At 42.1% G+C, this 142,847-nt stretch overlaps 3 protein-coding genes across 3 annotated transcripts; 2 read left to right on the forward strand and 1 right to left on the reverse strand.

Annotated features, from left to right (window-relative positions):
* The first annotated feature begins 1,034 nt into the window (after nucleotides 1-1,034).
* Nucleotides 1,035-93,708, forward strand: abca2 (ATP-binding cassette, sub-family A (ABC1), member 2). Its single transcript, XM_070833050.1, has 49 exons — nucleotides 1,035-1,185; nucleotides 33,130-33,223; nucleotides 42,163-42,274; nucleotides 46,442-46,605; nucleotides 47,345-47,466; nucleotides 48,851-48,964; nucleotides 51,329-51,505; nucleotides 52,127-52,348; nucleotides 52,983-53,359; nucleotides 55,954-56,113; nucleotides 56,806-56,934; nucleotides 57,121-57,288; nucleotides 59,013-59,109; nucleotides 61,296-61,469; nucleotides 63,004-63,106; nucleotides 63,384-63,498; nucleotides 65,048-65,238; nucleotides 66,382-66,532; nucleotides 66,666-66,870; nucleotides 66,962-67,126; nucleotides 68,165-68,345; nucleotides 71,300-71,512; nucleotides 72,368-72,564; nucleotides 72,847-73,020; nucleotides 73,589-73,785; nucleotides 74,254-74,374; nucleotides 74,591-74,881; nucleotides 76,696-76,917; nucleotides 77,865-77,967; nucleotides 79,030-79,355; nucleotides 79,656-79,869; nucleotides 81,280-81,385; nucleotides 81,468-81,579; nucleotides 81,714-81,774; nucleotides 82,135-82,309; nucleotides 82,440-82,555; nucleotides 83,362-83,509; nucleotides 83,774-83,897; nucleotides 84,269-84,401; nucleotides 84,986-85,106; nucleotides 85,617-85,795; nucleotides 87,176-87,317; nucleotides 87,666-87,800; nucleotides 90,145-90,248; nucleotides 90,355-90,447; nucleotides 90,952-91,054; nucleotides 91,286-91,423; nucleotides 91,524-91,733; nucleotides 92,274-93,708. The coding sequence occupies exons 1-49, from the start codon at nucleotides 1,120-1,122 to the stop codon at nucleotides 92,307-92,309; spliced, it is 7,581 nt and encodes a 2,526-aa protein (XP_070689151.1). The 5' UTR covers nucleotides 1,035-1,119; the 3' UTR covers nucleotides 92,310-93,708.
* A 13,879-nt stretch (nucleotides 93,709-107,587) lies between these two features.
* Nucleotides 107,588-108,537, reverse strand: tcima (transcriptional and immune response regulator a). The gene has a single exon (XM_070833892.1). It carries the CDS (start codon nucleotides 108,399-108,401, stop codon nucleotides 108,099-108,101), a length of 303 nt encoding a protein of 100 aa, XP_070689993.1. The 5' UTR covers nucleotides 108,402-108,537; the 3' UTR covers nucleotides 107,588-108,098.
* Nucleotides 108,538-120,628: 12,091 nt separating this feature from the next.
* Nucleotides 120,629-136,582, forward strand: adam28 (ADAM metallopeptidase domain 28). Its single transcript, XM_070833814.1, has 22 exons — nucleotides 120,629-120,710; nucleotides 122,177-122,265; nucleotides 122,371-122,447; nucleotides 122,924-123,002; nucleotides 123,248-123,324; nucleotides 124,043-124,229; nucleotides 124,860-124,922; nucleotides 125,076-125,147; nucleotides 125,291-125,460; nucleotides 126,947-127,028; nucleotides 127,938-128,071; nucleotides 128,851-129,028; nucleotides 129,889-129,978; nucleotides 131,097-131,292; nucleotides 131,429-131,534; nucleotides 131,677-131,833; nucleotides 132,036-132,116; nucleotides 132,678-132,771; nucleotides 132,895-132,997; nucleotides 133,080-133,173; nucleotides 133,646-133,741; nucleotides 134,679-136,582. Exons 1-22 carry the CDS (start codon nucleotides 120,653-120,655, stop codon nucleotides 134,706-134,708), a joined length of 2,313 nt encoding a protein of 770 aa, XP_070689915.1. The 5' UTR covers nucleotides 120,629-120,652; the 3' UTR covers nucleotides 134,709-136,582.
* The last annotated feature ends 6,265 nt before the right edge of the window (nucleotides 136,583-142,847 follow it).

Genomic DNA, 142,847 nt, shown 5'->3' on the forward strand with positions numbered 1-142,847 from the left:
ATGCTGTCACGTCATCGCTCATTCAAAAGACAACCTACTAGATCCTACATGCACAGCTGCATGGAAGAAGAGGCCAGACAGACAAGAGGATTGTGCAGGTTTGGTTTACAGTTAAATTCTATTCTGTACTTTAAGTATTTCTGAAAGGCAAGGCAGTGTTCTCTGGCATTTTAAAAGAAACATCAGCATATTTTTGCCACATTGTGGTGCACCATGCAACAAAAACATGGAAAGCTTATGTGGCTCCTGGTTGGGGGTCCACTGAGCCCCTGGGCCCCTTGGCCTGGGCCTGGAGGGCCCTTTTGGTAATCCACTGAGGACTCTGAGGTCATGTCTGCAAAGCTTTTACTGGGAATTTGTGTGTTTTAGCAAACTAGAGGGGAGTTTACATATATTCTATCATTAATATGCACAGAGTGGGTATTTTAATCAATCCATCAATCAATCCATCAATCAATCATCATTATCTATATAGTGCCAATTCATAACAGTGTTCAAGACACTTTCCATAAGGAGCTAGTCTAGACCAAACTCTTTAATCAAGAGAGAGACTCAAGGATTCAGGAATCCCACATGAGCAGCATCAGGTGTGTTTCCACTCTGTCAGACTCAGGATGGAAATCCAATAAACAGAGAAAGAATTCAGTATTTTCTCTAGTAACGTTGAATTCTGGCAGTATGGAGGAGTCAGCATGAAGACTTTCTCCTCGGGAAATAGAATGCACAGGAAGGCTTTTGTTTCTAAAGGCCAGGGCGGAAGTTGAGCTTCCTCCGCTCACCTTAACAGCAGCAGCCTCTGTCCGCTGCTTCCTGCTCACTCTCTCAGCCGTTCGCTCCGGAGCCGGACGGTGTGCGGGGCCGGGAGCAACCAGCCGGCACACACCGACACACGGGGGATGACATCCCGAGGACAAACAGCCCCGACAACAGACTGAGTAAATAAGCTTCATATCGTTCATCAGTGGCCGAGGCCGACAGCGCTCAGCACCGCCACAGGCTCGGACGGGATGCCCGGGAACGCGGTAGAAATTCCCCGGTTATTTCAATCCAGTCACAGGCCAACACCGGTATGCTAATTTGGTAGATTTAGGACACACTGAAGCAGAAGTGGGAGGCAAAATGGGATTCCTGCACCAGCTCCATCTCCTGCTGTGGAAGAACATCTCTCTGAAGAGGAGGGGACCGGTAAGACAATATTACAGAAGGAGTGGGACAGTCGTGTTTGTTCGTTTGTGTCTTTGAAAAGCAGACGGGCGTCGGTTCAGGCTGCTCTGTCCGCTCCACTGAGCCCGAACAGCGGCTGTGGGCGACGGAGCAGCACCTGCCCCTCATCTGCAAAGGCTGTTACCACCAGACGTTAGAATAACACCGCAGTGAGCTGATTAAGGAGCACGGTGGTGGTGATGATGATGGTGATGGTGATGGTGATGATGTTGATGGTGATGGTGATGATGGTGATGATGTTGGTGATGGTGATGATGTTGATGGTGATGATGTTGATGGTGATGATGGTGATGATGTTGATGATGGTGATGATGGTGATGATGGTGATGATGTTGATGTTGATGGTGATGATGGTGATGATGTTGATGATGGTGATGATGGTGATGATGGTGATGATGTTGATGATGGTGATGGTGTTGATTGTGATGGTGATGGTGGTGATGATGGTGATGATGTTGATGTTGATGGTGATGATGGTGATGGTGATGATGGTGATGTTGGTGATGATGATGATGATGATGATGATAGTGATGTTGGTGATGATGATGATGATGATGATAGTGATGTTGGTGATGATGATGATGATGATGATGATGATGATGATAGTGATGATGATGATGGTGGTGATGGTGATAGTGATGTTGGTGATGATGATGTTGATGATGGTGATAGTGATGATGGTGATAATGGTGATGATGGTGATGTTGGTGATGATGATGATGATGATGATGTGCCGGGGAAGCAGAGGTCTGTTCTCTGCATGCATCCATATTGCCAAACAGGTTGTTGTTCGTGGGTAAACAACAGTTGTGTAACCACCGTCTTTGTTTACCTTTACCTTTTGAAAAGGCATATGCAGTGTGCTCAGGGTGTGTTGTCATCATCAGGCAATAACGTTTGTTCTTGATCATATTCACAAACTGCAAAAATAGGACAGGCCTGACTGATGTTGTAAACACGGAGTTACAAGGTAAGATAATCTCTGAAATGATTCATACTAGCCTCAGAACGTACGAGTCTAACAAGGTGTCACTGTCAAACTACACCTTAAGCACCTCCTCTGATGAGAGCACGTGATTATCCTGAGGTATGACTGTCATATTTAGGGGAATGGGAATGTCATACAGGCTTTTTGCTTGGAGTCTTAGCTTATTATCAGACAGGATAACTACATATTGTTTTTAGAATGAGTGATGATGTGACAACATATTACAGATTCACTTTTTCAAAACTCTTCTCACAATCAACATGAAGCTCAACAGTTCATCTCACTCCCAAAATGCACTAATGCAACCTGAACGCTTTTTTGCACATGTCAGATCACCTGAACACTGACAATATTTATTTGTCAGCAGAGACGCACCACCAGCAACAGGTAGCACTGGAATTAGCATCACTGGTGTCTTTGTAAAAATATCTTTAATTTATTTATGCATTTGGGGGTTGAGGAGAGGAGAGGAAGGCCCCTCCCTGCAAACCTCACACACTGGAGTGAAAATACAGAGAGTTTTGGTGGTGGTTGAGTTTGAATGAGGAAACAGTTCATGAAATTTGAAAGATGTGGTCGCTGGATGCATTTTGTGTAGCAAAGAAAAGTGACCCCCAGTTTAGTGCACAGTGATGTCTGCTGCACTGACTGTGTAGAGAGATTTTAAAAAGTTACAATTACAAAAGACTGTAAAATGCTTACGGTAACACTAACTCAGTAGTGCACTTCCATAAAGCCAGGGACTTGTAGGAGGCAGATATTTTTTTTAAATACCAAAGCAGTGGAGGCTGACATATCCTAGCTTTTACTCCCTAATTTTTAGTCAAGTTCCAAAAACACCCATAACTTTTAAACTCCCCACATTCAGTGTGACAAAACATTTTCCCAGTTTCCCTCCAACTGCTTGCACCGCTTCCTCGGTGGCTTCTTTCTGCACAGTTGTCATGGAGCTAGCACAGTTGTGAGAGTACAGTGGTTCAGCGTGGAATCAAAGTTTTCAACACATGACAAGAGGTGGTGATGAGAAGGACTGTAAGATACCGTTGAATACAATACAATGAATGAACCTTCATGCTAAACCGTGCCTCTTGGTTCGGAATGGACACTTTTGGTTTTTGAAAATGTGCTTTCGATACTCCAGACCAACAGAAGACATTATATTGTGTTGATATGATGAGTAGTGCCCCCTGTGATGAGGAAACTGACTTTGACATACCAAATTGGGGGAGTCCCCCCATTTAGTAACTGAGCCACAACTCCCTTTGGACATTTAGTAGTAGACAAGAAGTCAAACCCCTTGTGTTCATGCAAGTAACAACTGTCCTTTGTTGTCTCTCTCTCCCTCTCTCTCTCTCTCTGTCCAACCTCCACCCAACATGAACCCCGACAGAAAGCCGCCCACATTGAGCGTGGGTCTGTTCCAGGTTTCTTCCTGTTAAAGGGGAGTTCTTCCTGCCACTGTCTCCTAATATAACATCTGATGCTGCTCATGTGGGGACTCTTGAATCCTTAATTCTTGAATTCCTGAATCGTTGGGTCTCTCTCTAATTAAAGAGTTTGGTCTAGACCTGCTCTTTATGGAAAGCATCCTGAGATAATGCTGTTATGAATTGGTGCTCTATAAATAAAGATTGATTGATTGATTGATTGATTTAGAGGACGAAACAGAAGCTGTTTCAACAAACCCTGAAATCAGGGTGGATGGTTGGGTACAACTAAAGTTGTTTTGGTTGCCTAAACCAAACTATTAAAGCTACATTCATTAATTATTTGGTCATTTGCTGGCAGCAGAGCAGGCAAACAGTTGTGTATTTACCCATCCAGCAGACACAGAGCAATGTTATTTTTCATTTGGATTTGTGTTTCTCTCCTGATGAATGCAAGTCCAACACTCACTCACTTTTAGCTCTGGTTTGGTCACCAACTCCTGAGGGAAATATCTGCATCTTTGGCTGCTAAATGCTCCACCGTGTTCACCAGCTAGTCTCCAGCTGTGTCTGTCTGCTGATTGCTGAGTACACGCAGTGAACAGTGGGTTGATCAGAGCTTTTTCACTGAAAACATCAATGAGACGGAGGGTTTTGCATGGAGGACTTGTCGGAATGTGTTGTCATCAATGGAAATAAGGACTGTGCCACCAGTGCTTGTGCTGTTTCTGACCTGCTGTGTAAAGATCCGCTCTCACTTGCACAGTGGAGTGTAGACTGGGTGAACAGTCCTGATGTCACCTCCAGACCAGCCTCCGCAACTCAGTACAGCCTTGTCGTTGAGGGATTCTGTCATCCACAATGAATCTGTTTACTGCGCATATTCAAAGATACACGAGTATTTGTTTCAGCACTTGCTATTAGAGCTTTAAGCCTTTGTTAAGTGTAACAAAGTTGAGCGACCGTTCATGTATTGGCATTCAAAAAATAGGAAATAGGAAATGGTCTTCAATGGAAGCAGCTAAAGCATGTGAAGCACTTTGTAGCTTTGTTCTGTGACCCGAAATAAGCTCAACTCACTCACTTGCTTACTAACATATACTGTTTATTGTAGCAGAAGATATGCTTTGTTCAATAGATATGAATTGGGCACATTGAAATTGAAACAGCTGATTCAATTTTGAAGTCACTCCAGATGCTACTCCAGATACTGAAGGCCCTGACTCAAAACTAATTTATTAAAGTGATCATCTTCGGGAGAGAGAGAGACTGGTCAAACTGTGACTGACTGATCTCCCCAGCAACTTAAAATTGGCTTTTTTTTTTACTGTGTTTCATAGTTTATTCAAGTGAAAGATGATGATTGAGATTATATATTTATTCTCATTTAATCTTTCTCTGTAAATGTTTTACTTAGTGCTGCAGCAATCTGACACGCCTGTGTTATAGGTCATACAGAAACGCTGCAAGTCTGACCACTGTTGGCTTCCTGACTTTTATGTAAAAGTGATCTGGGTGCTTATTCTGTCAAGCAACATGTTAAATTGCTTTCAGATTAAAGTAAAGGAGCCTGGAAGGAGATTAAGGGAGAGAGGAGAAAGACACTAAGTAACAGAATTTTGCGCAGTTTGCCTTAGTGTTGGATCACAGATCCACTTGCGCATTCATGAGGTTAGTGTTGCCAACCACTGTTTGCTGCTTTCCTGGAGAATACAGGCCTCCAATTCAGAGGTCTTAGGGTAGGAGTCATGCTAAGGAAGCTCAGTGGGTCATTAAGACACTATTTCAGCCCCGCCCAAAAAATCCTGAAGACAGAAATGGTGAAAAACGGTTTAACTCCTCACCTCAGGTCTTATCACATGTTGTCAGGAAGCATTTTCTGACACGTACAATGTACTGTATCTAGAAACAAATCTCTGAATTTGCTTTATACTGACATTACCCATGTCATGTGATTTGCTGCTTCAGCACATTTTAAGAACAAATATTACAGGGGCCACTGCAGAAAACACCACCATGTTCAGATTTAATGTCATTCAGTCATTCAGAAAAAAGCAGGAGGGCAAATATGCTCAGAGATGTAAAAATCCCATTCTCCAAACATGTGATGTGATCTAACGTGATGACCTCCCCAACCGTGCCATCCAACTATGCATATTGTGAAGCTTTTAATCCTGACAGGGTCTATTATTAGACGTTAGGAATCCTAATGCCTGTCAGCTGGCTTCTTTTAGTGATGTTTGTGCTGTTTTTAAAAGCTGAGGCTGGATCTGTCCTCAGGCAGGTTTTGTATCAGGCCTGATGCCTTTGCTGGTGTCCTGATGGAGTGTGTGTGTGTGTGTGTGTCGGGTTTGTGTTTGTGTATTGAGTAGGGGTGGGGGGGGGGAGCAGCTATTTTTAGCCCATCTACCTTCAGACATTAAACTGGAGGAGACGGGAGAGATGCATTGGGGAGCCTCTGCAATAATAATAGTAACAGCTGAGTCGTTTCTTCTATAGATTTATAATGACGCTGCCCTGGTTTGGCCTCACTAAAGCTGTCCGTGGGATTGATGGTCAGAGCAGAGTGGTCTAGTCAGCACTTAGTTGAGATAGCGTCAGTCCCATATGTTGGCTTCTATTGAGAGAGGCAAGCTCATGTATAAATTGGAGGATCCCCCAGTTGTGTGAAGTATGTATGCATTGTCTCATCATAGAAATAGCGTGCAGGATTTGTCTAAATAAAGGTAAATATGTACTGTACATAAGGCAGTGGCGGACCGTGCATTTCACACCTAGGCCTTCAGTAGTGCTCCGTCTGAATCATTCCACCCCTCAATAATTATTTTATGGTTATGAAAACCATCTTATTATGCAGAAATACAGTATAAAGAGCCGTTGCATCGCAGATAGATAACTCCTGTAGCCACAATAAAAGCCTTCATTGAATAAACAAACCAGGGGTGAACAAGTCTCCTTCTACTGCAGCTACAGCCGCGACACACATAAAAAACATCAATAATAACCTCATAAACATACAATATTATTTAGGAAAATAGCAACATTTTACTCACCAAAAATTCGGATTATTTGTAAACAAAATCCATCCTCCTCTCTTTCCTCAAAAACAGTTCGATTACTCTGTCGTACAGATTATCCGCGTGCTTCAGTTCCATCAAGAAGTCCTTTTCTATCCAATCAACGGGTCTGAATACGGTGACGTTGCCGTACTCCTGCTAGAGGGTCCTGGTGACACCAACTCAAAATCTGATTGGTTGAAGCAACAGTTTCATCGACTTTTATTTTGTGTTAGAGGGCCTGCAGAACGGATTGTGAAGGCCTTCGGGCAGACTTCTTTGACTTTGACCCTGCCTGGCAACAAATGATGGCTGAAATGTGATTGGTTAAATGCTTTAATATGAAAATACATGTCTGGAAGCAGCACAATCATCGGAAAAGCTATGAAAGGAAGCGGACAGACCATTTGGAATTATTTAATAAGTATTCATGGACAAAATGTAATTAACATCAGTTTGTGATTCAGATATTTTTTTTAGGCCAGCAGAGAAGGCCTTGCAGGCCCTGACGGCCCACCACTGACATAAGGACATAAACAAGTTTCCTTCTTAACTATATCTGACAGATATTATGCAGTTACAGAGTAGAGCCGCTGCTCCTTCACATCGAAAAGGAGCCAGTTGAGGTGGTTCGGGCATCTGGTCAGGATGCCTCCTTGGGCGCCTCCCCTTAAAGGCTTTCCAGGCATGTCCCTCCAGGAGGAGACCCTGGGGCAGACCCAGACCCAGAACCCGCTGGAGGGATTACATCTCTCGGCTGGCCTGGGAACGCCTCGGGATCCCCCGGGGGGAGCTGGAAAGCGTTGCTCGGGAGAGGGGCTAATATGGGATTTCATTGCCTTCTCAGTGTGCTGGAGCTCAGGTATGAGATTCCAAGCCTTCACCACATCGCAGGAGCTGTCTGAACGATGGGGCGTGACGTCGTCGCACTCTGTCGCAGGACATTTTGGCCTTCAGCTTTAACACTGTTCTGTACTATAGGTAACATATACTCTGGAGTGTCTGCCACTAAGGCCACCCTGGAGAGCCACATTGATTGACATTGACATCGGCATTGACACTTATGCCTCCCCCTTTTTTGGACTGCATCAACAGTGCTACACCACCTCACCGAGTAGCAACGCCTACCTATAAGCTTAGCAACTTTTATGCCAGGACAAGCAGGAGGTGGCCATCAAAGCGGTGCTCCCTGCAGACCACCCACCCACACCGCCTCCCTCACTGACATGTGTGCTGCAATGAGCACAGGACTACTGCACTTAAGGCTTATAAGACTTAAGGCCGTAAAATCAAAATGATAAGCTAAAAGAGGCTGAGGGTACTTTCACACCTAACCTATTTGGTGTGGTTCATATGAACTTTGGTATGTTTGCCTGGATGGTTCTATTTGCTCAGGCTGTTGTAAAAGCGGTCAGTTCCACTCTTGCAGGGACTGCTTGAAAGGGATGATCTTGATCCGTTTCCAATTGAACTCTGGTGCAGTTTATGACGTAATGCAAAGCAGACGAACAACAGGATATATATTTGTAACATGAATCCAGGAGCTAAATTGATATTAAATGCATACTAAATTGATGATGGTAACTGTAAGGAAGCAACCTACTGAGTGATCTGCAAAAGTGATGGTGATTTCCCCTGATACATCAGAAAGTGAAAAGGATTCAAAACAGAGTTGAGTTGTGAATTGTGCATTTCACTGTACAGTAGCTGTCACTGGTTTAACTGTTGCTACTGTGTTCTGTTGCCATCCGCTCATCTTTGTTCATGCCATACAATCATTTCTTGGTGACTACAGGAACTATGTAAACACAGAATGCTCAGTAAAGTGCAGTCTGACTTGCTGTCAGTGACATAGTGTGATTTTCCCCATGGGTACATGTGGGGCTGATGATGCGGATTGACTGTCGAAACTGTCCAGTGAGGGAGTCACCTGTCACTCCTTATGAATGCGTGTTTACAGCTCTTAGTTGCTTTTGTGCAGACCAGAGCTATGGATCATTTTTTGCCTTGATCCAGACCAAAGTAGCCAAACTACAGGTGTGAAAGTTAATTCAAACACTTTGTAAAGATTATTGAAAACTGCATAGTTAGCAAAAACTCTCTGTAGGTTAATCACTGTGATCCAAATACAGTTTCATGCATGGATATAATAACATGTCTGCTGAGTAGATTCAATATAAGGAAAGTGAATCAGAACTCAAACACACTGCCTTGCTTTACTGAGTAGTTGGTCTCCAGTAGCAGCAGCTAGTAGTGTGTTTGACCTAGATCTAGTCTGTTTTTGAATGATAGTCTTACAGTGGGCTGGGCAAAAACCCACTGGCTGAGTATCTATGGAGACTGCAGAGAGCCAGGGACTCAGAGACAGAGATTTAAAATGAAGAGAGAGGAGAGAAAAAAAAAAAAAGCACAACAGCAAAGCGAGAAACCATTTGCAAAGAAGAGAGAGGAGGGAGAGGGGGTGGAAAGAAAGAAAGAAAAAAAAAAAAGAGAGAGAAAGCTTTTAGAGATGGAGGGGATGAAGGATGAAGCCGCTGACTGATAAGAGAGCTTGCAAATCTGTAGCAGAAGGTTAACTGACAGCTAAATGAATTATAAATGCTATCTGTGAAGTCTAATAGACTAGCAGCTAGTTCACTGAGGCCCGGCACTGGAGATGTTACGTATAAATCCTGTGAGGTAACTGTGCTGCAACTCTTCTTCTAGAGGTCACTGAGATGCAGTTTTCAACCTTTTACCATGGCTCCTAATGGATTCTGTGTGGAATGAGTGAATGTAGAAAGGATGGTTTCCTTTACCGAAACAAACCAAAGACATCTTCCGTTTTAAGCGCTTGTGATTTATGATTTTCAGTTTAGATACAACAGCGTATGCCCCCCTTCAGTCCGTTCTTAGACAAATCCCCAAGGGTCTACAGATTGGTGTATGAATATAAAAGTATGATACGTATCGTACATATGATTCTGTATATTGTAGAGGATATGCGCATCAAAGTATGTAATTGGATATATGCCTAAAAATAAATTGATTATAGCTGAAAATCCAAATAATAAATTAAAATAATTAAAGCAACATGAGTTGATGTTTTGGCCACTTTACCTGCACAATGAGGTGAAAACACAACACTGCCATGTTGTAAGCTCCTTATGAATTTTATTCAACGACCACCACCCGAACTCCTCAAACATCGAGACCGAGCGAGTAGCTCATGTCGCATTTACTCAGAAATTGTATTTTGAAACTAATTGTAATCTTGACTGTGAATCACGCACCTGTTGCTGAGCAAAGCACTAAACCGTGATCACTCTTACATTATGACAAAAGTGTTGGCAAACAGTGGCCTGTTTGCACATTCAAGATACACAAAGCAACATTATCATTCATTTAGAGTTGTGTGTGTAGTGTGTGTGTGTGTGTGTGTGTGTGTGTGTCCAAGTCCAGCATTCACTCTCCCTTTAGCTCTGGTTTAATGTCCACCAGCTCATGAGAATATCTGACTGTGAAGCTGCTAAATGCTCCTAGCTAGTCTCCAACTGTGTCTGTGTGTAGTTTGGTGCTGAGTGGGTCGTGTACAGTGGGTTTATCAATGTGCTGCTGCTGCTGCTGGAAACCAGGTCAGTGGGGGCAGAGTATATTATTATATTTATTATTAAATATTATTATATTTATATAATATTTGGGGTGGATTTTGACAGGTGCTCACTTTGTTGTGCTTCATAGGATAGCATGAGCCTAAAGAAGTAAGCTGTGGTCTTTCTGTAATGCTCCATTAATTGAATAATCCTCACTTTCAGTCATATGCTGTATTTGAAATGCTAAAAGATCCTTTTTGTTTGACGCACTCGTTGGATTTGGTTGCGGTTTCAACGGGCTTGAGTGGAAGACAGACTGGTCTGTCCTTTAGAGGAAAACACCAAGCAGTAATCAAATTTGAGGCTATGGAAATGCTCTGACCTAGATAATGACCACTCCTTTTTAGCACTGTGCTGCCTCATATTCAAATGCAGCTCTCCAATACAAACAGAGAGGTCTACTGTCAGTCACTTAACGACTGTTGGGAGTGAAATACCTTACTGCCTTCTTCTTAGTGTCTTTTTCACTGAATTGGTTGTTGAAGAAACAGAGACCATTCAAGTTGGGGACTAAAATGTTCAGCCTTTGTGGTCACATGCTTTTTTCTGCTAGAAGGAACCAAATACTTTTCTTTTTCTGTATGAGAGAGAGATTTCACTAGACCTCAGTTACAATTTAGCTACATTTTTTTGGCTCCAATTTTATGACACTACTATTTATATGGCACCTACGGTCAAAGCATTCTGTTAAGTGTGGTTCTACCATGACCCTTTATTTATTGTCTCCATAAAGTCACCTTTAGAATTTGTACAATAGTTTGGTCGCAATGGCCAAAACAAAACCATTGACCTTTATATCGGTCTGTTGGCATGCTCAATAGAGCCTCAAAGAAGTGCTCCAATGGCCTTACGTAGTCTTAGTGCTTGTTTCATCCTATGTAACAAGCACATTTTAAACAATGAAAAAATAACTGACCAAAATGAATTGTCAAAATGGTGAAGTCCATTATGAACCTTTTACCACCCAATGTTCGACCTGCTGGAAATTATGAAACGTGCATGAAGTTACATGAAAATTGACAAATATATGAACATGTAATTTATGCAATGGTAAATAAACTATTGTCCTAGACTTTTAGATCATTGTGGCCATTTTCTAAGTCTCTTGTTCAAGCTCAGAGTGGCCATCTGGAAACTGGCCAGCTGGAGAATTCCTAGAGGCCTGGCCCGCTGATTGAAAAGTCAGGCCAGTGTTAAAACAGGAAAATAAATGAATATGATGAATTTACCATCTCCCTGTGTGCTATTTTATTTTTATTTTGCACGAGAGTAGCAAAGTGTGTTGTGTTCTTTGGTGGTCTATGTAGATGAGTTGTTGGATTGCTCATTTTGCTCTAACTGTCAGTTTCATCTTGTGTTCTTGCATATAAACAAAAAAAAGTTGATGGCAAAAAACAAGAAAAGAAGAAAGAAAAGATTTGGAAGAGTAGTAAAAAAGACAGAAACAGAGAAGACATCATAATGCCAGGCACTCTGCTTGACTGGAATTGCGCTAATAAACATCATGCATTCACAGTTGGGATTCTCAGGGGAGTCAAAATTACAAAGAGAAAATTTTTAAAAACACTATGGCAAAACTTTCTGTTTCGCTCTAAAAACAGACAACATATTTTCAGTGTAGCCAAGAATTTAATTGGACTGAAAATAGCTGTTCCAGCTGGATTAGATGTGACTTTGATTTAAAGCAGAGAGCTTTTTATATTATAAAATGTGTCTTGCTCAGATAAATCCTGTTCACAACCACCAAGTAGGCCATCCTCACAGCAGAAAGCACTATTCATCATAGAGCACAACTGCTGGCAGAAAGTCCTTCAGTACCCCTAGCTGCCAGTCTGTGCCAGTAGGCGATAGCTATGGCACACAGGCAGCAGCAGCAGCAGCAGCAGCAGCAGCAGCAGTGTTAGTGCTGGAAAAAGAGGCTCAGACAGCCTATGAATTATTGAGAGCTCTTGCCTCCTTCCTGAGAAATGCACAAGAGACAGCAGAGAGTCTTAGATTAAATTTACAGACGAGATGGAGAGAAAAAGAAACAAGGGATGAGAGGGAAAAGGGGAGAGGGCCTCACTCAGCAACAGCTTGTGCTGGGTTGAAAAATGGCATTGGCTCACCTGCTGAACAGAAGAAAACATAGAGTAGGCTAGAGGAAAATAAAGTAGAAGTAAATACACCTCAAATAGCATGAAGTGCTTAATATGTACTGTACATCTGCATAGCTGTTACTAAGCGATTAGACCAGGGGTGTCCAAACTATGGCCCGTGGGCCAACTGCGGCCCGTGGGCCAATTTTCATTGGTCCGCAGGAAATTCTAAAAATGTATTGTAATACGGCCCACACATGGAACCTGTGCTGGACTGTATTGTACTTCTTAGTCTCACCACTAGGTGGAGTAATGAGGCGGCTTCTCTATAAAATGAGTAATAGAAGAAGAAATGTGCTACAGGTGACCCAAAATGGCAGAATGAAGGAAACGTAGGAGAGCAAGTGAGTGTGGAAAGTTTCAGACGCGGTGTGCGATGAGAGCACAGCTAATAACTAATGACGATCACTTCTGCATTACGGAGGAGCTGCTTGATGTTAGCAGTCTAAAGAGCACCAGGACGGGTGAGGAGTTGGCATGATGGGAGTTAAGTGGGACGAGCTGTGTGGAGGTATGAGGGATGGAGCTCCAGCTGGGACAGGCAAGCAAAGGAATGGCCTCTACGGTGTCCACCGAGGGGCAATAAAGTGGAGGTAAGGCTGTTAATTTTGGGGGGGGGGGGGGTGCGCTGGCTGAGTCGTGGCTCTGTGCTGCAGTGGTTTTATTCCCTGAGATCAGAAATGGACCAGATTTGAAGAGAGAAGGAGCTCTTCATGAGCTCAGTGACCCTCTCTGGTTGGCATTTTTAGTGGATCTCACTGATCACCTGAACAAGAGCCTACAAGGCAAAGAGCAGCTTGTACCACAGCTAATAAATGAAATCCCACTAATGGAAAGGCTGTTTTTTTTTTCTTGAATCATTTTCAGTTATCAGGCAGAATTTACCTACATGTGATTAATTTTGTCAACTTTAATCCACTAGAGGTGAGGCGATATACATCACCTCTAGTGGATTAAAGTTAGCAATATAGCTCACTTCTAGTGAGTGGCCCAGCTCTTTGGATGTTTTTCTGTATGTGGCCCTCAGTGAAAAAAGTTTGGACACCCCTGGATTAGACTATATGAGACATATCAATATCAGCTCACAGCACGGTGTTGTGGTGGTTAGCACTGTTGCCTCACAGCAAGAAGGTTAATTGGTGACTCTAAATTGCCCGTGAGTGTGAGTGTGGATGGTTATCAGCCCTGTGATTGACTGGTGACCAGTCCAGGGTGATCAAGCCAAGCTTGATCCATATCTTCCCCAAAAATGCAGGCCTATATCCAAGCTACCTTTTATTTCTAAGATTTTAGAGAAAGTTGTACCTAAACAGCTCGCTGCCATTTTAACGGTCAACAGCTCTTTTGATACATTTCAATCGGGTTTCCATCAGAAGCATTCCACTGAAAGAGCTCTTTCCAGAGTCTATAATGATATAATGATGCCAGCTGATGTTCTAATGTACTGTAGATCACAGCATCAGCAGTGGGTGGGTGTCTCTGGGAACGCCCTGGACTGGTTCTCCTAGTTTTTCTGTGACACTTGGTCCCTACATGTCTAAATCAGCTGCTCTTTTCTGTGGTGTGCCAGTGGTATAGACAATGGATGGATGGATCAATATCGGCAAATATGTTTAATATTAAGTAACAAAAGAAATGTATTATCATCATACAACAGAGGGTTGCACAAAGAGATTCAGTTAGAGTCCCCAGTTCTGCTACAAGCTAATATTCACATTTAGTGGTGGAGAGCAGAGGATGAATTTCAGTAATATTACTATTATATTAGTCTGGCCATATGTCAACAAATACCTCTTTACCTCTTTTCAGATGACAGCAGGTTGAACAGGCTGTTGCTGGGGGGGATTTTGTCTTTAAGTACCCCTCGGGCTCTACGGAGGTACCTTACCACACCCACATCACTGGTGCTCACTGGATGGTTACCAATGGTGTACAGGGCTGTTTTAATTACCCGCTGCAGAGTCCTCTTGGCCTGTGCCGTGCACATTCCATGCCAATTAGTGATATTTCCAGTAAGGATGCTCTCTAATGCTCCTATGGAAAGAAGCAAAGGAGTTTTGCCCTCTTAATATTCCTTTAGAAATGCTGCAGTTTCTGTGATTCCTATACCAGGGCGGAGATGTTTGATGACCATGAAAGGTTCTCTGTGATGTCGACTCCCAAAAACTGGAAGCTGTTCCACCTTAGCTGCATTGATGTAGACATGGATATGTGTCTTTGTCTCATTTTTCTAAAATCAATTATTTGCTCCTTGGTTTTGCTGATGTTGAGCAGGATGTTGTTCTCAGAGCACCACTCTGCAAGGTTGTGGATTTTCCCCCAGCCGATGACGGTGGTGTTGTCTGCAACCTTCGCAACAGAGTTCTGTCCGTGTTTGGAATTGCAGTCATGGGTGTACAGTGCGAACAGGAAAGGGCTGGAGTAGGGGAGGGGTGGACGCCAATCCAAGCTGTCAGGGGTATGTTTGTGAGAATGCCCAATATCCAGCTGCAGAATGTAGCGCTCATACCCAGAGTGCTTAGTTTGCTCAGTTTCTTGTGGGACATTGTATTGAATGCTGAGCTGAAATCAATAAACAGCATTCTAGTGTAGATAAAGACTGAGTGGAGGGCACTGAAGACGGCATGCTCTGTGGATCTGTTGGCTCTAACTGCAAACTGGTGAGGGTCCAGGCTGGCTGCGATGTTTTTGGTGATGTGCTGGAGAACCAATTTCTCATAACATGGTCGCCATGGTCCCCACAGAAAGCTACCCACGTCTTAGTGGGGTTCTTTTGGGGTTTTGAGTTAAAGAGTATGTCTTGACTTGCTTTATATGAAAAGTGTCTTGAAATAATATTGGTTGTGAATTTTCGCCATATAAATAAAGACTATCCCAACCGCACAAGTCTGCATTTAACCAGGAATGGTCAAATTAGCTACCAACCCTATTAGCCAGACAAAACGAATGATTTGGGATATTTTTATGAAAAGTAACAGTGCTATGGTTGAGGTCAGAGAAAGAACATTGGTATGGCAAATAAGCTGTGGTTAAGGTATTGTTAGCACCAGGATAATGCCAGTCCCAGGTCTGTCATGGGATGTGAGCTCTGGTGTGACACATTAAACAGTGGCATTTGAAGTCAACCAACATAGATGCACTTGCTGAGCTTAATGCCCTGAAGGCTTTTTGCTCCACCCATTTTATTGAGAAAGCTGTCAATATTTTACAGCCTTGCATACAGATAAACACTGCAGCTGCTTAACTCTACTCTGGTTACCACTCCTCTCTATCTTCATTTTCATTTCAAACTGAAATGTTTAAATAATTGAATAGGACATTATCAAACAGTAAGTTATCTCTACACGTTTGTACGGTACTAATGTATGTACAGTTTCACCAATCCTGAGAGTGCCTGTCTAGTTGAAATGTTAAGGTTTTATCATGATCAACATGACTGATCTGTAGTGAAAATGTGGAGTTGTGGCCTGACACTGTGTTAGTGAACAGCCTTCTACCTCACTGTAACAGGAAAATGTGGAATATGTTGTTGAGCTCTTACCATCTGCTAAATATGTGTCCGGATAAATGAATAGATTTCAGAAGTAGTTTTCAGAAGAGGTTTGTATCTCTCTCTGTGAGCTGTTTGCAGATGTAAATGGAACCTTGACAGTGAGGAGCAGGAGGCTGGACTGTGAGAGAAATTTGAACAAATGTTTCTCTTGCATCAGACACCCAGAGGAGATGTTTCTTACTGTAAACAGGTGACAGATGAGCAGCTAACCACCACTGACTAATTTGCATACTAACACACTTGGGCTAAAATCAAAATTTGTCAAATTGATACTCCAAGCTGATTTTCAGGTTGGTCATGATTAAATTTTAGCCTCTGCATTGTAGGGTGAGGCATGCGCCCTAAGAACTTAATATGATAGTGGTCATGTCTGTCTGGGTCAAATTGAGTAATTATTATAATCAGGTTTCTTTGATAATGAAAATGAGTTTTATCAACTCAAGGGGGCATTATGTCACTGGGAATTCATCAATCCACTTTATGGGTGTCTGCAGCCACAGGTGCTCTCCACATACATACATTTGTTGTCTGTCTCAGTTGAGAGAATATTATTCTCTTTTTCCAATCATGATTTCAATATGCATGCAGCACCAGCCTGAGGACTTAGACTTTTTCTTTATTGTTCCCCCCTAGGGGGAAATTTGCTAGCAGGAGGCAGATGGGTTACCGCAAGGGAAATTTTCAACTAACTATAAAGGAAAGTGTGGGTGTGTGTTTTCTTCTCGAGAACCACTCATCTGATCAACTTGGCAGGTGTATTGCTGAGGACCCAAGGGAGTGAAGCCAAGTATGAGCACCATGCTGTTGGACAAAGCTGCTAACGCGGGAAAATGCCTGGTAGCCATGTTAAACTCAATGTTAAACATCATTGACTTGTGCTAAAAAGTTAAAAGTTCGCTAGCTGCAACTTTGTGCCATATAAAATCCCAGTTTATTATTAACAGTTAGTGACTTAAAAACTGCCTCTGTAATGGGGTTAAGAAGTACTGCTGCTGCATTGGTGCATTAAACAGACTGTTTTGTCTTTTTTTGAAACACTATTGCACTATTTGTGTAAAACAGCAATAGCTGGCTGAGGTGTAGTTTGTGAATGAATTCCATTGTGAGCACTGATGTTTTCACAGTTTAGAAGAATTAGTGGTTTTTATGTGATTCTTTTGTTTACCTTCTGCTCTTTTCTAATTGTATCTATGGGTAGATTTACATTCTATTATATGTAGACACGATATTTGTGGACAACCGCACACTTTTGTCTCGGCCGGTGAATGCTGCCTTCTTCAAAAATGTCCAAGTGTAAGATTTGGCCAGAAGCCACATGACTCCCTCCCCACTGCCTGTCACAGGAATAGATCATATACTTAGGGTGTAAGGGACATGTCTCCTACTTTTATGATTTTCTGCTCCCGATAAAAGAATCAGGCATTGAAAAGATCAAGGCAGAGGGAATTACAATGTACTCTCTCAGTTTAGTCCTGGAAAGAAGCCCTTGTAGCAGTGAACTCATCCTCCTCCTGCGCTCGGCTCAGTCTTACTCAATTCAAGGAGCTCCATAGAGCCCACTATAGTAAGGCTAAGCTTTCTAAAATAGATAATAAATGTAACAGATGCTCAATTTCCCTGTGCGACTTAATGCATATGTCCTGGTTGTGCCCTCAATCATCAGGGTTTCGGACATACGTTTTGGATGTGGCCTCTGAAGTACTGCAATGTAGGATCTCGCCATCTCCCCATGTGACTATCTTTGATAGATCTATAGAGAGTAATATTAGGACAGATACTCGAAGAAACAGGATTTTCACCTCTCTGCTTGTCTGTTGGAGAATTCTTCTATTATGGAAGCCCCAACTACCTCCCTCATTCAAATCCTGGTCGTCATCTCGTCTTTCTTGAAATTGGAAAAAAAAGTTTCTTGGACAAATTGTACTCCAACTGACAACCGCTAATTAGTTACTTTGATAGGTTACCCGCAGCTGACATGGTGCCATACTTCAGATTCAGATTCAGAATACTTTATTTGTCCCCGAGGGGCAATTTAAATGCTGAGTGCTATAAGTTAAGCTTGCAGTGAACCTACAGCTGCACCTACAGTGAAGACTGTCTGCTGCCAGCCCTCTATCTGACCCCTGGTAGGGCCGAGATCATAAAAGTGCTACATAAAACACCAATAGGCAAATCAACATGCCTAGCTGCCTAGTATGCTCAGTGTACCAACTCTTGATGACGGGGCTATTATCTGCTTGAGGCAACGTAATGTACAATACATAGAGAACGATTCTTTTTTACTTATTCATTTTATTTACTTTTCCATTATTAATATTTGTTTTCTTACTTCATATGTGTATGTAGATACGCAGATACACACACACATATGTGTATATGTATATATATATGTGTGTGTGTGTATATGTATATGTGTGTATGTGTATATATATATGTGTGTGTGTGTATATATATATATATATATATATACACACACACACACACATATATATATATATATACATACACATATACATACAGTATATGGTTCCATCCTTATAGAGTTCTAAGGAGCATTGTAGTGAGTCGATATTTGAATATTTGATGTTTTATATTAACATGTTGACCCCCCTTTTTTGTTCAAATACTCAGCAATACCCTACCTGGTGCAATACACCTGGAACGTGTATCGCTGAGGACTCAAGGAAGAACAGTGTGGAGTATGAAGTCGATCAGATGAACGGTTCTCTTGGTAACGTGCTCCGAACAGACACAGCCCCCAACAACGTGGCAAGCAGTAACACCAAATGGCCTGGGTAGAGACCGTCCTTCTCAGGTCTGGTAGTTTAGTCCACAGAGATCCACTGACTGCTTTCACAGCAGCCCAAACGTACCAGGCCACATGAGCAAACACACAGCTCTTAAAACGAGTGGAACGACAGAGTCAGGGTCTCACACTAACATTTCAACATTACAACTTCTATACGTTCCATCGTCATCAGGAGGTGTCGCCCAGATGCGTACAGCATTCATCCTTTACTAGGAACTAGACCCGGGCGGTCAGAAAATCCAGTGAGAAATCAAAACATTCAAGGAACAACAACTGGCGATGACATCATTTATAGTGAGTTTGTGTAGTGTGTATGTCATATCATCTGAGAAAGTGAGGATAAAGGATGTGCTCAGCCTGTGTGTACACTTTGAGCACTTTTCATTATGCTAACTAATGCTTCCTCGCGTCCTCTCTCCTCCCATGAGCCTAAAGACTGTTCCCTCTTTGCCCGCATAGGGGATCTTCTAATCCCTTAAATGCACCTGGAGAAGACGAGGAGATGAGGAGAGAGGAGCTTAGAGCGAGGAAACACAGGTGTATCCCTCGGCTCCTCCGTCCACACATCTCTCTCTCTCTCACATCCTTCCTGGGGAGGAGCCATGACGTGAGGAAGAGAGCGAGGGCAGCAAAGAGACACGTTAGCATAATGAAAATGTGTTGTGTACTGAGAGGACAGACAGCCAAATGTGTTCCTGTTTTGTAGATCTTTCGTTCGTTTGCAATGACTGAAAAGCCCAGTTTAGCCTGCTAATTGCACAACATAACTTCCTCGCCGCTCTTTGATTTCTGTATACGTAGTTCTATTGGACTTCTTGTTAATCCATCCGGCGAACTGAATGTCCTTCAGCTCCATTACTGGAGGACAGAATCATACTCATCAGCTCGAACTCGTAAGCCAAATGAAATTGTGCAGTGGTGGTTATAATTTGGGGATTCACCATAAATCAGCCCTGTTTTTTTGGGTGAAGTGACAAGTGTGATTAGAGGGAGAGGCTGCAGTGTGTGGCAGCCAGACTGAAGATGACACATCCATTTAGCCCGGGGGAGTGATTCCTCCCACTAAGGGGAGAGGAGGAGAGGAAGAGAAAGCCTTTTAGTCAGGGTTCAGACTTGACTGCAGCATGGATTACATCAGGTTGTATGGATGTTGCAGAACAAAGGTGTGTGATGACTGAACTGATGTTTGAACGGTTGATGACTGTTAGGTAGTGTTTTCAGCTATTGTTAGATTAAGTGACAATACTGAGATCACCAGTTCATTTTAGTCATATTAGTCGTAACCTTATCTTTCTTTATTTTTAGTCTAATTTTAGAGCCTGGACACTTAAGTCATCCAAAGATTAGTTGCCGAAAATGTTAATAACACTTTAATCTAGATTTAGAAAACACCAGGAATGAGCATTTTTTTAATCAAACTTAAGATAATAGCTTTCAAATAAGACTTCAACCAAATGATTTTAGACTTTAAGACCTGGTGCAGAAAATTAGCCACAAAATGACTGGTAGTGTGATTAAGAATGGAACACAGTCTTTTAAATAGATACCCATTCTGTACATTAGAGAACTATTGTAAAGACAAACACTGTATACAACAATTCAATTCAATTCAATTCAATTCAATTCAATTCAATTTATTTTGTATAGCCCAACATCACAACAGAGTTGTGTCACAGTGCTTTACACAGTTCACTGAAATAAACAAGAAGTGTAAGCGAACAAACAATCTAATAAAGAGTCCAGCAGTCGATGAGGCCAATGGATCAGTCCAATGGATCAGTCCGATGGATCAGTCCGAGGCATCACCTGCCCTTTATGACCCTCCTTCTTCGGGAAGGAAAAACTCAAAAAACCCAGTGGGAAAAGAGAAACCTCCGGGAGCACCACAGTGAAGGAGAGATCCAGCTCCCAAGGACGGACAGGCTGTAGCCTTGGACAAACGCACATCCATTGGCTGATGGAGAACCACATCAGCGGGACCAGGACCAGGATCCACAGGAACCCGAGGACCACATCAGCAGAACCAGGACCAGGATCCACAGGAACCAGAGAACCACATCAGCGGGACCGGGACCAGGACCCACAGGAACCAGAGAACCATATCAGCAGGGCCAGGACCAGGATCCACAGGATCCACAGGAACCTGAGAGATGAGAAAACACAGAAAGGCTCCGGGGAAGATAACAAGTTAGAGGCAGACATTTGACTGACAACAACACAATCCTGTCAACTAGTGTTGGACTAGACTGTAAGGATTTCATGACATCATCATTGCTGTTGTGGGACTGACGTATTACATGCCTACACACACGTACAACAGAAATTTTACAGTGCAAGTTTTACCCGGAAAGTTTGGCAGTACACCAGTTGTTGTTTATCAGCTGTTGCATGTTAGTTGGCTTAGCCTGGTTAGTTACTGTATGTTTTGTCATTGTTCAGCATCAAGTCAGATATGTCTCAACATTTTATTCATGTTGGCATCACGTGAATGCGTTTCTTAAGGTGAATGAATTAAAAGACTGGAAGAAGTCTTTCTGGAAGGTGAAGTAGTTGGTGAAGAGTTGTGTAGTTGTGCAAACTGTGTCCAGGTAGCCTTTTCAGCGGCTTCCAAGATGTTCTTGGTGGCTCGTCGTCTCTGCTGCCCACAGATCCCTAAGAGTCCCAGGGCCCTGCGAAGCCCCTGCAGCCTACTTCGACCGGCTCACTGCGGGCCTTCCACCCCTGCCTTCGGCAGTCTGCTACCAGGGATGCGTATTTGGCTCTCTTCCTTTCTTGCACCTCTTCTATTCTGTCTTCCCAGGGGACTGTTAACTCCAGCAGCACCACTTGCTTGGTTGCCTGGGACATCAGGACCATGTCTGGCCTGAGCGTGGTAGATGTAATCATGTCCGGGAACTTCAGCTGCCTTCCTAGGTTGACCAAGAACTGCCAGTCTCCTGCTGTTAGGAGAAGACCTCCCTGGGCCTTCGGTCGGGGTTGAGGCTTCTCTCCGGCACGAACAAAACAGACGGGGCGCTTTGTGGGCTGCTGCAGCTTGCTGGAACTAATGCCGGTACAGATGGTATCTTCTACTGCCTGCAGAGCCTGGTCATGGCGCCACCGGTACTGCCCCTCTCCCAAGGCCTTAGGACAGTAGCTCAGGATGTGCTCCAATGACCCCTGCTTCTGGCAGAGTTGACAGGCAGGTGAGTCCACCAGGGAGAACATCATATACTTACTGGCGCTTTTATAATGAAGCAAATATCATGATGAGGGTTAGATCTACTGTTTTAGTGGATCAGTTGGAACCAGAGAATACGGTGGAGGAAATGGTGCTGAGGTGAGCAGAGCGAGGCAACCAGAACACCTGCCTCTGAAGTTGAAACATATGCCAAATTATGCAACCCACAACTGAATCATTTTGCTGAGACATTTTGGACCCACTGGCAGAGGAGTTGGAGCAACGCTGCAATGCAGTGGATGGGCTGTGAGTAAAAAATGTTTTGGCTGGAATTTTGAAGGTGAGTGTATTGCTCAAGCATTTCAAGCAGCAAAATATTACAAAAAGCTAAAACATGACTTAATGCTTTGGAAAATGACTGGCACCAACAGAAGATCTAAATAGATAGTGGCTATTTGGTTTAAATGTTGCTGCTGTCTTGACTACTACAGCACCAAACGTGGATGAATCCACTGCAGAAAATCCTAAACAAATGCCCCATTTGCTCAGTGTTACCTCTCTTAAGAAATTGAGTTACTAGGCAAGAAACCAGGCAGTTGCAGCTAATGCTGGTCCTCTTCCTCATGTTGACCCTTAACCGTGTTAGAATGCCTTGTTGTATAATAATGAAAAGCCAAGCGTGTGTTAGAAGCCTGTTGAGACCTCCGTCATTCATGTCATATATTCGTGCTTCTTCTTCACAACTCAGACACATTACCACTGCATCCATTAGTGGAGGACAACTTACACCTCAATGAGTATTTAGAGTCTGGCCGTGTTGGTAACCTCACATAACCGCACAAGGTAGTTAGTAAATACAAATGTAAATTGTACTACTTTACCAACAACATGCATACAAATAAAAAAAAAAAAAAAATAAAAAAAAGTCTCCTTCCAAATGTGATAACGTGATGTTTAACTTTTAAGGTTGAAGCTCCCACACTTTGGGATATTTCTGGTCAAATAATGCTTTCCGTTCATGAAATTCTGCTGTGCTGACTCTACAGCACCACTAGCCACAAGCTGTCTGTCCATGACATGCAGCCCACAGCGCAGCTTTGTTTACTTTGTCTCTTGGTCCCTTGCTGAGGCCTCTGTCAAACACTCTCCTCCGGCTGGCTACGATGAAAAGGAGAATTTCTGATATTTCTCAAAGACCCTTTTTTTTTTTCTTTCTTTTAAGTGAATGTAAGCAGTGTGAGAAGGCATTAGGGTTGGGTATTAGGTTACCAGTACCAATAAAAGAGCCCTGAAAACAATACCAATCAAATACAGTACTTCATGTGTTTACTTTTATCAAATGCCACAGGCATGTACATTAGCCATACATTTCAGCATTTTGATGGCATCTTTTCGCGCTGAACTGCCAACTCATAGTTGATTTCACGGCACACCACAGACCGTAGCTGCTGCGGTAATGGGACAAATCACAAGTCGCTTTAAATTAAGGAATGCTTGCAGTGATTGGCTGTGAGCAAAAACATGCAAATAGTCATTTTTTCCATATCTAACTCCAAAAAGAATAAATTCGGGCATCATTTGACTAGGAAAGCTGTAATACTTCTTGGTATTGGGTTGTTTCGGGTGACACTTTAAAGGTGTTTAATACAAGTAACCATCACAGGAGGCACACAACTAAAATCATCACCCGGTACATTAGAAAGTCATGTTGAATAATGACCATGGACATCTATGCCACCACGTTATCACGGAGAGGCGCATGGATTTTGTTCTCTGTTCTCATCACTTAACTGAAAAGTTGACCGATAGAACTATTCATCACAGACTTGCTATGTTTCTTTAACTGGCAGGACAGCTTCGTCTGTGTCCTGCACCAGTAGCGGTAACAAGGACAAGAGGACACCGGCTCCTGTACTGACACAGCCACTCTCCCTGTGGCTTTACCTGTCTGCTGAGTGCTCCCTCTCTGGCACTGTGTGTGCATGTGTGTGTGTGTGTGTGTGTGTGTGTGTGTGTGTGTGTGTGTGTGTGTGTGTGCGCGCTCATGTCACCCTGGGGAAATGACTTTGTCCTCACACAGCGGAAGTTTGACACAGCGTGGTGACACAGCAGGAATGCAGGTCCCAATGTTGAAGTGAGATAACTCCACACACCTTCACATTCATTTCTATGTGCATCACATATTTAAGGACTCAAACTTTTAAACCAGCATTCAGTCACTTCAGCCTTTACAGCCTCAGTGCATGTTACGCATGCGTGCTTGCCTGAATGTCTAGGTGTTTTGGAAGGTGACATTTTTGGTTTGTGTTTTTCCACAACACAGTCACACTCACACTCACACTCTCACACTCACACCCACACTCACACCCACACTCACTCACACATATATATGCAAAAGACATCCATTCTGCACATATTGCAGCAAACTTTAACATGGGTGCTGGAGAGCTTGGTTACTGACTGAATTCCCAGCAGCTCTTTCTAGTCTAACTTAAAATGGACATGTACTTAAGTATAAGTAAAAGTATGCACTTCTGGATTTTAATTTGATGGAATGCTGTGGATTCCCATCTCTAGGATAATTATTCATGTGGAAAGAGAAGCCGGTTTTTATTTAGAACAGACTTATCGTATTATACAATATTGGACCTTATTAGACTGTTGTTTAAATGTAGCATAATGTGCATTTCTGGCTTCATCGATACATACTGTCATACAGTTTCTCTTCCCTAACACAGTTCCTGCCACTTATTTCCAATTTGCTTTTCTTTTTTGTTTTTCACCCAAGCACCAATATGGCAGAATACTCTGATTCATTAAAGATATGGTGTGAAGGATTTAGGAGGATCTATTGGCAAAAATGGAATATATGATTGGCCCTGTGATTGACTAGCGACTAGTCCAGAGTGTATGGACGGATGGATGGAATATATGATTCATAATTATGTTTTCATCCATCTATCCATTATCTATACCACTTATCCGTCAGGGTCGTGGACGGGGGTCGGACCTGGAACCTTCTTGCTGCGAAACAACCTGCAACATGTTTTTGTTTGCTTAAAACGAGTCTGTTATATTTACATAGGAAGATGGTCCTCTTCTTCATAGTCCACCATGTTGCACCGCCACGTTTGTACAGAATGCACCATTTGGATAACAAAAAAGAAGAAAGATGAAAAACACCTTTTCATTCTTGGGGTGTATGAGAACATACGTTTTGACAAAAGGTCCTCGTCAGCCACCGTAGCTTCTCCACATGCTTGGAAAGGAAGATGAGGGGTGTTCAGTTGGTTTAAATATTCAACCTCACCACTAGATGGCACTAAACCCTGCGTACTGCACCTTTAAGCTCTGACGCTAATCAATCTGTTATTTAACCATTTTACTCTGTGCTCTTCTTTTTGTCTGGAAAGGTTCATGGACAAAACATGACAATACTCACCAACACCACTCTGTGGGATTGGTTTCCAGAGTAATAATCAGCTGATTGTCAGTTTTAAATGTCCAATCAATCCATGAAGCTCACACAAAATGTGTCCAAGTGAGCAGGTTACAGCCGTTCTTTCACATTTAATCAAAACTTCTTGTATCCTTTAGCTAGTAATTTGAAAGGTTTTGGGTTTGAAAAAATGCCACAGAACCTCAACCCTGCTTCCATTGCTCACAGGATATTAATCTGACACGACTCAGGGCCGTGTTGAGTTTCCCTCCCTCGACGTTTATTAAACCATGCTCAGATAAACGGACTGCATGGATTAGACCACACCCAGCCACAGCAGCATTAGTGAGGTCCACCACTGATGTTGGGTCAGAAGGTCTCACTCACAGTCACCGTTCCTATTCATCCCAGAGGTGGTGGGTGGGGTTGAGGTTAGAGCTGTGTGCAGGCCGGTCAGCTCTTTCACAACAAACTGGGAAAACATTTCCCAGTCAAGAGATTTCTTCATTTCTAATCTATTAGAAATATTGTAGACAGCGCATATAGGCAAACTCATATAGTCGGTTACAAGTTGCAGGTGTAGTGATCAAAGTAAGTTGTCATTGGTTGGATCTGTATTTTTGTTTGTGTGAGTGTGTGTGTGTGTGTGTCCCTCTGAGAAATAGCCTTCTCAGAAATTACACGTCTACCTTTTCTTTCACGCCTGGATAATTCTAGCTATTTATCCAGCTATTCACAGGCTGATGTTTCCTTTTCCTTTTCAGCACAGTCTAATGGGTCTACGAGCTCATACTGTTCATGTGCGCACAGTACCTGCTGCCACTAATGTCACTTTTTGTATGAAGGATGAAGCATTTAAAGCAGAGCTGAAATGGTTAGTCAATTAATTCATTAACAATGAGTTTATTAAGCAAAAACATTTCGTGGGTCATTCTACAGTATGTAGTCGTATGTACAGTGAACATGAGTAAAAACTATCCTCCAACAGGCTTCACCTACAGATCCTCAGTGTTCTTCCGTAGACACAGCTGCATTCAGATGATTTATTATTTATTAATATGAGGTTAGTTTTGGCACTAGTCTATATTTGTCCCCCTTCAGTAGTCTCTGAACCCCCAGTCTCATTCAGCTCATTGCAGAGTCATGATCAGCCCTCTTAATAATTGAACTGCAAACGAGTGGCGAGCGTCTGCTGAATAATACATCAGCAGCAGCGCTTGAGATCCTTTCATACGGAGGGGGCTGAACGTGTGGGTGAACGGTTCACTACGGAACGCCAGGGTGTGTCCCTGCGGTGTGGATGTGTCCAAGTGTGTGTAGAGAGGTAGAACCGTTTCACGCTCATACACTATGACTTGATAATATGGCCTAACCCGATGCTGGAAAACAAAAACTGAAACTGAAATTAAAAAAAATTAAAATCCCCAGCGGCCACAGCCAGATAATCCGACTGAACTGCCGATTTGTTTCCGCTCCATCAGTTAATCTGGCATCCAATTAATGTTAGTCAGAGGTCGCTATCAGTTGCAAGTGTATATGTGCTGTTAACATCATTTTCTGTTGATATAGAAGAGATGTTATTTCTATATGTCAAATAACATAAGAGCTCGCTTATGTTTGTTGCTATTTTGGTTCGGAGTGGACAGCAGGCTAACAGATGGTCCTTGGGCAAAACACTGAACCCCAACTTGCTCCTGAAGCAAGTGTGTGGTCTTCAGTGTGTGTGAAAGAATAGTCTCCTCTTGAATGACGTGTGAACGGGTGAATGAGGATGTGATGGAAAGGTGCTGTACAAATACAGACCATTTACCCGTTTTCAGGAATATTGCATTAATATTGCGTTTGCCAGCTGTCTTGCAGTTTTTTTCTGTAAGGTACAAAGGAAACTGGGCCATACAATTTATGAGCAGTCATCTCCTCTGTCTCTACAAAGGGAAAAACACTTGTTTGATTTCAGAATTGTAATTTCTTAAAGAAGACACATTGCGCTCATTGTCGGGTTCATACTTGGAAGCGGAGGTCCTACCAGAATATATTTACACGCTGTAATGTTCGAAAAACACATTATCATGCAACATACTGCTCCTTTCACCCTCTTTCTGAACGCTCTGTTTGAGCATCTGTGTCTTTAATGCCCCCCTCCCGAAAAGTCCAGTCTGCTCTGATTGTCCAGTCTGTCTCTGCTTCAAAGGGGAGCCACATTAGCGGAGCAACATGCTAACATGAAGTTGAACAGACTAACCGGCCAAATAAACAGCCTGACAACAGAAAACACAGCAAAATGTGCAGCTTGTCTGTCTGAAGTCGGGTCGCAGACAGCTTGTTAACAATGTTACACAAATGCACACACAACAGATGTGTTTAGCAGTATCTTCATCCAAGATAATGTGCTGAGTCTTCATGTCCTGGGGTGGTGGGAGAATAATAATAATAATAATAATAATAACAACAACAGCATGATTTCAGTGTTTCGCTTACACCTTTGACATCTTATCAGTACAAGGTGGATTCAGGTTTTCAGTGGGCTGAGGGGCTGAAGGAGGTCTGATGTTCGTAGATCCTGCATGTGATGTCACATGCAATAGCCAAAATAGATACTGAAATATGGGGCGGGAGAAACAGAGAGAGAGGATGATATTTTGTATAGTTTGAGGGATTTTAGACACCCTGAGGACCCATATTTACATGCATTTTGCTTTATATGTCTCCAATAATCTGAATTGATTGTGAGCTACATTAATACATCATGTTTCGACTTACCAGTTTTACCAGTTTTTTTCATTTTTAAGATTGTGCATGCTAATGTAGACCGATCTTATATTTCAGCAGCTGCCCCTGGGTCTTATTGCAGGTCACTGTCCCTTTTCAGTGTTTGTTCCAACCCTATTTGCCCTGTTGGCCTCTTGTTTACAATCTACCAGCCCACTTGACTTGTATATAGATATTGTGGTGGTGCGGTGGTTAGCACTGTTGCCTCGCAGCGAGAAGGTTCCAGGTTTGAATCCAGGTTTGATCAACACAGGATCCACATCCTCCCTGTGCTTGCGTGGGTTCTCTCCGGGTACTCCTGCTTCCTCCCACAGTTCAAAGACATGCACGTTGGGTTAATTGGTGACTCTAAATTCTCTGTCAGCTGAGATCAGATCTAGTCTAGAAAGATAAGTGGTGATGGAGGAATGTAACTGAATCTATTTTATTTTATTGGTTACAGAAGTAACTTTAGCTCCAAGCTCTTTAGCGAAGCTTCCCTCCTACTGTTTTTATACACAGTTTAAAGTGGAAGTTAGTGATAACACTGAGCTCCTGTTGCAACGCCAACCAGAGTAGCATCTTCAAATATTCAACCATCTGGTTGCATATAAACTTCTTAATCATAACCGAATATAGTAACTTCCACCACTGCCCTTTTTAGAAAACGTGTTCTTTGTTCAGATTATCAAACCGTGATAGCAAAGTCAGAGTAAAACATCCGGTTTGTGCCAATAAGTAGGCAGGTAGTTTTAGCCACTGATCAAGTAGAAAGAATGCCATCTGCTACCAGCAGGCTGGCTACTGTCCAAAGCAAGAAACAACTGTATGAATCCCAATTTGAACTAGAAACATTGATCTCAAAGCAACAATAAAGGCAGAATAAAAAACAGTAGACAGGTTGTGTGTGTTAGGGATGGAGTAGAAAGTGGTTGGTTGCACAGTGGTTGACGCACTTCCTGTGTACTGTAAATCGTGCCTTCATTTTGAGTGTGCCCAGTGGCAGACAGAATTACACAGTGAAAACCTATAGGGTACCTATATAAACACTAATGGTGGCACTGTTCAATAACTATTAAAGTGTGCAGTCAGCATTTATTACATAATGGTAAGTTTAAAGCGAAAAAGTTTCCTGTTTCCACTTTAATAGAGGCACACTCGTTTGGAACTGCAAAAAAAAAAAGCCTGCGGCAGTGAAGGATCAGAATTAAGACCATGTTAACACCATATAGACATCGATTCTGTTGTGGCTAAAAAGCAACAGTTTGGTACGTGCTCGCTGCAAGCCAAGATCTGGATCTGGATGGACCGTCTTTATAGAAGACCAACACGGTCGTGACTCTTTTCTCATTTACTTCAGAAAAATGTGATAAAATTATACATGAACATCACCAAGATTGTCTTTCACGTCCGTACCTGAAATTATCATGTTGCAGACATTTTAACAATCACTTGTTGTCTGTCTGTCTTGATATGAAGCCATATTTCAGAGCTAGGTTTCCCATCCCTGTTGGTGATCTCAAAATGTCTTGCGATGCTGCTGTGCTGACCTTCGACAAGATGTGTTAAAAAACTTTCGACACTAAAAATATGTGTGCAAAAAAAGAACTACGCGTCCATCCGGTATTGTTGCGTCGTGTGTGTGTGTGTGTTGCCTCACAGTGCTCACTAAATGTCTCCTTTGTTATCTGTTGTGTATTGTTTGTGTTTCCACATCGCGCTGCTATAGTACACCCCATATCGCAATATGACATTTACGTACCCGTTATGTTGCAATCGCAGAGCTCTATGGTGTGCTTAAAAGACCATGGCACCAAATGAAATCCCTCTGATGATGTCCTCTTTGCTGCTGTACCACACTGCTCTGATGACTCATAAAGTGGTGTGTAGGCACTGTGCGAAACATGCATGAGCAAACCTTTGTGGCATGTTCCCTTTTAGAAAACACCACTTTCTGTGCTGTGTGTGTCTGTGTGTGGATGCATTGTTTGTGTGCGTTAGGTGTCTGACCATTCTTATTCTTGTTTAAGGATGAGGTCTTATTTTTTTTTAGTTTTCTTCATTGGTTCTACAATTAGAACAGCATTTTACTCACCAAATTGCTGAGATCTGGTAATGCGGCGATCACTGCAAAATCCGGCAACACAACTCAAACGAGCAGTTTATCTAAACCACTTTATTTGGACATAAAAGACAAAATCCAAAATGTTCCTAATAATCCTCATTCACAGTAAACCTTTGTGCGCAACTCCAGTAAGTGCAGTGAAGTCGGAGTTTAAGTAGGAAGTGGGTCTGTAAACTGTGATGGATGGTTACAACGGACGGGAATTTCACCATTCTCCTCCATTTTCACTTCCTAATAAGTTAGACTATCCTTATCTGGTTTGTTTTCAGCACGTCCGGTCATCTGACTGCTCGCGTCAGAATTCGGAGGCTCCACCTTAAATGCCAAGCACTCATTGCTTCAATGTTAAAGGTGCGCTGAATGAGTTTTGGCCGATTGGGGCAGCAAAACAAGCTGAAATCTGATTCGTTGTCAAAGTGAACACATCAGTATTTACATCAAGCAGTCACAAAGCATTAGTATTCACTTGGAATTGTGTTTGTGTCCGCTTGATGAACATCATTTAGCTCCCGTTTGGTCCCCACATTGAGTGAAATATCTAAATGCTCCAACAAGCCCACCGGTTAGTCTCTAACTGTGTCCGTCGGCTGTTATATAGATATTTTACAGATCCTTTTAAACAAGTAAAAGTAGCAATACCACATTGTCAAAATACTTCACAGCAAGAAAAATAGAATCTGAAAAGTAACGACAGCTGTAGTATTGTTTAAATGTGGTGGCGTCTGAGATGTAGTGAGTAGAATGATAAAGCTGCATGAGATGGAAATAGTCAAGTAAAGTACAGGTGATTTTAATGTGCACTGTACAGAGTTAAGGTACTGTGTTAAAGAAAACCAGAACTCAAGTGTGAGATGAGGTCCTGCTGAGCTGCGGCCTTAATTTGACAGTTTGACCTCTAACTTGTAAATTTGGAAGTGAAGGGAAACTGCAGGATCAGACTCTCTCACAGAGCACTCTGCTGTTTTATTATTCAAATCAGACATTTGCTTTTGTTCTTCCAAGGCATGAAAATCAATACATGAATTTTAACAAGAGACCAACTGTCCTCTTGGAACTCTTTTCTGTTGACTGTGCATTTGTTCAGTCGTCTGAAGCTCACGGTCTAGACTTGCTTGACGACAATAATGTTCAGTCATTTGCTCAAATGTTTCCCACATTTCTGCGTGTCTGTGTTTAGATGTAAGCAACATTTATTCTTTTGCCATCCAGTGTGTGTATGTGTGCGTAGTCATGTGAGAATGGAGGGTTTGTTTTGTGCGTGTGTGGGTATATGGGTGTGTGTGTGTGTGTGTGTCAGTGGTCTCTTGTCTCTGTCTAAAAGGCCTGTTTGTCTGTCGTGATCTTCACAGACAGAAACACACACACACCAGCTGCGTATGTGTGTGTGTGTGTCCAAGACAGACACACAAAGACATCATGGTTCCCATGGCTGGGTTAGGGACAATGTAACGAGATAGCACACGGAAACTTTGCCGTCATGATTCCTGACAGAAGATTCAGTGCCCTCATGCGGCCTCACTGTCACACAACAGTGTTCTTACAAGTCACGGAGGGCGGGGGTGAAAGTCGAGCCCTGGAGCTGGCAGGTTGAACCCAGCTGAGCCTGAGAGAGAGCTGCATTGTTTTGAGTGCTAAAAGAGGAGACTACAGGCAGGAAGTTGACCAAAGAGCCAAAAGGGATATTTGAACTGGCTCCACCACAGTGATACCAACTGTGGCTTCAATATGTACAGAATTACATGATGACCAGAATACAGCATGGGACTGATCTTTTTGCTTCTCTCTGAATGCTGATGGACTGGATGGTGTTTAAGTTATAATTATCAGATTCAATTCAAGAGAACAGAAACAATACTGTAAAAACTGCCTGACTGTCAGGCGCTACAAAATATAGTACACATTGTTCATATTCAACAAAACTAAGGTGATTACAAAAGGACACCAACTTCTCCACCTGGGCCTTGTGCCCCAATAAGACGGCACAACCTCAAACAACTCACATTTTCTTATGGAAAAAAAAATCTATCGTGTGACTAAAAATGTGCAGCGCTTTTTTTTTTTTCTTTTTTTTTTTATCTCTGGTGGTGATTTTAATTGCTCTTGTTATCTTTAAATATGAAAATATTATTTCCTCTCCTCTCCTCTCCTCTCCTCTCTTGCAGCAGCCTAAAAAATAATTAATCGCCAGTTCTGGCAGTATACTGTATGTCCAGTTTAGAATCTGGCTAATTGAATTCTTAGCTACTGACCCTATTTTTCCTGCAACAGGAATCATAAAAGACAGAAAGCATGAAGAGGATTACAGGCTAGGGACAGAGGAGGAACCCGTTCATATGGCTGAACTCCCTTGGTCCTCTGTGGTGTTGATCACAGATCAAATGTTAGCTCATGAGGAGGTGTGTTTGTTAGGACAGAAGGTACTGTAGTCAGTAACAATGCTCACATCAGTGTGAGTTTATGTCAGCGTCCTTATATGGCCACTGTGCAAACTAAGAGATACTGGCTGCTTTTGCAAACTGACACAAAGTGCACTGTTTCAAAGTGTCTGCCACTAGCAGAGGTTTTGGCAGTGGTACATGCAGGATGTTAAGCAGACTTCACACCCTCTCCCTGTTGTAATGGATCGATATGTGACAGTGGGCAAACTCAATCTACGCCACAGCGTGATCCATGAGCAGGGAGATGGGGACTGACAAAGAGAGTTTCATGGGGAAGAACTTTGACTGAGTTTAACCTTGAATCGGATCACGGATATCGGATATCCTTGGATCACTGCATTGAAACTGGAAATGCCTCACAAATTAATTGTCAGTTTCTTTTTCCCTTCCAGTGGGTGCTGGCGTTTGAGATCTTCATCCCACTGGTCCTCTTCTTCATACTCCTTGGTCTGAGGCAGAAGAAGCCAGCGATTCCTGTCAAGGAAGGTAGGTCAACACAGTAGGATATGGATGGACTCAGCAGGAGGAAGGGTCCCTACTCTAACAACAGTTTATTTCAGCCTGGGTCTGATTGTCATAGCTGTGACCTTCATCCCAAACACTCACTAAAGCACCAAATGGGGATTAATCTGCTGCTAAAAATACTCCCCAGCATTATAGTATTTCCTTCTGTTTTAGTGAAGTTTAATAAAAGCTGCAGTAGCCCAGCTGTTTTAGGAAATGACTGAGACTTTTTGAAAAATGAAGCTATATAGTTATGTCCTTTTTCTGGCTGCTCCCTTCCGGGGTCGCCACAGTGGATGATCCGCTTGTAGATTTTGCAGTTAGTTCTTTACACCGGATGCCCTTCCTGACGCAACCCTCGCCCATTTTTGGTAGCCGGGACTGGGAGGGAGTCAAACACGGGTTCCCCACGCCGATGACATGCGTAATTATCCACTGCACTACCGGCCGGATAAGCTATATAGTCATGTGGTGTTTTTAAATATTTACTTCCTCAGTAGTAACCAATGGGCTTAGAGCTGAGAGATGTAGGGCCGTTTTAAGCCAAAGAGACAGACTAGTAGGCCATGATATTCTCTGTTAAGTGAAATAATCTAGTCAATGTCAAACCTGATAACTCATTCCATCCCTTATGCCTTTAACTGGTGTTTTCTCACATAAAGCCTTCCTCCTGTTTAATAAATGCATGCTTGCAGGTCTAAATATGTCTTCTCTTCAATAATATTCCGTGTTCAGTAGCAGAAAATTCAAATAGAAATCCCCCATAGACACAGAAGGGAGGTCAGACAGCATAGAGACACATTCTGTGTTGCCTGACTGTGTTTTGGTTTATACAATAGAGGAGATGTTATTAGAAAATAACACTGATGGAAAATGACCAGAATTAGCCCCTAAAATGACTGAAGGGTTTAATTTAATCACACATTCACTGCATGTGCGTCTCCAAGGCAGCTCATCAGTTATTCTGGTTCATGTATGTGCAGTAAAATGCAAATGGTTGGGTGAAGCTAAATAGCGACCAGAGGGTGTGGTGGTGTATAGATACACCGAAGCATGACGACCATAGCTCAACAAATGGAAAGACTCTCCTCCACAAGATCACAAAGTTGTCTGGAAAGTGCAGAGCGGCATGATGTGAACACACAGAACCACAAATGTGCAGACAGACACAGAAGATGTATTTTGCTCATTAGCACAGTGGTGATAGAAATAAATAGTAACAAAATGTGGGCGAAGCCTTTTAATTTATTAATCTGTTGAATTTTCAAGTCACAGAACAGCAATGAATTACAAAGTTAAAACAAGAACCAGCTTTTGACATATAAAGAAGGTTAATGACGGTAAACAGTGAATGGCTGTGGACAAATCAGAGGCTGCAGATTTGTCAACATATGTGCTCTGCTGCCTTCAGATGGCTGCGGGGATTTAATGAACTGAAGGAGAAGCTGTTTGTATTCAGTCTAAAGCAGCTGTGGACAACAGATGCTGTCAGAATCACCTATTTTAATTTACAGACCAACGCAGACTGATTTACAAATATTCATGGTGTCAAACGCATCAAACACAATTTCATTTTTTAGATTAGGTTAGAGATGAGAAATGTATCTTTGGCACTTCGGCAGAACACGGCAGCACGCAGCCTCTCCATTGTACACACAATACATCCGTATACATACACAATCAGACCATAGTCAGCGCGCAGCATCACTCGTTTCAAGAGTACCACACGACGCATCACGCCAAGATATTGCACATTCCCCCTTGTAAGAGAAGAGCGTTACCTTAGAGAGCCCAACCGTAACCACATGCCAAATGTTTTTCCAGCCTTACGGATCCATTTTTGGAGTTGCGATTTGAATTTAATTGGATACCAAATCATGTTGTGATGCTGTAACAGACACCAGATTCAGTGACTGCCCTGTAAAAGGACAACAGGCTTTTATCCACTCCATGGACCCTGAGCCTTTCCAGAAAATGTAGACGCTGACTGATTCATGAACAAACACACTCCACGTGTTGAGCCCATTGTGACTGAAAATCAAAGTGAATACCAAAGTATATGTATGTTGTTAACTGCTCAGCTCTCTCTCTGTTTATTAGAGCTGAGCGGTGATCACATCACTCCTTGGATCAAAGACCATTTCTTTAGGTTTTTTGATGTTTAAATTCAGACAACCTCTCAGCTGTGTACACAGTAATGTCTGAAGGCTTTTTCTGTAAACCGAGTGTAGCTGCATCAGCGGAAAACTTGATAATGTACTGATTTATAACATCATTTGTATATGTTGCGTAAAGAAGGGGAGAGGAGCAGAGGAGACTTCAGGGGAGGAGCTCCAGTGGTCATTAACTGTCAGAGGGAGTTGACTTGACTTAGTCCAGCATGAGCTGCAGGATTTTCAAAGTCAAATTAAGTTTTTAGAGCATCATCGGTGCCTCTCCCAGCCCTTTAAGCCAACTGATAAGAGCTGTTGTACCTCATTTTATAGGTTCCCTATCGTGATTCATTCAAGTAATTTCATCATTGGCGTTAGTGCTGCTGGTCTGAAATCAGTATTATTCTGTGGGCAAAGTGTTTTTTCCGATATCATAGGAACTGTAGATGTATCAACTGAGAGCTGGAATACAGGGCTCCAGGCTGGGGTCAACTCATCAGCAAATGTTTGCAGGCGTGATCTAGTCCTAATGGTATAGTATACCTAAAGTGCATGTTCTGTAACTTATTTTAGAAACAGTTCATAGCTGTCACAGTGTCATATTTGCTTAAATTCTCATAAGAGAACAACAGCATTAATAATTAAAATGGTTAGAAAAATATCTGCTGTCTACCGATGTCACAGACCTGTAATAAACTCATCCAGTCATTCCAGGCTACCTATCTAATTGCCTACTTGTGTGCAGAAATCTGAGCCACAGTTACCCAGCACGAAGCACACACACAGGGCCACGACTCCCAAATCTGTTTACCACGACAGACTGTCGTTTAGTGAGCTCACCCATGAGAACAAAGCACTGCCTCTGAGCCGAGTGAGCAGCAACTAAGAGTTAAAGGTTATGTTATGTTCGTGACTGCTGTTTTGCTTGTGTTTATATGATTGTGGCATTCAGCAGAGTTGTTTATTTGTTAGACTGAAAAGCTAAGAAAGGCTGTCAGTTAGCAATCAATCTTTATGTAGCGGCAATTCACAACAAGTGTTATCTCAAGACTCTTTCCATAAAGAGCAGGTCTAGACCAAACTCTTTAATTAGAGAGAGACCCAACGATTCAGGAATTCAACACTAAGGATTCAAGAATTCCCACATGAACAGCATCAGATATTAGATTAGGACACAGTGGCAGGAAGAACTCCCCTTTAACAGGAAGAAACCAGGATCCACAGGAACCAGAGAACCACAGCAGGAGAACCAGGACCAGGATCCACAGGAACCTGAGGGATGAGGAGAGCACAGAAAGGCTCCGGGGAAGATACCAAGTTAGTAGCAGACATTAAAGAGACATGAAGCATGAGGATAGAGAGGAAAAGGAGAGAGGCGCCCAGTGCATCATGGGAGTCCCCCGGCAGTCTGAGCCTATAGCAGCACAACTAGGAGCTGGTCCAAGGCCTGAGCCAGCCCTAAACTATAGGCTTTATCACTAAGGAAGGTTTTGCACAATGCTCTTGTGGGGTAGTACGGTACTATGAGCTCTTTAAGATATGATGGAGCCTGAACCTTGTAGGTGAGGAGAAGGGTTTTAAATTCTATTCTGGATTTTACTGGAAGCCAGTGAAGAGAAGCCAGTACGGGAGAAATATGGTCTCTTCTCTTAGTGATGAATCAGAAGGAAACTGAGTTGTTTGCTAAAAAACCATGAAGTGATGCTGTGTATCTCATCGCTGTCCTGTGTGGATGTGAGGATTACGATGTGGAAACATCCGCCAAGTGCTGAACTAAACCAGTACAGTCAGGAGAAGTGCCCATCGCTCCACTTGATCCTATGGATCGTTGGAAAACGAATATCCAAAACTTGCAAAATTAGCAAGCTCATACTTGTACATGACCACAGCGTTTGTGTCAGAATTATTCTGATATTATTCACTTGAAGAGTCAAGATGATGTTGCTTTAAACATACTGAGTTGTTTAACAGGTTGATTCACAATAACCTTTCCTGTGGAAGAGAAATAATCCATATCTATATGTTTTATGGGGAGTTAGTGCAGGGGTTTTCTAGGGTTTTGGGGGTTTTACTCTTGAATTAGATTCTATTGTGGATTGTAGCTCATTCAACATTTAATAACGTGACCTTAAAATAAAAAGACAGTGTTCATGTGTTCATGCTGTGAGGAGGGTTGTGCTATTTGAATCCTGGTCAAATAGCTCCCATTAGTGATCATGAATAGTATCTTCACTGACATGGACTTGTCCTCCAGCATCAGTCAGGCATGACACACTTATTTGTTTTGGGGGATTTGCTTTGGAAGCATACCAGACCCTTCTGGCTGGGGTGGGGGGGGATTATTTTGATGAGGTAATGGCTACTCTTGCTAGTTTCTCCGGTGCTGTAGATCCTGCCTGTAATGGTATGTTTTGGTATCACAGTATCTACACATAAATGACTGTGACCTGTGATCGCCTCAGCTATTCTGTCAATGTTATTGTCTTGTTGGAAAAAAATCCCAATCTGTGACCAGGAAGCAGTCACTTTTATTTTGTAATTTGTCGTAATTTCTGCACTAAGAGTCCATAATAAAAACACAAGTGCTACTTCTCCTCATTTTCCCTGAGTTGTATCTGCTGATGACAGCAGTGGTTTGTTGCAGCCCCAGCAGAGTTGATGTTAAATGCTGCCACTCCTCCCCACTCCTCCCCACTCCTCCCCACTCCTCCCATCACAACAGCTCTTACAGAACGCCAAGCCAAGCAGGCCCGGTTCTGCTACAGTCTAAGGACAGCAGCCATTCCCTGCCATACACCCACAGCACCTGGTTGCTTCCCATAAGGAGCACGGTGGTGGCGTTGTAATGCATGAAAATGCTGGATGTAATTAGCACCAACAGCAGCAGCACTCGTGTTTGTCTTGACTTTGGCACACTTGCGTAACCTGACAAACTTTGACAGATCTGACAGACTTAAACAAACTCTCAACAAACAAACACCCGTCTCTTGTGCCCAGGTCACTGGAAGTGGCACTGTACTGCTGCGATTATTTACATTTTAAGAATGATTCCATTGTCGCTCCACATACGCTGATGGCGTTTAGTTGTTTAGATAAAATGGTCATAAAAGTGGCAGCTCAGCGGTGATGCTCCAAAAACAGAAGTGGTTCTGATACATCTGTGTCTTCAACATTGTGCTGCAGACATTCTCCGCATTCCACATTTTCCATTATCTCCAACACAGATGGGTGCAAGAAAGTTATGAAAAGAGTAAACCCATATTGCTTATGCACAGCTGTTTGGAAGGCGCTGAGGGAGTGAGGTAAGGGCGGAGGACTGCACTGGTACACCGGTGTTAGAATGACGCCTTGTGCCCTTCCTCCACAGTAACTTGCATTATGTGGTTTTAAATATAGAAAGTGAACGCTACTGCTGACTCACGTTTGCTTAGATCTGCCCGCAGTCATAAAGATGTCACGTAGTTCTGTGCGGCATCATCATGCATTTTAAACAGGCAAATGCATATTTTTGCTAATCTGCTGCTGTTATAAATATGTGATTTGCCTTCCACCGTGCGCTGTAGTTTTTGTGTTCTTAGTTCACCTTTAAGTCTTGTGATGTCTTTATTATTTCATGGTTTAATCTGTTCACAGTGCACTGCACTCTACTGTTGCCTTAAGCCTCTGTAGTAGTCGTACCCAGTTTATTTTGATGCTTTTTGTCTTTGTTCTTTTACTTCACCTTTGTCTTGTTTCTGCTATTCTTTCTTTGTGTCTGTCTTTCTGGCTGTGCTTCTTTCTTTCCTGTGCGTGATGCATGTTCTCAACATGTTGGATGGACCAGTGTGTAAGTGTCAACATCCCTTCATTTTATCCTGACACCTGATCCTAGCTAACATGATACATTAATGAAAACGTCTCCTCGTCAACTTGACCAGGATGGGCTAATCCTGTTTTGGGGCGTGTTTCTCTGTCTGTGTGCCTAACCCTGATCCGTACCTAGTATCATGTAAGGCCATCTTCCAGAACCCGCTCATTTCAGCCACTCAGTGTCTCATGATATTTTCTCTGTGGTAGGTTGAAAATACAAAACCCACCGGGTGATAGAAAATCTTCTTAGCAACTCATATCAAGTTCTGAATAAGGTCTCTTCCCTTTAAGTCGTTGATGTATTAAGAGAGGTGGATACCTTGTACAGTAATATAATTTATACTAAAAAGCTGTCCTACAGGCTGAGGAATATAGTCCAAGTTGCTAAGCAGGCTTTATTGTTTTTAACTGCATATATAGAGAAATATGAGTGACAAATCTTATCTAGTTTGCAATGAATGTTGCTTAATCTGTGCATACGCCAAAAAGGGTTCTTTGGCTTCATCCTTGGGTTTCCATATTTATGGGCTCATAGAGTCTGTGTGTTGGACACTTCCTCTGTCTGAGCTGCTGACTTCCTGTAAAGCTTCCCAAACAGATGAAAACATTCACTGATACAACTACAAAAGTTTATTCAACCTAATAAGCTCAAGTTCTTCTCAGACAGAATCATCAGAGAGAGTTGGTGATGCTCATAGAAATCTATTTTCTATCTTTTCAGTTGCTCCTGTAATGATTTGCGTATAAGAAAAGGTGTTTTTGGGCCGCATGATACTGCAATAGGTGCAGCGGCCATTTTGGTTTCACGTATTGACTTAGGGGGAAGAGACATTTCTCTGTCCAAGTAATTCATGTTGTCTTGTATAAAAAAAAAAGTCTGTTTTCATATTTTGAGCCACTGAATGCCTGAATTGTTAGTCTGTGAGTCTGTTCCTCTCAGTCCGTTCACATTGAGTCTTGTTTGCTCTGTGCTGACTGAGCTCCATCATCACCACAGAACGCCATCCTGTGTCACACTGTTAAGGACTGATGCTGAAGAGCTGCTTATTCTGTTAGGATTAACGCTGCCAGTGCTGCCCGACAGAGAGGAACGCACTTGAATATTAATGTGAAAACAAACTGTATGTGGAATAATCTATTCTGTACTTCACACTTTCCACCTTTCTAAATAAATGGGCTGCACAATATATCCAACAAATAATTACAGAATTACGTTGCTGGATGTTGTTGTGCTTTCATTTAACGTTTGACAAAAGCTTCTAACAGGCTCTCACTGTATTCTGGTTTGCTGCAGTGTCTTAATATGTGCTGAATTATACCAGACATGTCAATCCTTCTTGAGACTTTAAATGTGCAGTCCCTACCTGTGTGTGTTGGTGTGTGATTTATGCCTGTTTGGATGATTTGTAGGCACTTAGCCCACTGGACACCTGGTGCATATGACTGAGTCTGTGGAAATAACTGGCTTAATTGAATGAATTGTCGTTCATTCGATGAAATTCTTGTTCCATTCAGCAGGTTGTGTACTTAGGGCTGTCTCTACAATTCATGTTTAACCTACTGATGAATTCTGACCTGTGTTTAACACCTTAACTTGACCTTTCTTCTGAGGCAGCTGGTCAGAGAGGGCAAATGTTAATGAACTGAATGAATGGACCTGCTTTATGTACTGTACATTTTTAGACCTCATAGACCCGCTCTCATTATTCAGACGCACTATGACATTATATACCACTGGATAATGATATCGTTTTTGAAATCATGACTAGAAAGCCTGTACCCAGATTTGCTAAAAGTCAGTGGGGTCTCTAACTTGTATCTCTTCAGTCCTCCTGGGGTTTAACAGCAGGAGTGTAAGTGGTGGCAATTCAGCTTTAGTTTCTGCTGTAGGATGCAATTCATGAGCCATTCTCTGAACTTTTAAGAAAAAAAAGAAGTGATTTACAAAGAATGCAAATAAAGGTCCTAAAATATCTGATGCACATCTTTAAAAAGAAAGTACCAAAGTCCATTACGGCAAAGCTAAAGATATACTGCGTAGAATTATAACTATCCAGATGGGAGAGTTTAATTTCTCCTGAGAACTAATCAAGCTTCTAAAGCTTCACACCGACTCATCTTAAGTGCTCCTGTTCTAAGCACAGTGTTATCTCGGATTTTTGGAAGTTGTTTAAAAACATAGAGATTGAAGGTATTTTTATTGTATTCTTATTGTTGAGTCTTTTAACAACGAGGTTCTCTATTATGCCTTATTAATAAAGGAAAGGGTTGTTGCTTACTGATACAGATGCAGAGAAATAGAAGATCCTGCACCAGACAGGATCTTCTATTTCTCAGAAAGGGATAGAAGTGAGTAACGTGGCTGATATGAGAGAGAGCTGGAGGACAAGAGGAACTGTTTCTGTGGGTGACTGTACGGGATCCACACTCTCACAATCTTCAGCAGCACAGTAACCATGGAAACATTGGGCTGTTAGCTGGAGCTGAAGTTTGTTTTTTTTTTTTTCCTGATTGAAACCTTGTCCAGCCAGCATTGATTAGGAAAAATATCATAGGCCATTTTGTCATTATTGTGCAACAAAAAGATGGCCCGTGTATTCAGCATTGACATGTGGGAACATCTCTGGCCACTAGCTGCTGCGCTGCTTTTCAGGTGGCTCATCTGACACCTTTGTTCCTTTCCAACTCTAACCCAGAATCTGACCGTCTGCTTTTTCATTATTATTGTCCTGTTGGTCCTGTGGTTTTGTTTTCACGACAAACCCCCTACCTGTTGGTCCTTATCCTCCTACTTTTCTACATCCATATCCTCTGAATTCTCTTGTCACCCTCCCACCACATCCTCTTCCTTTGTTCCTTTGGTTTTGTCTTTTCTCTTTTTGTCCGTCCTACCGCCTGTTTTTCCTCCCTCGTGTCCAGCCTTTTACAGCGCAGCCCCACTCACCTCGGCTGGCATCATTCCCATCATGCAGTCGCTGTGCCCAGATGGACAAAGGGATGAATTTGGTTTCCTGCAGTACAAGAACTCAACGTGAGTATATTTTGTCACCGGTTATTTATCAGTCTCATAAGCTGTTTTGTAGCGCTATTGTTTGCTTGAGAGATTAGATCATTGTTTGTTATATTACTCCTGTGAGAGCACTGAGATCAGACAATGGGCCTATTCAGGCCAACTTGGGTCCGTGTGGAACAAAAAACACAAACCCACTCATTCATTTGAACGGTGCCAGTCGGCCTGTGTGACGGCCAATCAAATACATGCAAGTCCACTTTCCTGGTAGATTACTTAGTTAGGTGAGTAAGGTGACTGTATTTCTACTTATTCACCTGGCAATCGGTGGCATGAAAGGTAAAATAGCTGCCATGGTTGGAGAAGAAGAGTGCAGATCCAGATGATGTAATAAAAGAGTGCCAGTCAGACCTCAGCTGGACAAAGATGACGTGTTGCATGTCTTCATTTGAGAAAAGTTACAGTCTCCCGATCACTCCACGCAGATGAGATGTTTTTGTTTGCTGCTAATTTCCAGCTCTTTAGTGCAGCGGAGGCTTCAGGGGATGTTTAAGTCACATACCTTATGTACGTCAAGATTTATTACCACTGCACTTTATCATCATACACCAACTTCAGCCTCAGCCAAGTGCAAAAAACTTTAATAAACAGTAGGTGCAATATACTCCTGGTGCGCAGGGAGAAAGTCCCCAGACCTGAAAATAAATAAATCCTGAAACAAGCAGTGTTATTTGTGCTTGTGCTAGTGAGCCATAACAATTCCATAAGCACCATTTAATTGTAAAAAGTATGCCAACTCAAAATGCAAATCAAATTTGACTCATTTGACTATTTCATCAGCGCTGTCTTGTCGCCATGACTGACTGTAAAAGAAGCATTGATCACGAGGTGCTTTGCATTGACTGTTTATAGTTGAATGTGGGTGTGCAGAGGTCAGAATATGAGGCAGATCCACTTTGATACGTCTCCAGGTGGGCAGTGATTTATGAAGGGAACCGTGCTTGCAGGTGTGTGTATGCACGCTTTAATTAATCTGATTATGTTTTGGCACACACCATTTTCAGCTTTTGTTTGCACATACACTTTTAGTATGGATCTGTTATATAAAAGAGGGCCCTGGAACGCACCTGTACAACACTGCAGCAAGCTGAGAAGTTCAATCCTTGGAAGTCAACTAAAAACAATTTGTATGAGTTTAAGGAGATTTAATGTCCCTTTTCAAACTCATCCAGCTAATGTTATTTTATCAGTTTATTATTATCAACTATTTCCCTGAAAGCCCTCAAATTAATGAGTGTATCCTACCATCAAGTATAGTGTGTGTATCAAAGCGTGGCATATCTTCTTCCTCTGTGCCATGTGGTCCAGAAACTATTAAAAAGAAATCAGTGAGCCGCGCTGTTGTATTTATTCCTGTCAGCTCGACGGTGTACACATAAAACGATGTACCCAAGCATGCCAAGTACTAGCCAAACAAAAAGCAGCCCAAGGAGCAAAATGTTAGTGCAGTGCACCGGCCATGCAGAACATAAGGAAAGTACAAGGGAAGCTCAGCGTGCCATGCTGTGCTACTAATGCAGAGTACGGCTCTTTAGCTACACATCTCAAGCAGCGTGCACAATTATACTCTATAAAAATGATCCATTTTATGTACTGAGAGAAAATAAAACATGTTAGAGCATTTTGAATCAAGTTCAAATACGTGAAGCACCCGCAAAGCTCAGTAACAGAACATCATGTTTATGCAAGAACTACACCTTAAAGATGGAGCCCGCACCACGTTTACGGCAGTATTCCCTCTTCTCATGGGTGCATAATACAACAAGATGGATTATTTCATCATTGAAAATTTCTGCGTAATATACAAAATCTAAAATACCTATCTCAAACCATGCAGCCGTCTCTTTCACTGTACAGTTGGAAGATATTGCTAATTGGCAACTGACTCCTACACACCCAGCAGATCCCAGAACTTCTACTACCATAGAAACCCAGATGAAGACTTTTTATGAGACTAATGATGTTATGGGATGCTCTAACAGCCATCTGGAGAGGTTGCATTACTTTTAGTGAGGCTTTTAGAAATAGTTCTAATAGTTCTAATAGTTCTAGCGAAGGGAAATGTGTGCTGCTTAAATAAGAATATAACAAAATTCTTACCTGTGAGAAAACTAAATCCTTTTGATACAGCGCCAGTCAAAAGTTACTTTTTTCTTTATTTCTACCATTTTCTACTTAATAGATTAATATTGAAGACATTAAAACTATGAAGGAACATATTGGGAATTATGTTGCAAACAAAACGCAGTGTTCAATGAACAAGAATATGTTTTAGATTTTAGATTCTTCTAACCACTTCTAACTCGCCACCTTTTGCTTTGATGACAGCTTTGCACAGTCGAAAGATTACAATTGTAATAACTTCCTCTCCTTCTTTGTGGATGAGATTAGAGATGTCAGGGCTAACATCAACCCCTATTCTACTCCCATATCTCCCCATCCATCTCGGCCTCTTTTGGACAAATTCTCTCCAATTTCTCTGCAAGACCTCAGTGATCTGGTGGGCAGTATGAAAACTTCCTCAAGCCGTGTTGATATTGTACCAACTTCCTTGCTCAAAAGTGCCACTGGGTCCCTTGGTCCATGCCTACTCACTATTTTAAATAACTCTCTGCAATCTGGTTGTGTCCCATCTTATTTTAAAAATGCTGAAAAAAGCCAACCGTGGTCCATATCATCCCCAAAACTACAGGCCTATATCCAAGCTGCTTTTTATTTCAAAGGTTTTAGAGAAAGTTGTTGCTAAACAGCTCGCTGCCATTTTAACAGTCAACAACACTTTTGATGAATTTCAATCTGGTTTCCGTCAGAAGCATTCCACTGACACAGCTCTTCTCAGACTCTGCAATGATATAATAATTTCATCTGATGTGGATGAATGCTCTGTTCTGGTGCTGCTGGACCTCACTGCAGCGTTTGAAACTGTAGATCACAGCATCCTGATTGAAAGGCCCTGATTGAAAGTCCCGGTTGGACTCTTGGAACTCCCTTTTCACCTGCCTCAGCAAGTCGTCTCTGGACTGCCTACAATCCTCAACACTGCTGCAAGGCTGCTAACCAGGGCCAGCAGATCAACTCATATCACACCCATCCTATTCTCTCTACACTGGCTTCAGGGTTCATTAAAGGGTTGTTGTTTTACATATAGAGCCCTGCATGGTCAGGCACGTGTGTGTGTGTTGTGTGTGTGTGTGTACATCACCAGTAGGTCCCAGAGGTCCTCTGACCAGGGATTACTGTCAGTCCCTCGCACTCACCTAAAAACGAAAGGTGATCCAACCCTCTGCGCACAACTGATGGTCTCAAGCACAATAAGAAGGCAAGAAATTTCACAAATTAAGTCTTGTCAAGGCACATGTGTTAACTGAAAACCATTCCATGCGATGACCTCACGAAGCTGATTGAGGGAACGCCAAGAGTGTGCAAAGCTGTCATCAAAACAAAAGGTGACTACTTTGAAGAATCTTAAATATAAAATATATTCTGGTTGTTTACAACATAATTCCACATGTGTTCCTTCCTACTTTTAATGTCTTCAATAATAATCTACAATGCACCGTATACTCCTTGTCTGATATTTATCTTTTATGCTGCTTTTCAGGAGGAAAAGGTGGATGTAGGACAGAAGTAGGAAAAAGATCTAAATATTTAGAATGCAGTAACAATTGAATAATCGCTTTATACAAATGAATGAATGCCTTATTAATGCCTGGCACTGTCTAATGCAATTTGAAATAGTACATAGGTTGCACCTCTCCAAAGAAAACAAGTGATGGCAAACTCTTTAATACTAAAGAGACTTTAAACAACTCTGCGTTGGCTCATAGATGACTTACCAACTGTTGCCGTATGTCAGCCAAGAAATGTTTGCAGACGCTGTGAAAAGTTAAATACATTCCTAATGTTAAACTGTGGCTTGATGATCTTATCAATAATCATGAGATGGAGAAGATCAGATATATCAGAAATAAACAGTTTTTGACACCATCATGGCAACCTCAGTATTTGGAGAAGACAGCAGATTTGTATTAGCACCAGAATGCAGATTCCTTTGGGTTTGTTCTGGATAGATTTACACACTACATTTCTTTGTCTGTGCAGTCTAATGTCTAAACCTCCCTCTGTTAGTGTGACACAGCTGCTGGAGCGGATCAGTGAAGTGGTCGAACAGAATCGACTCTTCACGTCTGACCGGCCCGGTTTGGGTCAAGAGCTGGAGACCCTGCAGCAGCACCTGGAGAGTCTCAGCTCCACGCCGTCACCACCGGACTACATCTTCAACAATAGTCAAGGTCGGACATATAGCTCTGCTGTAACTAATGCGCTTGGCGTCGTGACTCTCTCTTCCAGGTGTCTGTCACCTAATGATGAAGTCATGAGCACAAGTGTTCAAGAACATATCTGTGAAATCTTTTTGTCGCCCAGGCAACAAAACCTACAATCTTTGAATTTCCTGTGGTACATAGTCAGACATCACTGGTCCAAACGCAGAGTTTTCAGTCCTGGGTTTGCACTTTTTTTTTTTCTTTTTCTGAATGACATATTTTCTCCTACTGGTGTGCAAAGTTTTGATACAGTCTTTAGTTACAATAATTGACACTGTGGAAATGTGAGTGACACAATGCATAGCACAAATTCACTTACTTTAATCATTTTAAGCCATCTATCATATTCCTATAATATCTATACTGGGACTTATCTGGTTATATTATGACTGATCAGTGCATGGTATGTGGGAGTTGGTAAATGTCTGCAACAGTTTCCCAGGAAATAAAATGTAGAGGCTGAAGAAGTTCATTTCAAGCTGGAATTATTCTTCTATGATGATACATAAACATCTTTGTATACCTGCAGTTTCGGTGAATTAAATAAATTAAGTGTATTAATTTATCATCATAGTGTATATTTTTGTTGTGTGTTTGTTGGGTTGTGTGTGTGTGTGTGTGTGTGTGTGTGTGTGTGTGTGTGTGTGTGTGTGTGTGTGTGTGTGTGTGTGTGTGTGTGTGTGTGTGTGTGTGTGTGTGTGTGCAGGCTTCACGCTGGCCAGTGTGTTGAAGAACCAGTCGGTTTTCCAGCAGTTCCTGTTCAAGAACCTTTCCCTGTCCGACTCCACAATCAGCCTGCTGCTCAACACTCCAGTCAGCCTCAGAGAGGTCATTCACTGTTACTTTACTAACACACACACACACACATATACACACACACAGAAGTCACTTCTTTGTCTGTTCTGCTCACAATAATTGACTTCACTTCAACTCAGGTTATTTCCGACCAATTGGCACCGTTTGCATCATATTTGACGAGATGCATAATTTTGTCTACTTGTTTCGCGTTTGTTACTGTAGGATAATCTGTGCAGCCACAAAATCCTAAAATGATTTTGTGGCTGCACGGATGATGCACTTGCACTTGGTTCTATAACTGTCTACAGTGAGTGGGAGACGGAGAGAGAGACACTATGTATATAATTCATTGATAAATTATCAATATGTTATATGTATAATGTTCATATTACTGTATGCTGTCCAAACTATTGGACAAATTGTATTTTGTTTTTGTTTAGTTTTTTCCATTTTTGTGATGCTTTGGCAACATTGTTCCTAAAACCTTCATCGCAGTGAAGCCACACAGGTGCACCTTTATCTTCTCAACAACTTACAATTGGCTCCTTTACAGTGTTTCATAAATTATTAAGCTGATTTTATGGATCACAGATGCTGTGATATTTGAAGGCAGAGCAAGACGCGCATTTCATTTTAAAATGATATATATTTTTATAGTTTGTATTTTCATTGGCTGAAACCAATAAAGAATTGATGTCCATCTCAGCAGATGCAGCGTTTGAAGGGGCTGCAACCACAGATGTGATAGTTAAAATCATCACTGTTATTTAATTACATGCATCAACACTGACTTCTTCCCTTTTGATGGTAATTGCAGTAGGTTTAGTAGATCAACCCCAACGATCTCCACATCTTTAAAACAATCAGTCCAGCAGTACTAGCAGCCTGGAGTCTTATAAGAATAAGAATAAGACCGACTTTATTTATCCCGGAGGAAATTGTTTTGCCAGAGTGCGATACAGAGGTCATCACAACAATACAAAATATTAAAATACAATAATTACTGCCAGCATCTGCACCAGGAAGAGACAAACATGGAAGCTGGTGACACTCTCTGCACTGCAGTTGAAGGAGAAGCTGTTGATCAGTGGCACACTGGAATCTTGGTGCCAAGAATGGTCGTGCTTGGTTTTTTGATCAGCTCCAGGCGAAAGCACGCACATGAGAACCTCTTCAGATCACACAAAAGCTTTATTCAAGTTTATCCTAGTGTTTCACTTTCAACTCTACATTCTTGAACCAGATAGAAAAACCACAGCTTTACTCTGATGATGCCACTGATGCCTGTGATGAATAGAATGAGTGATTCTTAGCAGTATCTGCCATTCACAGCTAGCCAGCATTCTTGATACATGACATATTCATACCCATATTTTGGTTCTGTGTTCTGTGTGTGTGTGTGTGTGGCCTTTAGGTATACATTCTTATCTTTGGTAAATCTCTCAGAGATGGAGGAGTATCCCAAAGTTGGATTCAGGGGGCAAAAGACACCAGACAAAAACCTGGAAACAAAGTTCTTCATCTGGAGGTAGGTGCATACAGCCAGACTCACACTTATACACACACATGCACAAACTCAGAGTCACCTATCAGAACAACAAGGTCCAGTTCATGGGAGTGGTGGCAGCTATTAGCTGGGCTTCATCAGTCAGGGTGATATCACAAACGATTTGTCAGGGAGTTGTCTGGGTTTAGTTTTATTATTCGAAGTGAAGTGAAATTAGAATGCAAGAGACTGGCAGTTCTTGGTCGACCTAGGAAGGCAGCTGAAGTTCCCAGACAAGATTACATCTACCACGCTCAGGCCAGACATGGTCCTGATGAAGGCAACCAAGCAAGTGGTGCTGCTGGAGTTAACAGTCCCCTGGGAAGACAGAATAGAAGAGGCGCAAGAAAGGAAGAGAGCCAAATACGCATCCCTGGTAGCAGACTGCCGAAGGCAGGGGTGGAAGGCCCGCTGTGAGCCGATCGAAGTAGGCTGCAGGGGCTTCGCAGGGCCCTGGGACTCTTAGGGATCTGTGGGCAGCAGAGACGACGAGCCACCAAGAACATCTTGGAAGCCGCTGAAAAGGCTACCTGGACACAGGTCGGGGCCTGATCACCCCCGGCTGGGTCGCCTGGAAGAGGGTGTCTGATGATAAGACCCGAAACACCCTATGACGCCAGGTCCATCACTGACGAGGTGTCCAGGTTGCATCGTGACATGTATCAGATGATGAAGAATAACTAGTTCACCGTGACAAAGAAAACACTGTTTAAACCTTCTGATTCATGTCAATGCACCCACGAGTAAAATGGTCTGAGCAGCACTCACTGCTGGCTTGGGTGCAGAGTCATTGTGGGAAGCCCAGCTCAGTGCTCATACAGTTGCACTCAAAATTATTCAACCCCCGTAGCAAATTAGGTGTACTGGCAAAATGTACAAACTTTCAGCTGTGATCAATGAACAGCTGTCTGTGAGGAAGCTGAAGCTTGGGCGTCATTGGACCTTCCAACAAGACAGTGATCCCAAGCATACCTCAAAGTCCTCATGGGCCATAGCCTCCAGCTCTCTAATATTCTTGGGTTTGAGTGCTGCAACCGGCTTCTTCAAATCCCTCAAGAGATTTTCTGTAGGATTCAAGTCAAGTGACTGTGACGGCCACTCTAGTGTCTTCCGAGACTTTCAGTCAGTGACGTCCAAGCTTCACCTTCCTCACAGCGCCACAGCATCACCGAGTCACCGCCATGCTTCACTGTAGGCAGGGTGTTCTTTTCAGCGTATGCCTCATTCTTCCTCCTCCTGACATACCTCTGATCCATAGACCCAAAAAGTTCCAGTTTTGTTTCATCGCTCCACAGAACAGAATCCAAAAACTTCTGTGGCTTGTGGTTATGACTGTGGCTATTAAGGAGAATTCAATATCTTGATGTCCAGGCAGTTTGAGCTTTGACTGCAGCAGTAAGGTGTAAAATCGAAGTGACTACATAACACCATCATCACCATCATTGATCCACCCACAGGAAAACAATGGTTCAAATAGGCCTAAAGTGATTTAGTTTTTGCTTTAATGTGTATTTTTGATAATAATACAGAATAGAGTCAACATCCAATTACGAACAGACTTCAAGCTAAAAACCAGATATTTGTTTTGAGGAAATGGTGGAGACTAAACCAGAGCTGAAAGGAGAGTGAATAGCAGTTAATATTTGTCAGGTGGCCTGAAACAGGAATTCAGATAAAGACTGCTCTGTGTGCTCTGTGTGTCTAAGTAGTTTTTTTTATATAGTTTTTTAATGTATATTCTATTGAGTATAGAAACCTAATAAACCATTAACCATTGTCAGTCAATTTGAGTCAGCTTGTTTTGGTAGTTCTATGACCACCACTGGCCACAAATTGTGACATGCGACATGTGTTTAACAGTTGGCACTGCTCAACCTATATTTGTCTTGAATTTTGACATTATAGCCTACATAATTTAAGGAGTTGCAACAGGGTACCTTGTTGATGTATTTTAAAATACACACATATGGTGGATTCAAAAATCAAGGTAAGCCCTTATCCAATATTTGAAAACCCCTCATCTGTTAGCTGGGTTATTGGTTAGAAAGTGGACTACCGTGACGAGCAGATGCCTTATCAAAGTTCTCTGTACAGGTGCAGCCTTAAGTCATGCGATGGAGTATACTTGTCAGTTAGAAATCAGATAATAAAGATTATGATCAGACATTAACAGACTATTATTGGTAATGTGAAGGATGCATTTTATTGCTTTGTTCTTCCTCTATTGATTATTATTACAGCTGTTATAGTTTCTATCCTGCTGTAAATGGTTTAGTGAACAAGTACGTATTTTTACCTTAACAGTGATGTCTTCCCTGCTTCTCCTGACCCCATCCCCACCCTTAGGAAGAGCTGCTGGGAGATGTATACAGTCTGGATGGAGGTCTGATACACAGAGCCTTACGTGACCCAGCAAAGGCAGCCCATAGGCAGGCTCTGCTGAAACTGATGTCCCAGGCTTTAGGACTCAGTGAAGTCACACGAAACCAGAGAAATGACCAGCAGGGCATGAAGGAGGTGGAGGTACCTGCCGATTCAGGCCACTATGAGCCATGGTGCACATTTGCATTCTAATATTCATAGCTTAACCTACAGTATGCAACCTTACAAGCAGCAGAACTAAGAGAGCAAGTGTTTTGACCTTAACAGCCCTGCACACACCCTGCACATTTTTTCAGCTACCACTATAACACTACTCGGCTCCGGGAGTATAACAGGTCACCAAAGTCCGACTCCTAATAGGTGCTAAGAAACTAACAAGAGAGTCTAGAGGCCAGAAGAACACCTGTTTGTGTGTCCCACTGGTGTGCTGCCACTTTCATGCCCCTAGAATATTTCTGTCACTAACTGAAGTGATACTAACTGAGGAATAGTATTAAAAAGGGTGTCTTTTACTCAAGCCTTGATTTTTTTGATAGAATCACAGATTTTTGTAGTTTTAGCAAATTTTCCCCTGATGATATTCATGTTGTTAGTAATTGTCAAGTAAAATATGTACAGTATGTTACAGAAAAATGTGCAACTAGCTAGAATTAGATCTACACGAGAAATGTGTTATAATATACTGTAGAATGTTTTCATTACATCATGAATCAATCAATCTGTATTCATGTAGCACATCAAGTTAACTAGTGTCTTCTGCAGGGAGTCCTTCTGACCGGAGCCATGCTAGAGGTCCTCACCTGTGGGGAGGGTGGGGCCAGTGAACTCAGTAAGATCCTGTTGGTGCCTGAGAGGCAGCAACAGGTGCTGCAGGCCTATCGCAGCGCAGTGTGCAGTGGAGGGGAGGTTCAAAGATCGGAGCGCTTCAGGCAGATGAGCCTCGAGTTGAGAGAGCAGATCAACACACAAAGTGTCACCGAGAAGGTACAGCAGGAACATTTGTATAGATCCACCGCTGTCATCAGCTACAAAGAACAATAATTGTCATTTTGTAAAATAATTACGGTCTTACTGGAGGTTTTTCTCCACACACTAGGTTTTGTTCTTTTACATTAATGTTTGAGCACACTATGTGCACAGTATGTGAGTTAGACACAAAGCTTCATAAATTAGTGGAAGGTAAAAAAAAATGTGCCACAGGGGGTGATGAAGTGAAAAGATCTATAAAGTTCAATTAATAGTGATTTTTAATAGTAATTTAATAGACCAAGGCAAGGGAAAAGAATGAGTGAAATTTGAGAGGGAGAGGGAGAGTGAGGCTTTAGAGGGAGAGAAGGCTGATCTCAAGAAGATCATGTCAGGCTCCAATCCAGCTAATGTAACCAATTGTTTTCACTTTTAAGACTCTTTTCTTGGCATTAAGCCACAAAAACAACCGAAAAAACCAAACCTGAAACTGTTGGTGGATGTGGTCTAAATCTGTGTAGTCCTTTTATCAAGAAAGCCTATTGTCTGTTACGTGATTTCATTTAGTCATCTAACTAACAACAGCAAGTTTGGAGCACATATTTGCTCACTAGCTCTCTCCCTCCATCCCCTTCCACCCTCCTCCCACCAGCTTCACCTGGAGCAGCCCAGCTCTTTGGTTCCTCTGTCTCAGTCCCACCTCAGGGCCTTATTGAAGGACCTGGCTGATGTAGAGAGGCTTCTCAAGGATGTGGACCTGCTCTCCGGCCTGGCCCGCTTGCTGCCCAAAGGAGCCTGTATTGGTCGGACACCAGCCTCCCCCACAAACATGACTTGGCCCCTTAACGCCACTGCCTGGGGCCCCAACACAACCGACATCCCTGTAGAGGAGGGGGAAGAAGGAGCAGGGGGAGGCGGGGGAGTAGGAGGAGGGAAAGGGAAGGAGGAAGCAGAGAACCCTCATTCTCAGTTTTCAGCATTTGTACAACTGTGGGCCGGACTGCAGCCGATTCTGTGTGGGAACAACAGGTGGGTGAGACAAAAGAGGTGATTACATCCAAAAATGAGAAGATGATAGCCATGTCAGTGTGAATCAAATTTCATCAAATCATTTAGCACCTTTCATACAGGTTAGTGCAATTTAAAGTGCTTTACAGATGACTGACAAGCTGATAATAAGACAGTTAAACACTTTGCATTTGTCTATAAATCTATTTCACATTTTTTTTAAATCAAATACCATAGACAAACAACAACCATAGTATAATAACAGCAACTATATTACTGAGTAGGAACATGAGCAATATGGTAACAGTGAATAACATGACAATAGTTAATATATGAATAATAATAATATGACTAAAAAGTGGCAGTGACAGATGATCCACAGCAGTGATTCATGAAGCCAGAGAACCACAGCCAGGAGAACCATGACCAGGATCCACAGGAACCTGAGAGATGAGAAAAGCTGATCTCATCTCCAGTTCTCGTCAGTACACGAGCAGCAGCGTTCTGGACCAGCTGGAGAGTCTTTACAAACTTATTGGGGCAGACTGATAATAAGGAGTTGCAATAGTCCAACCTGGAAGTGAAAATGCATGGTCTAGTTTTTCTGCATCATTCATAGACACGATGGACCTGATTTTAGCAATATTACATAGATGGAAAAAGACAGTTCTGGAAATATGTTTTATGTGGGAGTTAAAGGGCAAATCCTGATCAAAGATAACTCCCAGATTCCTCACAGTGGAGCTGGAGGCCAGAGTAATGCCATCCAGAGTAGCTTTATTGTTAGAAAATGTGTCTCTAAGGTGTTTGGGGCCAAGCGCAATAACTTCAGTTTTGTCTGAGTTTAGCAGCTCATCCAGGACTTTAATGTCCTTGAGGCAAACTTGAAGTTTAGCCAACTGATTGGATTAATCTGGCTTTATTGATAGGTATAACTGGGTATCATCTGCATAACAGTGGAAATTAATGGAGTGTTTCCTGATAATATTACCCAGAGGAAGCATATATAAGGTAAATTATATTGGTCCAAGCACCGCACCTTGTGGACCTCCGTGTCTAACTTTAGTGTGGACGGAGGACTCATTGTTAACATGAACAAATTGAAATCGATCTGAGATATAAGACTTAGACCAGCTTAATTTATGCCAGTGAACTGTTCCAGTCTCTGTAATAGGATGTGATTGTCAATGGTGTCAAAAGCAGCACTCAGATCTAACAAGACCAGTATAGAGAGAAGTCCTCTGTCTGATGCCATAAGGAGGTCGTTTGTAACCTTCACCAGTGCTGTCTCTGTGCTATGGTTCGCTCTAAAACCTGACTGAAAGTCCTCTAATAGACTGTTGGAATTTAGAAAATTACACAGCTGGTTGGCTGCTACTTTCTCCAGGATCTTGGAGAAAAGGGGAAGGTTGGATATCTATAGTTGGCTGATACAACTGAATCAAGAGCAGACTTTTTTTCAGAAGAGGTTTAATAATTACTTTAAAGGACTGTGGTACGTAGCCTGTTAGTAAAGACTGATTGATCATATCCAGTAAGGACGTGTTAATTACGAGTAGGACTTCGGGTCTAGGTGACAAGTTGGCAGGTTGGATGAGGAAATCATTGAAGCCAATTCAGGAAGCTCAATTGGAGAAAAACAGTCCAAATGCACATCAGGCCCAGCAGCTGTTTCCATGATTCCTGAGTTTGAGGTTCAATTAGAGCCTGTTGAGGGCAGGAAGTGATGAATTTTGTCTCTAATAGTTAGAATTTTATCATTATAGAAGTTCATAAAGTCATTACTTCTAAGTAGGGTTAGGAATACAAGGATCAGTGGAGTTCTAGCTCTTTGTCAGCCTGGCTAACGTGTTCAACAAGAATCTAGGGGTCTTTTTATTTTCTTCTATCATTGAGGATATATAGGTTTTCTATGTCTGTCTGTCTTGCCAGATTCTTCTGATTTGGTGGCACGCCATATCCTTTCAAGTTTTGAAAGTTTTTCCTTAAATTTGGCAACAGCACTATCAGAAAGGCATCTAGTGAGGACAATTTTTGTCAAATGGCACATAGTCCAGTAATACGGAATCGAACATTATTAGGTAATGGTCCGATGAAACTGAGTTTTGGAATTTAAGTTTCAATTTAATTGTGATAGAGCTGTCAAAGGTTTTGTTACATCCAGGCACTTTTAGCTTGTTTTGGAGTTCTACCCTGTAGTGACCAAAAAAGATTAATGCAACTTTAAACAAGCCCCCAGGTTATTCAGACGTTTATGAGAGAGACAGCATGTGGAATTTCTCTTTTGTAAATATCCATCACAGTTTACTGACCTTCAACCCTCACCCACTGTACATACTGTAGTTGTGCACACAATTTTCCTATGCAAAGCAAGAGATTTAAGGTGTTTTTGGCTTTATGTTTAACCTGGATAAGCTAATGGCTTATTTGATGAGAAACTCATGAAAATAATTTCTTGTCAGATAATGCAATAATTCTAGCTGTGCTTATGTGTAAAAAGCAATGAAGAGCAATGAGATATGAGCACACTACATAAAGCATACGAACAGCAAATTCCCACGTTTTGTGATTTGGCAGTAAAGTTAATGGCCTTTAACTTGTGGCTCTTGTTGCAGGATCATTGAGCCGGAAGCTTTAAAACAGGGGAATATGAGTTCTCTGGGATTCACAAGCAAAGAACAGAGGAATCTGGGCCTACTTGTTCACTTGATGACTACAAATCCCAAGATCCTCTACTCCCCCATTGGCTCTCAGGTGGATAAAGTGATTCAGAAGGCAAGTTCACTGTGCTCCGTAATGAAGAGTTCCCAAACGATGATTAAAGCAGCAATAGCTTTTCTTTACCCACTTGGTGGCAACATGTCACTCACTGTGGCTCTTGGTGACACCAGGCCATTTGTTTAGCTTTGTTTCAATTTGTTAGAAAATCTAGAATAACACCACCTTTGTCCTTTAATGTTTTCTTAATATTCCATGATATTAATAGTTTACTCCTGATAATGCTTCTTCAGCAGTTTCATTTACACTCACAGATGCTGCATGCATGCAGAACCAGAGACTCTCAGCATGAGTTATGTGGGACTAAGGACCAAACATTATTATTCTACCCACAAGACATTAATTATGTCATTAGACATCAATCACTGTCCAAATTGCTGGGTTGACATGAAGCCACCTGATTAATCTGGCTCTGTAGTATGTGACACAGCTGGCCTCTCTACGCCTCAACATTAGCACAGATGTCCACTGATTAAGTATGGGTTAGCTCAGACTGATGAGCAACTGTGTAGATGTCTTGTCTGAACATATGGGTTGAAGATGGTACAGAAAGCTGTGAATGTGGGAGGGTGAGGGACGGAGGGAGGTGGTGGAGGAAGACATGAATGGAAACCATATGAACAAATGGCTAAATTAATACAAAATGTAAGGAAAAAGTAAAATGTTGTTAACTAATGTTTTGCACTTAGGCAAATGAGACATTTGCATTCATCGGGAACGTGACACACTACACTCGGGTGTGGCTCAACATCTCCGCCCAGCTCAGGAATTTTCTGGAGGAGGGACGGCTACACAACCACCTGGTGTGGTTACAGCAGGTAGACTCGCATACAGTTTGAAAACATTTTTAATCATACGGAACTGTCAGGATCAGAAATCATCTCTGCTTTAATATTTTTCCATTGAGTTAGCCTTTTTGCTTTAGTTGGACTAGACAGTCAGCATGTGATGGTGCACACATTAGACTCCATTCATCCTCTTTTCATCCTCTCCTCTCTTCCCAGCTGTCCTCAGAGCTTCAGCAGCACCCTGAGTTGTTGAATGGCACAGACAGTGACCTGATGCAGGGTCTGATGGAAGGTAACTACAGTCTCCCCAACACCTCCACCCTGCTGGAGCAGCTGGACACCATTGACAACGCTGCCTGCGGATGGACACGCTTCATGTCTAAGGTCAGTGTGTTGTGTAGAACTATAGCTCCCAACAAAAATATGATTACAGATTGGTGTGAGGCCGATCTTTGGCATATTCATCACTTAATCAGCGCAATGACCAATGAACTATCAGTTACGGCAGGCCAGTTGCGAAGCACATGCCTCATGAGCATGAGAGCAAATCATCATGATGTAGTTGTTTCTGATGATGAAAATGATGCATGCAACATACAGTAACTTGTCAAGTTTACGTACAACTACACATCGGCCTTGATATGGCACACTTCATCTGAATGTTGTTCTATGGGAATTTCAAACATAGGTCTCAATTTTTTAAATATAGGTCAGGAAAGGTTCTTCAGTCAGAGACACTTCCAACAAGGAGCTGGCCATTTATAGGAAATGATTATGCAATTAGATTTGGCTGAAAAGGCTCTACTCTTAGAGGGTTGGACTAGGTAGCGCTTGCAAAACTCAATAATATTTAGTAGTCTCAGATAAAAATATGGAAAATATCGATAATACCAAGATATTAATGGTACCTTGATTACCCTTGTATCAAGATATTAATAGAATCTTAATAAAAAGGAAATAATTTAAATCCAAATTCTGAAAAAATCAGTACAACAATATGACAAACAGCAATGCAGCCACATCTAGCTTACTGCTACTGCCAAGCAAACACAAAACCTGCACGGAGCCAAAACAAATGATGCCACGTCCTAAGCCTAGACCAGCTGATAGCAAGCTGAAATCCAGTGAATATTTTCCTGAGTGGTCCAGTTCCTGCAGCAAGACTGAGCTTCTGCTCCGGATTCTGAGTTCTCAGAGAGCCGACGGCAGGCTGCATAATACGCTGTGATTATTTGCTCCTGAATCAAGTCAAGAGTGTGATCATCACCACAGCAATAAGTGGCAGGCTATAATGTCCGTGCTGCACACCTGCATGAATAGGACTGGATTTTTCCAGCCACAGTGCTGTGGGTTAGCCCGCTACTCTCAAGCTTTTTGTAAACAGCCAATATAAGCTTCAGTGCTTTATTCATTTGCTTTCTGAGTGAGATGTTCAGATGGATATCATTCTCATTGCTGCGGGTGAAGTACAGAGCTGGTGTCAGGACATGGATAGTGTAGCTTAGCATAACACCAATAGCTAGCCTGGTTCTGTAAAACATGTATAGAATCACCTTACAACATCTCACCAGTTAACATGTTGTGTCTCATTGGTTTAATCAGTACATAAACATACATGTTGGTGATGAGTTTCTGCTGGACTCAATGAGACAAGACTTTAGGAAGTGGCTGTGCCCAGCACTGTGCCAAAACATTACAAAACACTCCTAAGAAATTGGACAGACATGCACCACAATGAGCACATAACGGAAAGTATAAAATGAACCATGGAAGTGTGAAACACACAACAAAATAATGGCAGACAAATATGAATGAATGTCCATGTTTGTATTCTAATAAAAGTCCCAGAGTTATCAAGAATCAATATTTATATCTGAAGTGACCATAAAATATTTTGCCAAGGTTATTACGTTCCCATTAATATCAGTCGACAGAGGAAAAAGCAAGAAAAGACAAAGAAACACAGTTCTATTGATTCCAGTTCCAACATGCAGACGCTGCAGTAAACCAATACGATGGTTTAATCTTTGTGCTCAGCTCTCGTAGTTTCTTTCTTGGATCCTTTTCTACGGTGACACGTTACTCGTGTCTTTGCATGGTGCTTGCAGGTCAGCGTGGATGTCTTCAAGGGCTTTCCTGACGAGGATAGCATCGTTAACTACACCCTGAACCAGGCCTACCAGGACAACGTGTCTGTGTTTGCCAGTGAGTCATCACTCTGTGTCAGGTTGTTATCATGGTACCAAACACTTGTAGAATGAGCTGGCTCTCCATGCTCTAATGCAAACCATGAGAAGCATAATGCTGAAGCAGGCGTATTTCACACTTTCTTAAATGCTTTTTTTTTTTTTAAATCAAACTTTACCAGTGCACAGACAAATTACCGTATTTACCGGACTATAAGCCGCTACTTTTTTCCCACGCTTTGAACCCTGCGGCTAATCTATAGATTTTTCTTTGTTAACGTTTCAGTGACGGTTTCAGTGCACAGGAGGAGGACGAATAAAAACATTAATGACTTTTCTGTTTTGTTCGATCGGCCGTTTTACTGCCGTGTTACAGGCACCGTTTGGAAACAATTAAGGCATGTAAATAAACATTTACAAAATCTTTCTGTGTAATTATCTCATTTCACAACGTATATATCTGCGGCTTATAGTCTGGTGCGGATAATATATGTAAAAATATTTTTTTCTTTTAAAATTTAGTGGGTGTGGCTTATATTCCAATGCGCTCTATAGTCCGGTAAATATGGTATACACAAACACGTTCATTGAAAGGGAGGAAGTAAAGATGCTGTACTCAATGTAAAACAGATCTAATGCTGGAGTATACTGGTTTTGGGTGTAGTGTGTGTTTCCAAGGTAGAGACAGGCAGAGTGCATGCAGATCGCTTCTGGCACATGTAAATGTGAATCAGTGCTGAAGTTTTTATGTGTGTGTGTGTGTGTGTGTGCTTGTGTGTGAGTATGGTGCGTAGTGGTATCGTGTGGTTGTATATCATGTATGTATAGTGTAGGGGAATGTGTATGGGCCCTCAAACAGTTGACCGTGCACTGAGGAGGATAATGCAAGTGGGTTGTTGTTCGCTTGGAGCAGCTCCCAGATTTTTCCGAGAGAGTGTGCCCTTAGTCAGTGCACCTTCAGGAAATAGATCATGTTTTTTGGGAAGGTGATCCTACAAGAGCAGCTCATGAATGTAAAACTGTCACTTTGAAAGGGGACAGAAGAATATGATGCATTCAATGTAAGTGTAACAAGTAGAGCCAGATTTTGCATTCAGTCTTAACACAACAGTGATTAAGATACAGTTGCACTGAAAATTATTCAACCCCCACTGCAAATTAGGTGTAATGGAAAAAGCTCTACACAACTAATATTACAGGTGGTTTCTCCAAATTCAACACAATATGCCACTTTTGATGAGTACTGTGGTCTCAAAATTATTCAACCAGGTGAATAGAGTGCAAATCAGGTGTTGTCTCAAGCACATCTGATGCAAATAACCTCATTAGTTGCATCAGGTGTGTTTGAGATAGAACACATCAGATACCTGGACTGGCTGTGAGGTTTTGTTCACAGTGATGTTTGGTTACATGTTAGAAATATGGGTAAGTCAAGAGAATTGTCCAAAAAGTTAAGAGAGGAGATCATTGCCCTGTACAAACAAGGAAAGGGATACAAAAAGATAGAAAAGGTACTGAATGTTCCTGGAGATGCTGTTTCATATTAGTTGTGTTGTGCTATTTCAAAGTTTGAACATTTTGTGAATACACCAATGGGGGGGGGGGGGGGGGGGGGTCAAAATTGAAAAAGCAAAAACAAAGCTATAAAATATTGTTCTGTTGAAGAAATGGAAAATTGCTGATAGATGTAGATTAAGCTTGTACATATCAGTAATATCTTGAGGCCTGCGCATCACCTGATCTGAAAGCTGCTACATTTCTTCAGCAGTAGACCAACGTCTCTGTTCATCCACACCTTCTGATTTGGGAATGTTAGAATCTGTTTGAGGGTGGGGACATAGATGAGAGTGGAGTTGACATAGTCCAGGATGGAGGAGACATCAGAGTCGGTGCCCGCATGTGTGTCCACGGTGGCTGTGGTACAATTCACCCCCATTTGATCTCACTTAAGCTCTCTCCACTGAAGGTTTCAGGCGTTTGATAAGTGGTGGCTTTGGGTGCCTTAGCCATGCTGGTTTAACATGGTCCTTGGTCTTGTCCCCTGTGGCGCCAGAGGAGACGTTCATTTGGAATTTGGGAAATGTTACCAGTAATTGGCGTCGGCTGATACTGCCTCCAGCGTTCACTGTTGAGAATCCTTCAGTGTGATGATGGGATGCTGCTTGAGCCACCGGACACTTCTGACCTGATGCTCTTTTTTTTCAGGTGTGATTTTCCAGACTAACAAAGATGGCTCGCTGCCACCCCATGTTCTTTACAAAATTAGACAAAACTCCAGCTTTACAGAGAAGACCAATGAAATCAGACGTGCCTATTGGCGCCCTGGGCCCAACACGGGGGGAAAATTCTACTTTCTCTACGGTTTTGTTTGGATCCAAGGTAAGTGACTGCAATGCAACGCTTCCTAAGTGTTGATTATATTTGGGTTGTTTGCACTCCTACCGTGGTTTGAAACAGATTTTAGGGTGGACTTATTATTTTAGTGCCGTTTGCAGATCCTAAGAGCCTGTGCTCTAAATCAAGACCCAGACAGCGGAGACAGACTGTGGTGTCAAATGCTTTGTTTAGTTTGTTTTCTAAGAAAGGGATTTATTCTGGTGAAGTGCTTACCGCTGTGCATTGTGACATGGGCTCACCTGTGAAGTTGCCAAGGCAAGCTGCAGCAGAAGCACTTTCTCACTGCAGGTCATATTTTATTCAGGAAGCAGGAGCCGGGAAGCTGCTCGCTTGGCACAGTAGGTTGATCCATAATGATGCATCCAAAGTGACAGGACACGGTCTGAGGAGCTGGGCCAGAGACGGCCAAAGAGATCACTCCCATGAGAGAATGAGTGACTTTGAAAGCAGCTGAAATTACAAAAAAACCCCACATTTTCTCACCTACTCCTCGTGGTATTTGTAAATGATTATTTTGATCTCATTGGTTGGTATACTGAGATTTCTGCCTCCCCCCTATACAATGGATGCACATAGAATTTTGCATTAATGTGTTTGCATAACACAGGAATGTGAAAAAAGCTCAGTCAGTTTCTTTTGAGAGGGTAATTCCTATGAATACAGTTGATACTGAGATATCCCTTTAAATGACCTGAGGAATACCTTGTACTATTGTGTAATCTGCTTTTTTATATCGGAAGGGAAATACTTCTAGTACCTCATCATGTGATAACATCCAACCAGGAGGAAGAGTTCCACTCGGCCAATGAAAACAGCCGTACAGTGTCTCCTGTGGGTCTGAAGGCGTATTTCTAAAGTTAGAAAATAACCCTTGCTGTTGTGGTATTTTCATTTTTTTAGTTTTACTTTCAAACTGGAGTTGGGGGATTGAAAGAAGTTCAGCAGTTTTACAAGGGACTGAGGACTAAATGTCAGAATATATCGTCCACAGCGGCATTTATTTATTTATTTTAGTAGTTACAAGTACATGGATACGTACACACGCATACGCACCCATAGATAAACAAAAAAAAAAATCAAGATTCACAGCGGCATTTACTTTGACCAAATGGAAATGCAATCCTAAATAGCTCAAGTACCCTTTGACCTCCGTTTGAAACTATAAACACAACAACTATCATATTATCACATTGTAAATATCAAACATCAATATCAACATTGATTGGCAAACTGAGGAACGTTATCATTCATGGAAGATGTGTCCGTGTCCCCGTGATGAAATATCCAATCCAATATTTACTCTTCCTTAAAGCTCTGGTTTGGTCTCCACCAACTATAGCTGCTAAATGCTCCACTATGTTCACAAACTAGTCGCTAACTTTGAAGAAAAAAAGATCTGTAGAGCTAAGGGAAACACAGCGACAGCTTTTATGTTACGCACAATCACTCGTTCACATCTTCTAACTTTCTCTGAATGTATTTCTCTCTCTCTCTCTCTCTCTCTCCTCTCCTCTAGATATGATAGAGAGAGCCATCATCAACACGTTTGTAGGACATGATGTGGTGGAGCCTGGTAACTACGTTCAGATGTTCCCCTACCCGTGTTACACCAGAGATGAGTAAGAAACGGGCTTTCTCTTGTTCAGTCTCCAGAGGTTCTGTTCAGGTCATAGTGTCGAGCATGGCAGTGAGAAGTAATCAGTAAGCAGATGATATGATGTGCACATGGAAAAGAATGTGTTTGTCCTAAAATATTTCACTTGCCATTAGAAACATTGCATTTCAAAATGTTCACATGAGTCGTGTTCTTCATATTTGATGAATAGATTTTCTAGGTGTTGCACTGCCTTTGAAATGCAGCGCGTCTTACCTGATGCTCTGTGTTGGTTTTTTCAGCTTCCTGTTTGTGATTGAGCACATGATGCCTCTGTGCATGGTCATCTCCTGGGTTTACTCAGTAGCCATGATGATTCAGCACATTGTGGCTGAGAAGGAGCACCGGCTTAAAGAGGTTCCTTCATTACCGTGAACACACACACACACACACACACACACACACACACTGTAGTTTGTTTTGGCTAAATCCCACATACACTGTCCTGCTGCCTGAAATACTTGCATGAACACTAAATGTGGATTAATCTGCAGCTCTAAATAGCCCCCAACATACAAATGCACTATTTCCTCCTGTTTGAGTAACTTTTGATAAAAAATGACAGTGACCAGGTTTTTAAGGAATTTACTGACATTTCCTGAGGAATTTACTTTAAAAATTAAACTTTATTGTTGTGAATCTTCTGTAAGAACCAACTAACAGTCCTGGAACTGAAGAGCCACAGACTGGTTAGCGGGGTCAGAAAATATCTGGAGATGGACTAACACGTTGCTGGTTTTGGTCGTATCAAGTAGTTTGTTTGACAAAAAGACAAATATAGAAAAACACCAACTCTATAGTAGCAGCAGCAGTAATAATAGCGTACAATATGTATGATCTGAATTAAGATTATGATTAGTATTGCTCAGAGATTCAGTATTTCTTCCTACTTGGAATAATATTCCAGTGGTGGCACAGCCCCTGTTAAGAGAGAAAGTCTTGAAAAATCACTGAATTATTTTATTCACTAAAAAGACTGAAAAACAATTGGCATGAAAGTAGTCAGATGTGCAATATCTAATATCACAATACCATATATTATCCATCAAAATGCATCTTTCAAAACCCAGCAACTATTGAACACGACTCTGTTTGTCTCTTTTACCTTTACCTCTTGTCTGCACTCTCTTCTTTTAACATGTCCATGCTCATAGAGAGACAATTTCTGCACCTCCTCTTGTCTTTTAGCTCAAACACCTCAGTCACAGCTAGTGACAGAGCTCTCATGCCACCTGCTGTTAAGGCTGTTAAGTGAATGTCCTTCCTGCTTTGATATTCTAGACTTAAACATGTCTCATCTTAAATCTGTCAGCAGCAACAGCGCTTGTCAGATATTTGAAGTGTAAATTAAAAAAAAAACATATTTTTTCGGTGAATATATCTGTACAGTGTGTCCTTTATGATTTAAAACGCAGAGCTTCTGTTAATGTTTCACAGTATCCACAGAGTTTACTTGAGTGTTTTCATGGGTGGAATGTGATACAGCAAAACCTGACTTAGACAGTGAAATAGACAAGTGGAAAGCAGAAGAGATATCAAGACCTAATAACCTAAGACCACCCCCAGAACCTTCAGGGGAGGGGGAGCCTGTCCTCTGTGGATCAGATAATGAGAGTGACACAGGTATAATAACAATAATGAGAATAATAAGAGTAACTAGGTAAACATATTACACTGGGTTTACTGAATTACATAGCCAACGTTATGTAAGTGCAATACTAAATCTGTGGAGCGCCCCTTTAAGTCACATTATTTTAGTCTTATATAAAATAACACTGAAGAGGAACAAAGTCATTCCCACCACAGAGTGACCAAACGAACCAGCGTACAGTGGAGCACTTTTAAACAGGGTGGAGGACAAAGTACTTACACATTCTGACATGCCGCTATCGGGCTTCTTCCTCAGGTGATGAAGATGATGGGTCTGAACAACGCTGTCCACTGGGTGGCTTGGTTCATCACCGGCTTCGTTCAGCTGTCTATCTCCGTCACAGCTCTGACGGCTATCTTGAAGTATGGCCGGGTGCTGCTCCACAGCGACCCCTTCATCATCTGGCTCTTCCTCACCATCTACGCTGTGGCCACCATCATGTTCTGGTGAGATCTCAAAGTTCCACTACAGTAGCCACGAATCCCTCACTTCTCACAATGTGTCAGCTTCTGCAGCTCAGTATATGTAAAGTCCCTTCACACGTTTGTAGTGGAAGCGTAGTGGCCTTAGGAACAGCATGTTGCTCCACCAGTATCGTTAAGATAAGAGGAAGTGACCTGTTGTATGTACGGACAGACTTGTGCAGTGTCTATACAGCACGTAAGCAGAGCAGCAGCAGTGTCGGTCTGCACAGGATATCTTTAGGCACAATATTCAGTGTAGGTCACCTGCGTTTTGGCAGCACTCAGGGCCCACCACGCTGCTGATGTAGTGAGGGAAATGCACTCACAAGCTTACAAACAAGCTTAAATGCGAGCCATTATGCAGACTATGTGGACAGCTGTGTTGATTAAAGTAGAAGCATATCTGTTCCATCAGACACACGTGGCATGAACGACTTAAAAAAGCGTGGCTGAAATGTCTCTGTGGGGACAACAGCACAGATAGAACCAGGCGTGATCTGACTCCACGTGATCAGGGAGAGAAACCCAGCAGCTTTTTAAATGAGATATTTCAACCAATTTAACCGGTCTAATAGATGTGTTTGGAAAAATATCTGGATAGAAAAGCATTGCTTCAAAATCACCAATTACAAAATGCATGAAACAATGAGAAAAAGTTATTTATTATCATATATTATGACTTTCTAGTGTGATAAAGTAGTAGTGTCTAATTATGACCCCGATGTGGACTTACAGGATGTGACTCTTGTTAAACTAAAAAACAATATTGCTGATGTTTTGGTTTAATAAAAATCTGTGTGCATAAATGTTTTTTTTTTAGAATTGAATGCATTTTCATTTAATGTATACCCACTATGTCTTATTTTGAAAGCAAAACGATCTATATTTATAGATATTGCTCTCTGAATTAGAAAAAAAAGTGATAAGTCAAATATGTCTAGGTTAAAATACAGTTAAAAAAAAAAAAAGAATGACACACACAATTCATTCTGCCTTTGCATTCAGTAATCTTTAATTTTTGTTTTGGTTGTGTATAGGAATCATTAATCTGGTTCCTAGAACATATGTGATTTCATTAAACTACTAAGTAATAAAGAAGCACCTGAAACTTCCTTTGTTTTTTAGTTTTTTGGTGTCGGTAATCTACTCTAAAGCCAAGCTGGCTTCAGCCTGTGGAGGAATCATCTACTTCCTCAGCTACGTGCCCTACATGTATGTGGCCATTAGGGAGGAGGTGGCCCACGATAAGATCACTGCCTTTGAGAAGTGCATCGCTGTAAGGCCCTTTCTCTTCTCTCCCAGCTTTTCATTTGAAACTACACTTGGTGTCTGTAAAATTAGCTTACAGTTGCTGAAATGATCCAGATGGTACTAAGGTGAATAAAGTCTTGCTTCACTGTCTTCTCCAGTCTCTAATGTCCACCACAGCTTTTGGCCTGGGCTCCAAGTATTTCGCATTGTATGAGGTAGCAGGTGTTGGTATCCAGTGGCGGACCATCAGCCAGTCACCAGTAGAAGGTGATGACTTTAACCTGGGTCTGTCCATGATGATGCTTATCATTGATGCCGCTGTGTATGGTGTGCTCACCTGGTACATCGAGGCAGTGCATCCAGGTATGAAATGATTGCATTCTGACTCCCACCACTCAATGTGGTCAAATCTTTTCATATAGATCAGAGCAAATGTGTTTTCCTTCTCTTTTAGGAATGTATGGGCTGCCCCGCCCATGGTACTTCCCCTTGCAGAGGTCCTATTGGTCGGGCAGTGGGCGCATAGAGACCTGGGATTGGCCGTGGTGTGGAGGCGGGACCGCCAGGCTCAGTGTGATGGAGGAGGATCAGGCTTGTGCAATGGACCAGCGGAGATCTGGTATGTATGTTTTGGGATGATGAGGACAACATCCTCATGTTCTAAAGATCCACTTAACTAAGGCAAACAAATGGCTCTCTAAACTAACTTATTAACTAGCACACTTTGTCCGTTATCATTCCTCCTGTACAGTAATGAATTATCTACTTATCTAGTTGCATACAAATGCAAATGAAAAAAAGGCGTGTTGGTCATTAGATAAGGTGTGGGCAGGCACATTGCTAACTTGTGGCAGCAAACAGTGACATTTTTTCTACTTATTTTCCCGCTATTTAAAGCGTGCATCATTCAGATAGTAGGATGGGTTTACATACAGTAGTTGGGTTCACAGTGTCCATACAGTTCGCTTGTTACACACAGAGGGATGCACAAACTCTGTTTGTGTAACAAGGAACTGTTTGTTTGTGAAATCATTTAAATAGCAATGTGCCAGGTCTGCTAGCTGGTTTTCGAAGTGAATGGGAGACTCAAAACACACCTACAGTGTAATCAATCAAGGCCAGCAGCTGGTTGTAGCTTTATATTGGTTGAAATCTGAAAGTCTGAACAAATGAAACCAGAAATATCGCATGGAGAGATGCACTAGAGGTAGAAGAGAAACTATGTTGTTTGTAATTTCAGTGAATCAAAATTTTAATGTGACGATTTCATGTATAAACCTCATCAAAGAACCTCCTCATACTGTAGCCATCATTGTCTCAGGACATATATGAATAAATGGAGTGACTAAGGATCTTAAGGGAATCCTCTGTGTAGTTAAACCTTTTTGACCTTTCTGAATATTTTGAATCAATTATGACTGTGTTAGAAATATGCCAATTACCAACTGTTGACTGCACCAGATTCAAAAGTCACAGTTTTGTCTAAAAAGTAGTAAAGAGCAGAATGTATGTGACCACAAAATCAACAGGGAATAGAGCGTTTCAAGAAAAGCAGTAAAATAAGAGAGGTTGAGCAAAGTGGGCATTTCTTTTTTTATCTTTTGTTCATTTATCTTTTGTATACCTCTTATTCCTTGTTTTTGTACCGTAATGCCAGAGGAGATGCGGGGCATAGAGGAGGAGCCGAGCCACCTGCCTCTGGTGGTGTGTATAGACAAACTGACCAAGGTGTACAAGACCGGCAGCAAACTGGCCCTTAACAAACTGAGCCTCAACCTCCATGAAAACCAGGTGGTCTCCTTCCTGGGACACAACGGTGCTGGCAAGACAACAACCATGTGAGGGGGATTAGTGTGTGTGTGTGTGTGTGTGTGTGTGTGTGTGTGTGTGTGTGTGTGTGTGTGTGTGTGTGTGTGTGTGAAAGAACACTAACACTAGATTAGTCTTCGGCTATATAAAAAGACTGTTAATGTCATCAAATTGCGATATGACCTTGAGTATTTATTATACTATGAGTTATACCGATGAGTATTTATTCCTCAGCTGAATTCTGGCTAGAGGAGATGCCATCCCACACTAATTACACTAGTACACTATTCACTGTTCAGACTTAGCGTCACATTTCGGCTGAACACTGAGCCATGCTTTGCACAGCTACTTAGTCAGAATTATGACATAAAAAAAGCAAATTCTGTTTACAGTGCAGCCAAACAAACTGAGAGGATTCTCCACATGACATTGTTCTAAAAAAGAAGAGGAATTCCTTTTATTTCTTACTGTCACTCTACTACAGCTCAGCAAGGAAATTAGGTCCAGTAAAACACAACAGAGACTTATCTTACAGAGGCCACTGAAGATTTACCAACCAATTGCCCCATCAGGGACAAATAAAGTCATTGATTGATTATATTAGCTTTAGCAGAACATGAGAATGCATTTCGACACAGAGCAAAGACTGCAGATTGTGCCTCCTATCACTTATAGCTGCCAAAATTATTCAAGCCTCATTGTAAATAAAGTGTATTGGAAAAATGCACAAACTGTGTTCAATGACCAACTAAAACAAGAACAATTTAAATAGCTCAACACAACTAATATCACGGGTGGTTTCTCCAAATTCAACACAATATGTCACTTTTAATGACTGCTGCAGTCTCAAAATTATTTAACCCCCTGAATAGAATCCTTCATAAAAGCACTCATTTGCAAATCAGGTGTTGTCTCAAGCACATCTGATGCAACTAATCAAGGGCCTCATTAGTTGCATCAGGTGTGCTTGAGACAGAACACATCAGATACCTGGACTGGCTGGGGGTTTGTTTAGCATAGTTCACAAGTTCAAATCTAAAAGAACACTGGCTGCACTACCTGGAAGTGACAGAAAGAGGAAGCTATCAACAGCTGCCACCAGATTTCTGAGGAGGCAGGAGGCCAAAAACCCTCAAGTGACTGCAAAACACCTGCAGTAAGACTTGGTGGCAGCAGGCACTGAGGTTTCAGTTTCTACAGTAAGGAGCATACTAAACGCTGAAGGCCTCCATGCCTGAACTCCAAGACGAACACCACTACTGACCCAAAAGCAGAAGACAAGTAGATTACAGTGTGTTCTAAACCATGTAAATAAGCCACAAAAGTTTTGGATTCTGTTCTGTGAACCAATGAAACAAAACTGGAACTTTTTGGGTCAATGGATCAGAAGTATGTCAGGAGGAGGAAAAATGAGGCATATGCTGAAAAGAACCCCCTGCCTACAGTGAAGCATGGCGGTGGCTCGGTGATGCTCTGGAGCTGCTTTGCTTCTTCTGGCGCTGAAAACCTGCAGCGTTTGGAGGACAAGATGGATTCAATCAAGTATCAGGAAATCCAGGAGAAAACATCATGACGTCTGTGATGAAGCTGAAGCTTGGGCATCATTGGACCTTCCAACAAGACAAGAAATCCCGGAAGATACTAGAGTGGCCGTCACAGTCTCCTGACTTGAATCAAACCCAAGAATATTAGAGAGCTGGAAGCTGTTGCCCATGAGGAATGGGCTAAGATTCCTCAGGAACGCTGTCAGAACCTGGTGTCTGGCTATGCATCATGTTTGCAGCAGGTCATAACAGCAAAAGGGTGCTCTACTAAGTACTAAAGAAGAAGAGGTTGAATAATTTTGAGACTACAGCAGTCATTAAAAGAGGCATATTGTGTTGAATATGGAGAAACCACCTGTAATATTAGTTGTGTTGAGCTATTTCAATTGTTCTTGTTGCAAGGTAAAAATATTAGAATTGCTTCTTCAGAAACTAAATAATTTAATCCTAGTTTTGATGATGCAGGAATTTATGGGCTGATATACAGTCTCTCAATCCAAGACATTATGCTGCTGTTGAACACCTACAGGGATGGAAAGAGAACTAGAATCTTTTACTCAAGTGTACTGTTACTGTTACTAAATGGCTATAATTTATTTTTTGTAGCAATATATCAAACGACAATGTGAAAACAATGTGACAGTGTCTTTGGTAGTGATGAACCTCCAGAGAATTATCGGCTGATCTTCAGCTTCCTCAGATCTATGGAGTTCTATAGTGAGTTTCAGTTGTTCCACTTTTTTTTCAACTATTATTTTGGTTCACTTCCATGATCCGAACGGCATCATTTCAGCCACAGCAGGCAGCTGTTTTCAGAGACTGAGAAATGTTATATAACACTACTATTAAATCAACGTCATGGTACCATGCTTTTGTCCAAACCAGCAACATTCCTTTTCTACACACAGACTGGCAGTGTGCAGGCTGTTCATACAACTGATCATCAGTTAGAAATATACCTTCCTCAGCGTAGCCTTTCTAGACTTAACCAGAAAAGAGGAGAATCCTCAAACAACTTAAACAACAACAACAAATAAAAAGGGACCTAAATTATAAAGCTACATAAATTAAATAACCTGCCACTTAAATATCACAAAGGCAAACAACACATTGATGTTTAAATAGTGTAAACTTCAGTGTCTGCAGCCATAAACACACATCCAAAGCAAAGCTTGCAGTTTTTGTGCACCACGTAGTGCACAGACAGACGTAGTGCAACGTATCAACGCTTTGTTGCAAAGAAGTAGTTATTTTTAGGGTGACAATTATATTCTAATGAAGCTATCAAATGGGTTAACTAGACCCATTTATACCAAAAACAACAAATAACATGCACAGGATCCAATATATTGAGATGTACAGTATGCAGATCCTGCTTGAATTTCCAGACTGTTTCACCAGTGCTACTTCTACTGACTACTCACACTCAATTGTCTTAGGTCCATCCTGACAGGCTTGTTCCCGCCCACGTCTGGCTCGGCCACCATATATGGTCATGACATCCGCACGGAGATGGAGCGTATTCGTCAGAATCTGGGCATGTGTCCACAGCACAACGTCCTGTTTGATAAGCTGAGTGTTGAGGAGCATCTGTGGTTCTATTCCAGACTCAAAGGCATGGCTGAAGAGGACATACGCAAGGAGATGGACAAGTAAGTGCAACTACTACTGCGTTCAAGGCATGACTTAAGTGATTCCCAAGTGTTGCAGCAGCCCAAGTAATGAAATAAGTACATCTAAATAAAGTAATAGAAGTAAATAATCAAGAGTAGAATTAAAAATAAGAACTATAAATGATGCACACACAGTACCCACGACTAGTTGTTCCAATAGTACAATACAGTATCATCTGAAGCAAAGTGATATAGTGTGATATGTAGCTGCAAAATCAGCAAAGTATGGCACTATCCAGATATTGTGTTCCCAATTAATGCACTCAAAACTGGGTAGTCATTAAACTCAACCCATCCTCCATGTTCACCTGCTTTCTCGATAAATGTAGTGTATTGTACTGTGTAAGTACTACAGAATGATGGCAGCACTCTCACGCTTCTCTTCTCTAACACAAGTGCTGTTGCGTGCTATTAAGGTACTGTGAATGAAGCTCTGCACTTCCTGCACAAATGTTTCCCACCGAAACTCTTCTAGTAGATTAATGGGCATAATCTGTCCCTCTCCGGGCAGGCTGTTACTGTGAAACATTCAAAAGAAATGTTCCGTTTTATTGATGATGACTAAAAAGTGAAAACACAGCAACGTAGATTGCTCATAATTTGGATTAATTAGAGAATATTAACAGCTTTCTGTTAAACAGAAAAAATGAGAGTGGTGAGTATGACACGATGTTGTGGCAACACACTATACTGAATTTATTGTATAAGCTGTTACAGTGTAGATAACCAGTTATACAGTGGTCACTACAGCTACTGTATAACTGTAGTTTGAATCAGCTCTATAGCAAATAACAAATTGCTTTGCTGTTTGTGTGCATCTGTGCCTGTGCCCAGGATGATTGTTGACCTGGAGTTATCCAACAAGCGTCATAGCTTGGTGCAGACTTTGTCTGGGGGGATGAAGAGGAAGCTGTCTGTGGCTATTGCCTTTGTTGGCGGCTCCAGGGCCGTCATCCTGGACGAACCCACAGCAGGTGTGGACCCCTACGCTCGCAGAGCCATCTGGGACCTCATCCTCAAGTACAAACAGGGTGAGTGGAGATCCTTAACATGATCCTCCAGCAAGTGTCCTCAAAAGTCCAGTGAAATTTTGAAGACAAGCTGTGGCCGTCAGACCAGACTTGCACACGCAAAGAAAAACTCACAAACTATGTGCAAGGCTGCAGGAAGGGCCATAGATACTTTGTACAATGGTAATTAGTCCACATTGAGCTGAGTCTTGAGTCTTTGCTTTAGGTACAAAAGTAGTGAAACGTGAGTGAAATGTCAGCTGCTAAATGTGTTTTTAAGAGTGTGTTATACTTCTGCCCCAGGCCGTACAATCCTGCTGTCCACCCACCATATGGACGAAGCAGACCTTCTGGGAGATCGCATCGCCATCATCTCACACGGCAAACTGAAGTGCTGTGGCTCGCCGCTCTTTCTGAAGAGCACCTATGGAGACGGATACAAACTGACACTGGTCAAAAAGCAGAGTGAAGGCAGAGGTGTGTGTGCACACGCACGTTTCTCTGTATGAGTTCTAACTGGCTCTTGTTTTCAGTTGGCCTGACCAGGTTGTAATCATCAACAGATGGACAGTAAAATTGATACTGAAACTGTAATTTGTGTTCAGGTTGTCAGATTGTCTTTGTCTTATAGTCACTTTTGTTTGAGGTTCTGATAGCATTTAGCCAAAGATGCACATATAGCAGTCACCTGGATGATCTTAGTTATAATGAACATGTGTTTTCTTTGATTTCCACGCCTGTAGATGTTTACCCTCACTAGTAATCACCGTTGGTATGTCACACTGATTGGGACGGAGTGTGTATTTCATGTTGACAAAAAATGCCTCTAAAAATGTAGAAATGACCTCGCCTCACCTTAAAAACCTCCCCTCTCCTCCCCTTTTCTCTCAAGCTGACAAATTCATGTCCGCTGTTTCCTTCTGTTGTCCTTTTTGACAGCCCAATGTTTTCTCTGTCTCACTCTTCTCTACTTCCCTTCAACCATCTTGTCCTCCCCCTGCTTCATCCATCCATCACATTGTGTGTTTTTCCTTTTATCCTTCAGGCCAGGGCAGCCAGCTGCAGCCTCCTCTGTCTCTGTCTCCATCCTCCTCTCTGTCGCCTTGCTCAGAGGCTCGCGTCACCCAGTTTATTCGGCAGTTTGTGGCGTCTTGCCTGCTGGTGTCCGACTCCAACACTGAGCTCTCCTACGTCCTGCCGTCCGAGGCAGTCAAGAAGGGCTGCTTCGAGAGGCTGTTCCAGGTACACAGACACGCAACAGCTTCTGATTCATGGTCTTCTGTAACTGGTTGAACAGTGACAAAAGTATAAACCTTCGACCACAGTTATTATAAATGTCATCTTGGGAGTGGCACCTTTTCAGAATCCTATAGAATGTGTTATATTGAAGATTTACCAAAACACGGTTACATTTCTTACAGCCTCATTGATTTATTTTCTCATGTAGCAAATGAGACAACCATTCACGTTCACACTCACACCTACGGGCAATTCAGAGTCACCAATTAACCTGCGTGTCTTTGGACTGCGGGAGGAAACCCATGCAAGGGTGGGGTGAACCTACAAACTCTGCTGAGAAGAGCAGGGAGCTTCTTCTTGTTGTGAGGCAGCACTGCTAACCACTGCACCACCCTGCTGCCCAGAATAAGAAATTGACAAATTCACTGGTACACTAATTTGGCGTCCTCTTCTGTCTGTGTATGGCTCCAGGCTTTAGAGCAGAGCTTGGACAGCTTGGCCTTGACCAGCTTCGGGGTGATGGACACCACCCTGGAGGAGGTCTTCCTCAAAGTGTCTGAGGAGGACCAGTCCCTGGAGAACAGTGACGCTGGTGAGACCATGTCCCTCCCCTGTGTCATCAGATAGCTCAAGACCTCCACAAAGTTTTTAGCTTTTATAGATTAGTCACTATTTTCGTAACAAAAATAGAGTCCTGCAAAATGTGCACTGTCTAAATATAAGTTCTGCCTTAAGACCATTTTTTTATTTATTCTTTGGCTCCAGGCTGAGATGATAATCTTCCCCTTCTCTCTTTGTCCCCGGGCAGATATGAAGGGCTCCCCAGGGGGAAACTCGGTGGGGAAATCCTCAGTGGGTTCAGGAGGCCTGGGGGCGCCACAGAGTGAAACTGGACCTTCAGTGGAAAGTGAGAAGCCAGAGGTGGAGCTGAGTAATCTGGTGACGTGCTCCAGGCTGAGCCAGAGCCAGTCCTCTCTGAAATCCTCCTCATCCATTGGCTCAGTGAGGGGGGATGAAGGGGGGCTCTACACAGACTTCTATGGAGATTACTGCCCACTCTTTGACAATGGCCAAGAGCCTGACTCTGCCAGCCTAAGGGGTGAGACAAGAAAGATGGCAGATGTGCTGTGTTTTTCTAGCATTACACTTGATGTCAACCCATTCCTTCCTTATTCCTGTCACACTCCTGGCTCTGTGATGTCATTGACAGTCATAGTGACATTTTCTAATTTTCAAAGTCCTTTCAAGAGGACCTCCACCAATCCACCACATAAATAGGTTAACAGGTGTTGGGGTACTACTTCAGATGTGGAAAAACATTTTTAGAAGTTTTTTAGAAGCCTTGGTACAGAACATTACACTATCTCCACTATGAGCATATCCTGGATGTTAAACCACTTAAACCTTAAACCACTGAATGTCATTCATCGCAGTACCATTGTGTTATTACTCACAATATGAACATTCTATGAAAAGGTTGGAGTTGATCACTGACATCTAGAGGGCATTAGCACACCTTCATTTGTAAGGCCTTGTTATCCAAATTATTATATATATATAATATATCTATTATATTAGATGTTTAACATGCTTAGTCAAGTTGAAAGTGAAGAACCATGAATAGTTTGACCAAAGTAAAAGCTTTACCTTTTTTGTTTTCTGTGTCTGTGTGATATCTGTTTATCTGGGACTGCTCTTGTCCTATTGCAGTGTTGTACAGTACTGTGTAGTATGAAGAAATGCTGTAAAGTAAGAATGCTGTCATAAATATAATATTTAATTCTTTATTTTTATTGATTGACAAAATTGAAAGTGAGCGAACAGAAGAAAAATCTAAATCAAATCAATATTTGGTGTGACCTCCCTTTGCCTTCAAAACAGCATCAATTCTAGATACACTTGCACAAAGTCGGGGATTTTGTAGGGTCATAGTCTATGATTAACCAGTTATACCAAACAGGTGCGAATGATCATCAGTTTCATGTGTAGGTTGAAACCCAGTCATGAACTGAAACAGAAACAGCTGTAGGAGGATTAAAACATGGTGAGGAACAGCCAAACTCTGCGATCAGGGTGAAGACAGTTTCATGTCACAGGTCATCATGTTCAGACTGAGCACAGCAACAAGACACAAGGTGGTTATCCTTCATCAGCAGGGTCTCCTCCAGGCAAACATTTCAAAGCAAATAGGGGTTTCAAGATGTGCTCAAAGAAACAGCCATAGACACAGTGGTCGGCCAGAGAAACTTAGTGCAGCAGATGACAGACATATTATGCTCAGTGGTCTTCATGGAAGAATTGTGGCCAAAAAGCCAAACCTCCGACGTGGAAACATGGTCAAGCGACTCAACTATGCATGAGAACAACTGGGAACAGTGGTGGTGGAGGTTCTTTACAAGTTTGGGGCTGCATTTCGTCAAATGGAGTTGGGGACTTGGTCAGGATTACTGGTGTCATTACAGGCAGATACTTATCCCCCCCCCCCCACAGAGCCCTGATCTCAATGTCATCGAGTCTGTCTGGGATCACATGAAGCAACAGAAGGATCTGAGGCAGCCGACATCCACAGAAGATCTGTGGTTAGTTCTCCAACATGTTTGGAACAACCTTCCTGCTGAGTTCCTTCATAAACTGTGTAAGTGTACTTAGAAGAATTAATGCTGATTTGAAGGGATGGTCTTCTGTTGACTCACTTTGCGTTTTGTAAATTGATAAAAATAATCCATCAACTTAATCCATCAGCGTTTCTTCTCACCTCCCCAAAACCTTTGCACAGCACTGTATATAATATGCACTACAGAATGTGTATTGTCAAGTCTGCAGAATCATCCAGGCAGACATCCATTGGAACTATAATTCATCTCATCATTAATCCATCTTGTCTTTTTCATCTGATTTCTCCTTCACCTCCAGGGGATGCGGAGACCCCCTTATCCCCAGAGGCAGAGGTCCTGGAGGGGCAGGGCAGCTTCAAGTTGGAGGGTTGGTGGTTAAAACTAAGTCAGTTTCATGGCCTCATAGTCAAGAGGTTCCATTGTGCCAAGAGGAACACAAAGGGCCTCTTCTCTCAGATCCTTCTGCCTGCCTTCTTCGTCTGTGTGGCCATGACTGTGGCTTTATCTGTACCTGAGATTGGTGAGATTTGACCGGCATGGTTTAGAGTGTGTGTGTTCAGTCATAAAGCAGCTGAATGCGCACCGTAGCATTGGTGAGGTGTTTAGTGCTGGTGATTAAGCTCATCAAGACAGATTACAGTTTTCTTGAGTTGGCATTATTCTGCCCTATTTGGGTCAATTGCATTCACTCAGCTGTAAATCAATACCTTTATAGATGGCTGGAATGAAAACAAGCAGGACTCCTGCTCATGAGGTCAAGGATTGAAAATCAGAGATGTAGAGCAACCACTGTATTCTACATAGACCTATTTTAAACTCCTACATTAGCTTACTGAGCTCTGATGGCACTGTGTTGCCAGTGGTGATATCAGAGGTTTTACTGAAGTAAAAGTGGTATACCACATTAGAAACACACGTTAATGCAAGCACAGTAAAATGCATTTAAATAATGTTAAATAATGATAAATGGCAGTCACAGTTAGTGTACACTGGGTTTATCAGAGCTTCAGCACTGGTTGATGAATGTACTGAGACTGCACCCTGCCAGTAAGTCTGAAATCAGCAGTGAGCTTAAAAAGACTCAAAGCTGAGAGGAACTGCAGAGTTGGTGCTCATTATATGTGGATCTGTCACTTTTGTCACCACCTTTCAAATTACAGAAAGGTCATTGTCATTTGATCCAGCGTTGATACAAAATGATTGATTCCTGCAGCATTTCAGTAATAATTGGGAGCAATAAAAAAACAAAAACATAAAGGATGCAATCAAATAGTCAAGCCTTTCCGATGTACATTGCTCTTGCTTAATGTTGAAATAACTTAATTTCTCCTGGTTGGTGCTCTTCGCAAATAAAAACATGCCAAGTGATCTTCATTGTCAATAAATGCTGATGCTTTGCACAGCTGTTAAGATCAATAGAAGATGCCCAAACTGGTGGAAGAACATTCTGTTTGTCTTGTTTTCCAGGAGATTTGCCCCCCCTGATCTTGTCCCCATCTCAGTATCACAATTACACCCAGCCTAGAGGCAACTTCATCCCCTATGCCAATGAAGACAGACCCCAATACAGGTAAGATGACATTTGTTTTACAGTTACATTCCTGTACAGTACAGTGTCTTTAGTCTTTAGTTCTGATGTATTCACAGTGGTTTTGCTCTCCAAACTACGGGGTCTTTGTTCAGCCTACAGATATAGATACATCTAAAAACAAATATGTATAAATATGAAGACTATGTTAACATGATTTTAATTCATGCTGTGGATGATGAAATCTGCCCCAAACTTCCAATATTTAGATGCAAATATTCACTGATACTCATAGCGCCACCTAGTGGCAACAAGAAATGTCACGGATCTTGATCCTTTGCCATGAACAAACAAACTGTTGGAACTCAAGGTCCTATCTTTATCACATGTTTGACAACTCAGGTCTGAAAACATCTACTGGCCATTTCTGAACAGATTTGGTAACAAAAAAAAAAAAAAAACTCAAATCTTTGCTGAACTGACAGCTTGTAGACGAACCAGCTAGACAACAGTCTGCATGGCCGGGGTGGAGATGCTGCCCGGAAGAAGAAACACACCTACTTTTGATATCTGATATCAATGCGTTCTTTGAAATGCACAAACATCGTAATTCCAACCTTTTCAAGAGGGTGGCTGAAGGAATGAAAGAGGGAGGCTTGGTTCTCATGGTTGAACAAAACTTCTATCTCACTTTGACATGAAGAAGCAAAATTGCACAAGTGGCTACAGCCGTTCCACCTCTTTCTCCATAATTTGACGTAATGAACAAGACTTTAATCAGTTTCATCGGCTGCGTGTAAACAGGAATATTAGAGATTATTCATTTTCATTAGTCAAATAATTATCATAGAAGGAATATTGTCTTTTTCGGAATAAGTTAAGTTAATATTTCCTTGCTGAGTGAGGGACAGGAAAAAGAGGGAAATTGGTACCCAAACCACTTGACTGGAATACATTTTGACAGAGATGGAGAACTATGGATTTTGTCCCCTTGCACTTGCACAGTAATCTCTTTCGAGAGGGATCTCTTTGGGGTCAGTACAGACAGGGAGAGGTAAGCAGTTAAGTAAAATCTGATTGTGGCATCTTTGGCTCCCCTCTCAGGAGTAAGCTGTCACCAGACTCCAGTCCCCAGAAGATCATCACCACCCTCCGTCTGCCCTCGGGTGTGGGTGCTACCTGCGTCCTCAAAACCCCCTTTAACAGCACTCTGGACCAGCTGGCCCAGACCCTCAACCCCAGCGCCAACAACTCCAAGACTCTGGCTGCCCGCTACTTTGACTCCATGTGTCTGGACTCCTTCACCCAGGGGGTCCCCCTCTCCAACTTCGTACCCCCACCTCCCTCACCGGCACCTTCAGACGACCCAGACCCTCGCTTCGAGGATGGACTCTGGAACTTCACGGTCGCTCCTCCAACAACAGTCCATGGTGAGTCCATATACATCAGTAAATGCTGAGGGTGCTGCTATTTGAAAATGAAAGTCATATGAGCTTGTATTGATCTGACATAGCAGGAAGGGCACAGGTGTGTTTGATAACATTAATAGTGGCTGCATCCCACTTAGAGAATGTCCTGCTATTTGTGAGTGCTAGCCCTCTGGAATAGCACTCTGAAACACTTAATGGAGCTGAGCCATTGTTAATGTTATTAATTCCACATGTCTGCTGCCAAAATATCTGCTGTAAAATAAGTCTGTTGCATTAAAAACACCTCTTCATGTTGCTCAGAGCCTGTGACGTCTCCTCCCACCCTCCCCCTGTCCATCCACGAGCCGGTGCGTTGTACCTGCTCCATGCAGGGTACAGGCTTCTCTTGTCCCAGTGGGGTGGGAGGGCGCCCCCCCCTCATGAAGGTGGTAACAGGTGACATCCTGGTGGACATCACGGGCCGGAACGTCTCTGAGTATCTGCTCTTCACCTCGGACAGGCTGCGCTTGCACAGGTAGGACTGTGTTAGCTTCAGATACACTGAGAACTACTTGAAAGAGAAACAATGACTTACAATAGATACTAGTTTGATAACGGTCTCAATATGACAGCTGAGGCTTGACAGCTAATCATTTCTCTTTGGGAGGATTGTTGTATTTTAGAATTCAAATGTGATTATCAAATAATGCTGTCGAACAATAATGAACTCTCCTCAAAGAGTCTCCAGTGATCATTTTCCAAAAAGCGATGAGTCTGATTTTCCACTACAGAACATACTACATACACACACACACACACTAAATGGCATCTCATTTTTTTTTCACTGCATCAATTTATATTTTCCTTCTCTTATCAACCACAACGTTTTTTTTTTGTTTGTTTTTTTTTATTCACCCTGCAAGTGTAGTAATCTAAAACAGTGGTTGTCAGTCACACCCAGCACCAGTCTGCACAATGTTGGCTACCGGGCCACAAAGATGTTATCTGACAAGAACCAATCTTCCATCCACGCCCCTAACCCCCTGCCACCTCCTTCCTGCCAGCAAAAACAAGCAAGGTGCTGGTGTCCCCTCGTATTCATTTTTTAAGCATTTATTGGCAGTGAAACCCTCACTGCCCCTCCCAACCATATGCTATCCCCAAGCATTTCCCTACTGTCAGCCTCGAAAAAATTAGACTGAATGAAAAGGAAAAAATCCTCCTATCCCCATCCTCTCGCTGATATTGATCATTGATTCTATTGTCAACATGTGCACATTTCTCATCAGCATGTTTGCAGTTTACATAGGATTTAGTACATTTCACTCCTCTTCTGTCCGTACATGTGTGCTACGTTTCACTCGCCCACACAAGGACACAGGACACGTTCTCCTTCTCTTTTTCTTCTTTCTATCAGCCACAAAAATGAAAGACTGATTTTTTTTTTTTTAACACAATTACAAATTAGTTGAACTCACACTGTTAAGTTCAATTGTTTTATTGCGCTTTGTAATATTCACACTATCAGAAAACATGTTGCTCACCATGCAGTCCTAGTGGCAGGTGCAGAGGATCAAAATCTCTTGCCCATGAAGTTATAAATAATCCTAAGATCATGTGGCATTGTGGGTAATGTAGGATCCAACATGTTGATATCTTGGACTAGTCATGACATCTTCCATTTTGTCACTTGCAAACCCACTTTACTGAGTAACCAATAAGAAATAACAATTCCATCCTGACTGCAACAAAAATGGACTATGAAGATATAGTATATTTATCTTTAATTGAATTTCAGTGCCCTGCACTCTAACTACATCATGTCTTGATTACATAGTGATACAGTAGACATGCAAAACTAAAACACTCAAGCAAAACATTGAAATGATTGAATTAACTTTTCCTTTTCGTGATACATTTTGTTCACTCACTCTGTTCCCGTTAGATATGGTGGTTTAACTGTGGGGAACATCCAGAAATCCATCCCAGCTTCCTTTGGGAGAAATATACCTCCAATGGTTCGCAAGATAGCAGTTCGCAGATCAGCGCAGGTAAGACTGCCACTCCTAACCGGACAAGAAGATCACAAATACTAGATAAACAACCGCTGATAACGCGGACGCTTGTGTCCAGGTTCTGTACAACAACAAAGGTTACCACAGCATGCCAACGTATCTGAACGTCCTCAACAACGCCATCCTGCGTGCCAACCTGCCATCATCCAAGGGAAACCCTGCTGCCTATGGTAATTACAGAAGATGAAGTTGGGCAGAGATTCTTTGAATTTGAATACGATGATGTGTCTTCCTTGTGGAATTCCAAATCCTTCACCGTTGCTGTGTGTGTGTGTGTGTGTGTGTGTGTGTGTGTGTTTTGCAGGTATCACACTCACAAACCATCCAATGAATCGAACCAGTGCCAGCCTCTCTTTGGACTACTTGTAAGTTGTTCAGCAGCACTGATATTTAGTGGCTTTAAGGATCGCTTGGAGGACTTCATTACACTGTGGGGATTAGCTTAGCAGTTTTTGGCCATCATTACAATTAGATCAAGTGATGATGTCTGAGATGTGGAAAAAAAGACAAATGTTTCAGGTGTTTAGACAATTTCCAGGTTCCTTAAGCTGTACTTATCCATAATGAGCTCCAGTAGTCGTAGTTTCACAAGGTAACATGAGCAGTTCTGTCTTCATGAATTCAGGATTATAAAGCCAGTTCATGGATGTATTATTTTTGGATGTTTATTAATGGTCAATTTACATCCCTTTACATCTCCTCTCCTCTGCTCTCCTCTCATGCAGGCTTCAGGGGACAGATGTGGTGATTGCCATCTTCATTATTGTAGCCATGTCCTTTGTGCCAGCCAGCTTTGTGGTTTTTCTGGTTGCAGAGAAATCCACTAAGGCCAAACACCTGCAGTTTGTCAGTGGCTGTGACCCTGTCATCTACTGGCTGGCAAACTACATATGGGACATGGTGAGCAGGATGCCATGTGTGTGTGACAGAGGGCTGTGTGTGTGACATGCTCAGTCTTTGTTAGTCGTATTGTAAATACCGCAGCGTTTGTCCAGGTCAGAACATGTTCTCTCCTCTCATCTCTCCTCAGCTGAACTACCTGGTACCTGCCACTTGCTGTGTTATTATTCTGTTTGTGTTCGACTTGCCAGCCTACACGTCCCCAACCAATTTCCCTGCCGTCCTCTCCCTCTTTCTTCTCTACGGGTGAGACGTCTTACCACACACACACACACACACACACACACACACACACACACACACATATACACGTTGCTACGTTTGACTCACCAGACATTATAGTGTGATGCTCTGATGCAGCCTTACTGAATGTACAGAGTAAGGTTAAGGTCTCATTATAGTGGGGTTTAGTGGTTTCGCGGCTTCTTTTGAAGGGTCATTTCAGTAAACTTACAAAAAGAGTAGAATTTAGTTGGTGGTGCTTACAGCAGTAATTCAACAGCAGTTTGTATTTGTGAGGAAACAGTAAGAGTATTCCACAAACGTCACTATGAACAGTGTTCAACTGTATATTTGATTTTGTTAACACTTTATTCTGTTTTCATGGAAAAGAAAACAGAATAGAATGCAACAACAATTATTGAAAGTTGAATTGACCATTTAATAAAAACATTAACTTTTTTAGAGAGAGGTTATATTTTACTTACTTTTAAATACTGAAGTAAAAGATGAAACATCCATGGGTGCAGCGGCTTTGATTCCTACACATTTATTCTGTTCTACATGTTTCTCAAGAAGAAAATAGAAAAAAGAAGCTCAACACTTCCCACTTCTTTGCCCTCATTCTCACGTTTGATGACGTACTGACTTCCTAGATGTGCGACCTAAACAAACAGCAGCAGCACTGGCTGTGGCTTCGAACACAGGGACCTTCACTAGTGTGAAATTCAAATGATTCCTTACATATTGCATCCTCATGTTTTTGGTGTAAACCTAAAAACATTAGTAGCATCCTCAGTGATTTTGCTCAGGATGAGTGCCTTTGCTTCCAGGTGGTCCATCACTCCCATCATGTACCCAGCATCCTTTTGGTTCGAGGTGCCCAGCACAGCCTACGTGTTCCTCATCGTCATCAACCTCTTCATAGGCATCACTGCCACTGTTGCCACCTTCCTCCTCCAGCTCTTTGAACATGACAAGGTCAGTTTGACTTGTTCTTACAACATCAGATAATGTTGCTTGCTTGTTATTTTCAACATTTAACCCCTGGTGTCAGATGTCAAAAATCCGTTCACGCCTACATGTTTAAGAGATAATTATTTGAGGTAGGAAAAAATAAATTCTAGTCATAGATATAGAGTGTTGTGCAATAAACCTGTTCTGTTCTGTCAGTACAGAAGCCGCATCAGATGTGGCTTTTGGATTTTTCTGTATTTATGCCTTCACTATTTTCTTCCCATGTAGGATCTAAAAAAAGTCAACAGTTACCTGAAGTCCTGTTTCCTGATCTTCCCCAACTACAATCTGGGCCATGGCCTGATGGAGATGGCATACAACGAGTACATCAATGAATACTACGCTAAAATAGGTACACTGTCTCACACAGAATGCGTGAAGATACGGTCCCACATGTTGACAAAGTGAACAGAATCTTCTTTAAATAGAGCAGTTCTTGAACACAGATCGATCCCCACTGTTGTTTTCACAAGAGAAGATGCATGTGTTGCACACAAGCACGCAATGAGTTGAATAGTTGTGTGAATTTTATCTTTGTTATCCTAATATTAATGTCATTACCGTCCTAAAATTTGAATTAGAGACACAGTATCACCTGTACTATTTTATTAGTAGGGTGTTCTTCTACCCAGTATTTTTCTCTCAGCACTTCCCTGAAGGTGTAAAACTAAAAAAAAAATGGCACACCAGAAGATATGAGTTGTTGTGAATGTGTGTTTTCAGGCCAGTTTGATAAGATGAAGTCACCGTTTGAGTGGGACATTGTGACTCGAGGACTCGTCGCCATGACAATTGAAGGCTTTGTTGGCTTTCTCATCACCATCCTCTGCCAGTACAACTTCCTCAGGAAACCACCGTGAGTGATGTGTTTTCTGTCTGTTTGCGAGGTGGCAGGCATTACCGTCACCCCTGAGATCATCAACAGTTATGTATAATAGAGAAAGCTATAGATACAGATACCAGCTGGTCCTCCCGCAGCAGCAACAGAACAGAAAATTGACCATGATATTATGCAGCCATAGACTCGGAGTAATAACATGGATACGATACAGCCTCTAGTAAGCTTTATTTTCATCTTTTCATCACCTTCTCCCTTTGCAATACACTCCAATGCCATTCTGACTGGTTGCACAACTTTTAATCAGACTCATTTTAGACTCTTTTCTTTTTTGAAATGTAGTTTATGCTTTTTTTAAATAATTCAGTTCCAGCTTATTTTGTATATTTTGTGAGCACCCAAACGTATTAAATATGAGTATAAATGCCAGTGGGAAACAATTAAGCACAGAAGATGAGGCAGTCTTGATGACATTTTAGGAAATGTAGGATATCACTATCTGAGGTAGAGGTACAGTGGATGTGCTGAGGGTAAAAAGGAACGGCGAAACCATGAGTAAGATACATGTTTATGTGTGTGTGTGTGTGTGTGTGTGTGTCCAGGAGGGTGCCAGTCAGCTGCCAGCCTATAGACGATGATGATGTGGATGTGGCCTGTGAGAGACAAAGAGCGCTGCGAGGAGACGCCGACAACGACATGCTGAAAATCGAGAACCTGACAAAGGTTTTAACTGTCATCTCATCAGCATTTGGACGTTTTGATTTGTAGTTAAAGGTTCTCTGTGTGAGATTTTCAGAACAGATTCTCAGAACATTCATATAGCAGCAAACAACTATTTGAAATGCGAAGATACAACCTGAACAGAGAATGAAGTCACACTCACTGTGTGTTCTGTAATCAGAGCTTTTCTGTCCTTTGTCCTGGTTGTTGAGACCTCCATGCATGCATGTTAGCGCATGTGACTGAGCCGGTGAGCGAACTTGGCTCAGTGAAACCAAGTAGAAAAAACAGCCAGCATCGCTGCCCAGTGACAGATTCAGCAGAGCTACTGAGCGAACACAGCAGCGCAAAAGCTACGAGAGTTTGTCAGTCAGCTGTTGTGTACAAAATGTATGACAGAACCGGCTGAAGAGCTGGAGCAGGTGGGTGAGAGAGGGACCTTCTCAGGAGCTGACACTGCACTGGTATAGTCCCTTAATGTAGGTGTGCATGTGTACTTCACGTCTTCCTCAGGTGTATAAATCCAGGAAGATGGGTCGTATCCTGGCAGTGGACCGGCTGTGTCTGGGTGTCAGGCCTGGTGAGTGTTTTGGACTGCTGGGCGTGAACGGAGCCGGGAAGACCACCACCTTCAAGATGCTGACGGGTGACGAGTGCACCACCGGAGGAGAGGCCTTCATTAATGGAAACAGGTCAGTGGCAGAAAAACATGTTAATGTGCATGGGTGTGGGCAGAAAAACAAAAACAGACACATCAAGGCTGAGTCATCAACCAGGGAACAGTCAGGAAAAGCATATGGTCAAATATACACTACTCACAAAAAGTTAGGGATATTCGACTTTCAGGTGACATTTATGGAAAATAGTGGAGTAGAGTAATAATGGAAAAAGTTAATGCTACAGTGATATTATATCATGAAAGTAGGGCATTTAAGTAGAAGCATGCAATGGTAATTTTATTCATCTTAAACAATTTATTGAAAGAAAATCTAACAACAGTGGTAGGTATACCACAACAAAACATTTTCAGTGTCTCAATAAATTGGGATGTGGCCAAAGGACGTCCACTCCTCTCCTTTCTGGGACTCTTCCAGTCTCTGTATCACTGTTACAACCTCCTGATGACACTCTGTGACCCTCTAAGCTCAGTGAACACCTCCGTCTGAGGACTTCCTGTTTGAAGCCTCGCAATGCCGAGGTGCTGCTGATCAGTTGTTAGGTGTCGTCTTGGTCTCATGATGTCAGAATGTGAACAGCACGATGAGGAGGACTGTTTAAATACCAATTCTAACTGAAGCAGGAAATGTTTTGGTGGATTCATGGATCAAACCTGTTGTGAATGTTGCTGTTAAGCTTCTTGTTAGAGAACAGCAACTTGTGCAAAAAGTACTGAAACACTGAACAGTTGGACAGGTCACATTAAGTTCACCTGGAAAGGTTAGAATGCATTTTAGGTTCATCCTGAAATTTCACCTGAAAGCCGAATATCCCTAACTTTTTGTGAGTAGTGTATGTGGACTCCCCTCTGTTTAGGGGTTTTAAGCTCACTCGTATATAATCCAGCATACAGTCATGACTTGTCCACTGATGAAGAATAGAATGGTTAGTACTAAGGAGCTCAGTGGCTCTTAGCGTGTCATCGTCTCAGCTGGATTCACAGTCACCTGTAAGTGCTGTTACAGCTGACAGGGTTCAGAAAGTCTACAACTCACGTTCCTCAGACTGAGAGACGGACAGCAGAGTCCTGACGTGCTGAAGTGACTTCAGCCTCCGTTCAGGCTCCACCTCAGTTCAGTTTGTTTTATGTCTCTGTGTCTCTCTGGATCAGTGCATCTCCATGGATTACCGACGTGCAACAGTGGGTTATTACACGCAATTACAATTCCATTTGATTTGAAATTGTACACAGATAGTTATATAGCATTCACCATACACTGTGTATATTTTTGGGATTGTGTAGTTCCTGCTTTGTAATACAACTGCTGTACAATTTTTCCTTGAGATAAATACATAATATCAAGGAAGCAAACATACTCCTTTGCATGTTAATGTGTATGTGTGTCTGTGTGCAGTATCCTGAAGGACCTGTTACGTGTGCAGCAGAGTATCGGCTACTGTCCACAGTTTGACGCTCTGTTTGACGACCTGACAGCCAGGGAACATTTGGAGCTTTATACTCGCCTCCGTGGCATTCCATGGAAGGACCAGGAGAGGGTTGGTTCCTCTCACACACTCAAAATTTGTCTTTCCATACTTGTGAGGATCCCAGTTGGCTTATCGCATCCCATAGGCCGTAATTCTAAGGAGGACTGAGCTAAAAGTCCTTAGTATGTAGAAATGTCCTCATTGCAGTGGTTTAAAGTTATTAATGGTCCCCTCAAAGATAGCAATAAAAGGCTGAACACACACACAGTCAGTCCAGCCCCACTAGCTGAATCGCTGTAATTCAAATCTCAAATCTGGTGCCAGTTTGTCCGGTGGTGGGAAATCTTAACACAACTTGTTCACCCCCCGTGCCCTCATCTCCATCACAGACTGACATGACCTTTCTCTCCCCTGTAGGTGGTGCAGTGGGCATTAGAAAAGCTGGAGTTGTCTAAGTATGCTGATAAACCTGCCGGCACTTACAGTGGAGGAAACAAACGGAAGCTTTCCACTGCCATCGCTCTGATCGGATACCCCTCACTTATCTTCCTGGTAAGAAGTTTGAATGGATGTCTCACATGCTGCACAAGCACACTCTGAGTTGGCATTAGTAGAAAACACTCAATTCAAAGTCAAAAAAAGTAGAATTTTCAAAATTGTTCCCATCAGAGGATGAACACAAGAAGACTGGAATGACTCTGGTCTACAGTATCTCCCCAGCTGCACTGCGTAGTGTAGTTACACATGTCAGTACTCCATCCACAACTAAACTATTAGCATATGGATCACTGGGGCTACTGTGAATCACTGAAGAATCAGACTGGTTTATTACAACCTGGGTCTTTGACATTTAACCAAAAGCACAAAAATCAATGAAAGGCCCAGCTGTATAGAAGTCCACATGGCTGATTGAGCGGAAGTCCAGAAGGAGGTTGTTCCAGAGCGCAGGAGCCACATCAGCAAACAGTTCATTGTTTTGATTGATGCAAGCTGTGCTCAGAAGACCACAGAGACATGGCTGACGAGTACGGGGTGAACAACCTCTCTGGATGTGTGGAGGAGCCGCTCTGCAGCACTGTGGACCTGCGTCAGTTTGTAAACTGATGATTTACTTTAGCCTGTAAACAGTGAGTCGCATTCATCCAGTCAGTATTTTGGGATCATTCATAATATCATAGAAATGACTTGTAATGTTTTGTTATTTTAAACCTACTTACTTACTCACTATTTAACTTTACTCAGCATCTGGTCTGAGTCTTGTCATCAACATCATTTGTCAATTTGTCCATATGCATGGATACTACTCACTGTTATGGGCTTGTCCTGGTTTTAATCACGTGTGGCATTTGTTAATATTCCTGTACAATTTGCACATTATGCATGTTTCTGTGCAGGAGTGTCTTCTATCCCTCTACATCCCAGTCAGTCCGTCTTTTCTGTACTGAGCTGCAGGTATTCTCACTATGAGGCTTTCACTTCGACTGTCCTGACCTCTTTTTCATATCCAGTATTTCTTTTTCTTCAAATTTTGACCATTTATTTCTACATCACAGTGCACACTTTAGGCCTGCGTTAAGATTAGTGAAACTATGTTTTACAGCTGAATAGCTATGCATTAAAAGATAGAACATGCTTTCTTGCTTGTTTTTGTATAGTGTATACTCTGCTTGCAACGCTCACTGTCATATAATTACGTACCTTTTATTTTTATGTTACATTTGGCAGACACTATTGTCCAAAGTGATTAACAAAAGTGCCTTTGAACCATGGCGGAGCAAGAGCTAGATATTATCTAAAACTGGGAGTGTGTCCTGTTAAACAAAGAACTAAAAGCCCGCTCAGTGCTACAGCACAGAGGTATATTAAGATGTAACAAGATGTAACACTTCCAAGTTATCGGTATCACGTTGCACTAAAGTTTTGCTTTGGGTCTGTTTGAAATTGTACTAATGGCACGATTCCCAACTGTGCTATATCTCAAACCAAGTACAGACATCGGTTTCAAGTGGGTGGCAAGACAACAGTATTAAGCCTCAGCCCGGCACAACCGACTAACGGCACACAAGTAGTTACTGCCATGCCAAAGAAATAGACTAATAATAGTCAAGCTTCAGGTCAACTAAGAATGGAATTCAGACTTCATCTTGCAATTCACACACCCCCCTCTCTGCTTATTGAGCAATTGATCAGGCAATTCACAAAATACCACTGATTAAAGCACACGGGGAGTCACAACACAGCCAGTAGAAACCTGCTCCAAAAGAAGTGGTTGAGATAAAGGTGCAGTCGTAAGATTCTGAACTTCCAGAACTTCATCTAATATTAACTGAAACGCAGCTGTTTTTAGATTTTGTCTGGTTCTGCAGATCACATGATTTTTACAGCTGTCATTCCAGGAACAAACACCTGTCAGTCAAACTAACCCTGTACTGGTTCTGATCTCAAACTTAGAACATACTTAAGTTCATTTTAGGTTCAGGGTGTATTCACTTACTGACTGCTACATGACTGAATGGAGCTGATGACACACATGGACACAGTGGACTAGTCTGATCATATTATAATGTTAGTATTATATACATTATGATAATATTACATTATAATATTATTAGAATGTATGCTTAGAATATAAGTTACCTTATTAGACAGCAGTGCGAGCACATGAAGTAGAGAGGGTCTGAAATGAATTAGGCCTACAAAAAAATCTTCCTGGTAGTCTGATGTGTTAAGGAACATGATGAACAATTAGATTAATTACATTCATTTTAGGTTTTGTAGCTGTGGACGTGGGATGTGTAGCTACATGGTGAAACAGCAACAAGGGCTACGATCAGAGTAAACTGTAAATTTCTAGCAACCGATAACCTTCTGAACTGTAGTTTGTGGGGTTTTCCAGGATGAGCCCACCACTGGGATGGACCCAAAGGCCAGAAGATTCCTGTGGAATTTAATCCTTGACATAATCAAGACTGGACGCTCTGTAGTGCTGACATCCCACAGGTGAGACACCCCCATCCTCACATACAGTGGTATTCTGCTGGAATACTTTACACTGGCTTGCTTTGTACTCTTTTTCACCAGTATATGGTTTCATTGTCCTCTGCAGCATGGAGGAGTGTGAGGCGTTGTGCACCAGACTGGGAATTATGGTGAACGGCCGGTTTAAATGCCTAGGCAGCATCCAGCACCTCAAGAACAGGTCAGGAAGATAAACACCCACCTTATAGATGTGATCTCATTTGTATTGATTGAAACTCTGAAATTTTGGTGTTAACAGCTTACACAGCACTTTATTTTTTTTTTTAATGTTCTTTTTTTTTTTTCATTTTTGTCATCTTAAAAAAAACATTAATGCCCCTAAAATTGTTCACCATTCTTCAAACTGTACATCATTCATGATTAAGTTTTACCGGTTCTTAGTAAAGTAGTACATTGAAGTGAATGACAATGAATAACCTGATTGTAAGTCAGTGTTTAGTAATCATTGGATTTTAAATTCAGCCCATTCAAGCTCGGGAGGCCTTGGCGTCCTGTCTGTGCACTCTGTTCACACCGTTGTGCTTTGAAAGTTATTTAACGCATATATGTCAAACAGTTTGAACATGACATAACTGGAAATGAGAATGGATATACCATATATACCTAAGTATCCCGTGACAACTATTTGTTCTGTAATGTCAGTGCTTCTATGCTCATGTCCCAGGTTTGGGGATGGCTACATGATCACAGTGAGGACCAAGAGCAGCTCCAATGTGAAGGAGGTGGTTCGATTCTTCAACCGGAACTTCCCTGAGGCTGTGCCGAAGGTAGACTTCCAATCCTCAAAGTATTTAAATACCGCCCCAAGCGTATAAACAACCCCCAATATTTAAATTCTGCTGGTGGGAATTATTTAAATCCAGCTTCCTAATGCAGTCAGCCACATGTGTTAAAGTCCTCCCCCAGGCGTTTAAATACAGCCAATCAAATATGTTGAAATCCCTCCACCTCTTTTTGAGTTGTTTCAGACGTTAAGCTGTCTGTTGTCATACTTGCAGGAGCGTCACCACACCAAAGTCCAGTACCAGCTGAAGTCTGAGCGGATCTCACTGGCTCAGGTCTTCAGTAAGATGGAGCAGGTGGTGGAGGTGCTGGGCATCGAGGACTACTCCGTCAGTCAGACCACTCTGGACAACGTGAGTCAGCATGTGACACTAGGTCTCAGCTACGAGCAGGATCGTGCATCAACAGAGAAAACAGGAATAAATGCATCATGTGTGTCTTTTCTCTGCCCAGGTGTTTGTCAACTTTGCTAAGAAGCAGAGTGACAACCTGGAGCAGCAGGAGGTGGCCCCCCCGGGTGGTGGACAGTCCCCCCTGCAGCGCATTCTAAACCTGCTGAAGTCTCGGCCGGCCAACACGGAGCTCAGCGCTCTGATCAGCGAGGCGCCGGAGGAGCTGGAGAGTGACGATGATGAAGGACTCATCAGCTTTGAAGAGGAAAGGGTGAGTGGATCACACCTGGTTTCACATGAGCTACAGAAGAAGTACACAGATACAGCTGCACTGTGATGGTGCAGTATCCCTTTGATATATAAACCAAAATGGAAAAACAGCAAAAAATAAAAAATAGTATTGGAAAGGATTGTTTGAGAGCAACAGACACTTCATCCAGGACTTATCGAACTGTTGGTTGCCATCATGTGCGCTTGATTCTTGATTTATAACTGTTTGCTGCTGCAGTGTCACTGTTTATCCCAGAAGATGCATCTTATCACAACATAACAACGTGTGTGTGTCTGTGTGTCTGTGTGTCTGTGTGTCTGTGTGTCTGTGTGTGTCTGTGTGTCTGTGTGTGTCTGTGTGTGTGTGTCTGTGTCTGTGTCTGTGTCTGTGTCTGTGTCTGTGTGTCTGTGTCTGTGTCTGTGTCTGTGTCTGTGTCTGTGTCTGTGTCTGTGTGTCTGTGTGTCTGTGTGTCTGTGTGTCTGTGTGTCTGTGTGTCTGTGTCTGTGTGTCTGTGTCTGTGTGTGTGTGTGTGTTCGGCAGGTGCAGCTCTCCTTCAACACAGACACTCTCTGTTGAAATGAGCCAGGGCGGGGGAGAGGAGAGTGACAGGGGGGAGAAACCCCAAACCCGTCTGTTTGAGCTCTGAGGCCTGAAGGGCGAACGGAGCTGCTGATTTAATCCTGAAGAGGACCAAAACTCTCTGCACCATGGAACATAGGACCAGTAGTTCAGTATTTAAGCCTCAAATTCTTCATCCCAGAAGGGACTGAGGCGGTTTAGGTCAGATCACACAGACAGAGTTGAAGACGTGCAGAGCCCAGCCTGCAGGTGGACACACAGCAGCAGCAGCAGGAGTGCTTGCATTTGGATTGAAAACTTTGTCCTGGAATGTTTCCATATTTATTTTTTTTTTGAGAATGTGTCTGACTAGACGGCTGATGGATACTGTAGGTTAGCTGCCTTTGTTAGTGAATGAACATATCGCTGATATGTTAAAAACCAAGTGTTTGACTTTGATTCGGTTGTACGCGCTCCCTGCCAAAGGGCCTGATGTACCCAGAGTGGGCCTTTGTTACTGTACCAAACTAGACCTGCCTTGAGAGCATGCTGTCATGAAGTTGATTCCTAGTGGTAATGTAATACAGTCTATTTTTCTGTGGCAAGAAGAATGATTTATTTTGGATATTGAAGCAGCTATGGACTGACAAGTGTGATTTATTTTGCAATAACAGAGGATTTAGTGAAATGCACCTTAGGAAGTGCCCGATATAGAAATGTGTGTGAGCTGTTGGCCTTTTCTTTGAACTTGATGTCAGAGACACAGAGAAAATGTACATCCATGGCATGGTTATTGTCCTGATGGTGCCTCCCTTCAATCAACTTGTTTTGACACTGTACATTTGGTCTCTTTCTACTGAATGCTCTCTTTTGTGCTTTTAACATATCATTATGTTGTGGACTCTGCCAAGAAGATCCTCTATAAACCGGACACAGTGTATAATAATAATAATAATAATAATAACGATGATTATATATATATTTATATATATATATATTCAGCGAAGGTAATTTAGCATTCGACAGTCTGAAACTGAAGTGAACTCTGCTCATATTCCCTGACAATAACTGCACTACCATCACTGTGATACTAAAGGGAACTCTCAGATCAGAATAATCTATTGTTTAACCTGGGTATAGTACATGTTTTATGATTTGCAGATGATCTTGTAATTTTTAATGGAGTTTAAAGAACTCAAATGTGCAAAATATCCACATTTACAAAAACATGGATGTTTCTCTGTACGTTGGCATGTGGTTTGAACTGGTCTATCTCATGAGTTTTGTGATAATTGAGTTGTAAGCTGTCCTGTCAGAATACTTACTGTTTCACTACTTCTTTCACAGCTAATTGCAGTCATACTTTTGGTGATTATTATGGCTCTGGTGGGCTGTTTTCCTACTTGAAGGGGTTATCATTAAACAAGAAAAACTGACTGTTGTCATTTCTTCTTCTCTGAGAATGTAAAGATGGAGGAACGTTGGTTGAAATATTTGAATTAACTAATCATAAAAATACTGCAGAAACATAATACAACCTAATATACAAACATATTTAGGACCATTAATGCTCATCGTTGTGAAGTGAAATGAGTTCTCTGAGTTTAATTTGGATCTTTCTGTGATTATAACAAAAGCAAAGCTTGCAACATCTTGTTAAAACAACAGAAAGAAGAACCAGGGATCAGTCTAATAACAGAAACAAATATATACTGTAATATGGAGTCAAACAATGAAGTAAGAGGTACTTGTGTCATCTGCAACCACTGGAGTTAGATGCAAACAATATTATTTAGCTTTGCTCTATATTTAATATGGATCTGGATGGCCTTTTGGGAATGTAAAGTAATATCAGATTCTCATTTGACACTAGCATCGAAGTGTGATTGAACATTTGTCTCTGGATTCGATGTCGTGCTGGATGGTCGTGCCTTTATTTTGCTGTTCCACTCACAAATGTGTGCTTATTGATACTTCACTTGGATGTTTGTCTCAATTTAAATGGCAGATTCGATTTTTTCCAAGGCTGTCTGAAAACAATACGTCCGACTGTTTGCTCTAATTCCCTCTCTTCTTAAAGGGACAGTACAACCCATAGCCAAAACTACACATTTTCCTCAGTTATCCAAGATAATCCACAGACCTAGTGAGCAGTTCCATGTACGAATTCTTTTTTTACCAAATTACATTCACCAACCATCTCAGCAGTATTCATGAGCTGGATACCAGACGGCCGCCCAGACTTTCTTCCAATTTCTCCCAGCGGTCAGTCATGGTATTGCAATCAAAAGCATTTTTCTGTGGATCACCACTGTAAAAGAGAAGTTTGTAAAACTGTTGACAGGACATTTGTATTTGTATTGGTATTGTATATCCTTTAAGCTGTGGGGGTTTCATCTTTGTAAAACTTTTTCAAAGCCCAGAAAAGTCATTTCCTCTCTGAATGATGTCACCACTGCGGTACGAGCCATTCAGTGCGACCAGGCCTGAGCATGATGGGATGAACACCACTGCCCATATTCAGTGGGCCGCATTCTCCACTGGGAACATAACCTGGAAGCCAGAGCATTTTTTGGTGTAAAACAGGGATTTTACTGAACAGAACATCAGTGCTTCTCTTCTACAGCTGACTCAATCAGTGAGTTTGTTTATGTCATTGTGTTACTTCGATGCTTTTAATGGTTAGTTTGGATCCAAAGAAATATTTATATAGCACACAACAACACAAACATACTAACCGAATGAGGCAGCAGCAGAGCAGCAGCTTCCTGTGTTCTGTGTGGTAAAATCCCTGTTTTAGTGAATGTAGTCTGGTGTGTGTGCAGAGAGCGATATAATGGCTGTTTGTGGAGTAATGACAAATAACCATTTTGGTTGATTGTTAAGGGTCTGTTGTGAACTCAACAATTAATTCATGCTCTTCACACGCCAAAATGATGAAGTCTGCTGTCTCCAGCACTGTGGTCATTGAACTGTGGCTTTAAAAAGTCAATAATGAATAGACTCAACAGTCAATCCTGAGTTCCTGTTGATTTATGAGTTGAAATCAAACACGGGCTCCTGTGGAACGATAGCTCTTTGTTGAGTCTGATAAAGAAGAAGCTGTTTACACTTTGGGAACAACTGAGAACAGTGGGAAAAACTGAGGACTCTTACTATTTGCTAAATCTGCCAGATTAATGGCGGCGCTGCATTTTAAAGAAGATGAATTTGCCGAACTATTTCAGGTGTTTCATCATCTCCATTTCAGTGTCCTGGTATTTCTTATGAAGCTGAGACATGAGCTCTAGATCACGGTGAGGTGCCGTGTGATGAGACTACAAAAATCAGCATGCACAGGCTGATTTATAGATTTAAGCTCCTGTTTTTTTCTCATGGGATGTGTCTTACCATATGTAATATGAGGCAGTTAAACAATGTCCTTTAGTCACCAACAAACCTATAGTTGCACATTAGTTTTAAGGAAGGCATTTGAGTGGTTTGAGGTCCTGTGAATGGATTTGCTTGCACGCTGTTTGAGTGACTGCTTATCACACCTGCGGTCCTGCTCTACAGCTTGTCGTGGGACTGCGTGTAATAGAAATTGAGTCATTGTGCAGTTTCTCCTTTGAGTACATCAAAGTATTGTTTTTTCCTTTCAGCCGGCAAGGATCAAACAGAGTGACTCATAAGCCCTGTGTTTGTTCGGGGTTTTCCCTCCTCCGTCGTCTGTTTAGGTTCGCCCGTGACAAATTGTGGAATTAACAGAAAAAACAATGACCATTGGAATTTGAACAAAGCACAGTGTAAGGCAGCAGCATGGCAAAAAGGGGAGAAAATAGCTCTAACTGCTGGATGCAAAAACAGGAGGTACCATTCTTTCTTTGCATGCAGCTCCTTTGTTTAATATTTCACTCAGAGAGCAATCCATGCCAACATGCTCTTGTTTTGTGGGTAAATTTATATTCATTATTGCTACGGGACAAGAGAGGTATGTCTCTTTAGTCGATATATAATGTAAATGTAATTCCAGTATGTGCTTTGGATGGATTACCCGTGCAGTAAGTTGAAGAATACATTTTGACCACTAGATGGGGTAATGATCCAAAGAAACACGTGAGTTTGATGACCATGTACTGTACATTGTATCTCCATTGATAACATGAGCCAACTTTGCAGCAGTGATTCGTGCAGTTCGCAGTTAAAAGCTGTTAATATCGGCTGCTGTGTGTGCGTCCATGTGGGCTACATACTGTATGTGTGTGTGACCAAGCAATGCTAACATACACAAACTGGTGACGGAGACTGCTCCATCAAAAGTCAAGATTTACAATGCAGCATGGGGCTGTGCCTTCAGGGATTTGTCGGTCAATCAATCAATCAATCTTGATTTATATAGCGCCAATTCATAACTGCTTTATCTCAAGACACCATATAGAGCAGGTCTAGACCAAGGCTCAGCTGGGGGACTCCCATGATACACTGGGCTCCTCTCTCCTCCTCTTCCTCTCCATCCTGATGCTTCATGTCTCTTTAATGTCTTTTACAAAACTTGGTATCTTCCCCGGAGCCTTTCTGTGCTTTTCTCATCTCTCTGGTTCCTGTGGATCCTGGTCCTGGTTCTCCTTCTGTGGTTCTCTGGTTCCTGTGGATCCTGGTCCTGGTTCTCCTTCTGTGGTTCTCAGGTTCCTGTGGATCCTGTGGGTCCTGGTTCTCCTGCTGTGGTTCTCTGGATTCATGAATCACTGCTGCAGATTGTCAGCCGCTGACATTTTTTACTTATATTAGTCGTGCTATAATTTATTCATATATTAACTATTGTCATGTTGTTCAGTGTTTCCATATTGCTAACTATTAGTCACATTCCTATCCTCAGTAATATAGTTGCTGTTAGTATTTTAGTTGCTGTTTGTTTTCTCTCTCTCTCTCTCTCTCTTTGCCTGCAGAGCCCAGTTGGACTCCGCTTGGGTTCAACAGGTAAAGATATGGAGCCAGGTACATATACTTAATCTAATTTCAATCTTGATATCTACAGTTGAAAAGGAGCAAATTATTTTTAGACTGTGGAGCTATGATAGTGTTTTAACACCAGATGGCAATCTCCACTTTAGATCCCCACACTGGAGCTGCTCTAGACTTTTCCCTGACCCTGAATCCAAAATTCAATCACTGTCAGCAGGTAAAATCTCCCTCCAACCACTTACCAGACGTCATTTGCTCTGTCATTGTGATATACAGCAAGTAATAGTGGGGGAAAAGTTAGAACTGTCGCGTTCTTCTATTGCTTTTACAGTGTTTCAGTGTGCATAAACTACATTATAACCGTATGACATTTGAAGGAAATTGAAATCTACAACAAAGTGGGTCTGAGGTGATATCTAAAACAGTTCTGACTGACACAACCAACAAGGTAATGCAAGTGGCAAAACCAAGAAATCTGGTTGGAACCAGTTTTCATGGCTCCACGTGGATGCCAACAGTAATCTCATCTCATCTCAGTGTTCACTGCAGGTAGTAGACAAGCCCCGGTGAGTCAACAGCGACACAAGCGCTGTTTCTCCCTGGTCTCTTTCCTTTCTCTCTTATCTTGTATATAGTTTCAGGTCATTACTATAGCAGCTAAATACTCAATCAATGACTTTGATCAGAGGGCAGAAAGGTTCATGGCAAAGAATTCTGCTTCAAAAAAGTGCCAGAAACTATGATTTTGTGTTTGGAGGAAGTCGTTTTTAACCTCTAAAGACCTGGCGTACACATGCGTGGACATCACATCTTGGGTTATATTACCATAGTAGTTAATTCTGCTTAGCTGGGGCCGTATGGACATGTATGTGGGCAAAATTGTTGATATTTCATATTGTTTTTTGCACCGTGATTTTCAAAACATGTTCAAAATATGTTTTGTATGTGTTATAAATACATGCAAAAGCAGTCAGGAAAAAAAACTGCTATGTTCAGGGTGGAAATAAAGAGTTTTGCACAAAGGTGACATTATTGTGTTTTCTGGAAATTAAGACTGATTGTCCACATATGTGGACATAATTTTTCTCTAAAACTACACCATGTAAAAAGATGATGCTTAGGTTTTATACTTATCAGGGTCCAATATGCCCAAATAGCAAGGAGAAATAAAAAATGCATATCAAACAAGACATAATTTGGCTAAAATAAAGTCAAAATGAACTTAATGGTATTGTAGGCTTAGAAGCTGCACAGGAGCTTTGAGCTGCCTCCTGAAGAAGCTGAGCTCCAATGCTGTGACATAACTCCAGCCAGGGTACAGCAACGACTGGTGTCCAATATCAGTCTATCTGTCTATCTGTCTGTCTGTCTGTCTGTCTGTAAATCTACAGCTCTAACCGTGCCTGACAGCACAAGAGACGTTCTTCATCATCATCATCATTTCTGGCGGTCCCTCACAAGTGTTGTGAGTACTCCGTCACACACCTAGCTCTTCTGGCTGGGTCTGAGTAAAGGAACAATACTGTAAACATGTGGTTTCCACAGAGAGAACCACAGAATTGTGTCAGCCTGCTCAGTGAAGGTTACTGTTTTGTGCGCGGTGTGGTGTGGTAGTACGTCTGTTCTGGCCGGCTGACAGCTGATCTGCTTATAGGCTTTACTGTAGGTGCCAGGCTGCCTGGATAAAGCAGTGCTGTGGTGGCTCCAGCACCCTCTGACTTGACCTGCAGGGTTAATCTGAGCAGGTTAAGAACTGATTCTGGGGCCAAGCACATGCAGGTAGATACTCTGCAGGTTTTACTCACTGTTGTTGTTGCGTATGCTGATCCAGCATTAAAGCTCTCTGTGTGCAGCCAAAAGGCCACCTGTGTCCTCAGCTCTTTTAACAGGCAGCATTTCACCAGAGAGGCTTTATTTTGTTATGTTAGGATGAAAGTCAGCTGGTGTATGTTCAACATTTTTCAAATGCAGATGCTTTTGTCCTATTAAATACTGTTACTGTGTTACTCTCCAGCAAAGTACAATGATAATGATTACGCAGGTATAATGTGGACCATATCTTTTGATGTGTTAGCGTGATAATGTTTGCTAATTAGCATTACAAATTTGAGGCTACACACCGTTGCAGAGCAAGCCCTCGATTGCCACTCTGTCTGACAATTCGCGAGCATGTCCTCGGATGGGAATTCTCATAACGCAACCCTTAGCGTTTTGGTTTTTGTGTCTTGAGCTCATGTTCGCCAAATCTGCTGTGTTTATCCAACATGCCAACATTATGGATGGACTTCAATCAATCAACCAATCTTTATTCATATAGTGCCAATCCATAACAGCATTATCTCAAATGATCAAATCCCCGCTTAGTTCTCTTTAGGTAATGAGTCAAACGTTAAGAGAAGAGGGAGATGCTTATATCCAGGTATGTCTTCTGAATAAAGCATTGACAGTTCTAAACAGCACAACATCTAGACAAAAGCCATTGTTTAAATCAGCAGGTCCAAGGTCCAGCCTCTGAGAGAGCCTCTGTGTCTGGATCAGTGAAATGTGTGTTATTGAGTGTTAGATTGCAGAGCAGATATGGCCTGATTTTATTACAAGATAACTGGAGGAAGGAAACGATGCAGTGAACAAAGTGCATTGTCCCTTTGAAAATCAGTGGCATGTCTGTTATGATGCACATGTTAATGAACTGACCCCAGCAGCTGTTATAGTAATGTAGAGCCCAGACCAAAGCGCGACTGTAGCCCACTGACGACATATCCGCTCTCTTAGTGGCGTAACACCTGACGTTTGCCCACTCAGATATGGATCAGCTACAGTGCAATTGAGCCTTATCGGTTTCCTTTTGCGTTATCAAGTTCCTGTCTCAGCTGATGGATGTTGGGCAGATCTAAGTGTTTGGAAGCGTCTGTTGTTATGCACATTTCGCTCTGGATCTGTGAAAACGAACATTTGTCTGAGAACAATATCCGGAGAAACACATTGTCGCTGATGTCGGTCACTCTGTATTGTACTGTTCATATGATCCCCACGACAATTAAGGTATTCATTTATGTCGTTTCCAATATTGCCAATCTGAGAATAGTGCAACTGGGTGCAGAAGGCACACAGAATTTTTTGGCTGAGTGCAAACAAAGTCAGCAAAGGGTCCTGGCCATGTTAGACTGGATGAGAGTTGGCTGGCTGCAGTGTGTACTGCTGTTGCTTGAGGTGTGCATGAACATCAACAAACTCACTGTCTCCTATCAGTGATGTACAGCCTGGAGTCCATTCAGTCTGAAATCCAGGACATGTACTCAGTGCCCTGTTACATATCATCTGTCCGCCACATTTCACCAGCTGAGCACTTTGACCTGCATAATGCATAACGCTGGTGCTCACCTGCAGTATCTCATGAGTGCTTTCGGAACACTCATAAAGATGTTATCATTGGCAGATTGCATAAGAGAGAGGTGTTTCCCTGCCTTTCATTCAATATGTGCTAGGCCAGGCTGTAGCTATGACAAGATGAAGGTACTGAAATGTAAAATATTCTCTGTTTTCTGTCTACCCAGGTGAAAAGGTGAATACAGTAACCTAGTTCACCATCACCATGCTGAACATGCTTGCATGCTGATTTAGGGTTTTCCAATCAGTGTGCTTACAAAACGGCCCAAACTGATGTCAAAGCTCAAAATAAGCTGTTAAACGCATAGATAAAACAATGAATTGATATATAAATAGGAGCTGAGGTCCACTATTGTTTCTTGGCCGACACTTCCTCCTTCTCTGGGCCATGGATCAGCTGCACCTGCAGGGCAAGAGACAAGAGGAGAGGGTGGAGGTGTGGGAGGCTGGCGGGTTGGCAGACTGAACAGGATAAAGGGAGTGAGAGGCAGAACAATGGTAAGGCCTTGTGGTGGAACTGGAGCGAGACAGCATGTCTGCAGGGCCATCAGCCAACCCCCCCACCCACCCTAGAAGGAACCTCCAGCGCCACACAGGAAAAGGTTTTCTTCAGAGCTGCCTAAAACACACACAACACACTGTTGCAGACAAATGCGAACAATAGAGGCCCCCATCCTGACCAAACCCTGGACATGACCGTGCTGTAACTCCAGGGACTCATCTCACACAAACTCAAAGAACAGACCGTTCTGTTGGAGACACAGCTACAAAGGCAGAGGTTACTAAAGGCCAGAGAAGTGCGCTGAAGATTCAGCCCTCATATCTGCTGCTTGTCTGCCCCCACAGCGCTCTCCATGGCAAGTGAATACTGGATAAAACTGATCTCAAGTTCAAATAATTGAAATCTGAAGCTGGACAGCCAGTGTGACGTTGAGCTGATGTTGTATCACCTTGTTGTTTTCTAATAGATCATGTTTCTCTTGATGCTTATCAAATAAATGACAGAAAAACAAGATTTAAAATCTCTTACTTGCATGCTCGGTGTTCAAGGCCATTTATGGTTTTCACCGGGAACAGGTTGCATTGACACACTTTGCAGGTTCTTGCTTGCAAACAGAGAGGTTTGTGAGCAATCTGGCATTGTCAGCAATGTCAGCTTGTTGGTTTGGGACTTTCAGCCAAATTACACAACTTCCCCAGAGGATGAAATCTAATGAGGATGATGATAATGAGTATGAGTTTTCCAATAGCACCATCTGCAGGTTTCTATTTGTGGTGAAATGTGAGTGAAATAAGATGTAGCTCGAAGCACCGCCGTGTCCAAGTAACACCCTGATAGAACTGCGAGCATGTTGACACTAAAGTCTTGTTTTATTTCAGATACTTTGAACTTCACATTTTTGGTTTACATCTAACCTGTTAAACTACATTTAGCATGAACTCCTCTTGTTTTGCCCCCAGCATCAACATTTTGAAGAATGTAATGTGTTTTTCTAGGTCTGTAGTCACTAAAAGCTAACAAGATGGGTCTGTCAACGTAGATTGCTCATCAAATGCAGCTTTAAACTTCAACTCAACTTCAAGTATAGTCACAGAATGGGAGAACATAACCAGTTTACAGTGGAAAAAAAAGTAATCTTACAAACACACCACATGGAAACTCTTCCGTTTCCTTTTAACAGAGCCACTCCAACCATTTATGGTCATATTATCAATCCAATACTCTGTAGTCACCATTGGCACCCATCCCTTGTTTGTCAAATCAATGAGCAGCTGCAATTGCAAGAAGGATCACGAACCCGAATGTGAGTTGAGTTTACCATGATGTTTCATGTTTTGCTTGAGGTCATCAGGGTGTCTTGCGTGGTCCCACTGTGTTTGCTGTCTACGTAGCAAGGGGTCACCTCCGACGCAAACTACTTACGCAGCATCTGCAGCAGTGTTAATACCAGGATGGAGCAATCTGCGTACGAGAGTGAGCACAATGCCCTGACTCATCCAAAAACAACACAGACTGACTGTCCAGCTTTGCTCACGAGGGAATGCCATCTGCACAAAGACAATCAGAGGCTGCAAATGTGCCAAATTCCAGGAATCTTTCTTTGACACAAAGGAATGTGTTTCATTTTCAGTCTGTGTGGTTTTTTTGTATTCCCCTCATGAGCTAATCAGGCTGATACCACTGTACACATGGGGCCCCTGTGGGAAACACTGTGAGTAAGACAGGCTGGCATTTCAAGGAAAACTCTCTCATACTTTTGTGCCCATTCTTTTCCTGCATTTTTCCTCTCCTCCCCTTGGCCCTCATCTTGCATATGGATTGCACATCGTCGTAACCGCTTGACCTTTGCCCTGTCCTGGCTGGGCGCTCAACCAGCTGCTTTTGACGTGTGATAGAGAAAGCAGGGCAGTGAACCATCAAACGCACTCCGCACTAGAGGAGGCAACTTAGTCAATCAGAGATTAAGAGAAGGGTGCTTGAGGATTGTAAAGGATCTGAACGTGACACTCTTTCATGGCAGGTTCTGTTTTCAGTTTACACTTCACTTTAATGACTGGATCAAGAAGTAGGAGCCTGTTAGTGATGATTTAGCAGAATGAAGTAAGAGTTTCTCAGCAAGTTTGCTGGGTTCTAACCAAAAAGAATGGCTCCTATTTCATGTTGATTATTATCAGAGGGAGGGTTAACAGGCCCCAGTGTAGCTATATACTCAGAAAATCCACCTGATATCTTCACACAATATCCACTTAATGACCTGACATGAAATTTGGAACAGAAATGTAACCCTACAGGATGAACTATAAGACACTGGTGATTCCTCAAAGCAGTGGGTGGGAACTTTGAGAAGTCAGTGAACTTCAGCTTCCCTCGCCCTCCCCCTCCCCCTCTGTAACACTGCAGATAACAACCTAGTAGAGGGGCTGCAGCACTGCTGGCTGAGCCTCAGCTGGTGATCCCCCCCCCCCCCCCCACACACACACACACACACACACACACACACACACACAGCCTTGAGTGAACAGTTTCAGCAAATATGACAAAAAGATTCTTTTTCCTAAGTTACACAATGCTACTGTAACCTTTCCTTTAGCATCCGTCAAATTCATGTGAAGCTGTCCAATACTTTATTGCTTGATTCATGACCAAATAGCTGTGAAACTGATGACATTCCCATTAGCCTCAGCTGTACTTTTTTTTAAAGTCATAATTAGCATTGCAACAAAGGACTGTGATCCTTTTTGTCACTATTTTGAGAATCACCTTGAACCCATCAAAAATTGTATTATTAAGTCATAGTTCTTCAGTATCAATCAATCAATCAATCAATCAGTCAATCTTTATTTCTATAGCGCCAATTCATAACAGCGTTATCTCAAGACACTTTCCATAAAGAGCAGCTCTAGACCAAACTCTTTAATTAAGAGAGAGCCCGTGGCAGGAAGGACTCCCCTTTAACGGGAAGAACCAGGATCCACAGGAACCAGAGAACCACAGCAGGAGAACCAGGACCAGGATCCACAGGAACCTGAGAGATGAGAAAAGCACAGAAAGACTCCAGGGAAGATACCAAGTTAGTAACAGACATTAAAGAGACATGAAGCATCAGGATGGAATAGCAGTATAATCATTCAACAAGAGGGAGTCCATTTGTAAAGACACTTGAGCAGCTGGTGGTGGGTGGCTGCAGGTAACCTCCCCCACTTCTTAAAATAAGCAGTGTGTGAACAAAAGCCTTTTTCTGATAAAGGGAAATATAATCATTTCTTTCGCTGGCTCTCCAGCTTTGTATCGCTCTGTGATGCCTTTTTCGGGAAGGATTCATCAGCTTGCCATTAATTACGATAAAACAAGTCAAAAATAGAATTAAGAGGAGCCTTTTGTTAACATTAGACTGGCCAAGAGTCGCAGCCCGCTCCACTTTATCAAACCAGACGCTGATGTTGAGAGCTGTTGATTTTATGGCAAGACCTTCCTGCTGAACGCTGACTAATCCTAAGCCTGTGTACAGCTCATGCTTAGTTCCTCATCACAGACCTTGGTTTGAACCGGTCTGCGCTGGAACCGAGTAGACTGCCACTCCCTGCGCCGTGATCACTAATCTAGCACTTCTCCACTTCGCCTCTTTCTTCTCTCTCTTTATCTAAATCCCACTGGCTACATTTATCAAAAGAGACTAATATTTAACCTTACAAGGACCAGGCCAGATTTTGATTTGGTTACACAAAGAAATGGTGCTATAACCTTTCTCTTTGTTCAGGCAGAAGGATGACATGGATCCCTTTACAGCCAGGTGCTTCTATATTCTGTTATTAATGGATGTTTCTCAGAAGACAGAGAACACATGGATTCAGAAAGAGCGTTGTTATTCTCGTCTTAAGCACATTTCATTATAGCTCCTCTGACCTTTTCTAGATATTGATGTATCTAAATAAAGGGATAAAAATATCAATATGCATTTCATTTTAATGCATTATTTACGCCGGTCTAAATTAGCTGACTGCCTGAGTGCGACACTATCATTTCGTCGGTCAAGTTGTTATGTTCTACACAGCACTTCTTATATTCTCATGTATGTCGGTTGATTGTGGCCCTGCCCCCGCCCCACGTGCACGCATCTCCACCCTGTGTCTTCCTCTCTGCGGTTACTGTCCTCCAGGCTCGAAGGCTGTCTGCCACACTGTCTGTGGACATCAAAGCATTCACCGTTTCTATGGCTGATGAAAGGCAGGAAGAGGGAGGGAGAGGACAGGCTCGGGTCCAATACAGCACACAGCTGCCAACACAGCAAAGACAGCCAAGACAATTGCCTTGAATATTTAGATTTTATTCAGCTGCTGGACGGCGCTGAAAGGGTAAAGGGGGTTCATAAAAAAAAAAAAAAAAACTGCCTTGTGTGAGATATGCGAGCAAAAATAGACAGCATGATTAACAAACTGTGATGAAGTGGTAAATTAAAAGGTGGCTGCACTGTGACCTCTGTAACTTTGGCTCAACATTATTATTTGAATAGAAAATAAAAATAATTTAGCCTAAATCAAATACAAAAAGGGTCAGGGTTAGATAGTGCTATTATATACTTGTTTTCTGTTGGATTTAGGAGGATCTATTCACAGAAATGGAATAGAATATTTTGAATTTTAATTTCAGTGGTGTACAATAACCTGAAACTCAGAGGTGGTTCTTTAATTAGCTTACTAGCATGAGTCTTTATATCCACGCAGGGAGCAGGTCTGCTGTGTTGCAGTGCCATGTTCTGCAGTAGCTCAGCATGGACAAGCATGTTTTTACGTTGAAGTGGCACCTTGAATTTGGTGATGCAAATGTGCTGCTGAGAAGATGTAGAAGAAAAGAAAGAAAAAAAAAGAAAGAACGACCATATTAAGATGATTTTACCTATTTTGCACAAGAAAAAGAATGTTGTCGTTAAGCCATGAAATTCACGGCTGTTTACCGTGCACATACAGAAATACACACACCTTGCTTTGCTTTGATCTCCATCTTATCTAATCTTATTGTATTGTAAATTTGATCATTCTACACCTTTTCCTTTTTTCTTTTGTGCTATTTATCCTGTACAGAAAATCCCTGTCCAGCTCATCCTTAAAGATTGTCTAGAGAAGCAGTTTACAAGTTAGATTAATCAATCTTTAGATTAGAGTGTGAACATCTGGCTGTCTGGGTTTGTTTCCTGCGTCAGCACACAAACACTACTTTTACCGGTGACGGGTGATTATACACCTGAGTTATAAAGCTTAGGGTGAATGCTACTCAAGTTTCCCATCTCTCTCTCTCTCTCAGCTCTAGCAAGGAGTGCCTGCAGGCAGATGCCTCCATACATAACAACCCAGGGAACTGGTTTGAGCCGGTAGAGGGACGATCACAGCAAGCAGATTAGCAGGCACCCAGTCAAGTGATCTCTGTGTGTGTGTGTGTGTGTGTGTGTGCAACTAAGCCTACATACACACCCAGCCGCTGATGAAACACTGTGGGAGACGACTTGAAATGTTACAGATGTGGTTGCAGTGATGGAGGAGCTGTTTATGTCAAATGTAAAAAATGAGAGGGTGGGGAAGCGACGCCTCCACCTGTCTACTACTACTACTTAGACAGGCTCTTATCTGGAGAGCACGGATGATTCATAGACTCCGGCACAAACACAGAAAGCTATCCAACCCCCACCCTCCCCTCCCAAACTGAACCAAACTGGTTCACGCTGGTCTGGTGAGGCATGCGACTCTGTGAGGGGAAACCCGATGGAGGTGAACCACATCCTCTCACGAGTAACTCTATTCCCTTCAAATGACCTCCACTGCGTCAGAGCAAGGAACAATACAGGCAGATGTGTGCTCGCCGTGTTGCTGTTTTTTGAACAAACTCCACGCTAGATGACATGACTCAACACTCTGCACACGAGCTGTGGCCCTTCTGTCGTGTATCCTAATGCACCTTTATGTCACAGGCGTGAGGTCATGACTGAAACATCCCTTTCCTGTTTCTATGGTGACTTGGATTGTTTTTAACCGGAGGGTTTCCCTCTTTATGACCAACACAGGGGACACAGCTGGTGGACAGCAGATGGCCTGGTGTTTTGTCAAAATGCCAAAAAAAAAAAAGTAAATTGGATCAAAACTTATTATTTTTTTATTAAAAACAAGTCCTATGCTATTCTAGAGGAAGATTATTTCAGTTTTAAATGCTAACACTGTTGTTTTTGTTCCCAATATGCCCAAAGATGGGCCTCGTTTTTTTTTTTGTTTTTTTTTACATCATTCATTTTGCAGTCTATCTTCATGGTTTGACTCCTCACTAATCTCTGAGTGATAAAGGTCAACACCACTGTACGCCGCTCAGTTAATATTGCATGTAGCAACATAACAGGAGAAACACAAATAGAGGATGGAGTAACCTCACCTGACCTGATGTCATGACCAGTGATGTCTGCAATAAGGACAAGCTCTAGTTCAGCTCATGTATACAATGAAATCATTTATTAAAAATGACAAACCAACACATCAGAAATGCAAATCATTGTGCAAAAACATTCTGAGACAATAGCACATTAGTGGCCAGTAAGTGTTCATCTGAAGAGACAAGGCATGTGTTCAGGACAGGCATTCGTTAGGCAGCTTCTTCGGCACCACAAAGTCTGATACTGCAGCTGTGCACGGTGATGTGCACCTGCGCAGGGCGCTGCTTCACAGTCAGGCATCCACAGAACCGCGTCCGTGCATTCAAGTCTCAGGGAAGGCCTTTCATATTCCCTATCACCCAGCCACGTGTTGCTCCATCCGCTCCGGACAGGACTCCTCGCTGTCCGCGCTGCCCTCCAGGGCGGCCGGCTGCACATCCTCCTCCGCATCTGACGCTTCTTTTCCAGGCGCCCGCGGCGGCAACCCACTTCCACAGTGGGAGGTTTTTCCACACTCTGCTCACAACATGAGCCAACAGACTCGGACAAAAGACCCCGCAAAACACAGTCAACGCATTTTGAGAAACTGGCGGACCATGCCGGCGATCCGGAGGAACTTGTCCTTCTTTCTCTGCTTCAAAGCCATCAGGGCCCGGGCCGTCTCCTCCGGGTCCTGGGTGTAGGAGAAGATGCTCCTCACCCTCTCCTCCGCCTTCATGTCGCCGGTTTTCTGGAAGAGTTTCATCAGCGCGTCCTGGTTGACGTTCTCGAAGATGTTGCCCACAGCCTTCTTGCGGTGCGCGGTGTCGAACTTGTTCCCGTGGACAGTGGGGCTGACGCGACGGCACTCAGAGGACGCGTACGTGGACATCTTGTCTCTTTGTTTCTCCGCTGGGTTTCTCTCGTGTTTGTCTGCTCCGAGCGTGCACCCCCTCGACTCGCGGCGGATAAGTCGTTCGGTGCGCACCGTGTCACCGGAGCGGCTCTGGCGTTCAGCGTCTCACCCAGAGAGTGCCCGGGCGCAGAGGCTGTGAGGATTTATAGGGCTGCGGTGGGACGTGGACGCGCTTCCAGGGGTGACATCAGCAGTCGTGAAGCGCACGGAGGAGGCGCCGCCTCTCAGGGCGCGCAGCAGTCTGGAGAGTCGGTCTGTGGCGCACAGCGGTGTAAGAGATGAGGAATCATCTCCACAAACAGCCCACTAATAATTAGAGAGTGCTGTCACATAGGTGCAATTCCAATTATTCTACTATTCCAATTAATAATTAGGAATAGTCTAATTTCATTCAAGAAAATGCATTGTCTTTTGTTTTCTGTTTTTTTTCCCCTTCTTAATTTTTTAATGTCCACTTTCACTCTATGGTACAAACACTACATAACTTAACATTACTTAACCCATGAAGGTGTCCACATACACCGTCTTCCTTCTGTTCTATGATGTGATGCGTTCAAAGACCTATACGCTGTGGAGAAAAAAAAGTACTCAGATCCTCTTGTGAAGTAAAAGCAGAATTATCACAGTGTAAAAATACTTCCTTCCAAGTCAAAGTTGTGCAATAAATATGTGCTTACATTTGTAAAGGAAAGCACAAACGTACTTAAATCAAAAGAATGGCTCCTCTTTTCGTCTACTAAATGAATGACACTGGATTTTAATATTGGCTTATTATTACTGATGCATTCATCTGTCGTCTGCAAAGTCACTTGTGTTTAGAACTGAATAAGTCAACAGAGTAAACGGAAGAGTAACATATTTGCATTTGAACTGTGGAGTGAAAGTATAAAGTAGCACCAAATGGAAACATCTGTAAGTACTCCATCACAGTACACATGTCAGTGTACTTAGTTACACTGTACCTCTGGTCTAGCTGTCAACAGACAGAGACATGCAGCATTGATAGACAAAGAGCGACGATGAGTAGTTTATATGTATGATATGCTGTTATTGGCAGGGACAGGACGTGTAGGACGCAGACGTGATGTCTCGGCTCATTTGTCATTTGTGCCATTTGATTTGTTATTTTAGTTGATTGAGCTACTTTATAAGCCAGGAATGAGCTGGATAAAAAGTGACTCTCTTTCTTCCTGGTGGGACACACCTACAGGACCTGCCTATACAGTACTGTGTTAAGACTACGCTCTTTCTTTCGGAGGACTTATTTACGGAAGTGACATTTACACAGTAATTATCTTGTGTTTGTAACATTAATGGGTCATGCAGGTTACTAAAAGTGTGTTATCTATGTTCCCAAAATGGCTCCTGAAGATCATAAGTGCCTTTTCCAGTTATCGGCGCTAAAAACATGCTGCCGCTTCGATGGAGGGGTTGGTGCGTTGTGTTTACAGCCACAGTTGCCCTGTGGCCCACCAGCCTGGCTGATCTGCTTTGATAAGGCTGCAGGGCGTTCACCCTCGAGACGTAACTCTCCTCATAAACAACTGCAAGTGTCAATCTCATGCTGGTGGAACTCTCACGCTTTCCTAAAAAACTGTTTCCGCTACAAGACCACAGGAGTGTCCCTTATATGGACAAAGACAGTCAGGAGCAATGGCCATAAGTGGCTCAGGAAGAGTGTTTTTTTTTTCCTCCAGAGGTCTACAGAATGAAGTTCACGTATGGTATGCCAGGCATGTGGCATTGAGTCTGTGTGCTGAGTCCAACAATAAAGCATAGATCCTTGCTGAGGCTGCAGCGAAACAATTCCCGCTGACATATTTGTTTTCAGGTCTGTCTGAACAATGTGTCGCCACAGGATACCTGTCTGTCTTTAGCCGGCACGGCAGTTACGACTGGAAACAGAGAATGTCACTGCTCTTCCAACAAAAAAAAATTGTCCGCTGGTGGAAACAGCATATTTATGGCCCCAAGGTGTCCCTGAGGCACGAGAGACTAGCAATGCACAATGAGACTTCAGCGGGTCGACGGAAACTGGATCCTTGAGCTGCTGACCTTATACTGCTGTCCACACCAAACATTCACGCTTTATCATAACAAAGGAGACACTAAATTTAACCAGGGGTCAAACGTATGTCATCTTCTTCCCCGTAGGGTGGAATTCTCAGGAGACAGGGGCTTCCCTCCCTCATGTGGAAAGATAAGATTCTGTCCACAGACGTTAAACAATTTAGCTCAAATGATATATTATAACAATCCCAAAAGTTCCAAAATAGTGTCCAGGTCACAGATAAGAGTGCTTATGGAAGTAGAGACAGCATGCTGAGACAGGTTTGAGGAGCTGAGTCCTCTTGATTAAGTAACCAGGTCAATGTTCAGTGTTATCTATCTGGAACAATTTAGCTGTGCTTCCCTCCTCGTCCTCTTTGTTTATGGCTGTACTGTATTTCAGGTAATAAAACGTGGTAGCACATAGATAGATAGATAGATAGTATATAGTAATATACACTGTAAACAGGAGCAGATGCAACAAGTTAAATAAATAAACCCCTAAAGCACCTCCAAAATGATTTGCCAGTCTACGCCTGGCATGGGATGGTCTCAGTTGCAAGGTTTTAGTCACCCACAGGCAAAAATTCTGAATGGATTTTGAAATGTTCCATGATTTTGTTACATAAGACACCAGGTCACTAGACACTGTGCTGTTTGATATGGGTTCATGGATTACTGAGCCAATATTCTCTCTATCTAAATTGCACATCCTTGCACGATAAAAGAACAACCAAAACAACAACAGCAACTATAATACTGACAATAGGAATGCGACTAATAATGTGCAATATGGTAATAGTAATAAAAAAAAAAACATGTCCACATTAGACCCTCAGTTATAGCAAGAAACTGAGACAGATCTCAGGTTGGAGGCTGTTTGCTGTTCTCTAAAGTGGACACGCTGTGTTTTGGAAATGCCTCAATTGCTGTTTGCTGTTCTTCTTGTGTAATCTGCACATGTCCCAGATGTCCCAGACATATTTGGTTCAACACATGAGACGGTTTTATCAGAAGACGGTTCACAGTTCTGGTGAGACTTTGACCTTTGAGTTCACAGTCATATGATTCTGTGTTGATGTCCCACCGGAAACAAAGGTGGTTTGTCCTGATCAAGAATATGAGCAATATTTACTGAATCGATTCATGAGGTAGAAACATCCAAGAGATATACATTTAAAAAACAAAAACTCTGCAGGGGAGATACACCACGGAAACAAACTAGGTGCTACAGTATTAAATGGTGTAAACTGAATTAACCACTCATGGCATCTTAGTGGATGCAACACGATATCATGCACTTATAATAATGAATAATCAATCCCAGCAGGCTTTGTGGTTCCAGTAAAACAATACATGACTTCATTCGGGCCTGTGTTTATATCTGACTGCAGGACTTTACTGGAATCTGCCACAGGCAGCAAACACCCAGCATGGCTGTTATCAAGTGGCCTCTTATGTAACATTAGCACAGGAAGGGACTAGTGTCTTTGTGTGGGAATACAGAAACAGCAGGTTCTGAAAGATGTCACACCGGTGGCAAGGCTGGGTGAAGCACATTAACATCACCCATATTTAACTGCCACTGTGGGCATAATGTCTGATTGGCTGATAGTAACACAACAAGCTGTCAAACCTGCGCCAAAGCTTCAGAGGAATCACCAGATTTTCTTGTAATGAGGCGGGTGGAGTGGTAAGTTTCATAACCTGCTGGTGTGGGCAGCATCAGAGCCACAATAGACCAGGTGCTCACATTTGCAATGCAGAGCTCATGTTTCCTCTTTCCTCTGCTCCTCCCTCTCTCACTTGGTCTACCCCCCTCCCCCCGGGGACTAGCCTGAGCATGTAGATTAAGTGACTGAGCACTGAGCCCACCAAGGCAAGGCACCATTACACTAAACCGGCTCAATCCGGCTACGGCCGCTTGGTGCACGGCTGGCTGCACTGCAGGTGCCCAAGGCCAAATCTACTGTACATCTGTCCACACGATGCTCACCAGCTCCTGAACTGTGCCTGCATACCCAGGACCCACTGGATCATATTAGGGTCACTTAGGGTAAGGGTGTCCATTTGCTCTATACCATGTCTCTACATCTACCTGCATCATTAATGTAGTGATATAGATGTGCACAAAACACATAACAATCTTGGTTATGGACGTTTGCTGGTTGAGAATTAAGTACCATCTACACAACAGGAATCCCCTCATCTCAACACAGTTCAAAGCTCAGATCGGCATGGAGGCCACACATGCCTGCAGACAGTGTTTCAGTTTCTGTTTATCAGTAGCTGAGCCTCACAGACCAGGGTAGCGCAGCAAAAAGCTCTTCCCCCTTGGTCGAGGTAACCTTGGATGCAATGCTGCTGACAGCATAACAGGAGCTCAAATAACTCACTGTCTCCTTGGCAACACAATGGAGGGCAACAAGAGAGTCAGTGGGTGGAGTGGAGAGACAGGGAGGATACTTCTAGGGTATGACTGGGTCACCATAACACAGCAAACAAGCAGTGACTCAGTGTAACGTCCTGTTATACTGGAGGCAGAAGCAATCAATGAGCCAGTGTTCACTGAGCCAACTGGAAGCGACAGTAAAATGATTTTGCATTTGATATTCCTGAATTAGGTGCGTGGGTGCTCATTTGTTTACTGTCACTTGACTTTTTTCACACACCGGCTGGTTTGTAAAATACATCAGTTATCGGCCTTATAATAACATTTCAGCCTTTATCTTTATGCTCCATTTCTTCAGCCAGCCTGTGTTTCAGTCTGATGAGTCACACATACACTAGGTGCTGTCCAGTGCAACTACGGTCTCGTACTAATCTACTGCTGCGTAAATGGACAGATGTGGTCAAATGTGCTGACCCCACATTAAGTTGACAGTACAACAGGAAGGCACATGAATAGATGGAGTTTGGTCCGGTGCCAGGTAGAGGAAAGTGCTGGAGCCAGTCGGCAGAAGGCCCATTGTTCATCATGGTGGGAGGGCAAGGTCGTATTGGAGAGACTGGAGGAAGTGACACGCAAGTATGAATTTATGGAAGGGAACTGTCACACAATGTGACGCTATTAAAGGCTTAATGAAGATGATGCTAAGAGAAAATCAGGGGTTCAAAGTGCACAAAATATCCAGCTCAAGCAGAGGTAGTCTTGTGCTACATTTTACACACAGTGTGGCTACAATATATTCAAAAGAACAGTTTGACATTTCAGAAAATATTCACTTGAGTGACACCGCTCTCTGAGGTATAGTGGGTCATCCATCAATTGGAAGATCGGCGGTTTGATCCACGACCCAAGTGTCCTTGGGCAAGACACTGAACCCAAACTTGCTCCTGAAGCAGCTATAGTGTGTGAATGTCTGTCCTCCAACTTAGATTACGCCTGTGTGAAACATGTGTGAATGGGTGAATGAGGATGTGATGTAAAAGCACTTTGCGTGGTCGAAATGACGAGAAAGGTGCTGTACAAATACAGAGCATTTACCATTTTACCATTTACTCTCTTTTCTTATCAGTCTTCTGTCTAATTCTATGCCTATTTCCCAAAATGCCTACTATTTCTGGTACTGCTGAAGTAAAGTGTTTCAAAGCTAATTGAAATGTAACCAAACCATATTTTTTTTATAGGTAGAAAACTGCCCTTTTGATCCTTTGGGCTCCCTGCTATCAAGTGTGTTATTTTGAAAAGTAGTAGAGATGTTTGGCTTCGAGGAAGTCCAAATTACATACTTCTTTGCACTAGCTACCAAAATTTCTCCACCCAAACCAGACATGTGGGAACCATGAAAATGACTCCTGTGTCGGTATTATTGTTGAGAAATACTCATGAAACTGGACAGATTAAGAGGAAGTCCATCAGCTGGTCCTTTGGGAAATTCATGAGCTCCGGGAGGCTTAATAGTGCTTACTGCGGTAGCTGAGATGTGGAACTGAGAACTCGTTTCAGCTAGTTTCAGCTTTAGGCTGGTTCAAACCGGTCTGTCAGTAAGAGAAATCAGCCTTGTGGATTAGTGAACTCACCACTAGGGTGTTCATATCCAGGCCTGATGGTAGAGAAAGCTGGCCAGAGAGCAAATACCAATGAGGGAAAGTAAATTTCTTATCTGAGCTTGGGCCTCATGACCTCACGTGAAATGCACCATCAATTATGTGACAACAACAACAAAGAGGAGAAAGCCACGGGGAGCTGGAGTGGGGGGTGAGAGATAAAGAGGGAGACGCAGAAACTGGGTCAACAGTCACTCTGTTTCTACAGCATTACTGAACCACACAGCATGTGCGATGCAATACTAATGCAGTCATAAGGCTCAGAATTTCGTGTGAAACTAAAGGATTGCTGATTGTAAGTCTATGTTTGGCAGCAGAAAGGACAGCAGGGCAGGAATCATCCCCCCCCCGTGCTTCGGGCGGCAGCACGTGGCATAAATAAATACCAGCCATGAGTGCGAGCTAATGCAGCTTCAGCCTTCATCTTCAAGCTGTCAATAATTTTCCAGCCAACAACCATTAGAACTATGAAGAAAGCATCAGTTTTTCTGACACATGTAATGTGATTTTTACTCAAGAGACAAGGAATGAATGCAAAACAACCCCAGAATGGCTCAAGAACATGTCATTAATATACTGACTGACTTAGCTAATGATATTTGCTGCAGAGATGGAGCAGCTTGTGAACTAAGAAACAAAAAGATGGATCTACCTGTATGAACCACGAGTAGTGTTTCATATTTACAACATGATTACAATATGTATAGGCAATATTCTGTACTTGATCATCAGCAAATTGAATGTTGGATGACGAGCTGTTATTTCACTATCAGCTGTGAGACCAAGCATTTGCTGTTTAACCGTCCGGATCAGTTTTCATCATTGAAGAAATGTCTGCATAATGTTTTTAACATAAACACCCATTTATCAACAGATGGCACAGAGGCGACGTTGATCCTCATTTCTCTTCTGATGTGTTTTTATATTACATATCATCTCACGTGGTGGAAATGCACCATATACTTAATCAAGTAATGTACTTAAGTACACATTTTAGGTGTGTGAACTTAGCTGGGATCCATATATGCGTGGCATCGTCAGACATGTTCACACTGAAAGCTCTGGAACATTTTGCTCTTCTGAAATGGACAGGACATAGTGGAGATTACATCTGGATTCCTGTAGACTAAGATTTATGAAGTTTGTAAATGGATTTGAAGCTGTTCCACGGTAGTGGTGTGATATTGATCTTGGCCTGCGGGGAAAGTAGAAAAATCCAGCTGTCTGGTTCATCTCTGATCATCAAGGTCAGACCGGCACTGTGAAAAAGAGGAACAGCCCGATCCCTGGCATGACTCCATCAGCCTCATAATTTACGGTGTTTCACTTTCTGTGCGGGCAGTCAATGAAGTCACTTTTTGCCACATTGAACCGCCCACTCAGGTCAGCTGTCCTCGCAGGGCCTGGCTGTCCGGCAGCACCATCAGCCCAGAGGTTAGGTGACTGGCAGGATTGAAGGCAGAGTGCACACTGTACACATAATCTTATCTCTGGCAGTAATTCATTCTACTGTTGAGTAGAAAACGTGACCGGTTTGGAGAGCAAATAAACTTGTGAACATAGAAATGGTGATGCTTGTAAGGTGATTTCACTCATTTCAACACTGCTTTGAGAAAAGAATCCGACATTTTAGTATAAGGTATAAAATCATTTTTTTAACACAGCTTTGAGTCTCCCCCTGGGACCAGATGACGAGTTTATGGTGGATTTGATGTTGTGTGAGAGTCCTCTAAAGGCAGCTCGCTTCACTGCAGCTGGGTGGTAATGACAAGACAGCCATCTGGTGGTGATGCTTTACAGTGCAAAGCAATGATCATAAGTAGAGTGAAACGGTGGAGGAACGATGATTCGTCATGTCATCTGGGCACTGACTCTTACTTAGGGACCAGATTATCACTTAATACTTAATATCAGTCTGAATCAAATCACAATCAAACTGTCAGATGAAGAACCTGTGACTGCATGGTTTCTGTTTATCATTATTGTTATCATCCTCGCCCCTTATCTTATATCATCTTCCTCATCTTGGGTAAAAACAAAGAATGAGTGCTCATCTAGTGACGTGAGATATGACAGCGGAACATGAAACAGATAGACCCCAAGAGGATGAATATTGTTGCAGTTCCAGGGGTATCACCAGTCAAAGTCAATGAGGATACCTGATAAGTTGATGCTCTAGTGAGCAGTGGTTTCAGATTAGGGAAGAGAAGTGATAAGGTGAAATAGCTTGGCCTTTATCTAGCGTAGCATAATTAGTAATAACACTGCATCTAGATGATCTATGTTAAGAAAAATGAAATATGTTGGTTTATGTCGGATATTTAATCTAGTATTCTAAAAAATGGTTTTGGATCGACAGTTCTCAAAGTTTACTAAGCAGGGTTGTACAAAGATATGTCTGTCTCCCCTGTAGCCCCCCATGCAGCCTCCAGCATGCAATGACAACATGTTCCTTCAAGAAGATAACATATTGTTGATGCTTTACAGGTGGCAAATATCCTGTGATGCACATTGTACTACTGGTAGGATGACAATTGGAATGGTAGGCAGCATTGTGTGCAGTTTTTGACTGTGTAAGCAATTAACTACATCATAAATGAATTACCTTATGTTATATTCATGTAATTGTGTAAATACTCGGTTATATGTTCCACAAAGTATGATTTTGATTTCATCAGTACACCTGCAGCAGCATTCTGGGGCCAGCTGGAGATTCTTTACAGACAGTTGGGGTACCTGATATTAAGGAATTGCATGAATCCAACCTGGAAGTAAGACATGCATGGACTAGTTTTTTTCCCTCCCCATTCTGAGACAGGATGGGTCTGATTTTTGAAAAGGTTCCTAGTCACTGGGGAAAGCTCCCGTGGTGGAAATGTGGCTCATGATCTCCTTGCCACAGCAACAATGAATAAAAAAAAGAATAGCAAAACTTCTTTTTGTCTTTCTTCTGTTTACTGCCTCACTTAATACTGCAGCCAAAAAACTCATAGGCTCGCAACGTTGTTACATTTAACCCATAATGAATTGTATGGCAGCTGTGGCTCAGAGGTAGAGTGGTTTGTCTATCAATCAGATAAGATAAGATAAGATATTCCTTTATTAGTCTTCAGGCTGAAGTGTCCAAGACACTGTGTATGAAAGAATAGTCTCCTTTAACTTGGATTCCTCCTGTATGTCCTGTGTGAATGGGGATGTAATGTAAAAGCATTTTGAGTGGTCAAAATGACTAGAAAGGCACTTTACAAATATAGACCATTTACCATTTACAACAGGGGTTGTCCAAAAAAATTGGACTGTGTTGTACTTCTTAGTCTCACCGCTAGGTGGAGTAACTGTCCTGAACGAGGCATCTTCTCTATAAAATGAGTAATAGAAGAAGAAATGTGCTACAGGTGACCCAAAATGGCAGAATTAAGGAAACGTAAGAGAGCGAGTGTAGAAAGTTTCAGACGCGGTGTGCGATGAGAGCACAGCTAATAACTAATGACATCACTTTAGCATTACGGAGGAGCTGCTGGATGTTAGCAGGCTAAAGAGCACCACGACGGGTGAGGATGTTTTTGAAGCTGTGCCAGGTGCAGTTGGCATGATGGGACTTAAATGGGACGAGCTGTGTGGAGGTACGACGGATGGAGCTCCAGCTGGGACAGGCGAGCACAAAGGAATCTACGGTGTCCGCCGAGGGGCAAGAAAGTGGAGGTAAGGCTGTTGATTCGAGCACCAGGGCTCTAGCACAGACTATTTCAAGCTTCCCTCTCTGATGCTGATGCTGGTCGGGGGGAGTGGATCTCACTGATCACCTTAACACACTGAACAAGAGCCTACAAGGCAAAGAGCAGCTTGTACCACAGCTAATAAATGAAAGCCCACTAATTGAAAGGCTGTTTTTTCAAGCAGAATTTATTTGATTCATTTGATTGATTTTCCAACTTTAATCCACTAGAGGTGAGGCGATGTACATCACCTCTAGTGGATTAAAGTTAGCAGCATAGCTCACTTCTAGTGAGCGGTCCAGCCCTTTGGATGTTTTTCTGTATGTGGCCCTCAGTGAAAACAGTTTGGACACCCCTGATTTACAAGAACCCATAACCCATAAAGTGAACAAATGGCGACCCCCAAAGGTCAAAATATGTAATAAATGTTGGTGATTTTTAAGGTTTAGAGAGTATTTCATGTCTTTTGAATAATGTATTTCAATGATTAACTGACTACTTCAATGATTTTCGTGTCATGCACACGATGTGCCCAACCCTCGTGGGTTTACAAGACACCATAATTACAGTTGCAGTATTTAAGCAGTGTTCGTAGAAGAGGGCAATTGTGGTATGCTAAGGCCTACAAGTCTTAACCCCTTACTGCCTGACTTTATTTACAATTATATAAAAAAATATACGGAGACGGCATGTCTTTGGACAAGTATGAGGAGAACCCCATGCGGACTCCGCACAGAAAGGCCCCAGGTTCAAACTACAAACCAGCTGGCTGACAGATTCGTACCTGGAACTTTCTTGCTGTGAGGAAACATTGCTAACCACCACACCACCTTACTGGTGGCGCCAAGTCAAATTTGTTCCAATACTTCAGCATACAACTTCCCTTCAGCCTCAGCTGCACTTTGTGCTTAGTGCTGATTTTCAAATTATTAACTCAAACCCTAACACACTAAGCATCAGCATGTTAGCGTCACTATTTTGAGCCAGTTACTTGCATTTAGTCAGTTAGCACTGCTGCACCTACAACCGAATGGAGGCTGTGCTTGCATAGCAACTATTGTTGTTGCCTTATTATTATAAAAATCACTCTGTGTGTTATAATCACACAATGCATGAAAAAACAAAGAGGGGATTTTGAACTGAAATTACTGTCACAGACTTAAGTCGGACCTTAAATTAACTTCACCTGAACTTTGGATCATTGCACAGAGCAAAGGCTGTAGATTTTGTCTGCCATCACTTACACTGGAATTACATTGAAAGGCCGGTATGGGCAGGAGGACTGATTACAATGGCACCTTTAATTTACATCTGTGCATGTCGGTGTTGTTTTGAGATAGATCACCCTTTAACAATCAGTATTGAAGAGTGCAATGTGGTCACCACACTCATAGTTAGGCAATTGTCCAGTTAGGTCATGTTCTCTATTATGAAATGAGTAAGCATACAACTGTATGAAGAAATCCTATTTTTACTCTATAAGTGATGGAATAGATTCTCACCAGTATAAACAGACATTTGGTATTCTAGAGATTGTTCCGTGATGATCTTCTTCGGTTTTCTGGTGAGATATTTTGACCCATCACAATATCAGTCCCATCAAACTGCATTTGTACTTCCTGGGTACCTTTTGACCGCAAAACCGCTGAATGAACTGATTGTAAATTCAATCTCTATTGTGTTACACCAAAGAAATCAAACCTGACACTTTATTTAAATGAAAGTGTCTGACAGTGTCACTTTAACTCCACGATGCTCCACCTCCTGATCCACACACTGATCTGTGTCCTAAATTGTCCCGGTCTGTCACTGAGGGCGCATGCACATTGGCCTTATTGTCTTCTGACGCTTTGTTTCTGCTGTGACTCCAAGCATGTGTTCAGTGGGTGAGGAACAGAGGGGCAAGGGAAGGAGCATCCATACTGCTGCAGATGGAGCTTAGTTTTAAGGTCTGTCTTTGGCAACAGTTGTGAAACTTTCTGATGTGACAAATGATGTCTGTGGAAATTACAATAGGCCTTAAGTGCTTTGAGTTGAGACTGAATCAGCCAGCCAGAACATAAGGATGAGTCAAATTGTTCTTTTATGGTTAGAATGCAAAAAAAGAAGAAGCAGCTAAAATTGCACGTTGCATGTCATGAAACTTAATGTGGGCGACTGCAAGTCAAGCTTTGACCAATGCACTCTCTGCGGTATTCTTCCTGCATTCCCTGAGAGAAGCAGGGGCGTGTTCAGGCTGGTTGTGAACATGTTTTAAGTTTGTTGTCAATAAGGAAGTAGCTGTGACAGGTCCAAGAGCGCCTGCGAAGGTGTGGCCTCTCAAAGATAGCAACACCGCCAGAAGGTAGGCAGTATATAGCCTGATCAGAACACTGATCTGCTTCTGTTACAGTGACTGTCAGCACTTGGACAATGACGAGAACACTCCTACTGTGGGTCCTCATCCTAAATGCCTCACTCAGGCCCTTAGGTAAGTGACAGGATACTGTTACCTCCACTCAGCGAGGTGGCTAATTAATAACTAAAGTCTAGCTTTTTCCTATCCTATTCATTCATTGCACTTTAACTTGTGGGCTTCTGTTCCTGAGCATACAACACCTAAAGCATCTTAAACACCTGAAAAAATAGGATTTGATATATTGTATGTATTAGAAATATTATTAATGTTGTTCTTATCATGGCTGTAACATCGTGTTAAGAATTAACACCCAATTTGCTGTCCTTCCGTTGTAACCATGTGGTCTAATAATGCTTCGTAAGATCAGCAAAATGAGCAGGGATTATTTTAAATGCACCGCTGATGTTGTGACACTTCGTCTGAGCTTGACTGTGGCAGACCAACAAAGTCACCTCCCTCTCAGGTGCTACTGTGACAGGTTACCATCAGGCATCTATGACTCAGAGTGACTTAGTCATTTCCTTTGAAATAGCTTTACGCCGGGTGGAAAATACCGTCCTTGGTTAAAAAGTTTCTTTGAAAGATGTGGTGGGTGATGTCAACATGCAGATGAAGACAGAACATTTCCAAATTTCAAAATCAGGAACTGATCAAATCAACAGAGACACAAAAAGGAGAATTTCTAACATCACTTCAGACATCATACCTTGGACACAACCTCTTACATCACTGCCCCTCTACAGATTATTGCACGCCAAAATGACCAGAGACAAAAACAGCTTCTATCCACAGGCCATCGCACTACTGAACACTTAAATCTACTATACTGAATACACCCATGTCCTACCTACCTCATCTATATAGTGAAACCTGTACATAGTCATTCCGTATTCATTCATGCATCTTTGACATCTAATGAGAGCAAATATTTGAGGGGGAACAGACTTCAACACAAGGCCAGGCCTGAAAGCAAAGGGGCAGTTAAACCCATAGACCCATACAGTGGGGAAAATAAGTATTTGATACACTGCCGATCTTATTTCATGCAATAAAATGCAAATTAATTATTTAAAAATCATACAATGTGTTTTTCTGGATTTTTTTTTTTTAGATTCTGTCTCTCACAGTTGTATCAAATCCTTATTTTGCCCACTGTAGTTGGTGGTGTGTTTTGTAGTACCATTCAGCTTTACATACCTCTCACAGGAGGTCGTACCCACTCAACCCAACTTACATAGAATGCCAGGAGGCATTCATATCTAGTCGCTGTAGGTGTCCTCTGACCTTGACGATCTTTCCTAAACTTTACCATGGCCACAAATGTTGCCTATACTTAACGAAGCACCCCCTTTGACCCAAACTATGTTTGCGAGGCTACGCCAAATGATGTATTTTTTCATTTAGCTTGGAAGACTTAGAAAAGCGTGGGACATGTTTAGCCTAACTTGTCTCTGATTCCTTCTGACACACCACAATAAATCAAACAAGCATATCCCGTCTCATCACAAAGTAACACGATGCATGCTGAATCTCTACAGAGAGCCTTGGCCACGGGTTTGACGAGGTGAAGGCCTATGAGGTGGTGCGACCTGTCAGACTTCACACAGTTAGTAAAAGAGATACAGAGGTACAGTTTTTCTGTGTTTTTTTTTTTTTAATTCTAGTGTGTGTGTCACAGCTGCATCCTGTTGGTAAGAAAGTTTTGTTTCACTTTTTTTTTTTTTTTCCACAGAATTTCAGGCCTGAGTCTGTGAAGTATACTTTGATGGTAGGAGGAAGAGAGATTGAAATGCAGCTAAAAAAGAACAAGTAAGTTTTTACTCTCCAAAAGGCTTGCCTCTGTGAAGTATTAGGCACAGAATATGAATACTTAATGGTTATATAGCCATCGTTAAAGGTAATCCGGTGTTAAAGATTTGTAAACATCAACAGCGGACGTTGTAAATCAGAAATAACTGTGACTGATTGTTATCATAATGCAAATTTTAGTCAATGTTTAAACCAATGTTTTGGTGTCACCTATGTCTATTTCTCTGTCACAATATTTGTGGTTTTGATGGCATTATTCTGTGTCTTTGCCCGTGGACACAGTGAAAGCCATGGTATAAGTTTTGATTTATGCAGACGGCATTCTGCTATTTTCAAAATTCTGTAAATCTTTAGTCAGAACATCTGGTGCATTTACTCAGATCCCAAAATAAGTCAGAGAAACGTATTAGGATACAAACATGACGTGACACAACACGGCATGATGGCCATTCATTTTTGTATCTTTTTATCATCAGCGAATTACTCACCAAAGACTACAGTGAGACATATTACCAACAAGATGGAACTCAAGTCACCATGACTCCAAATGACATCGTAAGTATTTGCGTTTGTAGGCAAGATTCAGTTCCCCAAACATAAAATGTGACTTCCCTCGAATTACACAGGACTGTCTTTAATGTTTCAATGGTTTTAAAGTGTCCCTGAGGCCAGTTCCATTTCATTCTTTGACTGCTCAACAGCTGCATGTGAGAATAAAGGCTAGCTAAACAGACAGATTACCGGGATGATTTGGATTTCTCATTTTGGTAGCCCAGTCATCATCTTTGTGTCTTTATCAGGATCACTGTTACTATCATGGGAGGATTGTGAACGACAACGAATCGTCTGTTAGCATCAGCACTTGTGATGGACTCAGGTGAGCCCTCAGCTAACTGTGTTGAACTATTCCCTCAGACTCCATGAGCTCCCAAATGGAATTTCACATTACAGCCAGAATGAATGGAGATAACCTCATGCTAACCATGGATTGAACCTCAAGTTATGAAGGATGGCAATCTTTTTTTTTTTTTTTTTAATTAAGGATTAAGATAATAGATATTGATATGGACTTCTGAACAAAGCCAGCAGAAACAAGCTTTATAGATAGATATAGATTTATACCATTAGCTAATACAAGGCTACTTTGACTCACACTGCTTTGCACCTGGCAAATGTCATCCAATATTAATGATAAAATTACTAAAAAAATTAAAAAAGCCCAATATTCAGTGTTTTTTAATGGTGTTTAGTCTCCACTACCTCCCAAAAGAAATATGGGACTGTTTAGCTGCTCAAAGGTCTGTAATGTGGTGCTGGGCTTTTTGTTTGTGGGTTGGTCACTACAAGCAACTCCCTCCACTTATAAATAGTCTTGTAATCCATTGTTGATATAAAAGAAAAGAATATAACCACTTTGAATTGCACCAAAATTACATTTACAACGAAGAAACGTTAGTTCAGTGTTAGAGGGTACCATAAACCAGCTATGAGCTAAATGTCTTTCGGCTCTGCCTACTAAGTTATGTCTCAACCAATGGATTTATTTCAGTCATGTCCAAGGAACTGAAAGACTAAATGGCATGATCTTGCTTTAGGGGTTACTTCAGAACGTCTGCTCAGAGGTACCTGATTGAGCCCTTGTCTGATGACGATGAGGGTGATCATGCAGTGATGCTTATTGATGACAAGAACTCCTCCACACCTGCAGTGTGTGGTGTCACCAACACCAGCTGGAGTATGGACTACGAGCCCCCAACTGGACGCAGCCGCTCAAGATCAGCGGTAACATAAGACCCTGCACCGTACAGTTTATCAGCCTGGTTGACTGTGGCATGAAATACAAAAGACAAAAAAAAAAGAAAAATCATTAAAACTAAGAATGACATGGTCTATATGGGAAAATTCAACTATTTTAAAGCTTAACCCTTTCATGCATAGAGTGTTTTCTTGTATATGCATGAGTTTTGATGGCATAGTTGCACATCAGCCACTACAGTGGATGCTACTGCATTATCTCATACACTGCTACCACTGCTAGTGAAACCAAGATGGCCGACAGACAGCCAGAAACACCAAGTTGCTCATTTTTTTCTGTTCAGACCTTCTTTAAAAAGAGACCATCTAAGGAGTCATGCAATTGCTAAATTTTCCAAGTATTACGATTAATCACATGTCCACTGAATTGTACATCATGCATCACTGGCTATATTTCAACTACTGGACATGTAAATACATCTTTATAAAATTTGGATTGAAAAAAAAAAGTTCAAATCTTGTTTTTCATGCCTAAAGATGAATAAAAACACTTAGTAAAGAAAATCCTGACTGAGGTTATTATAATTCATGCATGAAAGGGTTAAAGACAGCTTTGACAAAAAGTGCCTTTAATGATTTTATTCCCTTGTTCTCCAGGGTATATCTATTGTCCAGCAACAGAAATACATTGAGCTCTTCCTTGTTGCTGATAACCGTGTGGTAAGACATACAACATGGAACATTTCTGTGAAAACCAGAAAGTTCAGAGTAAAATAATTTTGTGGTGAATGGCATGGTCAAAGTTATTCCAATGAGTCAACTGATCAGAGACAGAATGTGACCTTGCACTAATATGATGATACGCTGTTTCAGTACATGAAGATGAAGAAAGATCAGACGAAGCTGAGGAAGAAGATATTTGAAATGGTCAACTTTGTCAACCTGGTGAGTCAGCGCTCTTGCTATTTTTGGGGCGAACTACAAGGTACAAATGACACAATGAAGAAAACTGTGAGGTGGATATCAAACAAAGTTTCAGTGACTGGGATGTTGCATTTCACATGGTTTGTTTCTGGTGTCGTTTACAGGCGTACAAGCCCCTGAAGACCTTCATCGCTCTGGTGGGGCTGGAGATTTGGTCCAATGGTGACTTGATTTCTGTGACGCCCCCGGCTGGGGCCAACCTGGATGCTTTCATGAAGTGGAGAAACTCTGAGCTGGTGAAAAGGAAAAAGCACGACAACGCACATCTCATCAGGTCTGAACAATCTCCATGAGTAGAAACAAAAAGTTATGCAGGGGCATTCAAATAACTCACTAAAATGACTCCTAAAATGCTCATAAATGGTAATTGGACTATAATTGTATAGCACCTTTTTTATCTTTTCAACCACTAAAAGCACTGTAACATGATATTAACATTCTTGCATACACTGATGTATTTCTTAGACTTCTCTTCTAACATTGTTATTCAGGATTAATGGCTCACCTGTCAGCAGTGGCAATAAAATCCAGCACTCTACATATCAGCTAATATTTCTTGTTTAAAAGAAGGAGCCCAGTGCATCATGGGAGTCCCCCAGCAGTCTAAGCCTATAGCAGCATAACTCAGAGCTGGTCCAAGGTCTGAACCAGCCCTAAACTATAGGCTTTATCACTAAGGAAGGTTTTTAGTCTACTCTTAAATGTAGAGAGGGTGTCTGCCCCCCGAACCCAAACTGGAAGGAGGTTCCACAGGAGAGGAGCCTGATAGCTGAAAGCTCTGCCTCCTGCACTACTTTAGAGGACTTTAGGAACCACCAGCAGGCCTGCATTCTGGGAGCGAAGTGCTCTAGTGGGGTAGTACGGTACTATGAGCTCTTTAAGATATGATGGAGCCTGAACATTAAGAACCTTGTAGGTGAGAAGAAGGATTTTAAACTCTAACCTCATGAAGTCATGTGTGAAAGTGAGAGAGCAGGAGACAGAGTTGTCGGTTTAGTCACTTTTAGTTGGAGGCATTAAGGCGGCGTATTCCCAGTTGTCATCTGGGCTTTGTTATCAGAAGACTCACAGCAGGGGGGCCTCAGGTTTTGACCCAGTCTGGTCATTGAGTGTCCAAGTTCTGCAAATCCCCTTGCTTATCAGGGCAGTCCATCTCTGTGGTCCGACTCGGAGGGTGATATCTTGGCATGGAACATATCACTCCTGAATGTCTTATGATACCTGTCTTGGGAAGATTTAATTCAGAGTTTAGTTTAAACAGCCAGGTCACTATTAAGACCCAGGCTAATGGACACCCCCCTCCCTCCGGTGGGTCTCACAGATCAGTCCGGAGGTCACAGGAGAGTAAAGGACTCAGCCTCAGAAATTCCACAAAGCTTCGACTCGCTACACATGATAAGCTGAGCAAACATGTTTTTGAAAGTTACCTTGAGTCACGAGAGCTACCAACCTATTTACAGACAAAATACAAATACAGATAAAACTGTTGACCTCACAAAAAAACAGGTAAACAAAACACTTAAGAGAAGCATTAGCATTTGCATGTATGATTATTTTGCCACACTAAACAAATCCTTCAAAACCATTTCACAACCAAATCAAGTTTTTCACTAAGTAAGTTTTTGTTTTTTAATAGGATATCTGTATGCAATGTATAAATAGAGACCTGGAAGTACGGATAAACAGCACACATATGATGTCGCCGCAATTCATGTATTAGTGTTTTCATAAAATGGTTATTATGATTCCCTGTGTTTCAGTGGTATTGACTTTGAGGGACCGACTGTTGGACTGGCTTACATTGGGACTCTTTGCTCGGACCACTCTGTTGGAGTAATACAGGTAAAGTGTTCCTGCGAGACAGGAAGCCTTGTTCCATTTCTCATTTGGACACTATGTCTTGTACACCATAGTCTTTGTGGAGGAAATGTTGGCAACCAAATAATTTACACGCCATCACGTTAATGGCATCATTCAGTCCATCACTTATGTCCAGATGTCTCAAAAACTATTTGATGGTTTTTCCATAAAATTTCCTCAACTCATACTGTATGTTGCAACTTACCACATAGTCCTTTATGAAGGATCTACTCATATTACAAAAAAAATATATACCATGTTCCCATTACCCATACAAGAACAAATACACTACCCAAAAAGAATCAGGGAACCAAACAGGGGCAGAGATATATAGTGACATGCATATATGATGGGAAGAGTGATAAAGATGGCGACACACGGGCAAGTGCCCAAACTACACCACTGAATAGAACATGGCTGCCATGATCATGCTTATTTTGTGTTCTGCTACTCCACCCTTCACTCTAAACACCTTCATCGACTGGTTCGAGTAATGATCCAGTTTGGACAGGAATGTGGACAGACAACAGTGCTGATGCAGGTGAAGAGTGGAACTCTGTGATGAAGAGCATGAATGATTTCCTGTCTCCTCTCGGCAAAAGTTATTATCATTATGTCATTCCAAAATCCTTTACTATTAAGTTAATGTAATTACTATCTCTTATTTTAACTACCAAAGATGAAACAAATTTTTTTTTTTTTTACTAGAAAATAATTATCTAATGCAAACAACATCCATGTTTCATTTCTTAGTGATGGCAGAGGAGGAAACACGAGGTAGCAGGCAAACCTGTGTTGTGCACACTTTCTTAAAATGACTGTAAAATGTTGATAAAAGTGGCTCAAATGAAAGAGTTCCACTTGTATAACTGGCAGTTTATTACTCCTCAGGATCACAGTGACCAGGCCATCGCAGTGGGAGCGACGCTGGCTCATGAGATGGGCCATAACCTAGGCATGGACCATGATGACTCGAGCGCCTGTGTTTGCTCTGCCGATAGCTGCATCATGGCTGCAGCACTAAGGTACTGAAGTTGTTTTTTTTTTTAAAAAGCCTCAGTCAAAAGATGTACCGATAAAAGTAGCTCAGACACTGATTCTGCCAGGAAAGACTAGAATAAGGAGCCACGTACCTACCATTTGTTGAATATGTTTGATGTTGGATTCAGCCTAAAAGAGAAAATCATACCAGTTTTGCCACCCACAGCCACCTATGAGGGCCAGCATGCCAAGCAGGAGGGGGATCAAGGAAGTGACCCTTCATTTTTCTCAAGGGAAAATCCCTTGCTCCTTTGGTTTCACTGGACCAATGTTTGGCATTGACACACCAATAAGTAACAGGTTTTTTTTTTTAAAGGGGAACTCCTATAGTGTCTCCAGAGGGAGCTTCAAGTGCTGTCACTTGAGTCAGCATTGGTCGGGGCAGAAGACCTGACCTCTGTACCTGACTCTGATGCTTCTGTTGCATCAGTTTTTATCCATCATAAGCCCAACAATGTTGTGCAATGCTACACTGGTGGGTAGAAGTAGAAGTAGAAGACATTTTGGCATGTCACACTGCAAAAATGCACTGGTGTAAGTAATGAAATAATGACAACAGTCACAGCTGGTGCAGTTCCTCCTATGATAAATCATGATGTATGCATTAAAAAAGTATCTCTAAAGATTCACTCGAAAATCCTGCAGAAACGAAGTGAAAGCAGTCAAGGCATCATTATATTAAAAGTTTTAAATTATTAAAAAAAAGTCAAGAATGTGACTTTGGACTTAACAAGGTAATTGTGCTTTTTTTTTTTTTCTTCAGCTGGGATACTCCTCGAACTTTCAGCAGCTGCAGCAGCAACAACTACGAGAAATACCTGATAAGCCGCAGCCCCAGCTGTCTGCTGGACAAACCGCACTACAGCAGCGTGGTGTCTCCTGCAATCTGCGGGAACGGTTTCGTGGAGAGTGGAGAGCAGTGCGACTGTGGCAGCGTGGAGGTAAATTAACCTCATCCATTTGAATAATTTAAAATCTATTTATTCTCTAGCTTCACCGTCAATGATGAGATCAGAAGAGTACCTCAAAATCACTTTAGTTGAACGAGAAATTCATTAAAAATAGGGCAGTTATTCTTTTGTCTTCACAAACCTTGGTTGTCCAGTTGCTCACTGTCTAATTGTTGCTGCCATTCAGTGTTATTTCGGTAAAATGGTAAAATACAGAGGCTTATATTACAGCAACATTGTAGGGATGCTTTTCTGTGGTTGGTAGTAATGAAGAGAGGATTCCAAGATTCATTCAAGAAGTTTATGTAGGTTTACGAGCTCGGAGTCTAACATCACAGGCATAGATGAGACTAAAGAATACAGAGCAAAGCTTTCACATATATAGGATTCTACAAGCAATATCTGGTTGCGGGTATGTGAGGGGGTACCCCAAAGATGGACTTGACCTTTACATGTGCTGACCATCGTCCAGACAAAGTGGAGCCAGGAAGATAGAATGCTGACTTGAGGGGAACATGTTATCTAGGACACATGTTCCTGCAGCATGTTACATGAAAAAGACATTCTAACAAACATGAAATGTTCTGAAACCATACGGAGTGAGATGTAGTCCCTGCACTGATTTTAAAACAACAAGCAGCAATTTTCATTTAGAAGTTCAGTCCAATGAGAGTCAGAAAGTCAGTGAATGACGTGGGATGGGAGAGCTTGTTTTCAGGTTGTACGGCGAAAACGAAAAAACAATTCAAAGTCAATCTGAGAATTCAGAAACATTCCCTAAGGAGGCATCATGGAAGGATGCTTAACGCAGCATAAGGACTAACAGCAGCCTAATGAGCCTTCTGTTACAGGAGTGCACCAACCCATGCTGCAATGCCACCACTTGCAATCTGAAGGAGGGTTCGCAGTGTTCTGAGGGCGAGTGCTGTGAAAACTGTAAGGTGCGTAACAGCTCTCTCTGCAAATGTCGACGTCTTTCTGTGATATCTTCCTTTACTTGGTATTGTGAATTGTGATCTGCTTTATCCCTCTAGTGAGCATTTAAGGTAATACATGTTTGCGTTTGTACAGATTTTCCAAATGGAGGTCACCTATTTTTTCAGTACGGGTGAATTTTTGTCAGGACAATTTTGAAATTGATGATAATTTATGTTCACAACTTCTTACACTACCCTCAAGTGGATCAGAAACATCAGCTAGTGCAAGTTTAAGGCAGGTAACATCTGATACAAAACAAAAGCCAAGTGTAATTTCCCATAAGTCATGTCATACTATTTAATATTATACACTACTCACAAAAAGTTAGGGATATTCGACTTTCAGGTGAAATATATGGAAAATGTAAAAAGTGAATGCTACAGTGATATTATATCATGAAAGTAGGGCATTTAAGTAGAAGCATGCAATGGTAATTTTATTCATCTTAAACAATTTATTGAAAGAAAATCTAACAACAGTGGTAGGTATACCACAACAAAACATTTTCAGTGTCTCAATAAATTGGGATGTGGCCAAAGGACGTCCACTCCTCTCCTTTCTGTGACTCTTCCAGTCTCTGTATCACTGTTACAACCTCCTGATGACACTCTGTGACCCTCTAAGCTCAGTGAACACCTCCGTCTGAGGACTTCCTGTTTGAAGCCTCCAGTGTTGAGGTGCTGCTGATCAATTGTTAGGTGTCGTCTTGGTCTCATGATGTCAGAATGTGAACAGCACGATGAGGAGGACTGTTTAAATACCAATTCTAACTGAAGCAGGAAATGTATTGGTGGATTCATGGATCAAACCTGTTGTGAATGTTGCTGTTAAGCTTCTTGTTAGAGAACAGCAACTTGTGAGCCGAATATCCCTAACGTTTTGTGAGGAGTGTATATCACTGACATTTGTGTATATTGGCTTCAAAAGCCTGGTTGACAAACCTTTACTTACACAAAACAAGGCATGGGTATTTATATGGCACAATTCAAACATCGAGGCAGTTTCACAGTCCTCGGCATACCTGAGTACAGTACAGTTATGTAATCTGATCAAGTATGTCCACTCCCACCAACCACCATAGATTCTGCCTCGGTCTAGAGAGTGCCGCAGGAAGCAGGACGCATGCGATCTGGCAGAGTACTGCAATGGGAAGAGTGCCACGTGTCCCGAGGATGTCTTCGCCGTTAATGGCCTCACATGTGATGGCGGTCTGGGATACTGCTACAATGGCCAGTGTCCACAGAGGGCAAACCAGTGCATCAAGATGTATGGATCGAGTGAGTGTCCTCGTATTTGTTCAGTCAGTCATGTGCCGTTCTTTATCACACCGTTTGTTCGGGAAAAGAGATGATATGTAATAAGATAGACATGGGACAGATGAAATTTTCTCACGGGATTCTCTGCTGTCATCAGGTGCTGTAGAGGCCCAGCCATCCTGCTATAATCACAACACCAGAGGAGTATACTATGGCTTCTGCAAACGTCTGGCAGATGACCGGTACATCCCCTGCCAGCGAGAGTGAGTCTCAGCAAAACACACAGTACAGTAATGTAGTAGTATTCCTGGTAGTTTAATATGCAAACAAACCAAAACCATGTGTCTGCGTGAGAATACGTTGGAATATTGGCTCCGAATATTCTGACCCTCTCCTCCTTTGCAGAGATGTGTTTTGTGGGAAACTCTTCTGCCAGAACGGTAACGACAACCCAAACTATGGCCGCATGGTCAGAGTTGGTGGCTGCAAGGCAGCTTTCTTTGGAGACTACACCAAAGACTACGGTCAGGTGGATCCTGGGACTAAATGTGGTGATGGAAAGGTAACACGCTCTGCCTCTGAAAAGCCTTTTTCTTTTTTAAAAACTCATTCTGTAAATGTGTTGACAGCTGCATCACAATCAACTGAGAAGTAACCTCAACATTTACCTGTGTGTGTGTGTGTGTGTGTGTGTCACAGTAAGCCACGTCTTTATCGCTGACTCTCTTTTTTTTTTTTTTTATTTACCATGACTTGTTTTCCAGGTGTGCAGTGAGAATCAGTGTATGGAGCTTCACACAGCTTACAGAAATACAAACTGTTCAGCAAAATGCCCAGGGCACGCCGTAAGTAGATGAAAAAGTGGTCCACAATATACAATATTATATTTGTCGACTTAGTTGAAATGTTCCACAGCTGAGCTCCCCTGTGTGTGACAGAGAACTGACAGAGCAATTATTTATCCTGAGGGAAGGCACAAATGATTTCTATACCTGGTGCTACATGTGTAGATGACTGACTTGGTCGGGAAAAAAAAAAAAAGTGTCAATTCAGGTTAATACATTCGCCTGCAGAAAAAGAAATACATGTTAAACATTGGAAATAGAGCAGGTCAACATCAAACTGTTTAATTCACAGAGACTCAACAATTCAAGAATTGAAAATTAAGAACTTCAATAATTCCCACATGAGCACGCACCAGGCGACAGCATGCTCCACTCTAACGGTTAGAAAGAGATGCGTGTGACTTTTTTACAGGGCCATGTTGGCTGAATGAGAGAGAGGGGGAAGTTAATCAACCATTAGTAATGCGTTAACGGGCTACTGCTGCTACATGGAGCCACTAAACCCATCAAACACAACACCTGAGAACATCTGGTAACTGACGGGTTTCTTGTGTTGTACAGGTGTGCAATCACAGGAGTGAGTGTCAGTGTGAACCTGGATGGTTGCCCCCAGACTGTGACTCAGAGGATGAAGCTTTCAGTGCTCTTTCTACTGGTGACGCCTGCCAACAATTGTTCATTAACACAACACAGGATTAAAATATGTGTACTTTGTGCGCAGCTGATGTTGAATTTAAATCGCAGATGAACAAACTAATGTCTGTTTTTGTTTCTGCAGGGGCGATTGTTGCCGTCACATTGACGGTTATAGTAGTGCTTTTAGGTAGTGCTGGTACGGGATGGTTCATCTGGAAGAAACGACAAAGTCCCCTGCTGCCAGTGTGAGTCATGATCACCCTGTTGCAGGTCTTGGTGTGGCTGTGAATTGAGAGCCAGCAGATTAAATTTCTGTTTTTACAGCAGTTCACACACCCAGAGGAAGCAGCCGGCATTCGGCCGCTCGGCTCACCACCTGAATCAAAGACCAGCTCCTAGTCAACCCAAGCCAGTGCCAAAGGTAATGTGTTGGAATTATACAGTACTATGGAGATCTATTATTTAAAATATTGGCTGGGGCTTTTATTTCCCTCAACTGCAGAGTACCAGTTACTTATTGGGGGCAGGTTTGTATGATAACTGTCACTTTGAGATGTAATATTGAGATGAACAAAACATCTGCTGAGTGTAACATGTAAAGTTTAGTTTCCGGTGGGTCTGATGTGAGCTCGTTAGCTCAGGCTATGCTGAGCTTGGTATCCACGGAAAGAACACCTTCTTTAGTTTCTTCCAACACCCAACATGACGGGATGGAGCCGGCGGATTATGTGTACTGACGCTCATCCTTTTGACTTCCCCTTATGTTTGTAGGGCTTTTATTTTGTAATTGAAATATTCAAACTGTTGCTAAAAAAAGATATTGTTTGTATTTGAAGAAGTAGGTTACGTTGAGATATGTCATACATACAAATGATTTCCCTTCAAAATGTTAGGCTGGAAGGCCAAAGCCCAAAGGAGCTCCACCTCCACCACCTCCAGCAGGGAACATGCCGAAACCCCCGATCCAGAACTACATGGCTGCACGTCAGGTATTCTGATCACTTGTTTACCTGCACTCATTGAAAGCTGTCACCGCATAGGTTAGTAACATTTGCTGAAGACAGAGGAGGAGGTGCAGATCATGAGGCATCGTGACTAGATGGGGAATGACCTGACCTTTCCCCTTCATATGCCTGCCAGCATCTGTGTCCACCTACCTCCAGTCTCTATCCTACCAGCCAACCAGTTGTTGGCTGTAACATTGAGCATACAGACCAAACAGGGGGATGAATACGGTGGCCGGGAGGTGCAAAACAATTTTACAATACGAGAAACACTTTTACAAAGCTGGAGACAAATTTACATTTTAGAAAACATTTTTACAAATCAGAAAACAAAATTACATTGCCACAACACATTTACAAGTCCTGAGACAAATTTACATTTGAGAAAACAAATGCCGAGACAAATTTACAAGTAACTTTTTCAACCGGAAAGGGAATGTACCGCGTTAATCGGCTCATATGTTCGCCACAAAACGGGCAAAAGACCGCTTGACTGCCGTCCATCGTGGGTCGCCATGAACTCCTTATCACTTCCAGTTCTACTCGACAGTTGGTACATTCCCTTTCCGGTTGAAAAAGTTACTTGTAAAAGTGTTTCGTCACTTGTAAATTTGTCTCGGCGTTTGTAAAAGTGTTTCACGTCTTGTAAATTTGTTTTCTCAAATGTAAATTTGTCTCAGGACTTGTAAATGTGTTATGGCAATGTCATTTTGTTTTCTGATTTGTAAAAATGTTTTCTAAAATGTAAATTTGTCTCCAGCTTTGTAAAAGTGTTTCTCTTATTGTAAAATTGTTTTGCACCTCCCGGCCACCGTATATGAACGCTCTCCTGTAGTTCTTGGCCACTTGGTTTATTTCAGAAAATGTGGAGCTATTCTTTCTTCATTTTGTCAATTAATATGTGTTTTCGTTTCTTGTACAGGCTCTGAGGCCAGTTCCACCAAAGGCCTGATGTCTGACGCAGCGCCCCCCCCCATTAGTAAACCTAGAGAAACTCATCTCGTACGTCGTCCCCAAGGAGAGACTGCTGGCAGTTTAGAGGCAGAAATAAGCCTTTATCAAAAGCATCCTGTCACGACTTTCTTTCCTCTGCAGTGGCGTCCTAAGCACGACACAGTGTTTGTTCCAGTGATGTGGGATGGGGACAGACTCACTTGCAGGAGGACTTATTGCTACGGGGATGAACTGTTTTTTTAGGCAGCTTTTTTTTTTTATCCTTTAGGGACACGTGCAACAGTTCTAGTCCCGAGTGTGAGCCATATCATTTTATACATTATCATTTTGTTACGATAGTTGTAGTGAAATGTTACACAAGACTGAATTTGATTGTCAAACTGTATTTACTGGCAATATTTGATGTTGCTTTTCTGTTTTCTGATGTCGTCCCAAGTAAGGTCGCAATGTGAATACGTACATACTATTTAAAACCATCCAGCTGACAGTAAAAAAAAAAAAAACCCTAGGTGGCAGTAACCTAGGTGTAGTAATCTTGATGTTAGAAGGCCTGTGACTAAATGCTAATCTTTGCTTTAAGAGTTTGCTCTTGAGCAAGGCATTAACCCTTTAATAGCCACCATAGAACAAGCCAGAGCACATCTTTACATTTTTACATGCTGTAGTGCCATTTTTTTGGAGCTACACATCAATACAACCTTTATATCCCAAGTTTTAATGATATGTGCAGGTTTATGTCCAGACTAACTAAATAAATTGCTAAAAAAAAAAGTGCAATAAACCAACTGAACTGTTTTTTTTCAATCGTTTTTTTTTTAACACATATTTTTCTAAATAAGAAAACCACGTGATGGTTCATGCTCACAACGTGATGACGTGACGTGACATGACTGTCTGGATTATAACGTTTTTGTTGTGTGCGCTTTGCACTGGATTTCTGGCATTAGTGGAAGGAAACAGATATGAAAGTGTAACTCCTCTGGTTTTATGTGCAAAAAGAATTATTGCTCTTATTTGGTTGCATTGATAAATAGATATGCAATGGGGTTGCAGGCGCTCCCCTCTGCAAAACAGGGTTAACTCCAGATTGTCCAAGTGAGGGGAGCGGGGTAGCTCCATGCAAAAATGTCTATGTTGTATGAATAGTGTGAATTAATAATTGTTAATAAATGTTTATCGCCCAAATGAATCACTTGCAAAATGAATAAAGAAATAAATACATGTTAAAGTTGCACCTAGAAATATTTATATGCACTGCGAACCCAAATGTTCAAAGTAATGAAATAGATTAAGTGGTGCAAACTAATAAAGAGCTCTACTGACTTAAATATTTTGAGTTCCTGGAACATTTCCTTCCTAACGGATGGTGTGTGATGAGGGAGCGGGAAAGGATTTTGCACACATGCCTCCTGCGAATCTGCGCCATTGGTCTCACATAAGTATTTCTTAACATTTCTTTTTTTAAAAGTATTTGTTGATAGATTGATCATTTATTTGTAGTTGATGGAGACCAGGGGGGATTTCAGTTGCGGTTCCCCAATTCGGCCACCAGATGGAGCTGCTCCCCCAGTCTCTCATTTAGAGCTGATGGACAGCAGGTCATCAGTTTGCTTTCTGTCCTCTGTCTTTGTTGTTTTCACCAGTATATGTTTGTTGAGTGTATCATACTGTGATTCTGTGGCATATGTGTTGTTTTAGTCTGGCTATGAGGGTGTTTCGAGTCCCCCCCCCCCCCCCCCACATAGATCTTATGGCACAGTTTGCACCAGATTCCATAGACCACATTTGTCGTGTTCAGGTCTATGTTATGCCATATATGGTTGCTCCTGATCCTGAGAGGTTATTGTGAATAAATTTGAGTTTTAAATGATATTTGTTGAAGTCCTCTCTTCTCTGTGTTAGGCTGGAATGGACCAATATGTCCTTGAGATTTTTATTCCTTCTGTAGGCTGAGATGATTTTGAACTTATCCTATTTGCTCCTTGGGCCTCTTGTTGGAAGTGGGACTTAATCTTTGAGCCGAGTCTCACCAGGTCCTGAGAGCGTGTCGCAACAAAAGGTGCAGTGGTCCGCTTGTCAATTTCCCTACTGTACCCCCCTCCTCTCTGAAATATCTGTTTGACCTCCGACTTAATTTTCCTCAGGAACCGTTTAGAGTAGCCCCGGGGTGTCAGCGCCCTGAAGAGCGTGGTTGTGGCCTCCTCTATGTCCTCTGGGAAGCTACAGATTCTATGGAACCAGATAAGTTGTGACTTGATTAAACCTTTGCATGTATGTTTAGGGTGGAAACTGGATTTGTGTAGGAGTGTCTGTCTGTCTGTCTGTGTCCTTAAAAAAAATACTCTTGTTGCAAGTTTTTTGTTTACTCCATCTATTTTTTCTGTTTGTAGGTTATGTGTGATGGTTATGGATGGGTGTTTAGGACTTCCTGAAATTCTGAAGTGGAATTCCCCCAGATCCCAAAGAAGTCATCAAGATATCTGTTAATGGTAAGTGTTTCATTTTGTGAAGGCTGTATAAAGGCGCAAACTTCTTGCCCATGGCTGTTCCATGGGTCTGGAGGGAATACTTGCCATTGAATTCAAAATCATTCCTGGTGAGACTCAGCTCTGTTATCTCATTTTGGACTTTTGTCTCTAAAATAAGTAGATTTTTGATATTTGGGGTGGAATTTCCCAGCAATATTTATACATAAAAGTTTGTAGCACATGTTCAGTTTGGACGTTTCTCTCTAAAATGAGTTGATTGATAAGCTGACCTGCTAATATTGAAGACGTGCTCACACCGCTCTGCAATGAAGATATGCTTCTGCAATGCATTTTACACAGGATATCTGAATTAGAAAGGTTCCCTCTCCCACTTTAGTGATATGTTAAGTGAGGCATATAAAAAAATTTCCCACAATGATGATAATGATCTAAGGTCGTGCGTGGTCTGGTAGACTCTGTGTTGAAAAGGGGGGAGTTTATGACACCTCCAAAGCTCAGTGGCCGTTTTACATACTCAGTGGGGGTGTCTGGAAGTGCTGTTACTGTTAAAAGAGCATTTCCCTGTTCCAATCATGTGCGCATATGACAGCGGCAGTCATTTTTACCGTCAGCCGGTAAATCTGCTAGGGATAGACTTGATGTGTTACTTAGGGTTGAACTTAATCTCCACACCAGAGGGTGTTCGGGTTCAGACAACAGAATCACAAATGTTTTCCTCATCAGGATATCAGTCACTGTTGTACTCCTATCAATGCCTACTCTCTCTGACCCAGACTCACAGTTCACCCAGTACATCACAGCTATTGGAAATGGCAAAACAAAGAGTGACTCAGACTTCATGCAGCATGAGTCACTAAACCGTACTACACATATTTTTGTGACAGAAAGACACTTGACTGTGGGAGGATGCATGCAAGATGCAAGAGATGCAAGATGTTTATTTGTCATGTGCGCAGTGAAAAACACGGGGGTGACACTGAGCAATGAAGATCTTACTTTGCTCATTTCCCTCCACATAGGCAAAAACAATTATGAATATAAAAAAAAAGGCACTCAGGTACAGAAAAATAATTTAAGAAGAAAAAAAGAAACAAACAAACAGTGTATTAGAGTTTGATTGCAGATCACCAGTGCAATGCAAAGATTATGCAAATATAAGAGAGGAAATTATGCATATAGAGAGGAAATGATTGCAACAAACTTCCTGTTTTGGAGGTCTCACTCCTATGCTTTGTCAATAACTCTGACCTAGGAGCAAATGCAGCTCTTTGATGTTTGTGACTCACACCCACACATATCTCTGTCTAAGCATAGACATTCGTTGTGGCAGAATTTGGGAAACTTGTATTCACTCTCCACAGACTGATTGGCAGCCAGTCTCCGATCCATTGATGCATAACGACAAAAAAGCCATCTCACACTAGGCATGTTGAAATAGTCCTTAACGACTCGCTAACCTTTCTCTCCACTGCTGAAGTGAAAGAACACCCACTACTAAAAACAGTACTATCAACAGTGTGGGCTCAGGGAAAATATGATGCTGAAAAAGACATTTGTTGTGGCAGAATTTGGGTTAAAACTTGTGTTCAATCTCCAGAGACAATTTCAGACCATGTGAAGGCTTTTTCAGTTTTTCAGTCACTTCACCAGTAAGAACTCCCATCTTCCCCGTAAACAAAACTAGAGCTCCAGGTCAGTCAGGAGATATGCGCAAGATCTGTGCAAGGCTGTTAATGCTGCTGTTTCTCCAAGAACACCCACTGTGCCTAACCCATACACCGTTTTACAGAATGTACCTCCCGAGGCTAAATGGCTCTCCGTTGTTGACCTCGCTAATGCATTTTTCAGTTCTTCCACACTCCCAGTTACTGCTTTGCATTCAGTTTTGAACGAATGATGTTCATAAAACCTGAATGATCATAAAACCTCTACAGCCTGCTGGCTCAGATATGACACGACATGCCTGATGTCACGGTGCGAAGGTGCTCCAGACTTAACCCTGCCACTCTGTGGCACGGGGTAAACGCTCGCTCAGCAGGGCAGCGTTGACTCATCTCAGCACTAGAGCGAGGGTCAAGCACCGCTCAGCGATGCACCAGTGAATTACATTACACACCCCAGAGAAAACAGAGACACGAGCAGACTTGATCCGCTCACGTGGGACAACAATGGGACGCCCGGGAAGACAACCCATGGCACTTGTTTAGACATTCAGGTCTTTGTGCTCTGCGAGACACAATCTGTGCTCTTGTCCTGCTTGCTGTTGTTGTTGTTCCCATTCTTTTTTCTGTCAAATCACTGCACACCGTAAATCTTAAGGAGGTGGTACATTTGATGGTCGTGTTCACGGCCTAAGTACTGCGTGATTAATAAAAAAATGAAAAGGGGGGAATTGTAATAGAAAACTGATTGTGTCTGTATCAGCTACGTAACTACAGGTTCCTCCTGTAGTGGGTCAGACTGGTTTCTACCCAAACTGTACTCACAAGATAAGATGTTTTGGTGCACGTCCTGATGATTAACCCCACACACTGTGTTCTATAAATATCCGGTGTGTGAGACTCTCTGGAGCTCACACTTCAGCAGAGACTACTAAAAGACTGTTTGGTGTCTCTCCACTCATTCAGAATCAGTTTTTCCATAACAGGTGGATAGTTGAATAGTTTGCTTGTATATAGCGTATGTGCATTTAGTGCTTCTCTAGCTGAAATAGGTCTGTGGCCTTATTGAGAATGTTGGGAATGTTTGGACCGAGCGACGAATTTTGATCGAAATCGTTCCTTCGCCGTGAGCATTAAAAGTGCAGTAACTCCACTCTACAAGGTCCTATCTTCATCATGTCTATACTGTTTGATGACTGTCTGACCATAGTCACAGCGCCACCTAGTGGCAGGAGGAAGTGCATGTTTTATTCTCAGACGTCTCTCTCTCAGCAGCTTAGCCACAGCCACCTCAAATTTGGTCCAAACATTCCCAAGACGTGGATGATGCTCACTTATGAAGCTCTCGAGGTTTCGTCAAATGCTGTCACCGTGGCGACACTGTGTTCGCCCATGTGTTCCAAACTTGAAGACATCTACGTGACAATTAGCGACCTCAGTCATTGCGCCACCTAGTGACAACAGGAAGTAAGACTTTTGTGCCAATCATCATTTGATTTGCATGAAATGTTCACGGTGTAGTCAACACTTCATATGCTGAAATATAGGATGCGATTAGTGGCTGTTCTCTAGCGCCACATAGGGGACACAGGAAGTGACAGTAACTCCTTGATGCACTGTCCAAAATACATGAAAATTCTGAGCCGCGTGGAAGGGTCGGTGTCCGGCAACAGGACGAAGACGCTGCACAAAGGTGCGAGGGCCCTTCAACGCTGCTTGCAGCTTTAATTATTATCATTATTCCCAATAAATTGCAATTTTAAGGGCCTAAACATACTCTAAAACTGTGTTTTAGAGTATTATCCATATTTCACTCAAAGTGAACATTTCCGATCGGTAGACAAACTATTTGAAGACACTTAATTCAAACCTTCTTATCTACCTTGGCCAGGGAGTGACATCACTGGATGAGTCATGAGAGCGACTCGTTCACAAGAATCAAACCCGCCATTTTTAAAACCCTGGCATATTTTGTTAAATATGTTGGTAGGACGATGGTTAAGTGAAATAAGAAGAAACAACAACCAAGATGAGCCAAATAAAACACTGTATTTGAATTTTATTATTTTCTTTCAAGTGACACATCTACATAAAATATCTCATGGCCTCACATGACAAGAACGTTACAGATTTTTCACTCCTTTTTACAGCTAGAATAAGATTATTAATTAGCAATATTTTTTTTTTACATTCTGTGAGATATGTATAGGACCTAAGAGGAGGTCAGTATGCGGTATGGCTCACCCAATAAAGCGTTACCTTGAAAACAAATTAGAATATCAAATGTAAACCGAAATACTTGATCTTTAAGAAGCTTTCCCACAAGCAAATAATGAATATAGTGAATATAATGGCAAACAACATTATTTTGGAAATTTTAAGAATATTAAGATTTATATTAATGACATCTTTAACCATGTCTGACCAAAAGCCCTGTGTCCTCTGTTCGCCATCCTCACACACATTTGGATTTTGACATGTGTAGCCAAGGTGACATGGCGCATTTGCGCAAACACCCATTGGAAAAAAAAAAAAAAAAAAAAGAAAGCTAATTTCCCCCTTCTTGCTTGAGTGACAAAAAAAACAACAGAATTACAGTCAGTAATTACAACACAGTTACAGTGTGTTGAAGCACCAGTGAGCTGGTTGTATGTCCTGGTAAAAGCATGTCTCAACGGGTTGAGGGTGCCTGTGAAGAGACCAGTGGACGGCTGAATGGCTGAATACTTCAGAATAGAAGAACATATGCACACCAGCAATCGAAGCATGTGTTAATGGTCCCCATCTTGGTGTGACTACGAGTTGTTAAAAATAACATACTGTGTATGTGAGTCAGCTATGGTTGAGATGATTACAGTACTGTTAATAACCTTAATAGACAGCTATTAATGTGGTTGTGGTACCTTTTATAGTGTCATCTCTGGGGAGTGACTCAGTCCATTTTGTCTGAGTACAGCATTGTCAAAGAGCTGTCATTTCACTGAATGTCAAAATGTTTCCCTTATATTTCACACAATTCAAAAAGACGTGCATTCTGTATAATCAACAGTTTATGGAGACACTAATACAGCTTTAGAAACAAAGGAAAGCTCCAAAGGTACACCTTTTTTTTAGTGTTTGACAATAAAACATCAAATCAAACTGCCGTACTTGTGTTAAATACACTGAAATTTCCTAAGCAATAAAGAACATCAAATTGTTCTGAGGACAGTATAGCCAGCAGCTCCTCCACTTTCTGAGTAAATATGTCTTCTTTTGTCCAAAATGACAACTCAAGAGAAAAACGTGGTTTCTCGTGCTGTAATCTTCATGCGCAGTACTCAACCCCAGAGAGGTAGGCTCACCTCCAGTGCTTGAGAAGAAGAAGAAGAAGAAGAAGAAAAAGTTCTTCCAATCGGGATGTGGATGTACTGGCAGGCGCGGTTGTGGTGTTACAATGAGACCTGCTGCGCTGTATATTCCCGTTTGGTTTAGCGGAGCAAGAACATTCTAGTTGCCATCAAGTGAACACAGGTCGTAATCAGCACATCAACAACAGCAACTATCATTGCACATAAAGCATCTTTCACTTGAATCATTTCTTTCACAAGTAATAATAATAATAATAATAATACAGCAAGAAATTGTTATCCAGGAAATGAACAAAATACTGAAGAAAAGTCCATTTTTTACTTTTATGGAAAATTTAAAAATACTAGTATTACTACAAGTCTTCATTTAAGTTCTGCTTTAAGCATAAAATATTAATTTAAAATAATTGTACTGATATAATTGACTTCCCCTTCTTTTGCCACCTCTCAGTACATACATCATTTATCTTTTGACTGACACACATACAGTATAAGCAAACACTACACTGTATGTAGAACCTTAATTGCCTAAAGTATCTTGACAAGAAGCTTGGAAGATCCAAATGAGGCTGTTGAATCTCCGGTGTTTGTACTTCATATTTTCCCTTACCAAACACATGGAGAACAATAATAAAAA

Source organism: Pempheris klunzingeri, chromosome 7, assembly GCF_042242105.1.
Source record: "Pempheris klunzingeri isolate RE-2024b chromosome 7, fPemKlu1.hap1, whole genome shotgun sequence".
Classification (NCBI taxonomy): Eukaryota; Metazoa; Chordata; class Actinopteri; order Acropomatiformes; family Pempheridae; genus Pempheris; species Pempheris klunzingeri.

Coding starts and splice junctions, on each gene's coding strand:
- abca2 (XM_070833050.1), top strand. CDS start 1,120: ATGGGATTCCTGCACCAGCTCCATCTCCTGCTGTGGAAGAACATCTCT. Junction 81,386..81,467: donor CAGTTCGCAGATCAGCGCAG/GTAAGACTGCCA, acceptor GCTTGTGTCCAG/GTTCTGTACAACAACAAAGG. Junction 90,249..90,354: donor GTAGTGCTGACATCCCACAG/GTGAGACACCCC, acceptor TGTCCTCTGCAG/CATGGAGGAGTGTGAGGCGT.
- tcima (XM_070833892.1), bottom strand. CDS start 108,401: ATGTCCACGTACGCGTCCTCTGAGTGCCGTCGCGTCAGCCCCACTGTC.
- adam28 (XM_070833814.1), top strand. CDS start 120,653: ATGACGAGAACACTCCTACTGTGGGTCCTCATCCTAAATGCCTCACTC. Junction 123,325..124,042: donor AGCACTTGTGATGGACTCAG/GTGAGCCCTCAG, acceptor ATCTTGCTTTAG/GGGTTACTTCAGAACGTCTG. Junction 128,072..128,850: donor ATCATGGCTGCAGCACTAAG/GTACTGAAGTTG, acceptor TTTTTTCTTCAG/CTGGGATACTCCTCGAACTT.